Source organism: Lutra lutra, chromosome 11, assembly GCF_902655055.1.
Source record: "Lutra lutra chromosome 11, mLutLut1.2, whole genome shotgun sequence".
Taxonomy (NCBI): Eukaryota; Metazoa; Chordata; class Mammalia; order Carnivora; family Mustelidae; genus Lutra; species Lutra lutra.
This window is the reverse complement of record NC_062288.1, coordinates 91,141,872-91,285,276: the sequence shown is the minus strand read 5'-3', so window position 1 is coordinate 91,285,276 and position 143,405 is coordinate 91,141,872. Positions and strand designations below refer to the sequence as shown.

At 47.2% G+C, this 143,405-nt stretch overlaps 2 protein-coding genes and 2 long non-coding RNA genes across 4 annotated transcripts; 2 read left to right on the top strand and 2 right to left on the bottom strand.

Annotated features, from left to right (window-relative positions):
- The first annotated feature begins 60,460 nt into the window (after positions 1-60,460).
- On the top strand, positions 60,461-76,727 carry FAM180A (family with sequence similarity 180 member A). Its single transcript, XM_047695742.1, has 3 exons — positions 60,461-60,782; positions 72,707-72,807; positions 74,243-76,727. The coding sequence occupies exons 1-3, from the start codon at positions 60,707-60,709 to the stop codon at positions 74,585-74,587; spliced, it is 522 nt and encodes a 173-aa protein (XP_047551698.1). The 5' UTR covers positions 60,461-60,706; the 3' UTR covers positions 74,588-76,727.
- Positions 76,728-79,330: 2,603 nt separating this feature from the next.
- On the top strand, positions 79,331-119,552 carry SLC13A4 (solute carrier family 13 member 4). The gene is made up of 16 exons (XM_047694532.1): positions 79,331-80,187; positions 85,116-85,244; positions 95,277-95,413; positions 97,382-97,554; positions 97,982-98,036; positions 100,347-100,386; positions 101,375-101,452; positions 103,358-103,542; positions 107,271-107,390; positions 108,352-108,453; positions 109,767-109,868; positions 110,605-110,702; positions 110,895-111,019; positions 114,590-114,751; positions 115,966-116,103; positions 118,177-119,552. The coding sequence occupies exons 1-16, from the start codon at positions 80,089-80,091 to the stop codon at positions 118,312-118,314; spliced, it is 1,881 nt and encodes a 626-aa protein (XP_047550488.1). The 5' UTR covers positions 79,331-80,088; the 3' UTR covers positions 118,315-119,552.
- LOC125080619 (uncharacterized) lies at positions 113,777-114,708 on the bottom strand. The gene is made up of 2 exons (XR_007121431.1): positions 114,568-114,708; positions 113,777-114,448 (listed from the first exon to the last, which is right to left on the bottom strand). It is a non-coding gene; the product is annotated as an uncharacterized LOC125080619 (long non-coding RNA).
- Positions 119,553-124,822: 5,270 nt separating the features above from the next.
- LOC125080618 (uncharacterized) lies at positions 124,823-140,478 on the bottom strand. Its single transcript, XR_007121430.1, has 3 exons — positions 140,346-140,478; positions 126,696-126,749; positions 124,823-125,695 (listed from the first exon to the last, which is right to left on the bottom strand). It is a non-coding gene; the product is annotated as an uncharacterized LOC125080618 (long non-coding RNA).
- Between the last annotated feature and the right edge of the window lie 2,927 nt (positions 140,479-143,405).

Sequence of the window (143,405 nt, the reverse complement as noted above, 5' to 3'; positions counted from 1 at the left end):
CATAAGCTGCACCCTCAGTTCCTCACCCAGCCCCCAGACCTGAAATTCCCATATCTCTCCTCATAACATCTCCTTGTATCCCAAGTTAGAATCTCCATTTACTTCTGGGAAAACCAGATCTCGTAGCACCAGCAGCTATCACGATGCCTGCCACACCCCCTTTCTCCTTTTAAGGATGTTTTTCAAGTCTAAGTTACTTAGTCTGGAGGAGGGTCCTGAGAATTTTCTTAGGTTGCCACTGATGGCCACTAACATCCCAAAATCCTGAGAACAATCCAGTGGATTTGAAATTTCCCCTTTTCTAATGGGTCCAGAAGGATCTTCTAGGTCAGATTGCCTTTGTGATCTCTCAGTTATTTCCTGTTCCTTTAATTGTTGGACCTGTTGAAACAGGTCCATTTACACACATGCACACGCACACGCACAGGCACACACACACACACACACACACACACACAGAGGGAGAGAGCGAGAGAGAGAGAGAGAAAGAGAGCACAGCACAAACAATTCTCAAAGACTGTAGCTTCTCTTGGGAAGGAAATAATCTCCATCCATGAGGTTAGAAAATTCTATTACTATACAGAACAGTGTTTACTTCCTTCCTCTATTCCTCTTCAGCTTACAGAATGAGAAAAGAGATCACACGTTCCTTAGTAGCTGTTCCCTCAGTACAAGAAAAGCTGTGAGCTGACCCTTCTAGGGAGAACTCATCTAAAATCTTTGCCAATGGCTTGTGCCCTCTGGTGACTGGCCTTTGGGGAAAGGGAAGGCTGTGAGGCTGTCTTCCATTACAAGGATTATTGGTTCTCAAAATAGTGGGTAAATATCAACATTTCCTGGGTATCAAGGAGGCTTCATGCACAAGGGAAGAGCTGAGTCAGCCCTGAAGGACAGGGAGGCTCTGCATAGGTGGATGGAGGCATGGGCTGGGGCAGGTGGAGGGAGAAATAAGAGTGAGGAACAAGCATCAGGAAGGGTAAAGAGCCTGCTGTGGGCTGGAGAGTGTGAGGACACTGGGGCAGAAGGAAATAGTGGGATATGGGTGAGGCAGATTACTAGGTCACTAATCTAGCAGACTGAGTTCAGGCTTAATCCAAAAGACCATGGGGAACCATTCTATTTCTTTGAGTAGAGAAGAGAGAATTTAGAAGTAAAGTGACAGGTAAATCTGGCAGTAGTGGACAGGATGCATTGGTCCAGACACAAGTTAAGGAGTTCTTACAATCCAGGTAATGAAGCCCAGATTGTTTGACTCTAGTTCCAAATGGGCTAGTGCTGGGTCACACAGTGATAAACCCGAAGTCCACAAGCATGCTGCCCATCCAGGAGGAGAAGCTCATTTCTTCAACTCAAATAGGCTAAAATTTAGTGAGACAGCAGTAATGAAGCCCAGGTAAGAACTACCAAAGTCCCTCTCTGTGTTCCAATAGATACCATACCTACACACGTCCGGCTCAAAGACCCATGATCTCCTGTGTTCTTTTTTATTAAAATATGTCACCAGAATCTCCCAGCACTTTCCAGTTGACTCCCACTAGTCTAAAGCAATAGAGCAGTAAGAGGCAAGTCTAAACATTCCCAGAATCTTAGGGGTATGCATACCCTGATGGCACTCACATCCCATGCCAGTTATCAACTATCCATTGCCACAATGTTGTTGCATAACAAACAACCACAAAGCCCCAGTGGAGTACAGAAATAGATATTTCTGTTTGCTCTTGACTGGATGGATTGGCTGGACCATCCTGCTAATCTGAGCAGGCTCACTCATGTGTCTGGCAGGTCAGCTGGGGACCAGCTGGTTTAAGATGGCCTCAGATGGGATGACTCAGCTCCATGTGCCTCTCATCCTCCAGGAGCTAGCCCAGTTTTGCTCACATAAGGAAGCAGAAGTTGAAGACGAGGAAGAAAGCAAACGAATTTTCACAAGTCTGTATTTCAGTCCAGTTTGCTCCCCATCCATCAGCCACAACAAGTCACAAATTCCAGAATCAGAGTGCGTGGAGACACACAGCAAAGGGCAGATACAGAAGGGTCATTAATGGGGGCCATGGATGACACCAATCTTTCGCAGCCCTGGAAAGAAAAAAGACTGAAAGAGATTTGAATTCTAAAAGCAGATCAAGACCTGGATTGAGGAAGGAAATCTCCATGGTGACACTAGGAAGGAAATGGTAGAACAGGTCACCAGGAGAATTGAACCTTGAGTGTTAGAAAGACTGATGAGCCTTGAGGTGCCTGAGTGGTGCAGTTAGTCAAGCATCCAACTCTTGGTTTCAGCTCAGGTCATGATCTTAGGGTCCTGGGATTGAGCCCCACATCAGGCTTTACAGTCGGATAGGAAGTCTCTCTCTCTCTCCCTCTCCCCTTGCTTGTGCTCTCTTTCTCTTGCTCCCTCTCTCTAAAATGGATAAATAAATCTTTATTAAAAAGAAAGAAAGAAAGACTGATGAGCTTCAAACACACCCCATGGCACATTCTTGCCTCCCCACACCTGTGAGCAGTGCAAGCATGGGCAAAGACTGGCTCTTGTGGTCTTCACCACAGGTGATCACAAATACTTTTGCTTTCCCTACCAACTGGATTTTTCCCTTCTGCATTCACCTATGATCTGTCCACCTTAAATAAACTCTCACTTGACTCCATATGCCTCTCTAGCCAGCATTCTTGAAATATAAGGAAGAAAAAGAGTAGATGGGATGCAGAGAATACTGGTGACCTTCTATGTCTGTTCCCTTCAAATTAGCAGAGTAAGACCTAAGTTAGAAGCAGAAGGGCCTGGTCATGACCAGCCGGGGAAAGGAAGATGGGATCCTGACCTGCCTATGTCATTGAAAAGATTGCAAAGTTTAGAACATGAAGCCATTGTGTATCTTTTACTCTTGACTATGAGAGATGGGATAAACCAACTTGTGCAAGATGTGGGCAACCTCCTCAAACCTTAACAAAGAGATGAGACATTCATTTCACAAAATTCCCAAGACTCTACTTCCCAAGGAAGGGGGATCCCAAGAGCAGAGCTGTAAAGTTGAAGAAGGCTCCTGGCTTCCTGATGAGACAGAGGAACAACCTGAGGTGAGCAGATTCGAACCAAGGGCTTGGGGAACAGCCCATGAAATGCCAAGGAGCAGAGACAACTGGAAGATGAGGAAATTGGGAGGCAACAGCATGGGAATGGCCTCCAGAGAGGACTTCAAGAGCAGGGCTCAGCTCAGAGAAGCAGAAGAACAGACTGAGGGGCCATAATCAGCAGGAAGCTCTGCAGACAAGACTGAAGGGGACAGTTGGGGGAAACAAGAACCAGGCCAGTGGGGCATGTGGCCTGTGTCCAACCCGGGTCAGAAAGCAAGAGCTGGCATCTGGGACCAAAACGGACCAAAGCAAAAAGCATGGCCTCAGTCGGGGGTTCTCAGGGGCAGTGAACAGCCAAGAAAAATGGGAATTCCAGGGCTGGCCAGTTGGCCAAAGCAAGGACACGGCCAAGTATAGGAGAAGGTGAGGAGAGCACCTTAAGTAGATGGTCAGTGCCCACATGTCTGTGTGGGGCTGGGATGGTAACAGGGACAGTATGGGCCATCTCCCTCCCCTGAGCAGCATTTCTTCCCTCAGATCCCTGCAACCTGCAGTCAGATCTAAACGTAGATGTGAAATGCTGATGGGAGCAGACACGATGGGAACAGGAGGAACCATGCTTTCCGAAGCAGACGTACAGAGATCTCTTACACCTTCTCTGTCTTCTGTTTGGAGATGGACGCACCTATTGGTTACTTCTTAGAAGTGGGGGATCAATTATAATGCCCTCTCCTTCACCTGGGAACATCAAACTCTGCAATGAGGCTTGCGTAGGGTGGGTTTTTCCTACTCCTCTTCCCCCAGGAGTAAAAATAATTAATGCAGAGTCATATGATCACAGATAGCCGTTAGTGAGGCAACAGGCCAATGACCTTGCCCTTAATACTGCTCAGGTCAAACTAATTGCCCTCATGCAATAGATGACAGCATGCCGGGGAGCCCAGCTCTTGGGCTGCAGCTTCGACAGTTAGCAAGGGGCCCATGGCCTCCTTCTCCTAAGATCAGAGCGCCATCTTGTGGAGAAGCGCTGAAGTCCAGGCTATGCCAACCCATTCTTTTCTTTTCGGTTCACCAGGTTTCTACTGGGTCTGTGTCTTCCAAAGTGCCAGATGATACGGAGACATTGATTGCATTGTAAGAAAAGTAAGGTTTCTCTGAGTATGTGAAGCTATTACCAGGTACAGGAGTGACACTAAAGATGACCCAGTCCCTAGAAGGTACCCTTCAGCATAGTTTTTGAAGACCTGCTACTTGTCTTCTTCCATTTGGGGCGTAATAGAAGTAGCAGCCCTGCCTCCCAGAAATTCCCCATTTAAGGCATGTCTGTGGGGTACAGGCTTTCCACAGGCTCCTCCGTTCAAGTCTGAAACGCCCAGGTAGGCTTTCTGCACAAGCACGTGGTGCAGTGCAATGGTGGTGAGCCAGCTCTCAAGGAGGAAGGGTCCTGCTTCATAGCATTTGTTGGTTTCCTTGCTGCAAATACTTCTACCGGGGCTGATTTCAAAGACTAGCATGACATCACTGCTGCTGAACTGAGGGGAGATTCATACCATGTGCTCTCAGCAGTGGGGCAAGCTGGTTCCTGCACACCACCCAGCTCACAGCCCGTGTCTTGGGCTCACCTCAACAAGGCACATATCTTGACAAATTTGTCAATTTCTTCAATTAAGTTCCAAGAGGAATAACTGTATCTTTGTCAGCCCCCAGCAGATATACTCAGCATCTCTGAAAGGCCCTGAATATTTTCACTGGAAAAGGGCCAATAATGAGATTGGCAACCGCTCCATCACCCAGCACAACACGTCTGGGAAAATGGTATTTATTAAGCACCTAATACATAGCAGGCAACTAATAAAAGATCTCATTTCTTTCTTGAAGCAACTCTATAAATAAGATGCTATGACTTTCCTTTCATAAATAAAGAAACTGGAGTTCTGCCATGTTAAGAGATTAGTCCACAGCTGTTTGGTGAGATAGTGACTCAACTGAGTGGTTCAAATTGGGACCTTTTGGACTCAAAGTATATCACTCTCTCCATGCATCCACACCACCCTTGAATGAGGGAAGTCAGATCAAAGAAAGCATTTTCACTATTTTGCAAACCCCGTTCTACATATCACATCACCGTTCATGTGAAATGGAACCCTGCATTTGTGCAGTGCACAACTTGTGCACCCTCCTGTGGCCAAGCATGTATTTTCCTCCTTTCTTCTCTGTTACTTGTCCCTCGGGGCCATTTTCTCTTCCATAGCTTACACTAAAGCAGAAAAAAAAGTTTAAAAAACAAAAAAACACTCACTTCCACTTAAATGAAAGACAAAGATTTTCTTTTCAGAGGCCTGAGGGAAAGGAGAGAAGAGATGGTGGCCACTAAACACAGGAGTGGAGGATGGTCTGGACTCAGGAGGGCTGAGGAGTACTTTAAACAGAAGAAAGGAGACCCTTCAGTCAGAGAGGGCAGGAAGGAGAATGAACTGTCCCAAGTGGAAATTCCCTGCCAAGTTCTCCCATGAATAACATCCTAGACATATGTAAGTCCCCCTGACCTGCCGGTAGAGAACCTGGGATAAGGGACCCCTCTGTGGGACAGAGACAGGAACAACTGAGTTCCTGGCCAAGGGGTACCTGAACAGAAATCAGTGGGGGCACCTTCCTGTGTGCAGGGGCAGTATGAAACATCCAACCTCCTCATGGGGGTTCTGAGAACCCCACCACTGGGGGTATACACGCCATACCAACACTACAAGCAGGGGGCGCCTGAGTGGCTCTGGTCATGATCCCAGGGTCATGGGATCAAGTCCTGCGTCAGGGTCCCTGCTCAGTGGGGAGTCTGCTTCTCCCTCTTTCCCTGTTCCTTCTCTCTCTCTCATAAATAAAATCTTTTAAAAAGCAAACAAACAGTACAAGCGGCATTGGGGATAAAATTATCAACTTGAATAACTGCCACGAGAATTCCTCTTTGAGAGGACACTGTCGGGACGAGTAACTTGGAATACTAGGGTTTAGGGCTGACCCTTGAGGGGCATGGATGTCATGGGCACGAGGGCTGCACAAGACGGGGATCCAGGACCGCTCTGCTGGGAGGAGGTACCCTGGGAGGCAAGGAAGGAAGGGGGAGGAGGGAGGCAGGGGGAGCTCAACAGAAAGGCGAGGAAAGAAGTCAGCAGGGGGCTTGGAACAGTGTGAAGGGCTGGGACGCCGGCCCCCTCCCGCAAGCACCCCACTCCAGGAAACATATTCAACTGGTGTGAATGGGACTTTCTGGCCACTGAAGAAGCAGCTGTGGTCACATCTGGGCTGCTGAGGTGTGGGCCTGGGACACATACAAAGACTTGGGGACCAGCAGGGCTGCAGAGGCCTTGCCTCCAACAACCTCTCTGCACCCCAGAAATTTGAAGAAACTACAGGTTCAAGGTTAGCTATATGGTACGACGCTGGGAGGCCCCAGCTGATACCTGATTTATATAAATTCAGATGGTGGAGGGAGAAAACAAATTCCACCACGGGGGAGGGTTCAGAGACTGCCTCAGAGAGCAAGACTTGGGGCAGCAGCTTCCTTGGCCCAGAAGGCGCTGCACTGCGCATGCTCAAAGGCCCTCCCAGCATTCCGCCAATTATTTCGCCCTCTTTCCTGTTGCGGGGGGCGGTCTGGGGGGCTTCGGGGGCGTGGGGAGGGGCGGGGTAGAGGCAGGTTTCTCCCTGCTTCTGAAAGAGCTCCAGAAGCAATGTGGTGGGGGGGTGGGGAGAGGAAAAGCTTTTACGACCCCACCCCACCCCCGAAAACACCCGATGGATATGTTTGCCCTCAATCAAATAACGCCTACAAATTGCAGGAGACCAGAGGGTTATATATTTTGCCGCTTACAATTTGATGGGAGGGGACCCCTTATTTAAAGTTGGAAGACTCGGGGACCAAGAATTTATTCTTATGCTGTGGGAATACCTTGACTATTTTGCCAATGTCTAAACATAACTACTTTGAGATGTGCCTTCGCCTAAAACTAATAAATGCGTTTTGGTGTCACTAGCATTGGATCCATTGACCTGGAAGGGCAATTCCAACTAGCTGTCTGCTTGCAGGAGTCACAGATGGCTGCCACACCACATGTCTGCAGAAGAGAGGAGCCAGTCCCCACAGCTGAGAGAGGCGGCCATCAGAAGCTCTGGAATTGTGAATGGAAGGTAAAGGGCTTTGAAGGCAGAGGGCACTGTCCTGCCGGACACCAACCATGGACCTTGCCCCAATCTCCCCTAACTTGTGGAAACTGCAGCGAAGGGCTCAGGTCCAAGCATTCCAGGGGCAACCAGCATCTTCCCAGCCTGCCTGCGCGATGGGTTTCTTTGCTCTGCTTGTTTGCTTTCCTTTGATTCCTCTCTTCAAAGGAAATAGGGTGTGTTGATGTTTTCCATAAAGAATGTGCTTTCTGGATGATCTAAATCATCTTGCAATACAATGGAAAGGAAACAAAGAGGCAGAAGGAAGCAAGTCTCGTGGAATACCTCGATAGAATAAATATGTGAGTTTTTTATATGAAGTTATAGGAACATGGGTATGCCATTCTCCTGTGCTGTGGCCTCCATCCTTTATCCCCTAAATCGCAGACCAAAAAATAATAATAATAATAATTTAAAAAAATTAAGGATGTGGCAAATAAATCTTACCTGGGGTACAGATGAGGAGTGGGCACATGGGGAACTAATATGCATGGCAAAGAGAACTCACCACACATCACCTCATTCTGTCTTCACAACAGCACTAAGGATAGCTAGTGTATAAGCAAATTAAAACAAAACCAAATTCTTCCCGCTGCTTCCCACAGGCAGTGAGGACTCTGTAAATTACAAAGCAGCATAGCTGGTGTGAAAGTTCCTTGTCTGCCAAATGCACTTATTCCCGGAAATCATCAGCTTAATAGAGGTCTTGGTTTTTTTAGAATAGATGTGGTATAGATGAGATATTTTTAGCTAGCCTACTTATATCAACCTATCAGGCTATATACCCTTCCCAGTGTAGTAGTGGATAGGGTGAATAATGGGATTTTGCTCTTAAGAAGGTTAAATCACGTCTAGGCAGCTGTGGTATGTCGGGATAAGGGAGTTGTTTTGCCTTCTAAGACAGACTAGAGTGGAGAAAGCCGGTTACAAAAGCTATGCAAGTCCACACATGCCCTTGAGTCCGGAAGCTAGAAAAAGTGGACAGGGAGGTAAGTATTAAGCTCTGCCCCTCATTTTTATTTCATTTGACTTGGACTGGTCTTTAATCACAGTCTGTGTTGATGTAAGAAATGCCGGGGCTTTGTCTCCACCAGCCCGCAAACAACTTAAAGAATAGTCAGCTCTTGGACTTATCTTTACAAATTCCAATGTTCCCCATATTCACTTTTTCATTCTTCATCCAAATGTTTAGTCATTTGCATGCTTAATGCATACAGATGCCAGGGCTCCCTTAGACCCAAACATTTAGAAGGCAAAACCTTGAGAATACACACAGAGTTGGCTTTTCCTTCAGATAGATGGCATTGTGTAAAGACAGTTAAGTTTCAATAATAAAGTCTAAGAATGGAGAGTGCTGGCTAGTAGTAAGAGGGAATCCCACTTCATTGTAGGTCACTATGTATTTTAAAAGCCAGTAAACATTTTTTATAGTAGGCTCCACACCCAACATGGGGCTTAAACTCATGACCCTGAGATTAAGAGTCATGCGTTCCGCTGACTGAGTCAGCTGGGTGTCCCAGCTAGTGAACACTTCTTTTGAGCTAAAGTTCTACTTGGTCCGAGGCTCCCCTCATCACAAAGGGCTAAAGGGGGTCACCATGCAGCTAGGAAGAGATCACAGCTGCTGGGGCTGAGCTGAACTCAAATTTGACACAATGAAGCCAAGAACATGAAGAACAAATAACACTGTGATCTAAGTTTTTTGGGCCAGGTTAGAGAAGCCAAATTTCATCATCAGATACAAAACCAAAGGGGTCGGGAATCACGCAGCAATCATTGAAAGATCAGAAAAAAAAAGAGGAAGGAGGTCCAGGATCGTTTCCGTCAACAGGGCTGACATGTCTGAGCCTTGTCTTGATCAAATTCATGCTAAGTGCTGGTTTGAAGGTGCAGGTTTGGCAAAGACTGTCTTATAGGGCATAGATTTGGGGTGTCTGTTCAGGAACAGCTTTCTCAGGGGACTCTCCTGGTCACTGAGAGTGACAGTCCACAGCCGTTCCAGAACAACACCTCTATAGGCCATTCTCAGCCTGATAAGGACAGATGGTTTTCTTTGGGGTCATGCAGGCCAATACACCAAATCCCTGACCCGGTGGATGGAGAGGGTCTGAAAAACAGAAATTGGTGCCCAAGAACATAACCTTCATGAAATTTCAGGTCCTGTAGGAGGTAAGGAAGGAAATGTAGTCTAGACTGGAAATCCTATAGCTAACGGTTATAATCATGGACCTCGAATTCATACATATATACAAGCATCCAGATCCCAACTCTGCAAGTTAGGAGGTATTTGGGAACAGGGGACTAACTTCCCTAAAACCTCAGCTACCCCATCCATAAAGTAAGCATAATAATGGTTCCCACTCTACTGGAATTCTAAATGGCATGATGGACATGGCAGCAGCTGATGTGTCTTGAGTCCTTACAGGGTGCTGACCATCTTACTGTAATATCATGTTTGGCAAATGGTAAGAACACAAATGTTTGCTATAATAACCATCTATATTCTAAAATAGTCACAAAGGAAATACAGTATAAAGAGTTTTAACGAAGCAACACAAAAGGCAAGTTTTTATTGTTTTTTTTTTAAGTAGGCTCCACACCCAGTAAGGAGCCCAGTGCAGGGCTTGAACTCACAACCCTGAAATTAAGACCCTGAAATCAAGACCTGAACTGAGATTAAGAGTCAGCTATGGGGCGCTTGGGTGGCTCAGTGGGTTAAGCCTCTGCCTTTGGCTTAGGTCATGATCCCAGGGTCCTGAGATCGAGTCCCACATTGGGCTCATTGGGCTCTCCGCTCAGCGGGGAGCCTGCTTCCCCCTCTCTCTCTGCCTGCCTCTCTGCCTGCTTGTGATCTCTCTCTCTGTCAAATAAATAAATAAAGTCTTTAAAAAAAAAAAAAGAGCTGCGGGACGCCTGGATGGCTCAGTTGGTTAAGCAGCTGCCTTCGGCTCAGGTCCTGATCCCAGCGTCCTGGGATCGAGTCCCACATCGGGCTCCTTGCTCGTCAGGGAACCTGCTTCTCCCTCTGCCTCTGCCTGCCATTCTGTCTGCTTGTGCTTGCTCTCTCTCCCTCTCTCTCTCTGACAAATAAATAAATAAAATCTTTAAAAAAAAAAAAAAAAAAGAGCTGCTTAACCAACTGAGCCACCCACACGCCCCCCAAAAGGCAAGTTTTTAAATTCAAGTCACTACTTGAAATATTAAAACATTTGTATACAGGGTATGTTTGAGTCCTAGGTGCTACAAGGAATGCAAAGTGAACTAATAATGGTCTTTGCTCTTGAGGAGTTTCTAGTCTTAAAGGGAAGATCAGATAAACACAAAAATAACTGCTAACTACCATATAAGAGAGTAGATGTGTGCTGAAATCAAAATTCAAAAAGGATTAGGAACAAGAAGGGAGAAAGACTCCCTGTATTTGGGTGAGAGAAAGGAGCCTCGTGGAGAATGGAATGGTATAACAGACACTGATGCTGGGCTCACCCTATGGCCATTCCCACCTCCGTGCCCTCTTGCTCACTTACCAATTAAATATTCACTTTCCCAGCTTCCCTTGCAGCTAGAGTGGGGGTGGCCATGTGACACAAGGCTGGACATGAAACACTACAGGGGAATTATAGAAGCGTCTGGAAAAGAATGTACTGTTTGATAAAAGGGAAATCAATGGATAGTGACACCTTTTGGCTTCTTCTTACTCTGAACATGGACGTGATGTCTGGAGCTAGAACAGACCCTTTGCAACCAGATGGCAACACGCCGACGTGTGGAGATGACTGAAAAGAAGGATCCACAGATATGGAGTCTTTGATGACATGCTGAGCCCTAAAAAGCCCGCCTCTGGACTTCCTATTATGTGAAAGATTGGATGTTCTTGTTCTTGTCAGTGCTGCAGAGGTTCTATGACTTGCAGCTGAATGCCTTCCTGATGGGTACAGAGGAGGAGAGAGGGAAAACACAGAGCACTTGCAAGGAAAGGTGAGTAAACCCTGATTTGTTAGAAGCAGACAAGAACATAGAAAAACCAGGCTGGAAAGGCAAGCTGGAGAGCCTCGTGTCGGGTGAAAAGTTTACATTTGGTGGTGGGAAAGCTTGCCATGTTTTTGCATAGGGGAATGATATGAGAAGAACTGTACCTCTGGAAGATGAAACTGTGAGTGGCTTGGCTAGGAAGGCAGAGGTCTGGAAGCTGAGAGCGCGAGTGCTCATGGAAAAGGAGGGGAGCGCCTGGCTGGAGGGATAGTGCCAGTGGGAAAGGAGACGGTGAAGGCACAGACTGAATTCACTTTTAACTTCTCAAATATGGAGGAGTTCAGTGCTTAGAGCAGAACTTAAAAGGACCGTTTTTATGTACTACTGGTATTTCATACCAAAAAGTATATATAAGTATATATTTTTATATACTTTATATTTTACTATATATATATATATATGTATATATATATATATATCTTATATATATATTTATATTTTTTAATATATAAAAATGCTTTGGCTAGGGCTAGCAACTGAGAAACCCTACAGAGCCAGCCCCCTCAGGGTGCCCCATGAGAAGAATCCCTGTTTCAAATGAACTTGCTGGGGAAAATAAAACACAGAAAGCCCTAGAGATGGGAGGGAACGAAAGCCCAAGTTGTTATTTGTGCCCACTTTGTGCCAGACACAGTTCTAGAAACACATGCACACTTTACCTCACATCTACCGATTTTTAGGACTGGTATTATTCTCTTCCTTTAACGGCTAAGAGACCATGGGTTAGCAAGTTTGTCCCTGACCCACATTCTGCACCTGTTACCTGGCAGGGCTGAAACCAGGCATTGAAGTCAAAATCCTGTGACAAGCCTCAAAGCAGCTGTTACACACTGAATTGTGTCTCCCCAAAACTCCTATGTGGAAGCCTGGATCCCCAGAACCTCAGAATGTGACTATTTGGAAAAAGGGCCATTAAAGAGGGAAACGAGACAGAATGAGGTCATATGGGGAAGCACCAGTCCCATCTGACCTATGAGGGGAGAAGATCAGGACACAGACAAACGCAGAGGGAAGATGCAGGAAACGCAGGGAGAAGATGGCCGCCTGCAGATCAAGGAGAGAGACCTCGAAGAAAACAGCCCAGCTGACACCTTGATCTCAGACTTCCAGGCTTCAGGACTCTGAGAAAGTACATTTCTTTTGTGTAAGTCCCACAGTCTGTGTTACATGGTTCTGGCAGCTGGCAAACTCACACAGATTTCTCCCCCCTACCCCCATCACTGTTTCTGCCCCCCGCCCCAAGAAGACAGGGACACCAGGGCACTGGTTCCAGGTGAGAAAGGAGGCCTGCCTCAGCATTTTCTGGACCACCAGCATGTTTCAGTCTCAAAGGAAGGGGAGATTTATTCCACTTCAAAGCACTAGAACGTTCCTCAGAGCGCAAAACATATAATCACCATTTGACCCAGCTCTTCCACTCTCCGGTGTGTATACCCCAAAAGAAGGGAAAATGGGTCTTCGCGCACATACTTGCCCACCCGCAAATGCTCCCAGCGGCATTATTCATAATGGCCAAAAGGTGGAAAGGGCCCAAGTGCAGCCAACAGACAAACCGACAAATAAAGCGTGGACTATTCCACATGGTGGAATAGTATTCAGCCATAAAAAGAAACGAGCCAGTGACTCCTGCTACACCAGCTTTGACAAACCTCAAAAACATGCTACATGACAGAAGCCAGACACAAGAGGCCACACACCGCATGATTGTCCCTCTGTGAGATGTCCAAAACACAAATCCATAGAGACAGAAAACAGATTAGTGGTTGCCAGGGACTGGGAAGCAGAGGGAATGCAGAGTGGTTGCTTCATAGGTTCAATGTTTCCTTTAGGGGAAATAAGAATGTTCTGGAACAAGATAGAGGTGACGGTTGCACAACACTGTGACCACACCGGGTGTCCCTGAGCTATACCCATTAAAACAGTTAATTCTGTATTACATGAATTTTGCCTCAATTTTTTTTAAGGGCCAGGAGCAGGGGGTAGAGAATGCAGAATAAAGGGGACCTACAAAGACATCAGAGGAAGCAGCGTGGGGGTGAGAGGCAGAGACCAAAGTGGAGGAGACACCACCTCTGCTGAGGCCAGCCGTGTGACTGAGGGCGGGTCCCCCCATACTCTCAGGGACCCCGTTCTCTGCTCTGGGAGAACTGCCAGCTCCCAGCAAACACTAGCCAGATGTTAGTTACTGTTTGGGACTTTATTATTATTAATGTTATAGATGTCTACGGTCTTCTCTAATGACCTTCTCCTAGAGGCATCCTGGTTTTTGAATCAGTTCACAGGTTCAATTACAGCCAACTTCCAAGACAAGACTCCATGTCACAGAGACCAGAAGAGCCCACTGTTCTTAAAAAAAAAAAAAAAAAAAAATTCTGTGGTGCACAAGGGAAGGTGAGAGGCAAAGCAGAGCCAACAATTACCGAGTTGGGGGTACAGGCATGCTTCTGGCCAACGTTGTTAAGGAAAATCCATTTCTCTTGGCCATCTTGCCAAGTCCATAAATCACCCACCTGTAAGATTAAAGAAGACATTGTATGTACACGTGATTGGTAAATTCTAAGGCTGCCAAGTCCAGGGAAGAGCTGATTTGCCACCATGGGAACATCTAAGAGGCAAGAACGGGCTGAGCCCATCAGCAGTTACAAGCCAGTGCCTCGCCCCACCGGGCCAGGGAGCACTGGAAGTGAGGACCGTGCTGGCGAGGGGGCTCCAGGGCTGCTTTCTCCAGACCAGAAGGGCAGCAGGCTGGGCTGGCCCTGCAGGACACAACTGCCGACACATCCCAGAGGCTACAATCTGCAGGGCCTGGTAGAACCACCTTCCAGAGAACAAAGGCCACATTTTCCCTCCTGGTTGTCCAGGCCACGCTGCAGGGCAGGACTCCAGCTCCCCTGGGGCAGCACCGAGCAACGCTGGCTCCAGCAACCCTACGTGGCAAGTCAGGCCATGGCTGGATGGGAGGCTCCCCTGGGAGGATGGATTCTGCTCCAGGGTGCCACCCTGTCTCGCCTGCCAGCCGCCGGTTGGCCTGGAGAGCTCCTGCACACAAGGAGGAGAAATGTCCAAAGTCACCCAAACACCTTCCCCCAGGCCCTGTGCATTCTGATGCTGCCTACACAGGCTTTGCCTTAACCAGAAAACACTGGTACAAGGAAAAAACCCAAACACTGCCGCCTGGGGTCTCACTCAGCACTCAGCCTGCTGCAAGGGCCAACTTCGACACTAGCAGAAATGACATGTAGGTGTCTGTTGCACACTCAAACACTTGTTAGTATCGACTACATTACCAGCACCCTGCCTGGCACTGGGAGACATTCGTGATCAACAGAAGGTATTTTTGTGAATTCAGGCCCTTTTGAGCTAGAAGGGGCCCAAATGACCACTGGGGTCCTAGGCCCCCTGCCCAGGGACTAGCTCATCAGACTCTCCTAGAAAGCTGCTTACACACGCACGTTCCTCACAAGCACCAGGACAGGAGAGCACGTGGGGAAACTGGAACCCTTGCGCATTGCTGGTGGGAGGTAAAATGGCACAGGGCCTCTGGGACGCAGTATGGCCGCTCCTTAAAAATTTAAAAAAATAAAAGTTCCCTTGTGGCCCGGGGATTTCACTTCCGGCCATCCACCTAACTCCAAGACACGCTTGTACACTTCTGTTCGTGGCAGCATTACTAAATGGTGAAAGCAACCCAAGGGACCGTGGGCAGATCCGCAGGCAAGTAAATATGTAAAAACAATATAATTCAGCCTTAAAATAGGAAGAAGATGCTGTCATATAGTACAACACAAACGAACCTTGAGGACGTTATGCTAAGTGAAAGAAGCCAGTCCCAACGAAGACGAACACTTTACAGTCCCAGTTATTACGAAGCACAGAGAGTCGTCAGATTCACAGAGATGGAAAGTAAAATGGTGGTTGCCAGGGACAGGGTGGGGAGGGAGAGAATGGGGAGTTGTGTAATGGGTACAAAGTTTGAGTTTAGCAAGACGAAAAAGTTCTGGAGATCGTTTGCTCAACAGTGAGAATATATGTAACACAGCTGAAATGTACAGTTAAAAATAGTGAAACTGGTCCAATTTACATCATGGGTATTTTACCACAATTTTTTTAAATACAGGTTCCTAGGCTCTGGCCCCAAAGATTCAGACTCAGTAAGTCTGGAGTGGGATTCAGGAATCTATTTTTTTTTATGTTGACTAGTTGAATTTAAATAAAAATTAAAAAAAAAAAAAAAAGAAAAAAAGAGGGCACCTGGGTGGCTCAGTGGGTTAAAGCCTCTGCCTTCGGCTCAGGTCATGATCTCAGGGTCCTGGGATCGAGCCCCGCATCGGGCTCTCTGCTCAGCAGGGAGCCTGCTTCCTCCTCTCTCTCTGCCTGCCTCTCTGCCTACTTGTGATCTCTGTCAAATAAATAAATAAATAAAATCTTTTAAAAAAAAATTAGGGGAAAGTAATTTCTTTAAAAAAGTTAATTAGGGGCGCCTGGGTGGCTCAGTGGGTTAAGCCGCTGCCTTCGGCTCAGGTCATGATCCCAGGTCCTGGGTTCGAGCCCCGCATCGGGCTTTCTGCTCAGCAGGGAGCCCGCTTCCTCCTCTCTCTCTGCCTGCCTCTCTGCCTACTTGTGATTTCTCTCTGTCAAATAAATAAATAAAATCTTTTAAAAAAAAAGTTAATTAAAAAAAGAAAAGGAAAAGAAAAAAAGAATCTGTATTTCTAAAGCTCTCTGGGAGCTGCAGATTTGCAGGAGTTTGAGTACCTCCAATCTGCCAAGTTCTTATTTTAGAGATGAGAAACTGCAATTCAAGGAAGTAAAATGATTTGCCAAAGGTCACTCAGGTCCCTGGTGACAATGCTCAGACCAGCCTAGGTGGGTGGTTTCTAACCCTGACTGGACATCTGAGTCACTCCCTGGGCCCTAACCCAGACCCACTGACTCAGGATTTCTGAGGGGAGAGGCCTGAGCAATTGAGATTTATAAATGCTCCAGGAGCTCTTAGCAACCCGACCTAGGCCAGAATCAAAGCTCCTGACAAGGTCTTTTGGTTCTTTTCACACTCACACCCCAGATAGCAGATTCTGACTAAGAACTAGGGCCTGCAGGTCTACTGTTTGAGAGGACTGCTACCAGCACAGCTTCCAGCCAATTTTGGTGGTTGGGCAATCATAGTTGAGACATAAATTTTGGAAACAATCAGAAGACCTCTGCGTATTTTTAGGCTCTACTACTTGCCAAAAGGCTTTCCGCCTAGCCTCCCCCCGCACAGCAGCGAGGCACATAAGCTTTCCTGCTTAAAGCAGATCAGATTCCAAGGGGCTATCCATCTAAAGTTAACAGACCATTTCTAGATTCACTGCTACCAATAGGATTGTGATTCCACTGTGCAAAGCTTTAAAGCCACTTGTGGATGATACGTGTGTTTGGGGACACTCTCCTCTACACAAAGCCAGCGTGGCTGTCATCAAAAAGACAAGAGAGGGGGCGCCTGGGTGGCTCAGTGGGTTAAACGTCTGCCTTTGGCTCAGGTCATGATCTCAAGGTCCTGGGATCAAGCCCCGCATCAGGCTCTCTGCTCAGCAGGGAGCCTGCTTCCCCCCCCAATCTCTCTGCCTGCCTCTCTGCCTACTTGTGATCTCTCTCTCTCTCTCTGTCAAATAAATAAATAAAATCTTTAAAAAAAAAAAAAAAAGACAAGAGATAAGTGTTGGCAAAGGTGTAGAGGAAAGGCAGCCCTGTGCGCGTTGGTGGGAAAGTGAATTGGTGTAGCCACTATGAAAAACAGCATAGAAGTTCCTCAAAAAATTAAGAATAGAACAACCACGTGCTCCATCCCTCTGACTTCTGGGTATATATCCAAAGGAAATTAAAACAGGATCTTGAAGGGATAGTTGCGCCCCCTGTGTTCATTGCAACATTACTCACAACTGCCAAGAAATGACAACAACCTAAGGGTCCGTCCATGAAAGAATGATGGCTAAAGATGTAGTATATACATGAATGCAGTGAAATGCTGCCGTTTGCTACAACGTGAATGAATCTTGAGGACATTATGTTAAGTGAAATAAGTTGGACGGAGAAAGACAAATATTATACCACTTATTTGTGGAATCTAAAAAAGCCAAACTCAGAGAGAGAGAAGCATGATGGTTACCAAGGACTGGGGAGGGAAGCAGTTGACCAAAGGGTACAAATGTTCAATTATAAGATGAACAAGTTTAGGGATCTAACAACATGGGGATTATAGCTAATAATATATTTTTATATTTGAAATTATATATATATAGAAATTACATATTTGAAAGTTACAAGGAGAGCAAATCTTAAATGTAATTATGTGGCATAGAGATGTTACCTAACACTCCAGTGGTAATGATTTTGCAATAGAGAAATGTATCAAATCAACACCCCAAGCACCTTAAAATTACATAATATGTCAATTATATCTCAATAAACCTGGGAAAATAATAAATTAATTTGTAATGCTAGAACAGGTCACTATCACCTACCCTGATCACCTGTTGAGGCAGGGAACCCCCTTCCTGGATGATCTCTGCAAGTATTTTTAAGGAATTCTTTAGCAGCTTTGACCTCCAGGCCACTGTATCTACCGTCACCCCCTCAAACTCATTCTTTGATGCTGAGCAGATAATATATGAGAAAGAGCAGTTACATCCTGCCCTTTCTTCCACATTTCTAGTTGTATCCTCAGTTGCAACAAGGAAACAGAGGCGATGTGGTAGACCCCAAAATATATATTACTAAGGTCTTCTGTTTTTTTAAAAACTTTATTTCTCAAGCACAGGCTTTGAACTTCTGGGCTACATATGGCTCGTGATGGTTCAGCAGCCACATTTTTGCCATTTTTAGGCTTTAAAGTCCTGAACAAACTCCCACCCGTTTCCTGAAACAACAGTAAGCCAAGGCTTCCAACAATGGTGCTCATCCTCTCATCATAGCTGCAAATTTTGACTTCATCAGCCACTTCTCCTTGTCTTCTTATGACTTGACAAACATCTCCTGTGTTGCCTGATCTACTCTTTGTCCTTCTAACCTCCCTACTGTCTGGTAATAATTCACCACAGATACGCAAGCACGGAGCAGAGTAATGAACAATATGGCTGCCAGGAAAGGGCCCTGTGGGAGCTCTACTACCGCCACCTGCTGGGGGCGGGCAGAGTTGGTGCACTGGGGCACCAGAGCAGGGCTCTGTGGGTTGGAAGTTGGGAGATGGAAAGTTTTCTGGGCTCTGTTCAGTTGCCCGACAGCCCCTGTTCTCCATCCTGATTCCTTTGCTCGTAAGACATGTCGTCACTTCCATTACCAGGGGCCCAGCAGCCCAGGACATGCCCACTGATGCCAGGAGTGACTAGGGCAATGTAGTGGAGACTCCAATCCACAGAGAGGCCACAACAGGTGCAGTGCTCACTACAGTTGCAGGGCACGCGGGGCGCCTCATCTCTCAGCTCTGTCTCCAGCCATGTGTATCCCAGGAAAGAGAGTGGGAACTTGAAACTCAAATGGTATACGTCCAACAACTTACTCTCCCCATTCATGCATGCCGGGAGACACACACACACACAGAGCCATCTCCTCCCAAAGCTACATTCATGGCTCCAAGACAGATGGATCTAGAGTAGTTCCTGAATCAGCCAAACGCCATGGCCAAAATTAGCCTTCTCTGAGTCCTGGGCCCAACCCTCCTGCCCTGTGGCAAACTTACCCTTAGACCCTCCTCTTATCCTTTCCTGCCATCTGACCTCTGTTGGGCAACTCAGTGTACCACATACATTTTCCTGTTGTTATTGAGATAAAATGGACATACAACATTATAAAAGTTTAAGGGATACGACATACTGATGTGATAGATGTATATATTGCAGAATGATCACATGCCAAGCTTAGTTAACATCCAGCATTTCACAAAGGGACTATATTTATTACCTTACTTCTACTTTTTCTTTTTTCCTGGTGAAAACTTTTAAGATCTCCTATCTTAGCGACCTTCAAATATGCAACGCAATAATGTCAACCCCAGTCATGACGTTCCCCATTTCAGCCCCAGGACTGATCTATCTTATAAACAGAAATTTAAACCTTTTGACTACCATCACCCATTTCCCCATTCCTCACCCTCTGCCTCCGGCAACCACAAATCTTCTCTATGTTTCTATGAGTTTGTTTTTTTCAGATTCCACATATAAGTGAGATCATATAGTATTTGTCTTTCTCTGTCTGACTTCCAACCACGCTGTCACAAATGACAAGGTTTCCTTCATTTTTATGGCTGAATAACATTCCAGAGCCGGTGTGTATGTGTGTGTATCACATTTTCTTCATTCATCCATCATTAGACCCTGAGGTTGTTTCTATAGCGTGGTTATGGTGAATAATGCTGTAATGAAAAACCTTACAAAGTAACATGTAATGTAACTATGTTACAATCGGGGCACAGACATGTTTTCCAAAGTAGTAATTTCATCTCCTTAGGATAAATACCCAGAAATGGAATGACTGGGTCATGTGGTAGTTCTATTTTTAACTTTTTTAAGGAACCGCCATACTGTTTTCCACACTGGCTGCCCAAATTTACATTCCTACCTGAATTTTCTAGACAGGGGATTAAAGACTGCATCTCTTCCCTCCCTGGAGATTCCCGTGCTCCATCTGTCAATGTGCCCACACTCTCTCTGTTACACTGAACTTGCTTTGCATGTCAATTACTAAAAAGCCATTTCATCAATAATATTCCTAGAACAAAATAAAAGAAAGCAGTTAGAGACATGAAAATTAGAAAAGAAGAAGTGAAACATCATTATTTATGGATTCTATGATGACACACCAGACAACCCAAGAAAACAGACCAAAAAAATGCCTCAAACAATAAGAATATTTGGTAAAGTAGCAGGCTATAAAATTCACAAGGAAACAGTAACCAGCCAGAAGACAGAAGGGGAGGGGGGCGTTTTACAATAGGAACCAGGGAGACAAAAAGATAAACAACCAAAAAAAGTTTAAGGCCTGCAGAAAAAAAAATTCTGAAAGAAACAAAAGAAGATTTAAACAGACATGCCATGTTGTGATATGTCAACATTCTCTAAATGAGTTCATAATTTCACATTATATCAATAGTAAGTGCCCGCAGACTTTTTTTTCTGGAACTAGACAACAGGATTCTAAAGTTCTCATAGATGGGGTGCCTGGGTGGCTCAGTCTGTTTAGCATCTGCCTTCAACTCAGGTCATGATCTCAGGGTCCTGGAATTGAGTCCCATATTGGGTTCCTTGCTCAGTGGGGAGCTGGCTTCTCCCTCTGACTGCTGCTCCCCCTGCTTGAGCTGTCTCTCTCTGACAAATAAATAAAATTTTTAAATTAAAAAAAAAAGTTATCTTCTTTAAAAAAATAAAAATAAAATAAACTTCTCAGAGAAAAATAAGGGTGCTGGCAGGGCTCAGTCAGTTAAGCGTCCAGCTCTTGGTTTCACTCAGGTCATGATCTCAAGGTCATGAGATCAAGTCCCTTGTTGGCTCCGTGCTGGGCATGGTGCCTGCTTAAGATTCTCTCTCTCTCCCTCTCGCTCTCTCTGCCCCTCCCCATCCTGCTCTTGCTCTCTCTCTCTCTCTCTTAAAAAAAAAAATTAAAACTTCTGCATGAAGAAAAACAAACAGCCAAATGATTTATTATAAAGACAAATGACAAATAGAAAAATACTTGCAACTCACACCCCATACATACAAAAAGTTCTTACACATCAACAAGTAAAATGATCAATGGCCCAAGAGAAATGGGCAAAGGACAGCCCACTGAAAAGGACATAGCATTGCTCTCCCTCATTCACAATAAAGGATGCAAATTAAAGCCATCAAGATTTCATTTTCCTACTTAACAAATTGGCAAAAATCCAAATGTTTAATAAGGCAGAAGCCAGTAGAGGAAACAGGTCCTCTCCCTTATGGCTAGTAGGAGTGCAAAGTGATACAATCTGTTTGGAAGCAATTCAGCAATGTCTGCTAAATCATAAAGGCATGTTCTCTTTGGCCAAACAATTCCACTTCCAGGGATTTATCCCACAGTCATTTTTTTTTTTTTTTTTACACATGCCAAATGACCAACATACAGAATTCTTAGTGGAAATGTTGTATGCGGGAGCAAAAGATTGGAATCAAATTAGATGTACATCAGTAAGAAATGACAGACCAGCCCCACAGTGCAATAGCACACAGCCCTAAACGGGGATGAGAATGCTCAGAAAGAACAGATAGAGAAGATGTTAGGTGGTAAGAAGAAAAATATAAGTACAGAATACAAAGAACACTGTTAGGGTTTTTTTTTTTAAGATTTTATTTATTTATTTGACAGAGATCACAAGTAGGCAGAGAGGCAGCCAGAGAGGGGGCAGGGGAAGCAGGCTCCCCACTGAGCAGAGAGCCCGATGCGAGGCTCAATCCCAGGACCCTAAGATCATGACCTGAGCCAAAGGCAGAGGCTTAACCCACTGAGCCACCCAGGTGCCCCTGTTAGTTGTTTTTTAAAAGTGGGGAGAGGGGGTGCCTGAGTGGCTCAGTCGATTGAGCGTCTGCCTTCAGCTCAGGTCATGATCCCAGGGTCCTGGGAGGGAGCCCCATGCCGGGCTCCCTACTCACAGCAAACCTGCCTCTCCCTCCCCTCCCTGTTCGTGCTCTCTCTCTCTCCCTCCCTCTCAAATAAACAAATAAAATCTTTAAAAAAAAAAAAAAGCTGGAAGAGGAAAGACAACATTCATATCTGTTTACACCTTTCATAATACCTCTTAAAGAATACCCGAAGGAACTAAATCATCTTGGACACCAGCTGGAGGAATGGAAACTGGGAGGACTCGGGAGCACTCGGGACAGATTCGGGCAAAAGCCAATTTATTTAGTTTTCATTTTTAAACAATGAATATGTATGGGGGTAAATCACCTATGGGGGTGTATTACCTATTTTTAAAAGAAAATGGTAATTTTTTAGAAGACTACACCAATCCAGGGGCTTCAATGATACTTCCCTCGTTTAAGGCAGGTTGCTCACGGTGCCCAGACGAAACATCCCGTCATAAACAGAAGCGGGGTCACTGTCTGCTGACTGCAGAGGGGACACCGTGCTCACATTCCACTCCTCAACCCACGAGTCTCTGTCCCCAGGACAGGGGCCAGTGAACTGTGGGCTCCTAGTCCCTGGTCTGGAGTCCCACCCAGAGCATTCCTGAGTCAGTAAGAAGATACAAAACAGACAGCCTGACCCAAGACAGCCTTTCTTTGGAAAACTAAAGCTTATCTCCCAAACCACAGAGTAAAATTTTAATGAGTTTATGCAAATTCAATACTCATTATGAAAATGTGACTGAATAATCTGCGATTATATTGCAAGATAAACATTCCTTTTGGAGCAAGGATACAAAAGAACACAGAGGGAAGGCGGCTGACATCTCCCACTGGTTGTCCATAATGTGTACTTTTAAACATGGCGGCGGTTCACAGATCTCTCACAAGCAACACTTCATCCTCCTGAGCCGTCTGCCACTTGCTAGCTGACTATTGGATGTGTTATGCAAGCTTGTATGTCTTAGATAACACAGTCATAGGCAAATCTATCGATTCCTTTCGTTCCATGAGAATGGTTGAAGCCATTGGAGCATCTTGACATGGGCTGTCACTCTCTGAGTTAAAATGGGGACATGGAGGCCCTTCATGGTTCCCACTGTTGATCTCTCTCCTCCCTAGACCTGTGCGTGAAGCAAGAGCATGTTTGGAAAGCCCGGTTTCATTCTTCTTCTGAGTGGCTAAGCTCCTACTGCAATATTTGTTCTAGTCTTGGCCAGTTGTCCCAAGGTAGCAGGGACAAAGGAGAGAAGGGGGGAGGGCATGAGAAAAGCAGTGTTTCTGTGGGTGCCTGGTATCACTGTCCACCCCACTCCGGCGAACTCTTTGGCCTTCCTTGCCTGCTTCAGCCCTATTCATTCTTCAAGACACAGGTAAGGTATTACCTCCTCCAAGAAGCTCTCCCTGACTCTCCTGCTGCACTGAGTGCCCATCATTATTTCTTCCTTAATGTCCTGTGGGCATCTTTTATCAAAGCACCAGTCATATCACACTCTAACTGTCTTACCATATGTCTACTTTCTCCTAAACTATAAGCTCTCTGAAGCCAGGAGCTGTGCCTTATCTGTCTGAATCCTCAGACAAGAGTATCCCTGGGCACATCATAAGTGCTCACCAAAGATCTGATAAATGAAGAACAGTTCAGAGAGAGGAAGTATCACCTACCAATGGTTAGGAAAGAGCAGAGTTCAAGCTCTTCCCTTCTATTACAGTTAGCAAACACAGGAGGATTATTCAGGAAGCCTGGGGAATGCCCAGAGACCTAAGCTGTCCATGAAATTTCATCTCCGTTTGCAAATCTTCAAGTGGGTCATTTTAGCTTCTGTCAACAGCTGGGCCTGACCAGTAGGACAACACCTGCACCAGCATACTTCCCCATAAAGCCCCTGAGTCAAAGAAACTGAACCCACAGGGACTGAAGGAGCTCAGAAGGGCAGGGAGTAAGGTGTTCCTAATACGAAGACCCCAGGGGAAAGCTGGATCTCAAAGAAAGGATGAACAAAACCAAAAGATGACTGACAGAATGGGAGAAGATATTTGCAAACAACATATCAGATAAAGGTTTAGTATCCAAAATCTATAAAGAACTTATCAAACAACACCCAGAGAACACATAATCCAGTCAAGAAATGGGCAGAGACATGAACAGACATTTCTGCAAAGAAGACATCCACATGGCCAACAGACACATGAAAAAGTGCTCAACATCCCTCGGCATCAGGGAAATACAGATCAAAACCACAATGAGATATCACCTCACACCAGTCAGAATGGCTAAAATGAACAAGTCAGGAAACGACAGATGTTGGCGAGGATGCGGAGAAAGGGGAACCCTCCTACACTGTTGGTGGGAATGCAAGCTTGTGCAGCCACTCTGGAAAACAGCATGGAGGTTCCTCAAAAAGTTGAAAATAGAGCTACCCTAGGACCCAGCAGTCACACTGCTGGCTATTTACCCTAAAGTACAAATGTACGGATCCAAAGGGGCACGTGCACCTGAAAGTTTATGGCAGCAATGTCCACAATAGCCAAACTATGGAAAGAACCTCGATGTCCATCAACAGATGAATGGATAAAGAAGACGTGGTAGATACACACAATGGAATACTATGCACCATCCAAAAACCAAAATCTTGCCATTTGCAACGACATGGATGGAACTAGAGGGTATTATGCTGAGCAAAATAAGTCAATCAGAGAAAAACAATCATCATATGGTCTCTGTTATATGAAGAATTTGAGAGACAAGGCGGGGAGTTGTGGGGGCTAGAGAAGGGAAAAATGAAACAAGATGGGATCGGGAGGGAGACAAACCATAAGAGACTCAATCTCACAAAACAAACTGAGGGTTGCTGGGGGTGGGGGGGTAGGGATGGGGTGGCTGGGTGATGGACATTGGGGAGGGTATGTGCTATGGTGAGTGCTGTGAAATGTATAAGCCTAATGATTCACAGACCTGTACCCCTGGGGCAAATAATACATTATATGTTAATAAAAATGATTTTTAAAAAAGAAAGAAAAAGAAAGGATGTTCAAGACCTGGATGGCCGGAGAAGAGGACAGAGACAAATGGCAGGGTGGCTAGGACAAGCCAACCACAGAAGTGGAAATGAGCCCCTCTCTTTCCCTAACACCTTCCTTCCACCTGCCCCTCTCCGCGCCGCCCCCCCAACCACCAAGATTCAAGGTAGGCAGATGATTGACGAGGTTAACAGGAGATTGGTGAGGTTGTAGGAGGAGTAAGTCAAGGTAATGGCAGAATCATCTGGACTAGCCCCCCACCACCACCACCACGTGGTTCTGCCCTTGGAAGAAGAAACTCGGCCTGTCTTTATGGTCTCTGTGCTCTACACTCTGCAACTTTGGTACGTGTTATCATATTTTAACTCAAGGACAACTTTTATGCTGTGTGATATTTAAGTCCCCTGCCCGAAAACTCAAAAGAGATTTAATGATTTACTGTTCTTCGGGGGCCCCCCTTTTTGAACTCAAAGCGTCCCTGGGTGTGACGGGCTTTCAAGTGACAAGCTCTGATTGAGCCACACTCGGGCAGTTCTGCTTCCCTATCTGCTGGCCGGACGGTTTTACCTTCTGACTCTCGCCTTAATTATGTGTTTGTACATTTCACTTCACACCACTGATAGGAGCTGGGCCTCTCATTGAGTTCGGCTTTGACTTGAGTGTTCAAACTTCATAGGAACTGCGTCTTTTCTCACTGAATGTCTCATTGAAGGTAAATGACTTACTTGAAAGGAAAAAGCAGCTCTGGAGAAAAACATTAGTCTTCCAGATAAACCCGTCCTGTCCCAAACCCAGGCCACAGGGGGAGGGAGTCCCTGGAAAGCGCAGGGCCCCAGATGGGTGGGGGAGAGGCGGAGGCTTTTTTTAGTCCGTGATGTGACCTGCCAATGGCCATTAGCATCAGTGGGCAAAGGAGGGCTTCGCCCACTGGCCTGTGCTTCTCAGCCCACATTCCAGGAGCTGCCGGCTGATGAATGGTGCTTTTCTGCAAAGAAAAACGTGCTGTCCAGATGAATGGAGGGTCTGTCCGGGGACTTGCTGGAAAAGGTCTCCGTGTATTTCAAAAGGAATCCTGGCTCAGAGACAGCAGAGAGCTCCATTTCCAGGCCTGCCCGGATTGCCTTCCCTGTCCTCCCCCACTACCTGTCCTTCTTGGCCTTCCCTTGTCACCTGCCCTACTCCCCTTTAAGACTGCACCAGGCGGCTGCCTTGGCAAAGAGGGGAGGGAGGAGATAGGGACAGCTACAGCCCACCGGTCACAGGACTCTTTCCCAGATGAACACAACATCGCCAGAAACTGGGTCTTTCAGTGGCTACGCACAGGCAGGACCAAGTTTAATGACTTCTACTCTGGTTGTACCCAAATGTCACAGGGTATGCCTCCTAGATTATGTCCTATGAATAACTTTGGGATGAAAAATAATATCAGTTGGTAGGGTTGACATACAAGATAAAAGAACCAAGAACCCTAGAACCAGGGTGATTGGCTTGAATAAGACTAAATTCAAGTCAACACATCTTACTGGGGATTCAGGAGCCCATCTATCTCCTGGCTGAAAATCGGGCCTGGCTCTTCCCCGGAGCCCAGCAGCAAAGAGAGCATGAAGACAGAGACAGCTAAGTGGCCCCTTCTCTGGGGTGGGAGAGTCCAGACAGCCAGGCTGGTCTCCATGGGGTTACTGTGGAGAACTACTCAGGTAAGTAGAGCAAGGAACGTGGGCCAGCCTGAGGAGGGCTGCCTTCCCGACTCAGAGTCCCCTCCTCCCTCAGAGAAACAGGTAAGTGTTCTCCTGCCAGAAATAGGGGGCAGCTGGGAGCCTAGCCTATAAAAGGGGTCCATTATAAGGATCTCCTTAAAAACATCTCAGCATATCTATGTATCCCTGAATGAAACCTTGTTTGATTTTTCCATGTTTGTCAACTTGACGTAAATGGAGTCACTGGAGATGTGTTCATCTGTAAATGGCTCCTTTCACGCAACACGGCTGCTGAATGGTCTTCCTACCTTGGGTTAACATAGGAGGTGTCATTCATTTACTTTTCACTTATGTAGTACAACTTATATATTCATTTTCTCCTGGGTGGATATTTGGGTGATTTTCCGGTTTTTGTTATGAGCCACAGCTCTGCTATGAAAATTCCTGTACCTCTCTCTGGATCTCATTGTGACAGAATGTCTCCAAGGAGTACATAATGGAATTTCTGGGTCATTGAGGTATTATGCATCTTTAGCTTTTCTAAATAATGCCAGTGTTCTCCCAGAGTACTAATTTACACTCCCACCAGGGGTGATTTGCTCTATATCCATGTATTGTCTGAATTATTAATTTTTGCCAGTCTGATGGCATAAAATAGTATCTCCTCCTTGTTTTAATTTGCATTCCATGATTCATAATGGAGCCAAACCTTTTCTCATATGCTCTTATCTGTGTATCTTTTTCTATATTTTTACTGTTCTCACATCTTCCCTATTTGCATATTGCGATTTACTGGTTTCTTCATGATTTCTAGGAGTTTTTTTATACATTCTGGATAACAATCTTTTCTTGTTTCCATGTGTTAAAGATGTCTTCCCACTCAGAGCTTCTATTCTCCCTCTTTTTAGAGAGTCTTATAATCATTTTAAGTCAGGTAGTAGGGTCATCAGTCTTTTTCTTGATGCATTGTACTTTTGTGTAATGCTTAAGAAAGCCTTCCCCACCCTAGGTCTTAAAGATGTTCTGAAGTCTAAAAGACTTCAGTTTTACCTTTACCTTTGAGGTCTTTTTTTTTTTTTTTTTTTTAGATTTTTAATTTATTTGACAGAGCACGAGAGAGCACAAATAGGGGGAGGGGCAGAGGGAGAAGTAGAAGCAGACTCCATGCTGAGCAGGGAGCCCGATGTGGGACTTGATCCCAGGACCCTGAGATCATGACCCAAGCTGAAGGCAGACACTTAACCGATTGAGCCGCCCAGGCGCCCATACCTTTGAGGTCTTACTACAGAATTGGGTTTCGCACATGGAAAGATATAGGGCTGCAATTCCATTTATTTTCCATATGGATGATTATCGAATAGTCCAGCACTTCCCCACTTTTCTGCAATGTCACTTCTGTCATTTATCAAGTTTCCTAACATGCATAGGTCCACCTCTAGGCTCTCCATTTTGCTTGTCATCTTTTTGTCGTTAGCTGCATGAATATCTCACTGTCGTAGTTACTACTGCTTTATGATGAGGCTTGATAGCTAGTAGGACAAATTCCTCCATTCTGTCCTTTTTTCTTCTAGACTCTGTGGCTATTCTTGGACTTTCACTCTTCCATATAAATATTAGAATCAGCTTGCCGGGGCGCCTGGGTGGCTCAGTGGGTTAAAGCCTCTGCCTTCGGCTCAGGTCATGATCTCAGGGTCCTGGGATCGAGCCCCGCATCGGGCTCTCTGCTCGGCGGGGAGCCTGCTTCTTCCTCTCTCTCTGCCTGCCTCTCTGCCTGCTTGTGATCTCTCTCTGTCAAATAAATAAATAAAATTTAAAAAAAAAAAAAAAAAAAGAATCAGCTTGCCAACTTAAATGAAAACCAGGCTGGTATTTTTATGGGAAATGCTTTGAATCTCGAGCTCAAATTTGGAAAAACTGGACATAATTTCCTTATATTTTTATTGTTATTGTAAATGAAAGCTTTATCTAATTAAATTTCCCAAATGGTACTGGTATATAAAAATACAATTGACTTGTTTATATTGGGTTTATAATTGGCAACCTTGCTAAACTCTCTTATAAATTCTAACAAATTGCCTATGACTCTGCAAACAATTATATGATGTATGAATGACAAGATTTTTTCTTCCTTTCTAATCCTTAAACCTTATAAATCTTTTTTTTTTTTTTTTTGGCCTTATTATACTGGTTAAAAACTAGTGAAAGCAAGAATCCTTGTCTTGTTCCTAATGTCTAAAGGAACTGCATTTTTCTTCGTCATTTAGTATAGCCTTTGTGTAAGTTATTTTTTTAGAGGTAGTTGACCCTGATCAGGTTCGTAAAGTTCTCTTCTAGTCCCGGTTTGCTAAGACTCTACCCTAAGTTGATGTTGGATTTTATCAAACAATTTTTCTGCTTTTATTGGGAGAGAATTCCACATGAATTTTCTCATTTGGTCCATGAACGGGATAACTATATTAGTTGATTTCAAATGTGGAGCCAGTCTTACATTTCTGGGATACACTCCCGTTCCAATTTAACCATGATATGCTGTCTTTTTATATCTTGTTTCATTCGGTTTGCTAAAATTCTGTTTAGGCTATTTGTATCTGTGTTCATGAGTGCAATCAGTCTATAATCTTCCTTTCTCATATTGCCTTCATCTGCTTTTGGAAGGAAGATTTTTTTATGAGCTTCATAAACCGAGTTGGGGAGTGTTTCCTCTTTTTCTATTCTGTGTAAGAGTTTCCGTGATATTTTGATAATTTGTTTCTTGAAGTCTGTGAAACCTGCTTCTGACACTCTCTAGGTCTTCCACGTTCCCAATGGGAAGAGTCTTTAGTACTAATTCAGTTTATTTGATTCAACGATTATGGAAGTATTCCATTTTTCTTCTCCTTTTCAATCAGTGTTGATAAGTTGTATTTTCCCATTAATTTGCCCATTTCACCTAAGTTTCTATTTTATTAGCATATATTTGTTCTGAATAGTTTCTTACTGTATTTGTAAGCTCTGCTGTATCTGTTACGTAGTCCCCTTTTCATTTCCTAATATTGGCCATTTCTGTCTTCTCTCTTTTTCAATCTTGCTAGAAGTCTGTTAACTTTGTTCATAATATCGAAGAACGAACTTTTTATATTGATCATCATTTTTATTCTACATTTTATTCTCTATGTTTATCCTTTCATCAGTTTCTTCTCCAATCTCTATTGCTTTCTTTATTCTACTTTCTTTGGGCTATTTTAATGTTCTTCTTCTAACTTCCTAAATCTAATATTTAATTCCTAGATTTTTAGCCATTTTTATTTTATAATATAAGTGTTTAAGGCTATAAAATCCTTTACAACTACATCTCACAAATTTAGATATGTTACACTTCCATTATGTTCAAATCAGAGCATTTTATTTTTTCACCAAACAGCATAGAGCTCCATGATTTCTTACAAAATGAACATTCGATTAACCAACAATCAGGTTAAAAAATAGAATATTACTTGTATCCCCCTAACCCTGGAGTATTCATTCCTTCTTAGTCAGCATACTCGGCCACCCTCCCTGAAGCTAACCATTATCCTGACTTTTATGGCTATCCTATCCTTTTTTAATAGGTTTTTTTTTTAAGATTTTATTTATTTATTTATTTATTTGACAGAGAGAGAGAGAGATCACAAGTAGGCATAGAGGCAGGCCAAGGGGGCGGGAAGCAGGCTCCCTGCTGAGCAGAGAGCCCGATGCGGGGCTCGATCCCAGGACCCTGAGATCATGACCTGAGCCAAAGGCAGAGGCTTAACCCACTGATCCACCCAGGTGCCCCTTTTTTAATAGTTTTATGCTGTTAAGTGTTCACCCCTAAATACAACAGTTTTGTTTCACAATGTTTTGGTTTTTCTATTCCTTTATATAAATGGGCTCATCAGAATATATTCTTTCAAATCCAGTTTCTTTCACTCAACATGATGCTTATGTAATGTTTCCATATGGTTGTTTATAGGTAGAGTTTGTTCCTCTACATGGCTATAGTTCTCGTTGTATGAATAGATCACAAATTCGTTTTCATTCTACTCTTAATGGACACTTGAGCTATTATGAGTCACGTTGCTGTGAGCAAGCTTAGAAGTCTCTTAGCACATAGGTGCCCATATTTTATGTTAATTAAACACCTATCAGTAGAAGCACTAGCTCCACAGGTATGAGAATCTTCAACATTGGTAATATGACGATCGTTCTCTAAGAGAGCCGTACCAAGTTACACTCCCATCAACGGTGGGGGTACGGTCCCACAGTCTTATCAACACTTGAAATTGACTTTGGTTTCCATTTTTGTCATTCTGATGAGAGGCTAATCATTTCTACTTGCATTTTCGTGATTATAATGCTTCATAGGTTTATTTGGCAGAAGAGAATATTAGTCACTGCTAAAGAAGGAATTGTAAACTGGAAGATAGATTTAGAGGACTCGCCCAGAATACAGCATAGAGGGAAAGAAAGAGGATGAAATTGAGGTTATAGGAAATGGAAGACAGAGGAAGAATATTTAATGTATCATTTCTTAGAATTCTGGAATAAGATAATATAAATAATGGAAGAAAGTAATATTTGAGGGCGCCTGGATGGCTCAGTGGGTTAAGCTGCTGCCTTCGGCTCAGGTCATGATCTCAGAGTCCTGGGATCGAGTCCCGCATCGGGCTCTCTGCTCAGCAGGGAGCTGCTTCCCTCTCTCTCTCTCTCTCTCTGCCTGCCTCTCCATCTACTTGTGATCTCTCTGTCAAATAAATAAATTTTAAAAAAAATCTAAAAAAAAAAAAAAAAGAAAGTAATATTTGAGCAGATATTAACTGAATGTTTCCAAGAGTCATCAGAGTCAGGAATCCTAGTGAATTCCAAAAAGTACAAATAAGAAAAAAATCTGCTTTAAGATTCTGATAGTCAGGGCACCTGGGTGACTCAGTCGGTTATGCATCTGCCTTTGGCTCAGGTCCTGATCCCAGGGTCCTGGGATCGAGTCCCGAATTGTGGGCAGGGTAGGGGGGTGGTTCCTGCTCAGCAGGGAGATCGCTTCTCCCTCTGCTCCTCCCCCCTGCTTGTGATCTCTCTCTCTCTCTCTCTCTTTCACTCTCTTGCTCTCAAATAAATAAAATCTTTAAAAAGAGAGAGAGATTCTGGGGGCTCCTGGAAGGCTCAATCAGTTAAACATCTGCCTTCGGCTCAGGTCATGATCCCCAGGATCCTGGGATCAAGCCCTGCATCGTGCTCCCTGCTCTGCGGGAAGCCTGCTTCTCCCTCTCCCACTCCCCCTGCTTGTGTCCCTCTCTCTCTCTGTGTCTCTCTCTGTCAAATAAATAAAATCTTTTTTTAAAAATTTTTAAAATAAATTAAAAAAAAGATTCTGACAAACACAAAATACTAAAGAGAAAGAAAAGATCTTAAAACCAACTGGAGAGAACAGAAAAATTACCTACAACGGAGTAACGATTAGATTGACTTCTGACTTCTCAACAGCAATAAATGAAGCCAGAATACAGGGGCATCATATTTTCAAAGGCCTAACAGAGAGTCACCTCAGACTGTCACCTTAGAATGGATATCCAATGATAGTTTCTTTCAGGAGTAAGGATGAAATAAATATCTTTCAGACCAACAAAGACTGAAAAACGTTTACTGACACTAGACTCTCACTAAAGCAAAAGACCAGATCATTGGTAAAACACTATGGCAGTCATTAAGGAACAAGAGAATCACGGGAACCAGAAAAGAAACAATAATATTGAGGTGTCAATCCAATCCTCCCCTTTTTTCCAGGAACTACAGAAATACAATTTTCAAAAAAGTTAACGTGATTCTCATACAAATAAACATATATCAAGATCCACGCAACTCATGTATGGGGTAGTCAGCAGGATGGTGGGGGTTGGTTCAAAGGAGGAGCAGAGAGTGAAGGATTATATCATCCTTAAAGAAAGAAAATGTTGGAATAAGATTGATAGGTTAGATTTGCAACGAAGAAATAAAAAGATTTGCAACGAGGTGGATGGAACTAGAGGGTATTATGCTAAGTGAAATAAGTGAATCAGAGAAAGACAATTATCATATGATCTCTCTGATATGAGGAATTGGAGAGGCAGGGCGGGGGGTCATGGTGGGTAGGTAGGGGAAAAATGAAATAAGATGAGACTGGGGAGGGAGACAAACCATAAGAGATTCTTAATCTCAGGAAACAAACTAAGGGTTGCTGGGGCGTGGGGTGGGTGAGGGATGGGGTGACTGGGTGATGGACATTGGGGAAGGTATGTGCTATGGTGAGTGCTGTGAATGGTGTATGATTCACAGATCTGTACCCCTGAAGCACATAATACATTATATGTTAATTTAAAAATGCCTATGGCTCTTTATAGCAGAAATAACTATTTATAAATAGTAAAACTTAAATTCTCTACTACATTTGTGTATAGGGCAAGAGTAATTATAAATAATTATTTAAATTTTGTAAGTCAAAAAAAAAAAAGGTTAGGTTAGGTACAAAACTACTCCGTGTGCTTTGGGCAATAAAACCATAAGCTTCGGTTATATGTTCTACCAGACAGAAACAATTTGATATCCGCTGGACAAAGATCTATAAATTATCACATAAACTTCATAGAATCTGGGTCTTTTATCAGCAGCAGGAAGTGAAACAAATAAAGATATATCTCCTTAAAGGTTATATCCTAAAGATATAACCACGTAAAGAATCTTTACGTGGTTAAACAATGCTTCAACACAACATCAAAAGAACATGCTGTCCTTCTTTTGCCTTAATTCCAAAACTGAGATCACTTTTCTTAACAGAACAAATCTCCACCTATTGCAATGAACCACAGCAGTAATGCTGGTATCACACGACTCTGCCCCGGCCACAGACTAGGTCGCCACTGACCCAACCTGGGTTGCCCAGATTCTCTACCAGCTGTTGGGAATTGGGGCAACCTCAAGGCTCCTCCTTGAACTAGGGAGTGGTCTGCCAATTTTCGACAGCTGTTTATCCATGCTCATGCCAAAGAAGCAAAAGCTTGACCAGAGAAAAAGAACACGAAAAAGAGCACAGATCAAACATGGAGAAAGAGACAAAAGAGTCCAGGCGACCCCAAGTGAGAGAGAAGAGTCGAGATAAAAGAACCAATGAGGTTCTTAATGACTTCCCATCTCCTTCCTGATTCCAAGACTTCATGAAGCTTAGGCTGCAGCTCTCGGCCTTGGGTGCCGTGCGATACTCGAGTATTCCCCAGTAAATTCCCCTTTGTGCTTAAACAGTGCATTAAAAAAAAAAAAAAAAAAAAGAGTAACCCACAAGTTGAAAACCAGAGAATCAAGACAGACACATTGATTGGACGTAAGACTGTCCAATGGATGCTTCTCCACAGGTCCAGGTGCAAGACCCCCTCGCTGTGTCAGAAGACATCAGTTTTTGCGTGCTTCCTGTTAACCCAAGGTCAGAGGACTCCACTGGGCAGTTCAGTGGCACGTGGAAGACAGGCAGCTGGGACTTACCATGAGCCAAGAGTTGCACAGAGTTAAGCCTATGAGCTCATTCCCACAACAGATCCAGGAAGACAGTCACACCTCTCCCCTTTCCAGCTTCTCATCATTCATTCGGCAGGCTTGTGGCTGGTGTCTCTCAGCCCTGCAGTCTATCCTCTGTTGCCTATGGTGGTATAAAGAAAAACATAAGAAAATCTCCAGAGCTCTTTAGTAGGACTTCTCAGGTCGATTTGAGGGTGCATCAGGAAATTAAAATACCCACCTGTCAAGTGGGTCGTTTCGCTTATATTGAATATATTTTTTCAAATGTCCAAGACTCCAAGCCAATACCAGACCCTAGGACATCTCCAGGAAGACCAGGGGAGAAAGGAGAGAGCCCCACAGGGAGCTGGCGCAGGAAGGGCAGGGGTGCGTGGACAGGAAGGAGGCTGGGGAGGGACAGAAACACCCCATCCCCCCACCCACCGTGAGAGAGCGGAGCTGGGGCCCAGATGACATATAGTAAATCTGATCCTCTATGGCAAACAAGGGAAAACCAGATCCCACCAACCGTTTACCCTGTATAAGAAACCTTTTTAAAATGACCCCGGTACGTGTGACGCCAAGTAAGAACCCAGAAAGGGGCTTTTATGAGAAAGCTTCCCAGAATGTGTGAAATAACAAAAGGTCTGCTTTTCCATCTCAGCTCTTTTGGGCAATCACTTCAAATGGAAACTCAGCAGGCCCGCGGCCCCCGCTGCTTCTAATTAAGGCCCCAAGGTGAAGCAGCACTTCAGGGGGCATCATCGCAGCAAAACAGAAATTCCACGTCTGTCTCCAGCAGCAGAAGGCTGATCTGGGCTCAGTGTGCTGTGTTTGTTCTCAGCTTGCCCTAAAAATGGCAGGCTGCACCTGCCTTCCTGACACCCTCCAAGCAAGTTTATGCTAACGCTGATTCTCTTGTTCAAACAACTCGAGCGTGGATAACAGATGTTAAATAGAGGAGGAATGAGAAGCAAAGCTTTTCCCCCTCTAGTGTATTTTTGTGGGCTCGTGGGGTGGGGGCCATGGAAGAAAGTTATTGTACATATAAAATGACTATTGCCTCCTTTGCAAAAACGCCGTCGCATCCCATCACACCGGAGTCAACTCCAAAAATTTTGGATGTGCTGGTGAGGAGCCTTGTTCAGGCTCTTGTCTCAAGGAGAGGGGGGGGTTCTCAAACTTCAGGGATCATCAGAATCACCTGGAGGGCTTGTTAAATGGCCGATTACCAGCCTCGCCCCCACCACCCCCGGGGAGTGTCTGATTCTGATTCAGTAGGGCTGGGCTGGAGTCCAAGAATTAGCATTTCTAATAACTCACTCGGTAAGACAAGGCTGGCTGAGATGACGCTTTGAGGATCACTGTTCTAGGACAATAAAGAGAAAGAGAAAAGGTGAAGAATTATGGGCTCGGTGACCTCTGACCTAGCCTGTGGGTATTTTGAGATGCAGCCGGTAGACAAGGGAGAGAGAGCTGCAGAGATCAGAGCAGGTTTGTGCAAGGGCAAGCTGAGAGCAAGCAGAAGGGTTTTGTTTTTTTTTTTTAAAGGATTACCAAGTGAGAGATGGTCTGTTAGGAGGAGGGGTTACTTAACCAGAGAGGGGGCTTCACATCTGCCACAGGGGTGGGGATGGGCCTCCTTCACCCCCGCCCCAGCTTCCTGGGTCTCTACTGAAGCCCCAGGCAGGGTCTCGCTCTGCATGTCTTCCCTCTCTTAGAAGCTGTGGCTGCCCGGACCCCCAGGAGTTGCTCAACTCTTGCTCTCCATTGCCCCACATCTCCCCGGGCTGGAAAACCCAGCTGCTGGACCAAGGAGCTTCCTCAGCTTGGTTTCTAGTGAGAAGGGCTGAGAGTCAGCACATTCTGGGTGATACCGTTTCAGGCCTGAGCTGGAGGGCACTGTCTACCTCTCACTGCCTCCCTGGCCAAGCAGCCCTCCCAAACTGTCCATCCTGCCAGAGGTGGGTCATTCTATCCATCTTGGCGGGGAGGGGGGCGGCATCTGTCGTCTAGAGGGTGTTAGTCATGAAACAGAGACGGCCATCAGACTGGGGATGGTTCTACTGCCACAGCGGCTACCAAACCAAGATCTAAGCTTGTAATGGTACAAGACTACGAAATCAAAACACTCAAGCCAACCAACCACGAACAGCCAGTTAGGCTTTACGCTGCAGCTAATTCAATAATTTCCTTCTTTTCCTTCCTCACTGTCTCCATGTAAGTCTCTGTCCCGGCTCTCGGGGGCAGGGTACTCCTAACCCCTTCCAATTTGATGCTGCCTGATTCAGATCGATTTTTGTTCAAATAAACTCTTAAAGTTTTCAAGATGTCTCAATTTATCTCCTAACAAGGGAGACCAGATTACAGCGTTCCTGTTGCCGTGTGGTTTTCCCTTCCTCACTGACCCCACCTTCCCACTGGTTTTCAGTGAGAGGCTCCAAGCAAGACCAGTAAAACAGCCACAGGTCCAGGTCTTGGCCATGCGCAGCGTGAGTCATGGCAGGACTGAGCACGTAATTTCCAGGGCCCCATGTAAAATGAGAGCGCAGGGCCCCTCGTTCAAAATGTGTAAGGAATTTCAAGATGGCGACAGCAGAGCATCAAACCAAGCACGGAGCTCCTCTATGTATGCAGTTCTGGGCAGCCACACCAGTCACATGCCCATGGGGCCAGACCCAGCCCTGGGATCATCTATAGGAGCCTTGAGGTGGGAAGCTCCAAGCTCTCCCTAAACTGGGCTGCTGCTCCCCATTTCCTGTTAAACAAATAGGACCTGATCTCAGAGACTTTCTAGGGCCTGAGTGTCTCCCCTAAAACTTGGTGGCTTAAAACAACCATCATTGCAGGGCACCTAGGTGGCTCAGTTGGTTAAGCATCTGCCTTCAGCTCAAGTGATGATCCCAGGGTCCTGGGATCAAGTCCCACATCAGGCTCCCTGCCCAGCAGGGAGCCTGCTTCTCCCTCTGCCTGCTGCTCCCCCTGCTTATGTTCTCTCTCTCTTGCACTGTCAAATAAATAAATAAAATATTAGGAAAAAAAGAAACCACCATTTTATAATATCTCACCATTTTGTGGATTAGCAATTCAGACAGGGCTCAGATGTTCCATTTTTCGGCCCCCTGGGGATCAATGAGGAAGAGCCCAAGATGGCTTGCGCCCTCACAGAGATGGCTGGAAGGCTGAGCCCAGCTGGGAAGGTCCTCTGGAGCACGTGCCTGTGGCCTGTCACATCTGGACAGCTGAAGGTAGTAAATTCTTCCCTGGCAGCTCCCATAAGCCTCCTGGAACTTAGGGCTCCCAGAAGAATGTTCCAAGGAGCCCAGCAGGGAGTTCTGAGTCTAGCCATGGAAATCCCAGAGTGTCATTTCTGCTGCATTCTATCAGTCAAGAAAATCACTAAGACAAGCTCAGATTCAAGTAGAGGAAAAATGAACTCCACCTCTCAACGGAAGGAGTAGCAAAGCCATTACTGATCCTTACAAATGTGGCCCAAATAAGAAAGATAAGAGCAAGCTCCAATCAGCATACCCGTGGTCAGAGAGAAGGCCTAGCCTCAACATCAAACTATGAGGGAATTAATGTACATTTTACACTGCAAATTACAATAAAATGCTTAAGATACATAGGTCTTATTTTTATATTGATTCCACAACTTTTTTTTTCTTTATTTTGACCAATTGTATGAGATAAGAATCTAGTGTAAATTTTTTTTTTTTAAATTCAAGGAACTAGGTCCATGACAAGTCCTTATTTGTCCTTCAGGGCCAAAGCACCAAGCACGGAATATGTTTGCTAATTCGGGGGGTGGGAGGGGAGAGAAAGGGGGACCCACTTTTTTTTGCCCCAGAGCTTCCTGACACAGAAAGCTTTTATTCATAATGTGAAGTGTCAATTCCTACTACTCTATCACCTTTCTGGTAGGCCATTTTCACCTCTTGTCCCCACTGGCACCTTGGCCAAACCTGCCGCTTTCCAGGGGGCACCTCAACCCCACTTCTCTCAAACATGGAGACTCTCTCTTCCCCTGCCTGCTTCTAACTTAAGCTGAGGGATGCTTCTCACTCCAAAATTCCAAGGAAAGCCAATGTTTTCCTTATGCAGATTTTAAAATGCCCATCATCTACCCCCCTCTCTCCTGAAGCCATGACTGCTTGGGTCCCTGACAGCTTCACTAATGACCCAGCCCCAGGTGCCATCATGCCCTGGGCTCCTGTAGACCCTGCCTCTCAGAGTCCACGCATCCTTCATTGCCGTGGAAACCATCTCTGGGTTTCGGCCCCAATGCCTCATGCCCATGGTGCCTTCTCCAATAGTCTCTGGCCAAAGAACACCTCCACGTTCTGACAGTCCTTCCCCATTAAGCCTCTTCCAGTTGGCCTCACCCATGGCTGTTCTTGCTTCATTTTAAATCCTAGTGCTCCCCTGCCTATTGCCCATGCCATCTCTCTCTCTCTCCCTGTAGCCTGTCCATCACATAAAGACTGCTTCCAGACGGTCACGCATACATCTTATCATTCCCCATGAAACCACAAACCCTTTGAGAGCAGAGACCCTGATTTATATGTGTGGGTTTTTTTTTTCCCTCTTTGGATATAGAGAACAGGACTGGGCTTCCCAATACATGATCTAAAGACATAAGAAATTAAATTAAGAGGTATACATAAGGGGTGCCTGGGTGGCTCAGTGGGTTAAAGCCCCTGCCTTCGGCTCAGGTCATGATCCCAGGGTCCGGGATCGAGACCTTCATTGGGCTCTTTGCTCAGCAGGGAGCCTGCTTCCTCCTCTCTCTGCCTGCCTCTCTGCCTACTCGTGATCTCTGTCAAATAAATAAATAAAATCTTTAAAAAAAAAAAAAAAAGGTGTACATAAATTGTGCCAAGCACTAGGCTAGGCACTTTGTGTGATTTAATTTAATCCATATGTTTAATTCTTACCCCATACCACTATTACCTTCTTTCAGGTCTAATTTTAACAAAATTCCACCAAGAGGAAAGAATTTGGATATCCCACATAGTTCATTATAATGGGATTTGGAGTCTGGTACAAGCACAGCTCGGAATGCCAACTAGAGGCATGCGCGACATCAGCTGGGGTCCATGGCACAGATTTCCTGGCAGGTGAGCTCGAGCTGCTCTAGGAAGGACGTGGCTCAGACCCCAGGCAGCGAATGGAACAGACAAGAAGTAGAGGAAAGTAGTCATGCAGGAGTTGTGAGGAATGGAGTTGTGGAAGCGAAGGGTGGATCCCACTTCCTCAAAAAAGTCAGACTTTAATTGTCTTATTATATATTCTACAAAAAATGGGAACCAGGGAGAAAAAGAACAAGCCACAGAAATTCGTTCTTGGCTCCTATCAGACAATTGAGTACCAAACCACAGTCCCAAAGTCTGTTTACTATTGAAAAGGCGATTCGAAGACCAAAAGGCACCGGCACGTCTGGTGGACTCCCTGGCTCCGTTGCCAAGTCGCAGGGCTGGGAACATTTGCAGCCAGCTCCAGTACACTCTGTCCCTGCCCCAATCTACTTGCAGTAATTAGCTTTGCTCATTAGTTTCAAGTAAATAATCTCCTTGTCACAGCTGGGATCCTTTATCAGAACAGTGGACATTAGGGTTTGCAGAAGCAAATAATTTTTCTCCCTTGGAATTCCCTGGAACACTCAGTTATGACCTAGAGAGCTAAAGGAGGCAAGCAAACTTCCAAAGATATCTAAAAATTCTGGGGAGCTGTTCTGCCTAAGAGGTGGAAGAGGCGGGCATTGAAAGACAAACACACACAAAACAAACACACAGGAAACCTCGGGAATGGATATGGATCTTTCCTTCAGCTCAGTTTAATGGTTCAGATCAACAAACATACCTAAGCATCTGCTTTGAGCCCTGAAATGCAGTCCTTTCCTCAGGGAGTGCCCAGCCTAGGGGGAGACAGAGGCGGAAAGGGGTAGGAAAGCCACTGATAGCGCAGATGCACTAGGAACGCACTCTACAGCAGAATGCAGTGGGCGGGGGCGGGGGGGGGGGGGGTCCTAATCCAGTCTGGATCCTCAAGGAAGAGGTGGAGATGGAACTCCAACATCGATTTAAGAAAGATGAGAAGGAACAATCAGAAGCCCCTCTCCAAGGCTTGCGAAAGAGAAGGCATGGGGTTGATGCTAAGCATCTTTAAAAGAATGGGCAGAGGGGCACCTGGGTGGCTCCGTGGGTTAAAGCCTCTGCCTTGGGCTCAGGTCATGGTCCCAGGGTCCTGGGATGGAGCCCCGCATCGGGCTCTCTGCTCGGCGGGGAGCCTGCTTCCTCCTCTCTCTCCCCCTGCCTCTCTGCTTACTTGTGATCTCTGTGTGCCGAATAAATAAAATCTTTAAAAAAAAAAAAAAAGAATGGGCAGAGTCCATTTTCTCCTTCTTTCGTCCCTTGGCATCCCATCATTACGCCCATTTCAAAGAAGGAGAAAGTGAGAAGAGAGACTTCAGCTCTGCTCTGGGTGGCCTATGGGGTTGCAGCTGGGGTGGGGGGTAAAAGGGGCAGGGGCGGCACTGGCAAGGTGAGGCAGATTCCCTGCCAACTTCACGGAGTGCCTCATGGGGGCAGAACACCCTGTCCCTGACCCTTTCAGCTCAGCACCCCCGCCCCCCAAAAGGGCTGCCAGGGACACCGCAGCACCCTTAGTGCCAGGCGGGGTTGGGGGTGGTGGTCATCATTGCCAGAGAGGGAGTCAGCCAGCGTATGGCTTCAAAGCCTGCCTGGGCCAGAGCCCAACACCAAATCCCATTCTCCTTCAGTGGGGCAGAACTTTCCATGGAGTTTAACCCAGGGCTGCCCAACTGAAGAAAGGAGACATGGGTAGCTGGAGGGCAAAACGGATATCTTTTCACTTAGATCGATGGGAAGTTACAAACTGAAAAGAAAACTAAGGCAAACAGTTAAATCATCGCATGGCAATTAAGAACCTGAGCTTTGGAATCAAGCATGCTGGGTCTAAGTCCCAGCCCTGCTATGTCCCAGCTGGTTGGGCTCATTCCTTGATCTCCCTGAACCTGTTTCCCCATCTGTAAAGAGGGTGTAATAATACTACTCACCCCAGTGGGTCATTGTAAGGATTAAAGGCAGTAACATGTGTAAACGCTTCGTGCAGCCTCTAGCACATAGTAGCTACTCAATAAACATCCGCCATTGTTTTTTCTGTCCATTTGCATCCCCCATGTCCATGCACGGAATGCCTGAATCCACCAAGGTTTTACAAGGACAACTGACTTTTTTTTTCTTTTAAGATTTTATTTATCTATTCATGAGAGACAGAGAGAAAGAGAGGCAGAGGCAGAAGCAGGTTCCCCAAGGAGCAGGGAGCCCGATGTGGGACTCGATCCCAGGACCCTAGGATCATGACCTGAGCTGAAGACAGACACTCAACCAACTGAGCCACCCAGATGCCCAGGACAACTGCCTTTATGGGATCATTTTGGAGAGAGTTAACAATACTTTATACTAGTTTTTTCTTTTTAAACCAGAAAATGAAAAGATACTCTCTAGCAGCAAAGAAGAGTTCTCAGGGAAGACCAGAGCTAAGGCAAGGCTATCTGCCATGAAGTGGGTTCCCATGTCCTTTCGAGCAGAGGGCCTTATTTCATGGGACTTTGCCTTCTGGGCCCCTGACTCTGCTCATGGGCACATTGAGTAGTGTGTGACGTCTCACCGTGGGAAATCCCTTTGAACAGCCTTGGTGTACCAAGTCCCGGGATGAGCAGAAATAGAGATGGTAAAGGCCACTGCCTTATTTAGACTAATTCACATCACTTTGACTTTGAATAGCAGCTACTATGTTGAAGGCCCTGCTTTAGAAATCACTGTCAAAGCCTGGGAGGGTAAGGGCAGAGTTGCCAAACGGGTTGCGCCTTGATTATGAAATCCACGCTCTCCATCCACAGCTGTGATCATGATCTGTGAACAATGTTCGCCCACAGCTGTTTAACTGCTCAGCATTGGAAATACGCATGCGTATCTGTGTCCTCCCCATGACGGAGGCGATCGGGATTTGATGCTTATCTTCCAGAGGAGGAGACAGTCTCCAAGAGCTTATGCAATAAAGTCCAGCCCCATTCAACTATGGCCTCCTGATTCCAGAGCTCTGTCACTAAATCAGACGGGTTTTTTCACGTGGAGGGAGCACACTGAAAAGTCTTTAGGATATGTTCTAGAAAGCACATTTCTAGGAGAACTGGCTTGTGCCCAGGTATGGGTTATGGCTCTAGAAGCCCTAATCTTCATTTAGGTCATAATCTGTCTATCCAAGGAGGGAATTTTGCAACTGGCATTATCACGCTCCAAATTCTACCATTACCTGAATTAAAACTATTCCGTCCGCGGGACCAGCCTGAGTAGAGGGAAATCTCTGGGACTTTCTTTATAGGCCTGCTGGGGGGAGGAGGACAGCACAAGTCATTCTTGATGACAATTGCATCTAGTGTTCTAACTGATCCAAGCTTTCTGACCTTCAAGCCCACACTATGTCTCTTCTCAGGGTTTAGTCTTCAGGAAAGAAACGAAACCGCACTGACTGCAGGGTCAGCCTTCTCGGTGTAGGCTGAGTGAGGGTACTGACCACTGATTTCCTGTGAAGGTTTTGGGTGGAGGGCTTGGGCAAGATCATCCTGTGCCCAGAGAATCCACTGGAGACCCACGCACCGAGCTGGACCCCTCAGTACCCTCCCACATAGAGGGGAAACCACCTGGAGAACCTAGACATGGTCAAGTATTTGACAGGAAATAGAACATTCAACCACCCATCAAAGTCAATGGCACTGGAAACCCCAACATCAGAATGGTAGACTTTCCTTCAAATGGGCAAAAAGGCCCAGAAAGCCAGGGCGACACCAAATATGTCCTAGCAATTCTCTTCCGGGCACAGCAGCTTCCTTAACGACGATTCCCAGCCCTCACCCCTTGCCCTCTTCTGGGATAGGGTGGTTGGTAGAATCTGTATCCCAGGTGGCATGCTCAAGCACTAAGGGAGCCTGTCCTGACTGCCTTGTGCCTGCTGTCACATGAGACAAAAAGACCCCTTGAGGTTCAAGCAACTGGATGTGGGTTCTCTCCCTGCTGTGACCCAACAGAGTCTTCCTCTCCTGGCTCTCGTGTGTCCTCCTGGTGTCTGGGAGGAGGGGGTAAGAACTGAGCAGAACTGACTTGCTCTGAACGACACAGAAGAGCAGGACAGGAATTCAGGTGGCCCTGACCTTGGCAACGTCCAACCCCAATTTGTCTGAAAGCTGGGGACACTTCCGCTCATGGGAGCCCCAGCAGAGATGGCGGCAAAGCAGACAGCTTCACCCCACCCGCCCTCTTTCTCTCTCCCCCTCCCCCGCTCCCTTCCCCTGTTCTCCTGAACTGCCCAGACCCTTTAACTTCTGGGCTTTCTTCATATTCTGTCTCTGTGGGTCAACCCCTCTGCCACTCAGTCCCCACAAGAATTACCTATCCTAGGATCCAAGAACCAACCCCAAGACCCTGTTCTCAACCAAATGTGGGGTTAGAAAACTCTAAAGAATAAAATCATTCTAAAAGGATAATGGCTTAATAGGTTGTTTCTCGGGTGTATGTGGATTTTTAAAGGAGAAGGTCATTTATCTTAAGACTTAATGGTAGACCTTGGGGCATTATGACAGGCAGTGAGGAAATAATAGTAGCAAGGGGTTGTATCACCCACCGGATAGGGGGCTGTCTGGTGTGGTAAATTCTCACCCCCCACCCCCACCCCCACTCCATCCGCTGTGGTCAGTCCTCCGGCACTGCTTTTCCTCAGCAATCAGAATCTCCTCATCCAGCTGCTGAGAAGAGAGAACAAAGCTGCCAGCTGATTATTATTCAAGAACAAAGCAGACCATTTATTTTAGCAGGTTCAGAGCCATTATCTCCGCAGGACACATGCTACAGTGTATGCTAGCTTTATCTAGCCACGTTTCCTTCTGTCCTCAAATCCTTAAAGAGTGTGTTGTTCCTCTCTCTGGAACAAGGCAAAAGGGAACTGGAGAAAGAAATTTGTTGTAGCAATGACCTACGAAAGCTTCTCTCTCCTTCCTTTGCTGCCTCCATGTCTCCAAAGCCATAGGACTTCCTATCTTTTCCCAAAACCCAGGCGAATGAGAGAAGGTTTGAGAAAAGAGGCCGCAGGCGGCCATCTTCCCCCTGAAAGAGGGGCAGAACCACACCCTCAATCTCACCACCATCAGCAAGGATGTGGGCTCCTTGGCTGCCCCGAGAGGACTGCCAGATAAAACACGGGACGCCTAGTTCGATCTGAATTTCACATAAACAGTGAATAAGTGTTTAGTATTTAAGTATTATCTCATGCAACATTTGGGACATACCTAAACTAAAAAAGCATTCATTTTTCAGATATGCTGCTTAACATGGCAACCGAACCACATCATCTCGCCCTTCTCACCCCCATCCCCGGTACCCTCTGCCCCCACTGGCTCTGGTCTCTACATGGTCCAAGCCTGAAAACCAGAAGTGCAACGGAATGCCTTTCCTGCTGATGAGGGTTTCTGAGGGCCCACGCCAGAAGCATCTAGAATGATGTTGAGCTGTGCTGAGCATTGAACAGTGTCAGAGATAAATCCCACTGGGAGGGGCGCCTGGGGGGCTCAGTGGTGAAGCGTCTGCCTTCAGCTCAGGTCATGATCCTGGGGTCCTGGGATCGAGCCCCACCATCAGGCTCCCTGCTCTGCGGGAAGCCTGCTTCTCCCTCTCCCACTCCCCCTGCTTGTGTTCCTGCTCTTGCTGTGTCTTTCTGTAAAATAAATAAATAAAATCTTTTTTAAAAAATCCCACTGGGAGATGTTTCACCTCTGGCTGCTTCAGACTTACTTGCCTGAGGTCATGCTGAATACCTAAAAAAAAAAAAAAAAAAAAAAAAAAAACACTCAATAAATGTGTTCTATGGGGGCACCTGGGTGGCTCAGTGGGTTAAAGCCTCTGCCTTCAGCTCAGGTCATGATCCCAGGGTCCTGGGATCAAGCCCCACATCAGGCTCTCTGCTCCACAGGGAGCCTGCTTCCTCCTCTCTCTCTGCCTGCCTCTCCGCCTACTTGTAATCTCTGTCTGTCAAATAAATAAATAAAAATCTTAAGAAAAAAATGTGTTCTATGGTCTCATAAAACACAAGGATCACTTCTCTAGAGGAGACAGTTAAGTTTAGGAGGGAGGCCTGTGGCTTGACTATGTCAATCACCCTCCGCCCCATCTGAAAACTGAGAGATGCCAAAAATCCTTTCCTGCTTGAAATTCTGTGAGTTTGTCCACCCCTGGCTGGCTGCGAAGTCCAGTCTTCCTCCCTCCGGCGCTGCTCAGACTTGCTCCAGTCCCAGGCCATCTGGAGTCTGGCTTCTGCCCCAACGACTTCTCCCACCAGCACCCCCAGCGGCAGACTGTCTCCCAACCACTCCTGACACATCTGACGCTTCACCCTCCCATTCTGTATCGGGGTCCTGTTTGGAGGTCCTTATCTGATTAGCACCCCAAGCCGTCTGGCTCTCTCACTGGTCCTGGTGTACCTATCTCCCTCTCCCCTGAGAACAACCAGTCAATAATAAGCAACAGTCATCATCCCTGAGAGACAGACATCTACTCACGTGTAGGCAGAAGGCACTACACTTGGAAAAGCACTACACTGGGAAAAGTCACTTTTAAAGTGATATTAACCCAATACCACCCATCCATCCCTCTTGCTGCCCTGTCTTCATTCCCTTCTTGGTCCTTTTGTTCTATTTTAACTGTGTTCTCTTTCATCAATCACATTGAAATCAATGTGTCCATTTGCATTAATTGACCAGTAAAGTCCTTGGCAAGGTCAGTCCATCTTTTTAACTGAATTCCCCTGTAGGACCTACCCAGCCAACAACTGGTATTTTCTCTCAGCCTCTGCCGGGTTTCTTTCTGCCCAAAGCAAACCATAAAATAAAAAGTTCCAGAATTTCAAGATTCACTGGAACTTATATTTTATAACCTTTTTCAAAAAGGTCTTCCGAAAACACTTTTCCCCCCTACAAAACAAAATAAAAACAAAAACAGGAAAAAAAAAAAAAAACCTCTACCCTCTCAAGCATGCTATTGTTTGGAAAGCAGACACAGAAGAGTTTATCACTTGCCCAAAGCCAACACTGGTGAAAATTTCTAAGATTAAGAAAAAAACAAAAAGATGGGATTTTGTGGTACAGACTTTTTCCTTTCACATTTTCTTGTGATTTTCCCAATGCCAAAATTTATGACTCTACAACAAATATCCTCCTGAGGTTCTCATGGCTGCTAAGGGCAGTATTTTGGGGCTTTTTCCTTTTAACTTGAGAATCTCAAGGCTTCACATTCCAGAATGCTGGCTTTATCCCCAGTGAGAAAAACCTCTTTGGTATAGTATCTATTTCTACTGTTTTGTAAGAACGAAATGAACCCACATAATTAAGCCTGGAGCATGAGAAAAGGAGCTCCAGGAAAAGACACCTTGGTGGCGCCATGACAGTAGATGACAAAGCAGATGGAGAGGAGGTCCCCACTTCCCTCTGAAGGTCCTTCCTCTGCCTGTCCTCCAGGCTGGTGTTTCATATGATACTAGATACCCAGCAAATGAAAGCTGATGTTCAGTGAGCTGGTTCATTCATTCATTCATTCCAAACCATTTATGGCCTATCTCTCCCATGCCAAGTACTGTGCCACACACAGAAGACATCAAGGTGAATGGGACCCAGTCTGTGACCTCAGAGAACTTTTGGCCTAATGCATGAGACAGATCTACAAATAATAAACACATCACAATGCATCTCTATGTGCTGAACTGTAAGAACGGGCTCTCTGTTGCAGGGATTCTCAACCACGGATGAGTTTGTCCTCCCAGCGACATTGGGCAATGTCTGGGGGCATTCTGGGTTGTAACAACTGGGGTAAAGGGATACTGCTGGTGTCTAGAAGCCAGGGAAATTCCTAAACATCCTACAATGCACAGACCAGCCCCCCACAACAAGGAATTACCCAGCCCCAAACAGGGATCGTATGGAGGTTGAGGAGCCCAGTATAACTGAGCGAATATGATGGAGTCATTCCGGGCGCCTGGGTGGCTCAGTGGGTTAAAGCCTCTGCCTTCGGCTCAGGTCATGATCCCAGGGTCCTGGGATCGAGCCCCACATCGGGCTCTCTGCTCAGCAGGGAGCCCGCTTCCTCCTCTCTCTCTGCCTGCTTCTCTGCCTACTTGTGATTTCTGTCTGTCAAATAAATAGAAAAAAAAAAAAAAATGATGGAGTCATTCCTATCATGGCAGCCACTCGCGCTCTTTCCCTGGCTCTGTCATTGATGGGCTCCTGCCCCTAAGCAAGTTAGTCCCCATCTGGCTTCAGTTTTCTTGTCTATAAAATTGGGTTGGAGTCTCTAATCTCCAATCCTTTCCTGTCTAAGAATCTATGGTTTTATTGGGCCAATAGAGTGCTTGCTCTGAGCCCTGCTCCTGTTCGGAGATCCCCTCGCCAAGGACTGTTGACTCCACCCAGCTGGAGGAGATAAGCGTGTCTCCCGGGTTGATCCTGAGGCTAAATCCGGGACGGTGAGTGTGACCTCTGCCCAAGGACCTCCAGTTAGGAACCTCCATCTTCAGAGGCTGTTTCCCATCAGCAAAGAAGAACCACTTAATTCATCCACCTCCCTGTGTCAGGAGGAAAGGAATGAGTAAATGAAGCAGGATGGAAAATTACACGGATCTTGATCCAGGGATGAAGCCCAAACGCTACAGTTGGCGTCTTTCCCTCCTGGGGGCTCTGAGGCAATGGAAGGGTATGAGAGACTCCTCTCAGGACCAGCTCTCTGGCCTAGGGAGGTGGGCTGGGCTGGGGAGGGGTTAGTATCTCTTTATAGGTCTTTGGAAGTGCCTCAAGGAGGATCTCTGTCATTTGTCTCCCTGAGGGGAAGTTAGACTTGGATTCTTGGCCATATATTTGAGGCCCTGGGGCTGGGTGTGAGTCCAGGGCTCTCAGACTTTCATTCTCTCACTCTCTCTCATTCTTTCTGATTCTTCTCTCTCCCTCTCTCTGGCTTCCATCTCCTTCACGAAACAGAAAGGTCCTTTTAGTGCCAAGGGGCTGGAGGACAAGAGCAGCATTGGAGCACAGGGGACGCAGGCCCTAGAGGAGGGAGAGAAGCTCCCGTCTGGCCCAACCATAAGGCCTTTCTAGGGCTCCCGTGGTGCTGACTGTAGACAGAGAGGCAGCAGCAGGGAGACGGGCCAGAGCAGGCACTGGCCCCTACGGCTATTTCTGTGTGACTAGGCTCACGGTGCTGGCAGAACAGCACCGAGGTCTGTAACTGGAGTCTGTGTGTTCTTTCTCCTGCTAGACCATTCGACGTGGCAGATTCTGTGTGCAAGGAATGAATGAACCCCTTTTTTTCTTTTAGTAGGGAAAAAACTAAAATTCAGAGACATCAAGTAACATGCCCAAGTTACGTAAAATGCTAGGCAAGGGGACTTCTCTGAGTGTTGCTGACTGTTAGATTTGCTTCCTGAGCAGGTCAACCAGAAATGTACCTAAGTCCCCTCACCACATATTTCCCATTCTCTACGTGTCCGTTGTTTCGCTTTTGGTTTTGAGGGTTTGTTTGGTTTTTTTTTATGGTACAATTTACATTCAGGAAAATGTGCAAACCTTAAGAATACAGCTCAATCACACACACACTCTCACATACACACATCCACAAAGCATTCATGCGGATAAAAATATAAAACATGTCCATCATTCCAGAAAGTTCTCTCTAGCCTCCCTCACCCTCACAAAGTCACCTTTGTTTAATACTTCTATTGCCATAGTCTAGTTTTGCCTATTCTTCAGCATCCCATCCTCCTCATGGGCTTTTGCTCCACACAGTTCTCTTCCCTCCATGAGGTGTCAGAAATGTGCTCTTCGTCATCGCTGGATAACATCCCACCGTACAAACATACCACATCGCGTTACCCACTCTCTTACTGATGGATATTTGCACTGGTTTTAGTTTGGGGATATTATGTTCATTTGATTTTTTTTTTTTTGGTAATTAGTCTTATGTGCATATTTCAACTCTCTGTTCCAATGAACTGTAATGACAGTCACCCTCCACAGGTCACAGGACGAGGAGAAAGAAAGAGGTACTAGATGAGCTAAGGTCCTTTCAGCCATGAGACCCCCTCCCCCAACCTCATCTCTCAGAGTGGCTGCCAAGCACCTCCTTGCACAGGGTTGTGACAATGTCCTCTCGGAACAGCAGGAACCACTCTCGGGGCAGAGAGCGCTTGTTTCCTCACACACGGGGATATGACCCTGTACCTCTGGGTTCACCAACAGAGACTAGAGGAAGAACAAGAAACACACCTGTTTCTCTTCACCAGATGAGAGCTATCTCAAAGGAAAGATGCTCCCCTGTTCTCCCCCACTGGAAGCCACTTGTGGGAGGCCCGCAGACATGATGGACATAAACGAATGGATCTAGTTTAGCCAACGTCTCTGTCCTCCATGGGAAACAACCGTTCTCCCTTGAGATATGCGCGAAAGAGAAAAGCCAACATGGGACCATTAACCAGGTCTCCAAAGCATTTCCATCAGAGTTTACAGACGCTTGAATGAATTCCTACCACTCATTCTTATTCTTTCTGATTCTTATTTTGTCTAACAAATCCATATGGTACCTTGAGAGTCTAACTGCAGGGCACAAACTCTATCATAAAGTCAGGCCTCCATTTAATCATGGCGAGGGACTTTGATCTTCCTCCTGGACATGCAAACAAAAGACTGGGAATAATCACTGGGATGAGATACATAGAAAAACAAGACATCTTTTAGCCTTCAGATTCATTCAACAGATATTTATTGAACCACAAAGACCTGAAGCCCTTAATCGTCCAAATTATTACTGTTGTGCTCCCCGTGTGCATGGGTTTCAACCAACGATGGCCTCCCTGCTCACATATAACTTCCTCCTGGGGAATATACAATGGGCAGAGCAGTGGGGGGGTGTGGGGTATAACACAGATCACCCCATTTCCTCCCGGTCTCCTCTTATCCCTCCTAGCTCAGCCCTCGCTCTCACCTTTTCCAAACTTCTCTCCTCTCCCTTTTCCTACTAATTAGTTCCATCTCTCTACTGATCTCTACTCTATGGGGTCACAAGAAAAGGGAAAAGGATGGCACAACAGAATGGCCTCCTCTTAAGCAGGAGGAGGTCCCTGTGCTCACCTCTCTGATTCATCTGCCCAGCAAGCCGGGTGCTGCTTGTCTGTCCCTTGACTCCTTCTTGTTGCTTCCCCAAATCTGCTCTCACCCTTTTCTTAAAATGCCAACCCCATGTACAATCAGCTCCTGACAGCCCCAGCCCATCCCCTGGTGCACTCTAGCCCTGATGGGCCATCCAAAAATCAAGGTATTTTTCTCATCTCTCCCCTCCCCGCCCACCTCTTCTTTCCGGGGCAAATTCTTTCCCCCAGCATTTCTACATTAAGAGGAAAAGTGAGAGGAGGGTTTCTTCCATATCGATAGCTGATGAGAATAACCTAGTTGTCAGCTCTTTACCAAAATTTGATTCAGGATTGAACCAGCCCCAGACTGGATTTGGATTTTAAGGACAAACCTGAAAGAGCTTCTAAGGTCTCGTTTTTGAAAATTTACCAAAAGTGGCCTGGAGGTAAATTTGTTCAACTGTGGTTATTGGCATTCTGGGTTCAGAGGCAGGAAATTCCCTGCATAACTGGCTGCTCTTCCCGGAGCCTGCTGGGATCAGGAGCCTCCAACGCCTCCCTGGCCTGTTCTCCCCAGTCCCAGCCCAGCCACCCACTGGCTCTGAGAGGAGCCCACCCGCCATTTACTGTAAGTGACAGCTTTGTAGCGTATTTTCACATCCGCTCATCCAATCCCTGCTAGGCAAGAAGAATTCAGGGTAGAAGATGGGATTCAACTTGCAGAAATGGGGGCACCTGGGTGGCTCAGTGGGTTAAAGCCTCTGCCTTCAGCTCAGGTCATGATCCCAGAATCCTGGGATCAAGCCCCACATCGGGCTCTCTGCTCAGCGGGAGCCTGCTTCCCCCTCTCTCTCTGCCTGCCTCTCTGCCTATTTGTGATCTGTCTGTCAAATAAATAAATAAAATCTTTAAAAAAAAAAAAAAAACCAACTTGCAGAAACGCCAATATTTCCTTCTTTATGGAGTCTCGGCCATGTCTTGTTTGGAATCCTCACCAAAGAGCAGCCCCAATGCCCTCCCCAGAGAACTAGCCGTTCTGAGAAATTCCTTCTGGAATCACCCAGCCACCACCTCCACCTCTCTGACACTTACTCCCACCTCCCCCCAACACACACACACACACACACACACACACACACACACACACACACAGAGTTATTTTGGTCAGGATAGACCTCATCCCTGTAACACACACTCCCAGCATCCCAGTAGATTATCACACTGGAAGGGGTGCGTCTCTCATTTAATGCCTGTTGCTCTTACCAGACAGTGCCTTGATGGTAAAGTTTTTTTCTAATTAAATGTCTTGACTTCTAGGTCACAGTTCTTTGAGGGAGCATGACTTCTCTATTTGTATGTCACTGAAATGCCCCACTTTCTCGTTTGCAGCACAAATAGCAACCACCAACCTCGACCACATCCCATGGCTGGTAGCAGCTGGAAACCCAGTTTATGTTTTCCAAGGCCCTAGTGCCTTCGCCTTTGCATATCCCGAAATACCCAAGCTCTCATTAGTATGTAGGCAGGGTATTAGAAGAGAAAATGCAAAGGAAATGAGAAGTCTTGCAGAGGGATCAAGTGGTCTTTAGTCCTCCCTAGCTGTGCCGATGGCAGTGCCGGGCTCAGGGCCGGAGAAGACTTTCACTTCCCCAGTACGGAGTCATGACAAGCAGGGTGCCTTCTGGAAGCCACAGCGGTGATCTCCCTGGACCGTGCTCAGGCAAGAAAACTGTGCCAAGTGGGGAGGGGAATGGGAGGAAGGTGGTCCAGAGATACAAAATTCCAGTTATCAGATAAACAAGGACTAGGTAGGGACAGGACAAACGACGCGATGACTGCAGCTAACACGGCTGGGTGACGAATCCAGGAGGTCCTGAGCGTTCTCAGCATGAGGAGGATTTCGTTCCTTTTGTTATATCTACGTGAGGAGGTGGGTGTTAGCCGAAGCTCTCACAGTCATTACCTCACAACACACATAAATCAGACCATCATATTGTATATCTTAAATTATATGGCAACGTGTGTCGATTACTTATCCATAAAACAGAAAAAGAGAGAGAGAGAGAGATTCCTTCAGCTGCTGAGGCCACCCCAGGAGAACTGGATCAGAGCAGGTTCCAGCAAGCACCTCACAGACCCAGAACCCCTACCCTTCTCCCCCGCATCAGTCAGGTGGATCTATCAATCCGTCTGTCTGTCTGTCTCAGTCTCGCTGGTAACTTTGTTTGGGGGATCCCATTTGGCAGTTCCTTTTGCTAAAGAAGAAAAAAATCGTCCCCTCTCAAAGGACAACACCACCACTTACGTTTTCCCCCAGGGGTTTGTAGCGGTGGACGCCAGCTAATGTTCCCCATCTGAAGACAATTGGGACAATTCTAAGAGGGTCTAGTAGCATCATTGTTGTCATTCAAAAATCTAAAGGATGGATGGGAACCTCTAGAATTTGTTCCAGCTAAATCTGTACATATGCTATGTCCCTGTTTTAGCTACCCCCTCCCACCGCCCTCCCCCCTCCCCGCCTCTCTCACACACATACACACACCCTCGAAACAAGGAGTGTAACGGGGTAATCTGAGAAATGCAAAGATCCCAGACTGGACAAAGTCCAACAAAAATACAGTCTTCTCTCTCTGGTCTCCAGAGACAAGGCACCTGCACCTGCACAGAGGGGACATGGTCACGTAGTCTACACAGCAGCCAGGCGGCCCAGCAGATCGCACTGCAGACGTTGCAGGGCCGTGTACACCCAGCTCCAGAGGCTTTGCCCGGGCGGCCAAGCTTGACAGTATTTCCATCAGTGGAGAGATCTGGCCCATTCTGTTCAACTGGCCCATCGATTCACGGGCCTCAGCTTTGGTCCCTCAAATTACCGCTCTGGCTCGCAGAGCTGGCAACAACTAGAGGCGGAGGCGTTGCATGGATAGGAGAGCTGAATTACCCTCGTGTTCCTTTTACTCCGTGCACAGCAGACCTCTGCGTGGCAGGAGGGTGGCCGGGCCCGGGCTGGCTCGAGTGAGCACGTACCACTGAGTCACTGACACTGGCAACTCTTCCAGGCCGATGACTTCTCTGCTTGAGAGGCTGGCGTTCATAATTACAGCTGGGTTTCTGTTGTCGTACCAAATCACATCACTTCCAGCCTTAAAATAGCATCCAGCCTCAAGGTGCTAACTGCGCAAACACGGAGGGAGGCTTCACAAGACCCAGAACCCGGGTGCAGAGCCAGGGGGCAGGGCTCGAAGCCAGACGCAAAAGTCCTCACTGTTAAAACCTGTGTCTCCTCTCTTGTCTCCTCCTGGTGGGAACAGAGCGGTGCCATAAAATTGTCTGTTCCCAAAGAGAAGCGAGAATAGCCTTGGAGTTCTGTCCCTGCCATGCTCCCATTCATTTTACCTACTTACTGGAAAGGATCTGCTCCCCGAGCCTTCCACATCACTCTCCTCCTTGGCCACTCTGCTTTGCACCTCGGAGGCTTCCACAGACCCCACTCCCTTGCCCTCTGGCTGCCCGCTGGGTTAGGCTGATGGGAGCAGAAGATGGGAATTAGGAAGTGGGAGAGGAGAGAGAGAAAGGCATCCTCTCCCCTGTTCCCCGCTAGGCTAGAGTTTGCCGCGGATGCATCCTTCCACCCCGGGGCCACAGCTCCTGGCAGCGGGCCCCTCCGCTACAGGTCATTGCAAACAGTGGATTTCCTCCCCTTGTCCTGGAAGCCTAGGAGGGGCATATGAGTGTCTCGGGGCTGTTGTCACAAAGCGCCACTAAATCGGACGGTTGCAAACAACAGAAGGGTATTATCTCCAGGGTCTGGAGGCTAGGAGTGTGAAATCGAGGTGTTGGCCAGGCCATCCTCCCTCAGAAACATGTACAGGAGGATCATTCCTTGCCTCTTTGAGCTTCTGATCATTTCCAACAATTGTGCGCCTTCCTTGGCTTACACGGCCATGGTTCCCATCTCCACCTCCTTCCTCACGTGGCTATCTTCTCCTTACGTCTCCATCCGTGTCTCCTCTTCTGAGGATACCAGTCATATTGGCTGAAGGCCCATCCTAATGACCTCATCTTAACTTGATTACATCCGCAAAGACCCTATTTCAAACTAAGATTGCATTCCCAGAAACTCAGGGCTAGGCCTTCAGGGTATCTTCTGGAAGGACATATTTCAATCCATAACACGTGGTAACACCCTCCACTGGGATGAGTCCCCAGATCAGTCCCTTAACCCTTTCACTCCTTTAGAAAGAGTGCCTTCATTAGACTCTTCGATTCCTTTTTCAGAGGTGCCGCCAGTTTTTTGCCAGAACCTTGATGGAAACCCCTACTGCCTGACTGCCTGGCTGGTAGAGCACCTACAGAGTGCCAGAAGGTTCTAGGGATACAATGGTGAGCAGACACTACCTGAGTCCCTGCATTCATGGGGCTCACAGTCCACAGCTGAAGAGGCTTAATCAAAATATCACAAAGTAACACTGAAACCAGGCTGAGACACAGAGGTTAGGTTCATGGTGCTATGAACATGCTTGACTGGAGGAATCACTCTAGTCAGGGAGTCCAGGAAGGGCTTCCCAGGGAGAAGGACACCTGCGCCAGAAAGCAAAGGATGAGTGGAGTCAACCAGATAAAGAAGGGAGCTTTGGTCCCCCTCTTGGCTAAGGGAGAAGACCCCTGAAGAGTTACGTCATGCTCTCCTTATTTCCTTCCACTGGGGGATCTATTCTCATTCATATCCCAACCCACCCACTAGTGACCGTCCTCTCTGAGAAGACTTGACACTCTCTCCCATCCTCATGGCTGCAGAGCACAGCAGAGAATCTGTCTGTCAAGGGGATGCTCAGAGAGTGAGAAGCCATGCCCGGGGCTCAGCACAGTACAGAGGGCACGGCAGGGAGCGAGCACCTCAAAACCAAGTAACACGAGGCCCAGCACACGACCTCAACACTTCCACACTGGAATCAGAGCGTCCCTGAAACCAGCTCCTCCTCTTCTGTGCTCCCAGTCTCAGCTGGGGACACCCCAGAACTTCCTGTCTGCCCCTCTCTCCCTCTCTCAGCTCTTACTCTGAGGGATCACTGTGTGTTCCTGATTTGGCCATCTTTGATCATGCCCTCCTCTCCTTTGCCGCTAGCTCCTGCCCTGATTCAGGTCCTTATCATCTTTCCTTAGAACTTTGCCTCTGCTCCCTCCTTGACTGGCCTCTACCCTATCAAATCCAGCCTCTATAGCAAAGCCACTATAAACTCAGGGGCAGCCTCCAGGACTCTCTATTCCTGGCAGAGAACGGTCCAGGTGTGGCACAGAAGATTCTCCATGACAGGGCCCTGCCTCCTTACCAGCCTGCCTCCCACTGCTACCTGATTCACCCTTGACCTGCCAGCAAGGCCACCACTTTCGGTTCCAGTTACACATCAAGTTGTCTCTCTCCCCGCTGTGCCATTTTTCAGATTGTCCCACCCCCCACCATCCCTTCCCACACAACCTAATTAAATCCAACCCATCCCTAAAACCTTAATTCAGGAGTCAGCTCCTCCAAGAAGCCTTCCCAGATAACCCTTCCCTCTCGTTTTCTACCACAGGGTCCTCCATCCTTAAACATCGCGTATTCTAAATAGCTATCGGGGTGCCTGGGTGGCTCAGTGGGTTAAGCCGCTGCCTTCAGCTCAGGTCATGATCTCAGAGTCCTGGGATCGAGTCCCGCATCGGGCTCTCTGCTCAGCGGGGAGCCTGCTTCCTCCTCTCTCTCTGCCTGCCTCTCCGTCTACTTGTGATCTCTGTCTGTCAAATAAATAAATAAAATCTTTAAAAAAAAAATAGCTATCAAGGTGTCTATTTCCTCGATTAGAATAAAGATGCTTGACACCTGGGACCATGTGTCATTTGGTTTGACATGTCTACTGCCTGGCACGGAGCTGATGCTCAAAGACTAGACGAATGAAGGAGTGTATGACCAACAAATGGCTGTGGACCGTGTCACATCTATGCCAGAGCCATCAGAATGAACAGAATCCTCCCCACCCGACACTCCCTATCACCTGGGCCCAGCCCACCAGTCCCTTGGCCGCTAGATGCTTCCCACATGGAGAAGCTGCTTTCTGATGTCCTGTTTTCCTCTCCGCCCCTTCGAGGTAGGACATGGAAGCACTTGCCATTTGACAGTTGTGTGACCCCAGCCCTTGATCTTTTCTAAGCTTCGGTTTGCCCTGGGTAGAGCAGGCTCTATTACCGTATCCACTGAACAGAACCGCTATGAAAACGGAATGAAATAAAATAAGGTGTGTGGTCAGAACTCAGTAAGTCGTCAGGGTAACCAAGCTGTAAAGCGACCAGGGCTGACAAGAAGTATGCGGGAAAGTGCGGGGGCGGGGCGGGGGATGGAGTTGGAGGCAAAAATGTCCTTGAAAACTGTTGCCTTAAGGAGCCCCTCCCCCCACCCTCTAAGCGCTCTTTACAAAATCAGGGAAGTTCCACTGTTGTGGGCTTATTGGGTCATCATAAAAGGCTTCCATCTGCTTCCATCTGCTTGCCAGTCTTACCTGTGTGCGCAGAATTGCGCCTCGAACAAGAAAAACAAGAAGAGCGGGGGAAAGATCAGTGCAGTTAGGCCAGGGTTTTCCAAGACTTCAGCGAGGCTCCTGGAGGAGTGAGGCATTTCCCTCCTGCCGCCAGGTTGTAGTGGTGGGAGAGAAGGCCTAGTTCATCATCTTCCGAAATGAAATCAGTCACAAACACATTTGTTCCTAGCCCAAATCCAAAAGCCAATCCTCAATCCAGCTTAAGAATTAGGAGGTGACAGTTTGGGGATTTGAGCCTACCTATGAAAAAGTCCAGGACTAGAAGCCAAGAGTGTGATTTCTGGCCCTGATTTCCCTGTGGCCAGGCAGTCATTTCCATATTACCTCCCCAGCACTGCCTCACTCAGGGGAGTGTTGGTAAAAAAGCTCTAGGGGGCTTTCTCTGCTACCAATAAATATTCAATGGACAGCTAGAGTGTCTAGCCCTGTGCTAAGTCCTTTGAGCAATCTTCACAGATTGAAGAAGGAAGGACACTGGATAGCAAAAGAAACCATCAACAAAATGAAAACACAACCTACAGAACAAGAGAAAGTATTTGCCGATCATATATCTGCTAAGGGATTAATATCCAAGATATATAAAGAACTCAAACAAACAAAAAAAAGAACTCATACAACTGAATAGCAAAAAGACAATCTGATTAAAAAACAGAAGAGCTGAGCAATTTTCCAAAGATTACATACAAATGACCAACAGGTATATGAAAAGGCACTCAACGTCACTCATCACCAGAGAAATGTAAATCAAAACCACAATGGGATATCACCTCGTACCTGTTAGATTGTCTATCATTAAAAGACAAGCAATTCCAAGCGGTGATGAGAATGTGGAAAAAAAGGAACCCTTGGGCACTGTGAGTGAAAGTGTAAACTGGTGCGGCCACTGTGGAAAACAGTACAGAGGGTCCTCAAAAAATAATAATAGAACTATCATATGATCCAACGATGCCACTTCCAGGTATATATCCAAAAGGAAATGAAATCCCTATCTCAAACTGACATCTACACCCCCATGTTCACTGCAGCATTATTTACAATAGCCAAGACATGGAAACAAGCTAACATCCACTGACAGATGAATGGTTAAAGAAGACATCATACACACACACACACACACGCACACACACACACAGGGGAATATTTTCAGCCATAGGAAAAGGAGGAAATCACACCATTTGCTACAACATGGGCAGAACTTAAGGGCATTATACTAAGTGAAATAAGTCAAATAAAGACTAATCCTATATGATCTCACTTACATGTGGAATTTTTTTAAAAAACCAACCTTTAAGAAACAGAGAACAGATTAGTGGTTGCCAGAGATAGAAGAAATGGATGAAGATGGGTCAAAGGTACAAACTTCCAGTTATAAAAGAACTATGTCTGGGGTATATGATGCACATCACAGTTATTATATCTAATAGTAATTCACCGTACACGTGACAGTTGCTAACAAAGTAGATCTTATGGGAGGGGATAAATGTTAACCACTCTGTAGCTCTAGCTACAGAACCTACCCTCTTACCTTCTAGCCTTGCTCTGCCCACCACAGTAGTCGCTGGTCACATATGGCTGTGGAATACTGAGAGTGTGACTAGTCCGAACTGAGATGTGCTATGGGAAATACACACTGGATTTCAAAGACTTGGCCTGAAAAATAAATCGAAAATATCATGTTGATATTTATATTGATTGCCCATAGAAATTATATTTCAGATATACTTAGTTGAATAAAATGTCTTATTATGATCGCTGCAACACTGTTTCTCTTCACTTTTTTTAACAGGGTTCCTGGAAATTTTTAAATTACATTTGCCACTCACCTTGTACGTCTGGAGGACAGGAGGGCAGTCCTGTACTGACCTCATAGCTTGGGGCCAGCATTAAATCAACCAAGACAAGGAGAGGGCCTAGTGCAGTGCCTGAAACAAATTAAGCACAAGAACTATTGTTAAGGGCGCCTGGGTGGCTCAGTGGGTTAAGCCGCTGCCTTCGGCTCAGGTCATGGTCCCAGAGTCCTAGGATCGAGTCCGGCATCGGGCTCGCTGCTCAGCAGGAAGCCTGCTTCCCTTCCTCTCTCTCTGCCTGCCTCTCTGCCTACTTGTGATCTCTCTCTGTCAAATAAATAAATAAAATCTTAAAAAAAAAAAAGAACTATTGTTAATATTAGTAAGATTAGTGGTTTCAGATTTTATAGTCATTTGTTTTTCAAGCCATTTCTTATAACAGATTTAGGAAAGGAGTTCTGGGGGCACCTGGGTGGCTCTATCAGTTAAGCGTCTGCCTTCGGCTCAGGTCATGATCCCAGGGTCCTGGAATCAAGTCCTGTATTGGGCTCCTTGCCCAGCAGGGAGTCTGCTTGCCCCCCACCAACACACACACAGCTCATGTTCTTTTTCTCTCTCTCTCAAATAAATAAAATATGAAAGAAAAAAAATGGTGTTCTGATCAAAGCAGAGAGAACTTGAGTTCTCCCCAGGGACCAATTCACCCTGGGCACCACCTCCATAGATGGGAAACCCATATGGTCAAGTCATCCTAAAATGTCCTTGAAGCTCTAGAACCTTCAGAGAAGGTGAAGGAGTGATATGAGACAAAAACCATGATGTCGGCCTATCAATGGCAGTACTTAAAAAATGACCATGGACTTCAAATGTTCTCGCCAGAAAAAAGGAATGATAATCACGTAACATGATAGAGGTGTTAGCTAATGCTCCAGTGGTCACCATATTGCAATGTGGAAGTGTGCCAAATTGAATCAACCCATGTACACCTTAAACCTACGCAATGTCACATGTCAATTACATCTCGATAAAAGTTAATTAATCAATTACCCAAAACAAGATCATGGAAAAACACTACCGTTTTGCCTGGGAGAATCAAAGTGGTTTGGTCCCGGGTCTAGCTAGATACAGTCCAGAAATCGGGGTGTCATGAACGTGAATGGGAGGAGAGGGCCACAGCGGGCCCCAGATCATTAGTTGCATATACAATATCCATGGACCACAGCAGTGCTCTATCTCTGCTCCTCACAACCGCTGACTCCCCATCCATGTAAAGCCTAGGGAAGGCTCTCAGAGCTGACGCCAGGCACCAAGATGGCTAGGTCCAGCTCCAGGGAAGGGCGGCAAGTGACACTCAGCACAGACACCACAATGACTCCGCTGTCCTGAAGGCAACTCTGGACTGTCAGCCCCTGTGTCTGCCAGCCAAGCCACCCAGCTCTCCCTGCAGCCCTCGCCCCTGGCTCCCCTGCTGTGTGTGTGTGTGTGTGTGTGTGTGTGTGTGTGTGTGTGGACGGGGACAGCAGCCAGCTCTCTGCCGGGTTCTCTAACAAGTTCCACGAGTCTGTTTGTTAAAGAAAAATTCCAGTGGGTCCATCCAACACATGGAACTCAAGTACAGAAATTATATTTATCCGCCCTACTGCCAAGGAGATCACATGCCCCATGAGTCACTCCAGATGTGCTCAAAAACAGAGTCTCTCTGTGGAAGCCCAGTCCCCCAATCCCGGAGAGAGTCGAATTAGCAGAAGTCCCAATTCCTGCCCCCCTTCTCCCCCCCACAAGAGGCTGCCTCTGCCTCCACCCTTCTGGGGCAGGAGAGGGCATCTTTGCACTTCTGTAAAGGGAAGGGGGGTACGAACTATATCATCGTGCTGGGCGGACTAGTACGGGCATACCTGTAGCTCCTAAGGTCCCACTGGGTTTGAGGACAACTTTTCACCTTTCTGGAAGAGAAGATGTGCTGGAAAACGCTGCTGCTTCTGCTGTTGTGCTACAATACCCAGGCTACTGTGTCCCATAGGTGGAGCAGGGGTAAGTTGCTTTCTATTTTTCTGTTTGACGTGCATTACTCTTTTGTAAATACAATTAGGAACTGAGGGGAGAGAGAATAGGGTGGTAGAAGGAGATTAGAAGCCCTACGTCACCCCCCCCCCTTTTAACTCCTCTCTGCCAATGTCTTGATGCTTCTTGACATGTTAGAAGGTGCTAGAAGCTGATGAGGGATGGGACACTGAAAAATACCAAAGCCGCTGAGGGAACTCAGTTGAGGTGAAGAACGCAGAGGGCATGCCTTTCTGACATGCCAAAGCTAAGTCATCTTTGCTTCTAAGAATGTGAGCAGACTCTCTTGAGCAACTCCCCCCACCCCCAGCTGCCGCAGCCAGGCAGGGCATGTGAAGAGCGGGTACCAAAACTGATGCTAGTATTGTGGGACGGTGGGTGCTGGGGTGCAGAAGGCCTGCTAACTGGGGGACCCCAACAAGAGGCCCAGGGCATTGGCTGTCCACATGGAGGTCTCCATGCTGCTTCTGAGCAGGGGTGGACAATCTTTCCATCTGGGCAGAGCCGGCCCAGTGGCAGAAGAGTGACCCTTTAGTGTTCCCTCAGGTGTGAGTCAGCTCCCACCTGCCTAGTGGTCCACCTCGAAAAGGAGGGAGCCCGGCAAGGCTGTTCCCTCGTGGCCAACTTCCTTTCCCTCAGGACCCCATGGCATCTTTTCTGTATGCTCAGGACTGGCTCCAGGTGGTAGAGCCTGGCAGCATGACTGGCCAATTAGAGCTGATCACTGCTGGGGACCAAGGGAGCAGTAGTGTGGACCCCTCTGTGCAGAACTCAACCCTCTCCACTGCCTAAAGTCAGCTGAGGTCTCTCTCCCCAGAAGCACTGTAAAAAGAAGGCAGGCCCATAGGTGTTTCTAGAAATCCAAGAGAGGACGCCAGACTGACATGGCGGGAGGGGTGGGGGTGGGGCTGAGCCTCCAGGTTCTCAAGGAAAGTGCTGGGGAAGGAAGGAGCCGCCAGTGCGGACACCAGTGTGGACGGGAGATGCACAGAGCAAATGAACTGACACGGTTGGGGGCAGAGGCCATTCACTTATTTGGGTTTTATTCTCTCACTTTCAAGCTTGAGATCAGTGATTTGCCAATTCTCTGAGCTTTCTCTGAGCTAAGCTGTGAAATGATTGTTATACCCAGAGGCAAATAATTAATGGAGCATTTTCCTTTTTTTTCTGGAAACATCACACACACACCCTCCCTGTTCATGATGTGCACAAATTTTGGAGGCAACACTTAGGAGAGCAAAGAGACCGCAGCGTTACATTCGGCCACTTAACCTCTGTGTGCTACCGGGAGCCTTCCCCATTTGCCTATTAGAAAAAAGATGGTAATACCCACCCTCCCAATGCACGGGCTGTTAGAAAGCCAAATGAGTTAAGTGGATATCTAACAAGGCTGTAAACACCACAGCCACGTCATGGGCAATCCTGCAAGAAACTCAAGGATTTAAGCTCTGCCTCTCATTGGCTGTGTGATGTCTGGCAAGTCTCTTAACCTCTCTGAGCTTCGGTTCACTAACAAATCCCGTAACAGAGCTAATCTTCACCGTGTGTGGTGAGGGTCATATTCAAAATGTAAATAAAATGTTTTGTAAATGGTGAAGAAGCTTATCAATGTGAATTATTACCTATCACTTAAACCAACAAAAAAAATTCATTAAGGAAAATTTGAGGTTCTCACTTAACAGATGGTTCTATAGAAACATCCTGGGGAAGGTCGGTCCCTAAATAATAATAACAAATCTATCTAGAGACAGGAAGCCAGCACAGCTGGAACAGAGGCACTGATGAGGCAGCTTTGTTAAATCCTAGATTAGTGGTTCCCGGCAGAGTCAACAAGTGATAGCGTCCTTCCAACCAACATCAAAAGTCTTCCACATAGTTTTTTTTTTTCATTTTTAACATTTTTTCCTAATTATAAAAGGAATACCCAATTGCCATTTTTTCAAAATGGAATGGGAGTCTCACACCCAAATAAAAATAATTTTTCCTAATGTATTTAACTCTTCCTTTCGCCTTCATCCTTACCCCAAGCCCCACCCCAGCACCAGGCCTAATTTAGAAGAATTCCCAGTCAGGGCCCCTGGATGGCTCAGTTCTTAAGCGTCTGCCTTCAGCCCAGGGTGCTGGGATCAAGCACCCATCGGGCTCCCTGCTCGACCTGAAGCCTGCTTCTCCCTCTTCCACTCCCCCTGCTTGTGTTCCCTTTCTCACTGTGTCTGTGTCAAATAAATAAATAATCTTTAAAAAGAGAGAGAGAGAGAAGAATTCTGACACAGCCTGAGAGTCTTCCCACACATCTGCCTGCCCCTCTGCCCGAAAACCCTCCTCCATCCCACCTCTATCCCCACTCCCCCACCCCAGCATCAGCACCCAGGCCTCCACCCTCCCCCACTCCCTGCCCCTAAGTGGAAATGTAGAAATAAACCCAAAAGGAACACACCCTGCTGTCAGGACATTTTCCTACCATTCTAGGGGCCTCTCCCTAGAAGCGCTCTCTAGGATTCCGCCCTGCCAGCCAGCTGCTCCAGCCCCACCAACATCACCGAGACCTGATGACTCACCTGTGGTTATCGAGGCCCTTCTGGAAGCCAGACACACCTGGCCCAAGCCCCCAGGTCCTGCCAGAACCCCACTTGGGGGCCTGAGGGGAACTAACTGGTCTTTAAAAAAAAAAAGAAGAAGAAGAAAGGGGGAAAAAAAATGTATGTATTACATACTATAGCTGTTTTTATTAAATACATGCAAATTATTCTTTTTAAAAGTAGGTTAATAGGAAAGGCTGGTGGAATTTATGTCATTTTCAGGAGTCCCTTTTAGTGCTGGGTGTGTTTTCAGGCATGAAGGGAAGGGCCTGTGATGAGTGTACAGTAAGCACTGACTAACAGGACTCATGTAACTGAGCGCCCCCCACCCCGCAGCCCCAGTCACCCCCAGTGACCATCCGCACACAGGTAAGGAAACTGGAGGACCGGCCAGCAGTCAAGGAGCCCCGGATCACTCAGCTGGAAGGCTAGAGCTGGGTATTGTCGCCTACCCCACGTCCGTGGCATCACAGTCTCGGGTCCTCCCTGCAGCCCTAGGACCCCCCGCCCAGGGGGGCGGGGGGGCCAGGGGGGCAATCTGGCCCCTTCAGGACCACTCCTAGAAGACCCCAACACACCAGGCCAAGATCCTGGATCCCCCAGAATGTCACTGCATTTCTGAAGGGTTGGCCCAGGAGCAGAAAAGTAAATGACATCAGTAAGATCTCACAAAAGATCTTTCATAAATGAGATTTTTTCCTATCCACACCCGCCATTTCCATGGAGTTCTTCAACTGCTTCGTTAAAAGCATCGTATTTTGGCTTGATATCGCGTGCAGTCTGAATCCTTTCCAGCAAGCTCCTTGGTACAAATGGTGTGTACAGTTGTGTGGGAGCCGTGGTTAGCCTTAATACCGTTCTATTCTATTAAACATATTTGGAAGATTGTGGGAAGAAAGATTTTTATCCCAGATTACAAGAAGTCAACGAGAAGGTCAGGCTGCAGAGAAAAGACAGCCTCTTCCGTTTAAACAGACTTCTGTCTGTATGTCTGGGCAAGAAAGCTCGGAAGGCTAAGGTGTCAGCCTTGACTGAGATTATTAAAAGGAGATTCTCCCAGGCAGGAATGCAGGCTCCTCGGAGATAAAGGGAAGGGGTGGTAGAGATAGGAGACCACATCTACATTTTGATAATTAGTCGGCACTTGGAACTAAAAATAAATTCTAGAATTATCCTGTTAGAAAGAAAGAAAGAATTTAGGGGCACCTGGTGGTTAGTCGGTTAAGCATCTGACTCTTGATTTCGGCTTGGTCTTGATCTCAGGGTCTACAGTTCAAGCCCCGCCTTGGGCTCCACTTTGGTTGTGGAGCCTATTTTAAAAGTTGGGGGGGAGGGAGAAAAGGATTTAGTAAAGCACTCTGTTTGGAAAGAATGGGGTTTCGTGACAAGGGTAATTAATGTGTTTCTATGGGATCATGTACTCCTTCAATAACTGTGGGCAGATGCTATGCACTGGGAATACAGCACCAAACAAAACAGACAAGAACCCAGGTCCTCAAGAAGTGAGGGAAACAGATATAAACACGTGTATAAATAAGACATCTGGTTTTTTTGATGAGAATAAATTAGGGACAGACTATAAAGGATTACAATTTTAAATAGAGAAATCAGGGAGGGCGTCCCTGAGGAGGTGACTAAAGGCCTGAAGGAAACTGAGTAGTAAGCCATGCAATCCCTGGAAAAAGTATCCCAGGCAGAGGAAACAGAAGCGCAAAGGCCCTGTGGCAGAAGATGCCTGGTATGCTCACAGAGCAGTGAAGAAGCCTGTGGCTGTGGTGGCAGCAGCAGGAGTGGGGTACGGGGAAATAACAGGCTCAGAGAGGCAGGAAGAAGGCAAATCATGTAGCACCTCATAGCTACAAGATCATTTGATGGTCTTTGGCTTCTACTCTGAGTGAGATGAAAAGCCCTGACAGTTCTGGACAAAGGAGTGACAGCCTCTGACCTATGTTTTCACAGACTCACTTTAGATGTATTAAGAACAGAATGATGGGGCTCCTGGGTGACTCAGTCGGTTAAGCATCTGACTCTCAATTTCAGCTTGGGTCATAATCTCAGGGTTATGAGTTCAAGACACACATTGGGCTCCAGGCTCAGCAGGGAATCTGCTTGACATTCTCTCTCCCTCAGCCGCTCCCCCTGCTCACACATGCTCTCTCTCTCTCTCTCCCTCTCAAATAAATGAATAAATCTTTAAAAAAAAAAAAAAAGAATAGAATAGAACGAGGGTGGGAGCCAAGGATGGAAGCTAAGACAACTTTAGGAGAGGCACCCAAGCCTTGAACCAGAGTCTAGCCAAGATGTTGCAAGTAGTAGACGGATTCCGGATATATCCTGAAGTAGAGCTGGGAAGATTCACTGACTGGCGGCATGTGCGATGTGAAAGAGAAAAATGGAGGATGACACCCAAGGTTTTTGGCCTGAGCAACTGAGAAAGGTGGGGAAGACCACAGACAGCAGGATGGGCGTGCAGGGAGAGCAGTGTTCACACGTGTGTGGTGTGTATGTGTGTTTGTGTGGGGGGTGGGGGCGTATGGTGTACGTATGTGTGTGGTGTGTGTGCCTGCGTGTGTGGCATGTGTCTGGTATGTGTGGGGGTGTGGTACATTCGTATGTGGAGTGTGTGTGGTGTGTGGTGTGGTGTATGTGTGTGCAGTGTGGCATGGCATGCATCCGGTGTGTGGGTACGTGGTATGTGTGTGGCGTGGGGTGTGCGGGGGGTGTGTGTGTGTGGTGTGGTAAGGGTGTAGGGGTGGTGTATGTGTGTATGTGTATGATATGTGTCTAGTGTGTGCATACGTGGTATGTGTGGAATGCATGGTGTGTGGTATGTGGTGTGGTGTATGTGTGTGTGGTGTGGCATGCGTCTGGTGTGTGTGTACGTAGTACATGTGTGGCATGGGGGGTGTGGGTGGTGGTGTGTGTGTGTGATGTGTGTGGTGTGTGTGTACATGGTACATGTGTGGCATGGGGGGGTGTGGGGGAGTGATGTGGTAAGGGTGTGGGGGTGTGTGTGTGTGTGTGTGTGTGATGTGTGTGGTGTGTGTGTACATGGTACATGTGTGGCATGGGGGGGTGTGGGGGAGTGATGTGGTAAGGGTGTGGGGGGTGGTGTATGTGTGTGTGCGTGATGTGTGTGGTGTGTGCGTACGTGGTACGTGTGGTGTGCATGGTTGTGTGTGGTGTGGTGTGGTGTGGTGTGGTGTGGTGTGTGTGTGTGTGTTGGGGTTGGCCTGGGTCTGGGGTCAGGAGAGGAGCTGTTACAAAGGGGCAAGAACACGCCCGCCGGCAGCTCGGGGGACTGATGTCGGGCCGGGAGGGTGAGGCTGGAGGTCAGCCCGGCAGTGCGTGCGGCGGGAGGGCTGAGCGCGGGGATGAGGCAGGACTCGCACCGCGAAGAGGGAGGTGAGCAGGGAAGCCGGTACAGCGGGCTTTAATTTTCTAAGACCGAAGTGTTCGTGCTGATGCACAAGATCCAGCAGCGAGGGGAAAGGCCAGGCGCGGGAGAGGAGAGAGAACAGGTGCAAGGCTGAGAGCCGCCTTCATGGAGGTGTCGCTTGCACACAGGGAGACGCCTGCCCCAGGGGGCACACAGGCACAGGGGCTAAGGACAAGTCCAAGTGTGTGGACAAGACGCAGGCAGCCAAGTGAGGGGAACCAGGAGAGCCAGAGCATGGTCGGGTGGCACGAAGAGGCCCCCGCCAGCGGAACGGCGGTGAGCTCAGAACGAGAACATGTAACGCGGCTGTGGCTTCCCCTGGCCACGTTCGGGTGCACGGGCGCAGCAGGGGACAGGTGACGAGATGGGCTATGACTTCGCCAAGTGATTGCAGAAGCACAAAAGGGGGAGCAAAGGAGTTGGGGGATCTATGTAGGAGAGTGATCACAGGGCTGTAGTGATGGGACCTTGCGTATCACAGGATTACAAATCAAAGTTAAAGAATTTTTAAAATCATGTGTGGCAAGGGGTGCCTGGGTGGCTCAGTCGGTTAAGCAACCAATTCTTGATTTCGGCTCAGGTCATGATCCCAGAGTCGTGAGATCAAGCCCCCCACCGGGCTCTGTGCTGGGTGTGGAGCCTGCTTAAGATGCTCTCTCCCTCTGCCTTCCCCCATCAACCGCACTCTCTCTCTCTTAAAAAAAAAAAAAATTACGTATGGTTCATTTCAGAATCTGTATCATACCAACTGCATTCATTCATAATTAACTATGCTATCTTTCCCGAGCCCAGGCTGAGGCCCGATACACCTACAGAAAGATAGCATTGTTCTCCCTATCGTGAGACCGGGTCTGGGAGCCCGAGGTCTGGATTTAATCTCAGTCCTACGGCAAACAAATTGGGTGGCCTAGGGCAAGTTTCTTAACCTGCGCGTTTCTTCATCTATGCGATAGCATGTTAGTACTCACCTCCCAAAGTGCAGACGGAAAGCCCAGGGCACGCTGACTAGCACACCGTGGGCTCGTGTGCTGTTACGGTATCTGAGCTTCACGTTCTAACAACCTGGGTCTGCAGTCCCAACGCGTCTCTGAGCAGAAGATAGGGACAGAACATGCCCTAGCACAGGACTCTTCAATCTCTGGATCCAGATCCCGACTGGCTCAGTGCACCTGCATGACTTGTAGCGAGCAAATCCGTTGCTCTGTGCTGGTCTGTCCAATGTATCCTAGACCCTCAACGTCCCCCCGGGCAAAGGCTCCTTTGTCCAGGGAATCCGGGAGACGCACGCTCACGGTCCTCCTGCCCCGAGACCAGCCGTGTGCAGCAGACCTTCGTGCTAGGAGACGTGGAAGCTTCTGATGTCCCCTGGTCACCCTGAGTGGTCCTCGTGGGCACATTCACGTCCTCAAGAAACAGCTGGAGAGTGGGCGGGTTGCCGAGTGTTGAGTGGAGAAGAGGAAAATAAATTGGCCCAGTTTTACATTAAGCAAAAGGCACAAGAAGTCAGTGATTTCCACAAACCTATCCCAGTAGCCTGCTTGCCTGAGGCTCCGTGCTCAGATGGGGCCCTTCTGCCCGTCTGGGGCCTCCCACACGGCTCCCTGCTGTCCCCTCTCTCAGAGAAGGTGTTGTCGCTAATGGCCATCCTCAGGTCTCCCTCCCATCAGCAAGGTGAAGGCTGGGCTGCCCCAGGCAGTTTACTAATCACCCACAGCCAACTTAACAATGACTTCCAACAAGGTAGGCAAAGAACTAGCTGCTGGCAGGACAGGAAAACCCCAGCAGAGCCTAAAGAGTCCCTGTGGCTGTTTTGGTTTTGTGAGGCTTTTAAAAAATGCCTAGCTCGTCTTTATTTTTTTTTTTTTTAAAGGTTTTATTTATTTATCTGGCAGAGAGTACAAGCACGGGGAGCAGCAGGCAGAGGGAGAAGCAGGCTTCCCGCTGAGCAGAGAGCCCGATGCAGGACTCGATCCCAGGACCCTGAGATCATGACCTGAGCTAAAGGCAGAGGCTTAACCCACTGAGCCACCCAGGCGCCCCCCAAATCCCTGGCTCATCTTTAAAATCATCCCCACATATATACTGAGCCTTCCCTTGAAGCCCAGGGTTATGCAGACATCAAGGTCAAGGAAGGGGAGCATAAGCTTCCTCCCTCGCTTCCAGGAGCTGGCCGGCCACCCAGATGAACGCCTTCAGGATGACAAACAGCAAGATGTGAAATGTGGAGACAGGACGCAGAGGGCATACGGAGCTAGAGAAAGGACACGGGTGGGCAGCAGGGCTGCAGAGAAAGATTTCTGGGGGAGCAGGACTGTGTGTCTCACCACGCAGGAGCAAGTCTAGTTTAAAGCTTCGTACATCCATGCCTCTGGGAGCTGGTCAGCTCTTACGTGGGCCATTTGCATTTCTGGCAGAGTCCAGCCTTCCCCGTCGTAGACAAGAATATCGGGAGTGACTGTGTATTTAACCTTTTACCCACTGTTTTGCGGGGACCAGACATAGCTTATTTCTCGTCACCCCCCGCCCCACCACCAGCATCTCCATGGAGGCAAATCTATCCTCTCCAGGCCTTGCCTTGTTTCCAGAGAGCCAGACCCAGGGCCTCTCAGGTGTCTGGACCCGCGCTTCCACACCCAGGTCCGTAGAAAAGCACCTGCCGGACACACCGTCTATGCAGTCACAGCAATGGGCAGAGCTCCCGCAGAAGGTTCCCGCAGAAGGAACGATGTGGAGCAGGAGAACAAGGACGGAGGGGTCCATCTTTCAGATTTCTGTGCACCCCACACGCACACTTGCTGGGGCAATGATGAGTCTCCCAGTCTAGAAGCTGAAGCTATTTCTAACGGTCTTCCCCAAACTGTGTTATCATTTTTAAAAGAATCAGAATAAGGTCTCTTGGAAACAACAGTGTTTTCATTATTAAGTTGAGCTTTGAATCCGGAAGTATTTTCTTCCCCATTCTTTGAGAACTCAGGGTCCACTTGGGGTGTGTGGGTTAAAGGGGTCTTGGTGTTCACAGGGAGACAGTTCAGCTGTGAAGAACTTCCTGGAAGGCAGCCAACCCCAAGTCTGAGATGACGGGAAGCAGAAAGGGCTCCAAGCCCAAGACATTCATTCCCTCTTATCCTCTTCACCTGCTGGGGTATGAATTTTTTTTTCTAAGGGACCAATACCTGTAATTTCACAATAAGAATGGAATCTGGGGACAAGAATTAAAGAAATAAAATTGCTCTCGGATCCTATCCTGGGAAGGGAATTTCACCCACCCTTCCATGGTAAGAAGAAAAGAAGGGCGTGCAGAAAAAAAGCAGGTCACATTTCATTCTAGGACTGGATCTGATCCTAGTGTCATCTCCCACCGAGGAGAAAGTGAAGTCATAGTACGCACCCTCTTTGGGCCTCTACTCCTTTGTCTCCGAGAACAAGATGGCCTTGGTCTCTTCCGATGACCCCATCAGATGGGAGTGGGGTGTGCGTCGCAGCAGGCACCCTCTGCTTGGCTGTGGGGCTGGATAACCCAATGCCTGCCCACTGTGATGACCTAGGAGCTGGCCTTGGGCATTCGGGATTTCCCAAGCTCCCAGGTAATCCTGATATACCGTCAAGGGTGAGAACCACTGGGTTAACCCAAGAGTGGCCAAAGAGGTAGGGCAGCTCCTTCTCTACAACGTCAGGCCAACCACCCTCTGATTCTCAACTTCAGCTGCCATAAGGAGCTGCCATTAGAAGCCTAGGAAGCTTTGGAAAAAAATCTTCCTGTCCCATGTGCACCCTGTTCCATTACATCAGAGCCTCTGCAGCCAGGACCCACGCAACCGCCCCTCTGGTGATTCTAGTGTGCGGTCAAGGTTGCAAATCAGTGGAGCAGGAGATGCCTCCGTCCACCTGATACTGTAGGCAGAGGCAATGAGTGAACAGAGGCCAAGGTCTTCTCAAGCCCTAAAAACCATGATTCTGTGGGAAGTTGGCACTTTGCTGGCAAAGAAAACAAATTTTGCTAAACTGCCAGCATAGGATCTAATGTTTGGCAATTCATAGGCTCTGGGGAAATGCTCTGGAAAGCAGAGATGGTCACTCGGCCCGTCAAGGCCTCCTTCGATGTGGGGATTTTGTCAGCCTGCCAGGCTCTGCTGGGGGTGCTGAAACCATATTTATGCTAGCCCGGGAGGAACCTGTGCTAGAGATAATAAATGAGTTACAGGCAGCGCCTGGGGGGTTCAGCCGGTTAGGCATCTGACTTAGGCTCAGGTCATGATCCCAGGGTCCTGGGATGGAGCCCCGCATCAGACTTTCTGCTCAGTGGGGACCCTGCGTCTCCCTCTCCCACTGCCGTTCCCCTTGCCTCTGTGCTCTCTCTCTCAGTTAAATAAATAAATAAAATCTTAAAAATATATATTTAAAAATAATAATAAATGAGTTACAGAGTAAACAGTATTATAGCAATACGACACCCAAACCACCTTTTTCCAGGAAGTGAGCTTTTCAGGAAATGTCCTTTACACTGAAGATGTTTCATTTTTATCACTTCCAATAGAAAACCTTCTAAAATGCTTCGGCAGTGCTCTTCCTTCCTTAGCCAGAGTACACTGGACATCCCTAGACTCTTGGTGTTCCAAGGGCACCATGATCAAGAAAGAGAGCTGTGACATACAGTTGTGCAACTCGTGGTTCACACAACTTCAGGGGGCGCTACTTACCTCCAAATCTCTTGGGTTTTTACAGTTAGTTGCCCCAGCTTCCAGCAGAAAAGAACCAATGTCTTGAAGAAGGTGCACCTTTTTTTGTCAGCAGGCAGCAGGGTGACCAGTGCCCGGGTACAAGGTGGGGCTGCGGGGTGAACGGGGCTGTCTGCTCTTACCCAGCATGATCCTGGAGAACAGCAGTTTGTCCTGAGTATTCCCATACTCTGTAATAGCTGGTCTTCTTCATCTGTCCTCTGTCCATTCCCGATTCTGTTCCCTCCTCTACCTCTAGCAGCTTATCCATCTTCCTCCAACTTCTAATGCAACTTCTAAATGCAGGCACCAAGGAATAACACCGACAAGTCATTGACTCCACCAAACATATCTCTAAGTCAGCCAGCCCTTGGGGGAAGCACTGAGCTTGGCTCCTCACTCCTCTAAGACCAAGCGTGAGGGTCTTTCTTGTGGCAGCTCCCTTCCTGTACTTTGTCACCTGTATTCACATTCTTGGCAGCCATGTCTCAGATGGTCGGGGACCAGCCAGAAGTCTGCTCCTCTGATTAAAAGGGTTGTCAAGGGGCACCTCGGTGGCTCAGTGGGTTAAGCCTCTGCCTTCAGCTCAGGTCATGATCTCAGGGTCCTGGAATTGAGCCCCGCATCTGGGTTCCTGCTCAGCAGGGAGCCTGCTTCCCCCTCTCTCTCCCTGCCTGTCCCCTCTGCCTACTTGTGATCTCTCTCTCTGTCAAATAAATAAATAAATAAATAAATAAAATCTTTTTTAAAAATAAAATAAAATAAAAAGGTTGTCAATAAATATAAACCAGCCCCTCCTATTGATAAAGGGAACAGTATTATTAGAGAACTCATCTATTGAATTGGGGAGGGAGTGGCAGTTTGCTCATTTCTGTTTTATGTTTTTACATACATTCCCTAGGGGATACATACCCTTAGACATATGTATTTTTTCAAAACTTTCTGGGATGATTCTGGTGAGCAGCCAGGTTTGAAATCATTGGTCTGAAACAGTAACATCTGACATGCCTGGGAGCTCTTGGGGACACACCAGTGTCATCTGCCACCTCTCCCCGCTTCCGGTCCACCACCACCTGGCGTCGGTCACCCTCCAGACTAGCTGGCCGGCCTCCAGGACACATGCACACCGCAGCCCCTCGAGTTAACTCTCATTTCTTGCAGCCGTGCTCTTCCCTGCTGCCCATCGGCCAAAGAGATCCTCATCGATGCCCTTGAACCCCGTCCTGCAGAGCTCCCTGGAGGAGGTTGAACTGCTCTATGAGGTAGGCAGAAGGGAAAGTGGTCAACTCAAGTCACGCAAAAAGCGTGTATTTTGGAGAAGGGACCCGAGCGCCGGAGGGACTGGTCTAGACGACTTTGTGGATTCGTGGCCTCCCGCCCATCCCAGAGTCAGGTCTTCCTCCCCTCTCCCACACGTTGTGACAGGGAATGATGGCATCAGGGGTTCAGTCGAGGCAAAATAAGAGATTTCCGTCTGGTCCCCAGGCACCACCGCCAGCCACAGAGTCGGGCAACATTCCCAAGCAGAGGCTTTGAGGCAGGAGTGGTCTGGAGAGCTCGGGCAATGCCACGCCTGGTGTCTAAGCAGAGCCATGTCTCCGGTAACTTCACAGCTGGGATAGCTCCGTTTCTGACGGGCAAGGGCCGCCCCGAGACTCTCTTCCTCTGCCTCTCTCACCCGGGCCCCTGACACCCCACTCCTCCTCCAAGCCACAGGTGAACACCCCCAAGGCTGCTTGGATGGGTTCAGTGATCAAATTCCAGGTTCAAGATCTGAGCTGTTGTTCTGGTTCTGCCCCCATCAAATGGGTGACATCGCGTCGCCCACTCTGGGCCTGAATCCCCTCCACTGTTAAATGAGGAACTACAATGATCTCCAAAATTCCTCTCCTGCCTTGACATCCTCTCTTATCCTCCATGTCCCAGAATTGTCTGGCTAAGACACAGCCTATGGAGGCCAAGCAGCTGAGCTGGCAGAAGAGGAAGAGATTTCAAATCCTGCCCTGGGGGACAAACTCAGCCAAGTCTGGAACTTGGGAGCCACAGGAACATATCTGTTCTAGAAAGACAGCAGATAGTAGCATGGAGAATGGGTTAGAGCCAGGAGGCCTTGGAGACAGGGAGACAAGTTAGAATTCAGACAAGAGGTATTTATGAGGTTCCTGGAATGAGCCTGGCACGGAGCCGGGGAGGCACATAGCAAACTCCTTGCTACTCTTAAAGAACAGTTGAGAAATGAGGACAGATCTCTGTATCCTACCTAATTCCTAGCACAATTCTCTGCATCCTTCGAATTCAGCTTCGGATTTTAAATTACCCAAAATAGTCAGTTTGTGCTCCAGGAGATCTTTGGTGGGTGGGAGGAAGAAAGGAAGGCAAGGACTGGTGCTCTGGCCAGGGCACTAGGAATAATAAGCAGTCCTTGAAATAGTGGCTCTGTACCAGGCACCATATTAGACACCATCTGTATTAGTCTTACTTACTTACAATATCCCAGTGCAGTATTGTTGTCACTGATCATCTCGCAGAGGAGGAAAGTGAGGCTCAGAGAAGTTAAGTAACTCATCCAGGGTTACACAGCTAGTGGGAAAGTCGGAGCTGGAGGCACAGCTAGCTGCCTCCCCAAAAGAACATACGTGATAATGAATAAATAGAATGATGTCCTCAGTGATGCTTGCATGCTTCCTCTCTCTCCAGTTCCTGCTAGCTGAACTTGACATCAGCCCTGACCTGCAGATCTCCATCAAGGACGAGGAGCTCGCCTCCCTGAGGAAGGCCTCTGACTTCCGCACCATCTGCAACGACGTGATCCCCAAGCGCATCCCGGACATCCGCCGGCTGACTGCCAGCCTCTCCAGCCACCCCGGCATCCTCAAGAAAGAGGACTTTGAAAGGACAGCGCTGACCCTGGCCTACACGGCCTACCGCACAGCCCTATCCCAAGGGCATCAGAAGGACATCTGGGCCCAGTCCCTCCGTAGCCTCTTCCAGGCCCTGCGGCACGACCTGATGCGGTCCTCGGGCCCCAGAGTGTCTCCCTGAGAGACTGGCCTGCGCCAGGACCACGGAGCAGGGACCCATGCACACAGTAATCCAAATACTCTTCACTCTCTACTCCGTTTACAGAGCCCAGCAACAAAGCCCATGCCACCAACTCAGAGTAGCTGAGGTTAAAATAAACACCGCCATGTTCTTTGCCCCTTATAGATTCCTGACCAGCACGTCTGACTCGTGTCACAGTGCAACCTGTGCTGGAAGAAAGGGCTAGAGCGGGAATTTGAAATGCCTCCAAAGGCCCAGTGATTTGCCTGGTGACATGTAGAAGTCTCAGCCATGCTCCAACACTGAGTGACTGCCATGAACACCCAAGGCCAAGCACAGAGTTAGAGGAGACAGCACCGAGGTTTGGGCATGGCGGGAAGACCAGGGGCAGACATCAGGCTGCGAGGTTGATTGAACATCTTTCCAAAGGTTCTATAGTAAGAGATTAAAACAATAACAACAACAACAACAAAACTCAACCTAGAGCTATAGCCAAATAAATACATTGTCGGTCAAAGATATACTTCTCACCTTTTCCAAAAGTCACAAAGAAGAGTCAGTTGGAGAATCAGTAATTTTAGGACCTATAGGTCTTGATTCTTCTTCTCTGAAAGCTGACCTAATACAGAGGAGAAACATAAAGGGGCCCACAGAAAGGCTGCGAACAGTCATGCCTTGCCTTCTGAACAGAGGGAGCAGGCTAATGCAGAGAGGGTCACCCTCCTCACCCTAATGCAGTGGTGGCACCAAAGGCCATGTCTATCCAGATACTTAAAATCATTTAGCGTCATCAGAAAATGAGGTGCTCCCAGTAAAACGAATTTTTCGGATGACGGGATTTCCCCTTTCAAAGGCCAAAACTTTCCTTTGAGCAACATTAACTTGGTATATTTTTAAGCTCTACATATGAAACACCTTAGGCTTTTATTCAATATCTTTGAAACACTCTGATGAAGGAGTTGGATAAAATAAACTCTAAGATCGCTCTACATCTGAAAGGTCCATAATCACTGAGCTAAGTGAGCTATTACAGGGAGGACAGCAGGACCTAGGGGTCCACTGGACTGTTTGCCCCAATCCTGGAAGGCCCCAGGCTTTGCTAATTCTGCATGTGCTGTGAGCTCTTCTGCTACCTTCCTCACTGTGAGGCTGTAAGATGCACTTTTCTTTCTTGCCAACAGAACCCACCCTTCACAGCATGTTCTTTCTTAGCTGCTAGCACCTGCTATCCCACAAGATGGCTAGGCTTGTTATAATTCTACGTTAAATATGAGAAAGTAGATGAAGATCTCTGCTAGCAGGAAAGCACTGGGCTTAATGTAGACTCCCCACCAGCTCAGAGATCTTTCTGGCTCTCCTAGGTGGACACTGGGTTTTAGAGGCCAACATCGCAAGAGATCTAATCTTCAAAAGAGTGAGACCTCGTCAGGCTAAATTTGATTGTGAAGTGGGTATTTAAGAGTTGTCATCTGATGATGCCCAAAGCTGCTCTGGACTTCTTAAAAACTTTGAATAAGTGATTGCCGAGCAGCATGAGCTGCATAATCACTTTGGAGAAATAGTAGGAGGGAGGAAGAAGGTATTCATCGTCAGAGAAGAATACAGCTTGGCATCCTCATGTTCTTGGGTTCAGAAGATTAATAACTGTCAGTCTTTCTGGTTCTCATTCCCTGGTTGTACTTCTCTCTTACCTCCCTCAAGTGCAGTCTCTATGATACTTGCTTTTTGTTCAGTTTTTCTCTTTCTAAATTATGTGTTCTCTTTGACATGGTCACTAAGCTGGTCTCTTTATTTTAGTTGGTGTCTCTTCTGCTCTATCTTTGGGCCCAATTCTGATTATCTTTGTATCCACTTCTTAGAGGCATCTCCCAGTCTCTTTGGGCTGACTTTTGCTCACTTGAGCTCTGCCCACTTGCACTCTGACCCTCACTGTCTTTCTACCCCCTTTGGGTATCACTGTCTGACTCAAACAAAGGTCAAGGTATAGGGTTGGGATTTCCCAAGAGGAGGATTGGTCTCATGGTCTGCCTTCACTATGTGTCCTTTCCCTGGGTGTGGGGCAAGGAGGAGGTGAGCAGAGGCCTCAACCCTTCCACGTTGTGCAAAATCCCGACCTCAGAGTCTCGCATCCCATCCTGGGGTACCAGGTTGGACCTGGTACTTAGGTTGTACCCTTAGGTTGGACCTAAGTGCTTTCTTCCCGTCACTGGGTGGAAAGACCGCCTGTAAGGCCTGCCGTCCATGTGATGATATACATGGCTGCTCCGAGGGGTAGGAGATCCATGAATGGGAGGATGATTCCCAGGACCAGTGCTAAAATGGTGGTTCGTTCAACCTGCAGCAAAAAATTGAAGGCCTTATGTAGCTATAAATCGGGGCCCATATTTATGCAGCTGGCAGCCAATGACTGTAAAAGATATAGAAACAAGAAGGGCATGATCTTTTTAAAGACAAAAGAAAATTCCATTTTCATTACTACTAGATGACCCTATTAATGACTATTTTAGGCTGAATACAAATTGACTGCTTACCCACAGGAACAGTTTATAACAAGAACTTCATCTACATGCAAAATCAAATATAACACTCACCACCTCCACCCCAAGACGCCACCCTCTGCTCAATGAACAGTAAAGCAGTAGACTGGACAGAAACAGGACTGTCCCATTTGCCTCATTAATACCACACCGTAACACCACAATCACAACCGGGTCACATTTTGCCATATGTACACATAGACAGTGATCTAGAGCATGGTGGCTGCCATGGAAATTTGCCTGTAACTTATGGAACTTTTGGAAATTTTCCTGTAACTTATGCAATTTGCCTGTAACTAATTCTGCCATTTCTATACCGCTGGGGACTTTTAGGATCTAAAAATTCTGGAAGCATCTTCTAGAGTTGGCATCCTCCTGGCTACGTCTGGTGTCACTCAAGAGACAGTGAAAAACATCTGTGTGCTGAAACATCATCTTACCTTGAATCTAAAAGAGAATCAATTCAGTGATAAATTAGTCAAAAGAGATTTCCACAGGTGAACGCTTGTCAAAGATCTTTACATGGCGCCCCCTTGGTTTCCTAACCCATTTTAACATCTTACATTATTTTTTATTGTGGTAAAAAAATACATGAAATTTACTATGTGAATGTCTAACTGGGCAGTACAATAGTGTTAGCCAAATGGCAGAACAGATCTCTAGAACTTTTTATCTTACAAAAAAATGATACCTCTGGAACAACTCCCCTCCCCCCCTACCCCACAATGGCTGGCACTCCCACCCTCTACCCCACAATGGTTGGCAACTGCCTTTCTACTTGATGTTACTAAGAGTTTGACTACTTTAGATACCTTATCTGAGTGGAACCTGCCTTCTATCTCTCAAGCATAGTGTTCTGGAAAATGTTTTCTTCATCTGAAAAACAGTAGAGTCCCAAAGAAGAACTACTGGTCTTAACTGTGTCGCTCACCTTACCTAATTTTATTTAACAATTATTCACTTATGGTGAAATAAAAATGTCCTGATCAAGTTTACTAGGCTCAGTGGGATCTTTGTTATGTCAGATTATCTCACCAAGGAATTTGAAATGATCTAGGGGTTGAACGGTGGATGTTGAGTTCCGCAGCTGTTTATTATTTTCCAGCCTCTTTAGTATTTGCCACCCAGACATCACACCTGTGGTCTTGTTCGTTCTGAGTCTCAAAATCAGCCCAAGATGAGGCGTGAATGTAACAAATATGGTAGCCAGACTTTCACATGCATTTAAAGAGATGGGTCATCATAGCCCATCCTACAATGGCAAGAGAACCTCGAAGGGAACCTCGACTGTCCATAATTGCCCCTGCCTTGGAAGTCTAGAAGAACTGGTTTTCTGGAGTCACTTCTCCAGTCTCTCTGCGTTTAGCCTGGGGATCATTTCCAACTGTAGACCTTGGAATGCCATTCTTGCATTCTGTGAATTCAAGAAAAACATGGGTAACCTTATCCACATGCCCCTTCTGAGAAAAGAGGCTGACAGTTTCTCTCGATCTCCAACCAGCAGAAACTGCAGAGTGCGACAGCTGCCAAGGCCCTGACCCTGAACTTGTCAACTTCCTCCCTGCCCTCCCACCTCCTTCCTCCTTGCATCCCCGCCAAAGGGAGCTTTCTGCTTCTTTTTTGCTAAAGAGCCTCAGAGAGGAGCATTTGAGCACCGACTCCAGTCATGAAAGACCACTGACATCTGGGCTCCAAGAGCCTTTGAAATGAGACGGGCATCTAGACTTTTCCAGAGAGGTAGCTACTCTTCCCAACCTCCCTCAAAGTCTGTGGTCTTTCTTATAGGCTAACACCCTCTGCTGACCCAGATGCTTCCTATTCACTCAGACGCCGAAGTAAATGATCTTTGTCATTAGGGAAGTCCGAAGGGCTTAATATTGTACGCTCTGGGGACGAATTTCTCCAGAATTATTATTTCATTTTCTCCCTGCCCGCAAACGCATCTTCCTAAGGACTAGGCTCGTAAGTGCTCTCCCAGGGAAAGCTCTGCGTACGTGGGATTATGTTCACAATGACGATCATCACCGCAGCCCCTAGGATGTTTGAGAAACAAAAATAAGCTTTACAAGTTGCCTAGGTTCTGCCGACTCAGCAGGCCCCTGCTGGGACCAATCACCGACCGCCTCTGGAAGAGATACGGCCCGATCTTTCCGACGTACTGATTGGCTTTGAGGCCTGGGCGGGGCCACTGCCTGGGTCGGCTCCCGGTAGGTGAGGGAAAGTTAAGGTGGGCCTCCAGCAGGATTTTTGTCCGGTGACAGCAAGGAAAGTCTCGGCGATTTTTTTTCCCCCTGCTTTGGAGGCCCAGGTTCAAGGCAAATTATAAGTGGGGAACCAATTTGAAGGAGAGAAATTGGAACCGAGTTCAGGTGTCAGGTCCTAGGAGAGAAGACCAGCCCTGTCTGAAGTCTGCACCGGCCGCTGACCAACTTGGGGGCCTGGGTTAAGGGAAGAGGGGTACGGCCAGCACAGGTGGAAGAGAAACTGATACTGACCCCAAAGAGGCCATCCGAGAGAGCAAAACTGATGGAGGGCACCAGTCCATGCGCTCGGTATCTTTAATCGGTTAAAGCCTTTACATGATTTCTTCAAGGCTAACCGGCCACAGCAGAGCTGTGCCTTTGATTGGCTAGGGGGCTTTCTGCGAGCCCTAGAATGACGTTTCTCTACTACTGAGCAAGGGACGGGGGCCCCCACTATGCCTCGGTTCATCCTCCTGTCCCGGTCCCTTTCTGCTGGGCGCGAAACGATGCTCACCAATCCCACCTAAAGCAGGAGGCAAGGAGCCCAGCCTTTTTGTGCACACAGGAGCTGTCACTGGCCTCCTTTTCTGCCCCCAAGACAAGAGAGGACTCTTGGAAGCCAAGTAGGGTTTCAGAAGTCTTTCTGGACTGAGCCCAGCGTGGTGAGAGGCGAAGGCCCCCGGCGGCCGGCGGGAGGCGGGAGGGGGCGCCCAGGGCCACCATGGGCCTGCTCAAGGGCCTCCTCGGGGCGCGAAACCTGCTGCTCGTCATCTTCGTGCCGCTCCTGCTGCTGCCCCTGCCCATGCTCCACCCCAGCAGCGTGAGTACCGCGCGTCGCCTCCTGCCCCTGCGGGCCGGCCGTGGGGGGGCGAGGGCAGGGGGGCCGAGGGATGGGGTGCGAGGCTGCTCCTCTGCGAGATTTGCTCCCGGGATCCAGGCATGGACGGGTCTTTCTGGGGGAGGCTCGAACGCTCTCTTCCCCACGCTGCCACTTTTGTCCCTCCGCACCCTTCCCAGGGCCCCGACCACATGGCCCCCAGCCAGAGCTGAGGTTGGCGGGGGGGCGGCGGAACCGGCTGAGGGGTGCTACCGCGTCCTCGGGCCACCAGAGCGGGGGCCACACGCTGTGCCCTTGCGGAGAGGGACACGCTGCTGGGCCAGCATTTGTCCTGGGCTCAACAGGGTCACCATGTGACGGGCTCTCTGCGAGGGAGCTAGAGAGCAGGGAGGCCTCCCAGTAAGGACACAGTGGGGGTAGGGGAGTGATGCCGGAGGGAGGGGATTACCCTGCAGGACTGGGGGGTCGTGGGCGAAGCTGGGGGGTGGCATGGGGGAGGGGGGGCACTGGGACTCCTTTGCACCCACCAGGGGCTGTTGTTCTGCTAACCACCCTTTGAAATGCAGTCTCCGAAGTCCCTCTGAACTTTACATTGAAGCAGAGCTTGGCATCTTATCCCAGTCCCATGCCTACAGCCCTTTGATCATGTGTATCCTCTGTGTTTCCTTCTCTATGCCCTTGAAGGAGGTACATTCAACCACGCGATAAAAAAAGAAATAAGAGCCCCCAACTCTAGACCATGACCCAATTTTTGAGCAGTTTGCATGAGCAGTGGTGCCAAAGCTTTGGGTCTGCCTTCACCCGCCTTCCTTCCCTCCCTGTCTCCCTCCTCCTCCTCTGCTCCCTCTTCCTTCCCCTCCTCCTCTCCAGGGCTGTGCCCCTTGTCCTGCAGGCACTACCCTTAAGACTTCAGGAAAAATAAGCTAAGAGAGGTTAATCATGTTTGTGAGAGGGGAAGAGATTTTTCCAGGCAGCTCCCAGAGTAACTTGGTAACCAACATTGAGTTAGAAAGTTAAATAGAGGGGATTAGAATGTCTTAAAAACAAACGGGCCTAAATCTTTACTAGAATAAATACCCCAGAGTGCCAGGGAGCCTCGGAGTAACAGCCGCCCCCGGATTAGCAGAGACAGTGATTGCTGCTGACAGTTTTCCTGGGCTCCTGCTAGTCCATGCTCCGCTCTGTCCAAATGGGCTGATCGTTCTTTCTTTCTTTCTTTTTTCAAAGTTTGTTGTTGTTGTTTTTACTCAATATTTGATGCACTTAAGGGAATGTTCACCAGAGACACAGTGCCCTCCTCTCCGTGGTGGTATTAGGCACTCTGTGTCCCCCTAAGTCAGCCCCATTTGGGAGGACCATGACTCTAGGGTGTGGTGTTGCCTGGTTTTCATTCTGGGGACCTGGCTTTGAGCGCCTCAGTCACCAATGACTCGTAAGAAGAATCCACAAGAAGAAACAAAATAAAATACCAGTTATTGAAGTAGGCAAAATAATCTGTAATTCTGATGGAAGACAGGTGTTATTTTAAAAAGAAGGGAAAAAAATCTTGGGGTGGGGGAAGAGGAGAGCAAAGGAAAAGCAGGTGAACCTCTGGTCTGTTTGGATTTGTACATAATCTTTGAAGAGATTTTTACAGCTGGACTTACGGAGACCAAGGGACTCTGTCTCTTCCCCCCTCCCACTATGACAACATAAAATGCTTCCAGATATCGCCCAATATCCCCTGGACTGCAGGGGGGCCGGAGAGGTGCAAATTCGCCCCCTTTAAGAAGAAGTGCCTTTTAGGAAACTAAACCTAACACTACCTCAGGGCCTCCCGGTCGGTGCACGTGGACGGATACTGGGACTCCCATAATCCCGGGGACAGCTAGATGGAGTCCGGTATGGCCGGTGTCCTCAGAGCTGGATGCAGCTCACTTGCCACTTACCCAGAGTGCCCTCCAAAGGTGATTTCTGTTTGTGTCACTGTATCAGCGAGAGCTCTGCTCTTCTTCTACAAGGACATAAAATCACCTTGAGGTGACCAGTGCCCACAGTAAGCACAAACCAACACATAGAAGGTCTCTCACCCATTCTTACTCCCCACGTGTCAAACTTTTAGATTCTGATATTGAATCCTCAGGATTCTAAAGGGGACCTGGCTGCTCCAGGCTGGAGCTGAGGGAAGGGACCCGGCCGGAGTTCCCGGCCTGCCTTTCTAATGGTTCTTCAAAAGTTAAGCCACAGCTACATCCTAGGAAGCATTAGAAGGACCCTCCCCTTTTTCCTGCCCAGCTCTCTAACACCAGGGGCCCCGACTTGGTCTCCTATGTTCCAAAAGAGAAGGGCATAGGAGGGGCTTGTCCATAACCAAGACCTGCCTCAGTGTCCCTGGAGGGATAAAGGCTACACCCAAGTCCCAAACGAAATTTCAGAAAGGCCTCATGGTCATGTATGACAACAAATAAACAGACCTCAAGCCCATTCTGGTGAAGTTTGAGTGGAACATCACTGAGATGATCGGACAGCACAGGAAAGGACCAGATGGACACATCAGTTGGTAGCAGAGTCAGGAAACATCCCATATGGGAAATGCCGCTTTTGAGCTCCCTCTTTTATTTGTAAACAGAAGCCAAAAAGAACTGATAATACTATGCTTTAAAGGCACTGCCCGAATTCTCCTCAGCCCCTGCACACCAGCTAACTAGTGGCAGTGATAAGGGGCCAAGGGTTTCCAGAATATTCTCTCCAATAGATAGATAAGAGAAACCCGGTAGCCAGCAGAGGAACCCAGTTCAGTTCAACCAACTTTAATTGAGCCACCTGCCAGACACTGGATGGATGTGGGGCCCTGGGATTCCGTAATCAAACCTCACAAAGCTTTTGGGGAGGGTATCTAAATACAAGCTTACCCACTGAATTTTGAGAAGGTTCAGAAGGAGCAAAAGGAAGTTTATGTAAATTTCATGGGTGAACGGGGTGAGAAATATGGAAAAGGGCCTCTGGAGGTAGACTCTTGGCCATTCTCGTGCTGTAAGGAAAGTCCAGATAAAAATGATGATGGTGGTTTACCCTGTTCTTAAGGGGGCTTGCTGACTTCCTCCAAGCCAACCTATTCTAATTTGTAACAGTAATTACAGTCAACAAGTGTACCTTAGCTTACCCAAATCCTCCTAATTCAAACTAAGATGGTACCCAGGAGAAGGTTGGTTCTTTCTCTCCATCTGTCTTCCCTTCCCCTCTCCCTTAACCTTAATCTGGGGCCCTGTAAGGACAAGAAAGACTAAAGGTCCTTAGGAGGGAATAAGGGCTCTCAGGGAGGGACAGATAGCCTGTCCCTTTTATCTTCAGCTAGAGTTAAGACCTGCCATTCTGTGTCCCAGGGAAAAGATAGGAATAAGTAGGCTCAAGGGGGCTAAAGGCTTTGAAATTCTTTATGTAGTTTTATTTCTGCAACAAAAGGGAGTATTTCTCTAAATTGCATTATTTTCCAATGGAATCTCCCCCCCTTCCTGATTCTGTTTTCTTATCAGCAACTTCTAAAAGTTTTAACTTCTCTCTGATCTTTCCGCTGCAGAGGCTATCTCAGTGCGAGCTACACAGTCAACAATCATTGGGCCCTGTTCCCATTTCTCAAACCCCAAGGCGGTAATCCATGCATATCAGGAGGGAGCAAGGTCCCATCCAGCCAAGCTGGGTTAATCACTCCTGACGCCCCTCACGGATCCTGGCGACCTTTTGTAACTTTTGTGCAAGAGTTTGAGGACGCTCGTTCTGAATCCAAGGGAGAGATAAACAGAACAAGATTTGTCAGGCTCCTTGATTGCCAGCCAGCCTCAGGGCAGGTCAGATCTGAGCCCAGATGGTTTAGGACGATGTATAAATTGAGGAACCCAGAGCTTGCTTGGACCCTCTGTGCAATGGCCCTCCAAGACCACTGTTAAGGTCCTTGGAAAGTCACCCCCTCATCCCCGAGAGTAAGTCAGTGACCTTTCTCAGCTCCGTTAATCAGTGGGATTCCTAGCGGCCAGCACTACTAAAGGCTGAGGTTAAGGAGGGCTGGTTGTCGAGAACATTGTTGTGCTTTTTTATTCGATGCACCACAAGGCTGTATAGCCAGCCACGTGGCGGTGTTGGGGAAAACTGGTAAATTTCCAGGCCTTCCCTTGCAGGTAGATAGCACTTTTGATTCCCTTTATTGGAGGGATGTTTTCCATGTGTATCAGGCAGGGGGGGATGAAGTCCCAGAGCGGTGAGAATCAGACACTGGTAGGGACACGGGTTCTCAACCAGGCACAAATATTCCCCCCAGGGACATTTAGCAACTTCTGAAGGCATAGGTGGTTGTCACAATCGGGAGTTACTACTGACATCTAGTGGGTAGAGGCCAGGGATGCTCTTCACGCCCAGGACAGCCCCCCACGGCATAGACTTTTCCAGCCCTACAATGGGCCAATCTCAGAGCTCACACGTGAATCAGTTTCACAAATGGATCCCAACTTTCAGTCACCCCAAGAACACCAGTATCCAATCAACTCGATGCCAAAATATTCCGCCGCGTGCCCGAGCTGTGCGCTCCGTCTTTAGAGCCTGTGATCTTGGGTCTGGACACAGTTCATTTCAGTACCCATCCTGCACAGTTTCAGGCACCGGCAGAGCTGTGATACCCTAAGTCTGGTGGTGTCGCTGCCACAGACCACGTGCCAGGCACCGGTCCACCCAGGGAGCAGCCATTACAGCACACACCCAAGTGTGGGCCCCACCATGGATCCCCACATGGCCCTGCCAAGGCCAGCTCTAACCTCCCAGGGTTGTGTCCTGGGACCCGTGTTTGAGTCTGGATGCCTATTGCCTCCACCCCGGGTCTCATTTGGATTCTCCATGGCAGTGGTTCTCCCTGTGACTAACTGCCCACTTTCCTCCCCTTCCAGGAGGCTGCGTGTGCTTACGTGTTGATCGTGACTGCTGTGTATTGGGTGTCTGAGGCCGTGCCTCTCGGAGCTGCAGCACTGGTGCCTGCCTTCCTGTACCCGTTCTTCGGAGTCCTCCGGTCCAGCGAGGTTAGAACATTGGTGGCCCAGCTCCCTGCTCAGGGCCCTGCTGGGCCAGTGAAAGAGGGCTCAAGGTGAAGGGAGAGTCCCAAAGCACTTAAGGACAGGGCTTTCTTCACCCTCTGGAAAAACCTCTTAGCACTAAGCCTTTGCAGCTGCTATGCCAGGCCCTGAGTTCCTCTCCCATGACCCTCATCTCCCTCAAACTGCCTCTTTCAGGAAGCCTTACTCGACTGATCACATCCAATTGCTCCTTCAGTCTGAAACCCTCTAGGAACTGGGGGGTTAGCACCTATAAGCAACCTGCTGTTGACCTTTTTCAGTCTTTTGTATCCACTTAAACTATAAGGCAGGAATCAAAGGTCGGAATCGGGTTTCCCAGGTCTTTGGAATCTCATTATAAACCTCAGCCCCTATACAGTAAGTGCTCAATAAATGTGTGTTGACAGAGAGACTCATGATGTTTTCCTGAGTCCTGACAATGTTTTCATCCACTTCCCCTAAAAAAAGAAAAAAAATTTCTATTCCTTCTTCCCCAACTCAAGATTACTGCATATTCTTTCCTTGACCTCTGTCTACCTAGAAACTGCCCTCTCTGTCCACTCTCTTTCTCTCTCTCTCTCTAGGGCATCCTTAAAAACTCATCCAGAAATTGTCAATATCGAGCCCAGGTTGTGGTCAGATTTCAGGGCATACACTTAACACCCAGCACAAGTGGGAAAGAAGAAAAACACAACCAGAACCCAGAAGCAAGATGAAAGATGGTCCCCATCCATTACTACCTGGTTCTGTTTAGACTCTTGTCACAGCACCTGGTCTCTGCTTAGAGCTTCTGATAAAGATCGAATGGTAGCGACGAAGGACAGAGACAAAGAAGAAGGATGAAAGGGAACCAATGTTTGCAGGCCTACAAGCAATCAGGCACTAAGTGGAAGTACTATATTACTTAATGTAATACCCCTGAGATCTCTGCAAGGTGGGTGTTAGTATTTTCATTCTGCGGATGAGTGAAGAGACTCAGAGAGTTAAGAATCACACTCAAAATCCAAGGTAGGAGGTAGCAGAACTGGATTCAAACTCATACCCATTAGATTTCAAAGTATATTCTTGCTTGCTACTCTACCAGACAGACTCAACTGACCAATCTGATTGTTAGTTTGTGTTTGGGGTATTTGGGTTTTTGGTCTTCACTGAGTTTTTTGTTGCAATCTTTTTTTTCCTGTATTGTTCTTGTTTGGGGGTGGAAGAGTTGGTGGCAATGGGTAGCTGTAGTAGTCAAAAAGGATGGGAGCCCCCAAACCATCAGCAGTGCTTTTATTCCTGGAAATGGGTACAACACCAAGATCCTGGAGAGTCACAGAAAAGCTAGGCTGTGACCTGCATCACCCAGCAGTTGCTCCAAAGTGTCCCCTTCCTTTGTGGAAACAAGAATAGGTAGTTTGGTCTGAGGGCCTGCCTAAAAGAACCACCAACCTTAAACACGACTGTTCTTAAGAAAAGCATTTAAACTTATTCTACAGATTTCTCTTTAAAAGTCAGACACCAGAAGCCCATGAATCAGGGGGTGAAAACAGAGGGCAGAGGAAAAAAATGACATTATAGAAAGAATTGAATCTTAACTAACATTTAACGTGAGCTAACTACTAATTAAAAGATTTCTATCTTGTATTTCACAATGGGCAGCCCCAAAGCCAGCAGCATGACAGCCTTGAAGTAGATGATGTCCCTCTTTCTCCAAGGGCTGCCAGGAGTCGTCCAGAGGGGTGGCCCACTCAGCGCCTCCGCACGGTAGAGATGTTGCCAGCAATGGTTCATCCAAGGGCCCACCCCTCTGCACAGCCAGGAAGGCCAGACCTAGAAGGCCATCTATTGAGTCAGTGGTTTGTGGGCATAACATGACTTTGTGAGGAGAAAAGGAAGACTGTCCGGTGAAGGGCAAGTTCTGGAAAGTTCTGGAGGAGCTAGAGGGCAAATCTTGTCATTTGAGGTGAAAAGTCCTACCCCATCTGAAAAAGTAGTGGTGGCTGGCAATGATAATTAACAGTTGGTCTATAGGAAGCAGATTCAGCCAAAGCTAGTCTGTTTAGTTAGCTTTTTAAACTCAGAGTAGAGGAAAATGCCAGTTAAGTAGAGGACAGGGCTTATGACCCTTGGTGAGCCACTCAACTTTGAGATGGAGACCTTGTCCACCACCAGCAGCCACGCCCCCACGCCAGCATGTGCCAGGGCTCTCCGGGAAAAGGCAGTCAGATCATCTACTTGTCACTCCCCAAACCCACATTGTGCTTGCCTCGTCTTGCTTTGACTCAAAGTTCTTTTTTTTTTTTTAATTTATTTGACAGACAGATCACAAGTAGGCAGAGAGGCAGGCAGAGACAGGAGGAGGAGGCAGGCTCCCCGCTGAGCAGAAAGCCCGATGCAGGACTCGATCCCAGGACCCTGAGATCATGACCTGAGCCGAAGGCAGAGGCTTTAACCACTGAGCCACCCAGGCGCCCCTTGACTCAAAGTTCTTTCCACTTTCCTCCACTGTTAAAATCCTGCCCAGTTACCCTCTACAGTGAAGCCTTTCCAAAGACCTCAGCTAAAAGTGCTGCTCCCTTCCCTTGGAGCTGATCTGACGTCCTTAGCCTTGAAGGGGTACATCAGACACACCTGACAGCAACTTTCTGCGGACATGTCACCTCACCACAAAGATTTGCAGCCCCTGGGATTTATGGCATCTGTGGACTAGATCCTTGTGCTCAGTGAAGGGTTTTTGGTTGCAGGGTTTCCAGACTGTGTGCAATAGTGTGCTTTCCACCTGAAGGAAGGCCTGTGGGTAGGATCAGTGTGACTCTAGAACCGTGGCTTTTTTTTTAAGGTTTTTTTTTTTTTAATTTATTTGACAGACAGAGATCACGAGTAGGCAGAGAAGCAGGCAGAGAGAGAGGAGGAAGCAGACTCCCCCCTGAGCAGAGAGCCTGATCGGGGCTCAATCCCAGGACCCTGGGATCATGACCTGAGCCGAAGGGAGAGGCTTTAACCCACTGAGCCACCCAGGCGCCCCTAGAACCATGGCTTTTGTCCCTCATGTTATTCATTCAACATTCAGAAAAATATTTCCTGAGTTCTCTATCTAGCAGGCGCCATCTGGGACGTTACAGGACCCTGACTGTGACAAAAATGAAACACGGAATTTCTGCTCTCTCGAGTCTCACAGCTGATGTATGCATACAAATGGTTCATTTTTATGGTGATGACTTGAGAGTCAGCAGGGGTTAAGAGTTTGTTGTGTGCAAAGCTTAGACTTCCTTCTTTCTGCCTTGCCGAAAAGTGATACAAAATGATAGACTCCTGAACTTGAGAAGCTTCTACTCTAAAAAAGAGAAGGCACAAGCCAAATGGGAAAACACAGAAGACCCATACGGTAATGCCTCGTTTTCTGGCCCTGCAGAGGATTCACCCAATTCCCCAAGAGGGAATGTTCTAGATAAATGAAATACACCCCACCAGGTGCCCAAACTTTCTTTTGACCACTTTTTGATTGATGTCTTTCTAGGAGGCTTTATAATTTCCCCAGCCTTTTAAACAGAAGTTGTTGAAAACAAGTTAACTTTTTCTCTGGAAACTTCACAATTTCCAGGGGGAAAAAATTTCTCAATCTAAGGAGCCAGTGTGGGCTGGATGATAGCACAGTTGAGTGACTTGAGTGCTGGCTGAACAGCTGAACCTTAAGAATCTTGAGTAATGTACCGGCAATAGACTAGAGGGAGAGCCCAAGTGAAAATACGAGAGGTACGTTATCAGATCTGCAGATGACTCGAAGCTGGATGGGCCAACTAATTAATGATGACAGAAACAAGGCTGACAGGATGAGACAATGGCCTGGGACTGACAAAATGACGTTTCATAGGGATAAATGTTCACAGTGTGTGTGGAAAAGACCTTGGCTTTTAGTTGAGTACAGAGGCAGCATGAATCATCTATCAGCCCAGTGTAGCTGCCAAAATCTGGAGCACGTACCATATGCCAAGCACTCTGGGAGGTCCTTGATGTGCTCCGTGTCACTTAACCCTTTGTAAAGAGGTTCTCAGTTCTGTCTTTACGGAGGAGTTCAGAAATGGAAGTTCAGAGAGGTTAAGAAGTCAGGATTGGACCCAGGAGTGTTTGCCCCCAAAACGTGTGTTCTTAACCACTGGCCGATAGCTACTGAAGTCTGCTGAGTTAATAAACGTCTGTGCCCAGAGCATCAGATTCTAGATCAGGAGCTCGTGCGGTGGTGGGTAGCTAAGATGTCTCCAATCTAGAATGTGAGTCACACGAGGAAAGATGAGAAGACTCAAGAGGGACGTGATTTCTGGCTTCTGCAGCTCAACACACAAGGCTCAGAGGCTCAAACCAGAACCAGAGTCCACGCACGGTAAGAAAGACCCGCTCCATGTGTGGGAAGATGCCGGACTGGGCAGCCAGGTGGGGTCTGTGTATTCCTGGTCCTGGGAAGGCAAGCCGAGTGACCAAGTCAGGGACATTAGAGGTAGATTTCGTGCCTTGGGAGAGGGGATGGACTCAAAGGGCCCTTTGACTTTGGGATTCCATGATCTTCGTGTTGGCATCCTGCCGCTATTTCTGTCTGTGGGCGAACAGAGCTGAGGCCAGGAGTTTAGGTTTGTTCTTTATTTTACCTCCGTTGTGACTCTCACGACTATCATTGTATCTGCCTGGGGATCATCTATGCCTTTCTAAGGTGCTGCCACAGCCGGGGACAATCAAATTAGCTTAGATTTACTGTTTCCAGGAGGCTGGGAGCGAGAGCACTCTCTGGGGCAGGAAGAGGCATGGTTGGAATGCTGGGGCTTGGGAGGAGTCTCCAGGGTGTCCAGGGGCAGGAACGACTTCCAGTAGAGATGACATCTGCTTTCTATCTCTCCCCTGCCCAACATACACTCACACACGCGCACACACACAAACACACCCCCCCTCTGCTGTCTCCACGGCCCTGCACTGCCGGCCCCTGGCAAGTGTCCGTGGCATTCCAGCTCCAGCCAGGAGAGGACAGGGAGCAGGGCAGCTCCAGCTGCGATAACAGAACAGACTCAGCAGCCCCATGACACTGAAGTTCAATGTCACAAATCTGCTTCCCTGTTGGTTCCTGATCCCTCTGACCTGCCAGATTGCCGACCAGCCCCCAGACCCTGACTTTCTCTGTCTTTTTAGACCTGGGCACATTCTACGTGCCACTCTCTGCTCTGCCTTTCTGGCCTCTGCTCACCACAGGGGCTGACCCCCTCCATACAGGCCCACGGGGAGGGAGGCTGAGCCCCCTGCCTGAACCCCAGCCGTCCCTCACCCACAGCCAGCCAGATGCAGCCCAGAGCTGAGCTCCACACCCAGTCCGTGTGTGGGGCCTGGGACCGGGAATCTCCAGACACTGAAGCCTCCTGAGGCCAACTTAATGCTTCTGGGGGAAGAGCTACTCCCTACACAGGAGCCAGCCCCTTTGCCAATGGACTCTGTTGAGCCCAACCCCCTGCCTCAGTTTCCTCCAGTGGAGGCGGTCCATGAGGTCCCAGAGAAGAAACTGGGGGTGCTTTATGATTTAGCTAACCAGACTTCCGGGCCAGGTCAGCGCTCATCAGTCTCTCCCTGCTTTAGGCTTCTCTAGGGCAGGGTTTGCAAAGAATGTTTTTTTAGCAAAAAAACCTTCTCTTTATACCACATCTTGGGAGACTCAATACATAAAACAGATGGAAGAGGAACTCCTGCTCAAACTGGGCAAGGAGGCCCAGAGCCCCAGCTGCGGAGGCCCTTCCCTCGGGCTTCATGACATTTCAGACACAGTGAGTGTGGTTGGCAAACCTCTGGCCTTGGGGAGTGTAATTAGGTGCTCAGGAGCGTGTTGGAGCCCGCAGAGGCTTATCCAGCAGGGACAGCATTCCTTTCCCCAGGGAAAGTCCCGGAGTCAGGTGCGCTGGCTTTGGCTGCCTTGGCGCGGCACTGGCTGGAATGCTGTACCCTGGGCTCCAGCTCGGGCTGGGGGCTTAGCTCTGTGCTGAGGGGGAGCTACCCTCATCACCCACTCCTGGGGTCTAGAGGATTTTCCTATAAAATTGTTCGGATGTCCAGAAGAGCCTCAAAGTAAGTCCGTTGCCAGAGGCCACCCCTGGTCTCCTGAGGGCTTGCCATATTCCCACCATTCCTAGAGGTGCCCACAGCTGACCTGCAGAGCGTCTGCATTTCTGGGGTACCCCCCCGCCAAAGCTGCCAGATGGCCACGTCAGGGCACGGTGAGATCCACCCCACCTCCTGCGGTCTCTGGCTGCTGCCACCAGGAGCGAGTGGCAATGTGGAAAGGGTTGGGGGTCCAAGCTGGGAATAGGGTAAACCTGAGTTTGAATTCAGTTTTGTCACTAACCAGTCTTGAGCAAGTTGTAATCTGTACAAACTGCCCTTTACTCTTCACTCGCCTGAAAAGGGAGGATCTAGAAAACAGCGACCTTCCAGGGAGCTAAGGGTTCTCCCCGTGCGCAAGCGCCTTCCCCAGCAGGATGGATGGGCTGGACCTCAGGCCTCCTCCACCGGGGTGGCCCCAGGGAGGCCAACTCACATTCCTCCTGAGCTGAGCCTGCTGTCCGGAGTGCCCTTCTCCAAAGTCTAGGAACAGAGCCACAACCTTTACAAAAATTGTTCTAAACATTTAAAACCTAACCTATCTAGAGATCAATCAATAATTCCGCCTTCAAAGAAAATAATGTTTTAAAAGCTCATCACTAATGGATGTCGCCTGTGATTCACTCACTTTGAGCTAGTTAGTGAAGGACCCCATGCGCCGGCCCTTCTGTCCTTGGGCCTCTGCCTCCAGCCCGGCTCCCACTTCACTGAGAAAACTTGGGGGAATCTTTGGTTTTCAAGCCCCACCTTGCTCCTTCTTATTTCATTTCTTTCTCTTCTTCCCTCCTTCGGTTGTACTGATCTCCCTGGCATTGCCCTCAGTCTCATCTTGAAGCTTTTTATCCTTTTTCCACTTCTTTAATAATATGGACATTTATTGAGCACTTCCTGTATGCCAGGCACCATTCTAAGACCCTGCCTGCATTATCTGACTCGAGGCCATGCCGTGACGGATTAAATGAATTGTGTATCGTGACTCTCGCCACTGAAGACATTGGAATGACGGGGCCACGGGGTTCCATGGGTTGCCCAAAAGCCTTCAGCTCATCTGCGGGGAAGCCACCCTTCAAACCCAGCTCATCGGAACTCCAGAGCCCATGGTGTTGCTCCTCTCTGCCCCGCCTTTCCAGGCAGCCTCCCTGAGCACATCTCTTCTAAAACACTGTCCAGGAACACCTCTACTCTCCAAGCTCAGGGCTCTGGCAAACAGAAAAACCGCAGAGCAGAAAAGCAGAAAAGGCAAGAATAAAATCACCACTGCAAACATCACAGACTCCGCGGACTCTGCTTCCAAGAGGAGCGTGCGTTTGGAGATCCTGTTCCTCTTGGCACATAATTCTAACGAGCTTTGTTATCTAGTTCCCCAACTCAGAGAATATCAGTTTCAGAAATTAGGTAGTGGGGAAAGGAATGCCCACAGCAAGCAGGAGTAAGCAACGCAGGTTGGAAAACGATGAAAATAACCCTCAAGAATCCTGGAACCCACGTGTTCCCTGAGGGGTTCTGAATAACCAAGGTTTTATTGTAAAACCAACCAAACAAAAAAACCTACTGGGCTGGACAACTAACAAACACCACTATCAGATAGAATTTTGATTTATGAAAGTGGAAAGGCAGCTTCGTGGCTGGGTCCACTCTGTGTGCTAATGGCCACAGAGCAGGTCAGCCTTTGCGTGGAACACCAAGGGACGGAAAGACCTGCCAAAAATCCTGGTGGCCCGCCCCACAGGCTAGCTGATTTGCATCTGTCATTTACTCTTGACAACAGCTTTACAAAAGGTAGAGACGCACATGATCTTAGATGGCTGAATGAAGCCCAGAGAGGTTGGCTAACTTGCTCACTCTAGAGCCCTCATTCTTGCCCACTTGGCTGTGCTGCTTCTTAAGCACAAACTACAGCCAGGCTGCACGTCCCAAGCACATGACACCCATCACAAGGCGGCAGGAGGGCACGCGAATAGACCTAAGCCCACCAAACACCAAGTATGAAAACAGCCCAGAGCCCGTCTCCCAGCTATTTAGGGCCAGAGTCAGGACTGTGATCATGAATGAAGACAGGAATGTGTGCCTACGCTCTCACGGAGACCAAGAAGACTCCCCTAGAGTTGAATTAGACGCACGGCTTCCGGATGGCCCACCCTGACATGTTGTGTAGTAGCTTTGGATTCAGACACACCTGGATTGATATCCCACCCCTGCCCTGCCCCTTGCACTCTGATCTTTAAGATTTCCTTAACCCCTCTGAGCCCGCTTCGTCCGTCACCTGCCAAGTGAGGTACTAACCGCGCCTGTCTCCTAGACTGTTGATGAGAAAGTGAATGTGAAATGGAAATGTCCTGGCAAGGAGAGGGCCCTCTCAGCAGGGCGGTTCCTTTCTCCTTCCCCTTGAAAGGAATCCTGAGAAAGTGGCCTCGCCTGTCCTGTAGGCTCTGGGCTCCTAAAAGGCCATCACAAACTGGTATTCTACTATGATATGTGCCAAAGAGGCAGAAAAGGAAAATGTTGCCAGCCAGTCCCCTGGGAAAGTAACAACAATAGCACTGACCTTTTGGAAGGCCTTGCAGGGGCCTCAAGTCACACGGCCAGGGGAGGAACAGTACTGAGTCTTGTGTCTTCTGTGGGTTTCCTCCTGGGGAGACAGAGGAAAAGCGAACACCAATTCTGCCCCCAGAGCTGCCTCCTAGACCTCTAGGAAAGTTAGGGTGCAGTGAGAAAGGTCCTAGATACCACCCCTTCCCCACCCCCTCCCCTGCACCCTCCCCAGCCCCAGCCTAAGCCTCAGGCATCCCGCGGTGCCTCCACGTCCCACTAGGGGGCAGCATCTTCACCCATGCCCACGCAGCCCAAAGGCCTATCCGCCCCTCCCAGAGGGGACTCTGCCCTAGAGACACCAGCCCAGCAGGACATCTCTCCCCTCGGGAAACATTAGCGACAGTGCCAACTGACGCCTGGGTTTGGGGACAAGAACTAGATTAAGCAAAAGCAGGGGGCTGCCTTCCCCCTCTGTGACCCCAGCAAGTCCCCCACCTCTGCCCAACCCCCATCCAGGGTCAATAACTTCTATCTTTGTTAACAGATTCTTCTGGAATTAAGCACCATACAGTATTCTTATTTGATATTCTATTTTTTAAGAGTTTATTTTTAATCTTTATACCCAACGTGGGGCCGGAACTCACAACCCCAAGATCAAGAGTCGCATGCTATCCCTAGTGAGCCAGACAGGCACCCCTCTTATTTTATATTCTTTTTTTAAATTAATTAATTTATTTATTTGAGAGAGATGAAAGAGAGCATGAAAGGGGAGAAGCAGACTCCTTTCAGAGCTGGGAGCCTGATGAGGGTCTCGATCCCAGGACTCCAGAATCATGACCTGAGCCAAAGGCAGTGGCTTAACCAACTGAGCCACCCAGGAGCCCCTCTTATTTGATATTCTTATGTTAATTCTCGAATTATCACTTGTAGACATTATCAGTTGATTTCCAACGACAGCAGATGAGGATTTTATCCTCTTAGCACCCTCTCCTTCTGCCTCCCGCTTCCCAGTATAGGTACCCCACGGTTTTGGTTAATTCAGTAATCAAAGTTTAGCAGTATGATTATATAGATTGTGTTTATTTCCAACACCACATATTTTACTATATTTACATTTCCTGCCTTTTTCATTTCTCCTGCAATGAGAAATGTCCTTGTTTTCCCCCTTTAAAGAGGGTTTATATTATATACGTCAAACAGACAAAATGTCAAGCAGTCGGCTGCGCCAACAGCCCTCACCTCCGTGCCTCCTGCTTGCGGGTCTCTAGGGGAGCATCCTGAGTTGGGCTGGGCGCATGCGCCGCACTGGGCGCATGCGCTGGGCAGGGCTGGAGGGGCTGACGCGCTGCCTTCCCGCAGGTGGCCGCGGAGTACTTCAAGAACACCACGCTGCTGCTGGTGGGCGTCATCTGCGTGGCGGCTGCCGTGGAGAAGTGGAACCTGCACAAGCGCATTGCTCTGCGCATGGTCATGATGGCCGGAGCCAAGCCGGGCATGTAAGTAGCCCTTGGGGTGCCCAGCCACTCTGCGGCCCCCAGCTCTCAGGGGGCCACCTGGACAGGGCTCCTGGGCCCCCGGGTGACTCCGGGTCCGGGTGTTTTACTACTAATGGGGATGGAATGACGTCAGGGCTGCTGGGCTGTCGATCATGGAAGAGAGATGTGTGTGTGACGTTGGTGTCATTTATTACCACAGTCTCAATAATTTATCCAGGCCACGTAGACTTCACGGGCAGCAGGTTACAAAATCCAAGGGGCCCATTGGGTAAAAGGAGATGGACCAATGTAAGTTGTTTCTCAACTTTTTTTCCGGCGTTAACAGGGAAAGGGCTGGACAGGAAAATGGGTGTCTTCTCCTCTGTCATTTAAGGAGAGGTGGAGGTTTCCTCCCATCCCATCCTGAGTTTTTGTTGTCACTGGTTCAGACCACAGCTCAGACATGTTGGCTCTGACCAGGCATCTGAGATGCCCTCCAGGCCCCCAGCCCTGTCCTCTTCTCTGTCTGCTGTCGGCAACGCCAAGGGGAAACATTCCCAACCTTGGGGAATGTGCGGCCAAGTCGGGATTGACAGTTCTGTGTTGCCTTCTGCTGCATGGAACAACCCTACCCTTCTCTTTCCTTCGGCATATGGGTCCCACCTCCTTCTATTTACAGCTTTCTTAGGACATTTTCTGTAAGCGGCCTGACTCCTTTGGGAGTCCGATGGGGTATAAATGAACAACATGGTGCCAGTTTCCAACATGAGTCCTCTGGATGAATACAGGTTAAGCCTCAAAGGAGGTTCCTGTCTCCCACTTAACCACAGCTTAATTTGGCGTCATTTGCCCCGTCACTCAGTAATCACCTTGGACCCCACACTCAACCTCCCAGACACACAACGGCATCTGCAATTGTGCTGGGGACTCCGCAGCTCTTTGAAACTACTGTGTACTCACACTCAAACTCAAGAAAGCTGATCCCACTGATTTCCATGCTTCTTCACTAAACTCCTCCCCATGCGTGTTTCCACACCCTGCCCCCACCATGGTGCTCTCTGTCTGCTGGTGGGGTTCCCCAGGGCAAGCAAACTCCTGTTGCTGTCACCCTAAACAGAAACAGCACCATTTGGCCTGCCTGACGTAATCCACACAAAAGGTGTTCCCACATTGCACCACGTCAGGGATCCCACCTCGAGTAAGAAACATGGGGAGTCTCTATGCAGGCTGGTCTCATGGAAGTCAGAACCACGTCTGTACCGGTACACACTGTGTGTTTCCAAAGCCGTGGTGAAATAACTTGACGGTTCTTTTTTGTTAGTGTTTTCCAAGGGTTGACTCTTCAAGATACCGGCTGAAGAGGTTCACGCAGTGACAGGGGACCCTTGTGTGGCTTGGGGTGGGGCAGGGGTGGAGGGGGGCGCTAGCCTTTCAGCAAGTGGGCAGCGGGCAAGTGATAGGCAGAACTGTGACCTCCATATGTTAGTCTCTGTTTGGTCACTAGTAACTAGAGTGATGAGGCTGCAGAGAAGGGACTGTCATGTGCCCTGAAGAACTGTTGGCTGCAGGGCAAAAAAAAGAATTCCTTTATGCACCCAAAGCACACCACATTACCAAGCCAGCATCTGCAGAGTCGAGCCTTCAGTAAGTCCCAGCTTGGGCGACCCTACAACCAAAGCTAGTCTTTGCTTAAGGAAGGGCTTCCTGCTGGGTGAGGCCATTAGCCCAGGAGGTGTGATTTATTCATTCAACAAACACGAAGGTAATGTTTACTCTGTGCCAAGCCCTGGGAGTACAAAGCTGAAATCTTGACATAAAACCCTGACCTTCTGGATCCACGCCAGCACCTCCTGACCCCGCCGCCCCTTCTCGAGGCCAGCTCCATCGGGTTTGTAGGAGGCCCCAGCGGAACCCCGTGAGAGGAGCGGGGGGCCACACTGGGTCGGCAGCCCCTCTGTGACCCGGTGCCCTGACCACCCCACCTTGCAGGCTGCTGCTCTGCTTCATGTGCTGCACCACACTGCTGTCCATGTGGCTCTCCAACACGTCCACCACTGCCATGGTGATGCCCATCGTGGAGGCCGTGCTGCAGGAGCTGGTCAGTGCCGAGGAGGAGCAGCTCGTGGCTGGCAGCTCCAGCACCGAAGAGGCCGAGCCCATCAGTACAGTTTGCTGGAGTTCACCTCCCCTTCGCCCCTGGGCCCCCCCTACCCGGGACACCGCCCAGCTCAGTGCTGCCCCCAGGACCCTCACCCGTGCCCTGCCCCTCCCCTCCATCCCAGGCCAGCCCTTGGAACCTGAAGCTCCCTCATGACCCTGCGTTCCTGGCTCTTCCTTCTTCCCCTGCTCACAGCAGCCACCGCTGCTCCTTCGGGGGAAAGAAGCACCCAAGGGTTCTGACAACACCCCAGGCCTGTCCGTGTCCTCAAGCCCTGCCATGCTTTCAGAGCGGAGGGAAGGGTGGTGGTCATGCCTGCCTCCAGCAGGATATGCCCTCGTTTCCCCCGTTCGGCCCCAGCCCTGAGCCCCTGCCCAGTATGGTCAGCTCCCGCCTCCACATCTCACGTCTGCTTTCCTTTTCTCCTGTAGGTCTTGATGCAAACAACAGCCAGCCCTCTCTGGAACTCATCTTTGTCAATGAAGAGTGAGTATGACTGCCCTCCTCCCACACAGAGCCTGGCCAGGTCTATTCCAGAGGTCAGGAAAGCCAGTACTTGAGCTCCTAAACAGCTCTTCTAGAAGTATGGGCCAGGCTCGTGTCATGCCACACCACCCTCCCTTCTGCCCTGATTTCCTCTCTGTACCTGGGCACCACCTGCCAAGAGCCTGAGGACAACTCCCTCGACCACAGGGCGTTGCAGCCATGAGGGAAGAGACAGGAAGACAATCTGATTGCCCACGCGTCTACCAAGTAGAACTGAAGTAGAATAGTACATTTAACTAATTAATAGAGAAACATTCACAGAATAAATGTCGCGGGAGATTCTCAGAGAATCACGAAGTATCTTCTAGATACTACATGTGGTCTCACTAGATTTGGCCTTGTCAGATATGACAAATAAGGGTGAAGTGACAGGTGGCGGATGTGAGGACAGTTGATGAGAGAGCTGTGTGAGGGTGGAGAGAAGCTAAAAAAGGAGAAATACACCCCCCCAAACATTCATGTGAGACAGATCCATTAATAGCTCATTTCTTCCAGAAATTCTATGTCAAAATGTGGTCTTCAAGGGTTACTGTGATGAATATTGCCTTTAAAGGCTGGGTGTGCAGCAGAGCTGAGTTTTGCAGTTCTGTGTCTTCTTGGGCAATGAGAGCTGCCTTGAGCACAACCAGCGTGTGTGAGGGGAGAACGCGGAAGGGTGGGGGACAGCTCTGCTCTCCCCGGCGCTGCGGCCTCCAGTCACAGCTGCCCAGTTCCCCTCCACGGCCCTGGACGAGATCTCAGGCAAACTTCACTGCTCTCTGGTTCTTTAAGGTGTTAGAGCAGAATGACCTCCTTTGCAGAGAGTCAGCATTCTGGTCCAGACTCCCCAAAACTTCCGTCTCTCAGCCACAGCACGTCCTACCGGCTGTCACCTAGGTGGTCAGAGGTCAGAGTGCGTGGGGACAGACTTTCACCTTTCCTCCCCCCATCCTCTGGGCCCCTGCCGCTCCCTCTGTTGCTTCCGACCCCTCCCGGTGCCCTCCCCTCTCTGAGACTCCCTGGCTCTCTCCCTTGCCAAGTGCCCACATTCAGCGCCTCTGAAGTGTCCCCTTGGGGCGCCCTCTGCAGAGCGCCAGGCCTGATGGCAGCGGAGGCACTCCTGGATGACCACGCACCCCCAGCCCTCGGTTCTGTGCTCTGCTGCCTCAGTCCCCCACAGCCTCTTTGTTTTGAGGTGGCCTCAGCCTCTTGGGTAGGGCCTCTTCAAGACAGCTCTGGCCCTGCCACCTTCTGTGTGCACCACCCACTATGAGACTCAGAATCATGACCTGCTTTTGTTCTTCTCTAGACCTAAACCTATGTCCCCAAACTCCGAAGCAAAAGCTCAAGTTGGCCCTAGAACTCCCTCAGCAGAGTGCTGGCAGGAGCCGGGCCATTCGCCGGGTGAGAATGGCCATCTTCCAGGGTGGCCGGCACCTCCCATGCTGTCTGAGGGGCTCCGGGCCCGCCCTCCTCACCCAACCTGGGAAGGAATGGGGGAAACATCGTACCGCTCCACTCCTTCCACACTAGCAACCCTCTCCAAAGAATGCTTCCCTCTGAGCCCCATCAACTCCTTACCCTCCCCTTGGGTAGTCTGGACACGGTTGTCTGCCACGGGACTCCAGTCCTGCACATGTGTCCAACAGCTGTCTTCACACTGACCTCATGGCACCCACTGTCCTCAGAACTACAACAAACCAAAGCACACGTTTAGCACTGAGCACAGCCAGTAATGCTGTGGTCCAGTTCCCACCTTCCTCTCACCCCCATCCTCTTGCTCTCATCTGCCTTTCTCCATGTGCAGCCCAGGCCCCCCTTGCTCCTGCAACCTCAGATGAGCATTTCACAAGTTTCTCCTTCTAGACAGTAACCTTCACCGAGTCAGCTGGTGAGAATGTGGTCAGAGGCCCAGGGGCTCCTCTCTGGGCCCCACTGCCTACTGTGTACGTGCAGGTAGTAATACGTGCCATCCATCTGTTATGATGATAACGGTGTCATGAGGACTAAGGTCCATATTTAAGTGCTTGGCTCCTAGAAAGCCCTCCCTGTTACTTGCTAGGAGGGTCAGCACTGCTTCTAAGGAAATGCTGTGTCTCCACAAATCCTGACAGCATCTCTGGAGGGCCAGGAAGACTCGGGTGAGATTAGTCTTCTAATGTTACCCAACTCCAGAGTGGTCACTTACACCAAACACCAGTGGGAGTGGGGGCATTCCCATCTCACGAAGTCTTCCACTAGTATTTTCCCATTTCCTTTGCTTTGTTCCAGCACATCGACTGTAGACTTCACCTCGCTGATGCATAGCAAGGTAAGGCTTTGGGGTATTTCTCTGCTTTAAGATCACTCGGAAGTCCCTCAAGATACCTCAGGGACAGAGATGCCAGGCAGCTTATCCTAGAGCCCAGCGGCAGCCACTGATGTAAGGACACAGAGATGCTCACACGAGCCCAAACATGAGAAGGGCTGGACCGGCTCTGGGCGAGGGCTTGCAGACCTCTGAACCTTGGCCCTGAGACGGCTTAGCCTCATAAAGGGCAGGTTAGCCCTTCCCGTGGAAACCCAGTACTCAGCCAGCCAGATTTCCAAGAGTCACAGATCCACCCTCAAGATTCCCCGCAGTGGGGATTCCATATAAAAAGGGTCACATTTAAAGATTTACTTATTTATTTTAGAGAAAGAGAGCATGCATGTGTGTGAGTGGTGGGAGGAGCAGAGGGAGGGAATCTTCAGGCAGACTCCCTGCTGAGTGCAGAGCCCACCACAGGGATCTATCCCACTAGCCAGGAGATCATGACCTGAGCTGAAACCAAGAGTCAGACATTTAACCGATTTTGCCATCCAGGCGCCCCAAAAGGGCCACATTTATAGAGGAAAGCAGAGTTTATGGCCTCACCTCTTCCCCCAGAACTGGTTTCACATTTTCTTACATCAGCCCAAATTTTGATCACCCAACTGTAGACTCTGTTGTGGTGAGATTGTTTTGTTTTGTTTTGTTTTGTTTGTCTTAAAGAAAAATGAAGGATTCTTCATTAGCTAATGAAGTGCCACAAAGTGAAGCTGTCTGACAAGGACAGAGCTCTGCCCTGCCAGATTTCAAAAGTCTCTGCAAATGGGCTGCTTCATACCCGCTATGTCTTAGAGGCATAGTGGACTGGCTCCCCATGGCACACTCTCCCTGGCTTCTGGTCTCCGATGGCCACAGTGCTGAGGCGTGGGATGCTGTGGGGCGGTGATGCGCCCCTCTTGATGCCCACCATGTCCTCTTCCTGACGATGGGTTGGTCTTTGTCCCCACAGAACGTGAATGGTGTGCCCACGATCACCAGCCCGGGCAAAACAGCAAATCCCCAGGGCAAGAAGCAGCACCGGTCCCAGGTAATGGAACTCAGCCCCAGGTAATGGAACTTGGAGCTTCCCAAGGGGCTCTGGTCTTGAGGTAATGAGGACATCGGTCTGGTGCTATCACCAGGCCCTCCAACCACAAAGTCTGGCCTGCGGGTTCCATGGAGTTAAAAGGTCTAACTCACTGTGGATTTTAGCAAGTCATGCCACCATCTGAGCCCATTTGTTTCTTCAACTCTAAAAGCTGGGGGTTGGACTAGATCAGAGGTGTTCAGATATTTTCTCGAAGGTGCTTTGGGGACAATGCAAATACTCAAATATTTGAGTGTCCTGAGATTGTAAGGAAACTGCTTTTTTGTGTGAATGAGTATCTTCCTGCTACTTGCTCTACCACGGAAACAAAATAGATCTTGAAGCTGGCCTAAAATTGTGGCTATCACTTATAATCCTTGATTTCACGTTTTTGTGTCCATCCAAATAATCTCAAATACTTCATTCACATCCATCGTCAGTATAAATAACCGACATCATTTCTGAAACTCTGATTGTGTACCAAGCACAGTGTGCTGAACATTTTGTCCCTGTCTTGGCTGAGGGAGGTGGCAGTCTTGAATTCCATTTCTGCAAATGAGGAAAAGAGATGATGTCACGTGCCCAAGGCCTCCAAGCCAGTAGTGAGAGGAGCATCTCCATTCAAATCCAAGTCTCCCTGACCACATGTGTCTGCTTTCAGTTATAAAACAGATGGAAGCTGATTAAATGCTACATTATGTTTTATATATCAGAGGTCCATAAATATTTTCATTAGAAGAAAGGATCATAGAAAACCACTGGCCCAGAGAATCTATGAGGTCTCTTAACAGCGCTGATAATGAATGTCTCAGGAAGGCTTCAAGGGTCCAGACTGACTTGGGCCCTCCTATGAGGTGGGGCACTGGTTAAGGGCTTTGAGAAGGGAGGTTTTTCCAGGTTTTCCCAGGATCTCTCCTGCTGACGTTTGCCGCAGGCGGCTCCTGGTCTCATAAAGACTCAGTGGGGGGAGCCCAGGCCTGGGGCAGGGGGCAGAGGGTTCTTGCTTCTTCTTTTCTTTTCTCTTCTTCTCTTTTCTTCTTTAAAGATTTATTTATTTATTTGAGAGAGAGAGCGGGCTGTGCAGTGGGGAGGGGCAGAGGGAGGAGAGTCTTAAGCAGGCTCCATGCTGAGCTGGGAGCCTGACATGGGATTTGATCCACGACAAGAGTCAGACACTTCACTGACTGAGCCACCCAGGTGCCCACTTGCTCCTTTATCTACACTAGAGGCCAGAGGTCAGCAACCTCGCACCCTGAAAGGCCGCCATCTGGGCCAAGCAGGGCCGGAGAGGAGCACAGAAGGCTAGCCTTATATGCAAGGGGACGGGGAAAGCAGGGAGGAAAACCAAGAGGCAAGAAGCAGAAAAGAGTGAGGAGAGAATCACACACTGGATTCCCTCTGCCACCCAAGGCTTCTTTCTCAGTCACCTCCCAGTCAGGACCCTCCCCCCAGCTCCAGAAAGAACCACCATCTTCCATGAGTCATTCACACCCAAAGCGGAGAGCAACCACTTTTCCTGGAGTTCAAGGGAAAACAGCATGCCGAGACTAAGAACTAAAGTAGTAATAGCTTACCATGCGTTAAATGCCAGGACGTGTTCTAAGCGCTTTACATATATTACTTCGGTGACTCTTCCCAATGATCTGGTGGAGAAAAGAGAATTTTCTTCTTTTTGCAGAAGCATCTGCCACTCCGAGGGGCCGCCCAATTTGGTGCACAGTAGAACTAGGGTTGGGATTTGTCTTTCGGACACCCAAACATCAAACCTTTCCACAGCACTCTGGTGCCCCTGCCTTCATGCTTCATGTGCTGGACAGCCCACGCAGGGTTAGAAAGATTCACTGGTTTTTGGTTTTTTTTTTATAGGAAAAGCCACTCGTCCTGCTCCCCAGCCCCAGGAACCAGGAGCTCAACAGGAGGTACAAGTCCCAGCATGACCAGATGATCTGCAAGTGCCTCTCACTGAGCATATCTTACGCTGCTACCATTGGGGGCCTGACCACCATCATCGGCACGTCCACCAGCCTGATTTTCTTGGAACACTTCAACAAGTAGGTAGCTCGCCTGGCCGACCAAAGATGTACTAACCGCCCACTATGTGTCAGGAGCAGCACCAGGGGCTGAGGATAGGGCAGGAAAGTTTCCATACCAAGAGGGAAAAGAGACGATGGAGCATGACAGTTCAGGATGACTGGAGACGAGTGGGGTTCTGCTGGGAGAGACCACAGGGGCCACCCAGTCCACGGAGAGGACACGCCTCCCCAAGGATGCAGCCAGGGAAGCAAGACTGGAAGCACCGTGGGCCACACTGGGTGAAGGGAGGTGTTCCAGACCAAGACAGCAGTGAGTGGGAGGACTCAGAGGCAAGAGAACAGAACACGTACGAGAGAATGGGAGAGGGCAAAGGGAGGCCAGGGAGGTGGACATGCAGATCACAAAGGACTTCTTTTTTTTTTTTTTTAAGATTTTATTTATTTATTTATTTGACAGACAGAGATCACAAGCAGGCAGAGAGGCAGGCAGAGAGAGAGGAGGAAGCAGGCTCCCTGCCGAGCAGAGAGCCCGATGTGGGGCTCGATCCCAGGACCCTGAGATCATGACCTGAGCCGAAGGCAGCGGCTTAACCCACTGAGCCACCCAGGCGCCCCCACAAAGGACTTCTTGAGGCCCACGAAGGACCTTAGATTTCATCTGAAAGGCCATGGGAAGCTTTTGAAGAATTTTAGGCAGGGAGTGAGGTGATAAGATTTATAGTTTTGAAAGCAGGCTCTGGACTAAAAAAATGAAGACAAAGCATGCCTCCTTTCAGCAGAAAGACAACTCGGACACCACTGCAGACGCCCCGGAGTGAGCTGGCGGTGGCCTGCTGACCGAAGCAGTGATGAGGAGAGACGGTCAGATTTGAGAGATAGGCAGAGGTAGGCTTGACCAGAAAGAACCAGAGAGAGGGAGAGGCCAAGTCTGATTGTCAGACTCAGGGCCTCCACAGCTGGGGGAACAGAGTTGCCCTTGATCTAAATGAGCAAAAAAAGTAAAGAAACATTGACAGAGAGGTTGAGATGGCCAGATGGATACACAGCACTGAATCTCAAGAGAGGTTTCTAGGCTAAAGTCATAGATTTGGAGTCAGTGGTCTTCAGAGCTGTCTTCATGAGCACCCAACCTGTGTAGTCACACCGGACCACCGTGCTTAGAAGGGCCCCATGCTTAACTTCATGCCCTGCTTTCGTCATCTGGAAATTCTTTTTTTTTTTTTTTAAGATTTTATTTATTTATTTGACAGACAGAGATCACAAGTAGGCAGAGAGGCAGGCAGAGAGAGAGGAAGCATGCTCCCTGCTGAGCAGAGAGCCCAATGCAGGGCTCGATCCCAGGACCCCGGGATCATGACCTGAGCTGAAGGCAGAGGCTTTAACCCACTGAGCCACCCAGGCTCCTCTCCTCTGGAAATTCTTAATCATTTTTGAGCAAGCGGCCCCATATTTGCATTTTGCACGGGGCCAACATTTGTTGATGGTAGTGGGTCCTGGTGGGATGCATATGGAAACTGAATCCGGGGAGGGAAGGAGATCGGTCACTCAGGGAGACTATATAAAGTAAGAAGAGCAGAGGCCATAAATATGAAGCTGAAATATTTAAAGTAGACTATAAATGAGAGAACAATAGGTATCACACGGGGAAGAGGAAAATCCGGTGTCATTCTGTCCAAGGGAAGAAAGTGTTCATGGAGGAAGGAGTGGACCACAGTGTTTACAGTGGCTGAATGACTAAGCAAAAGAAAGACCAAAATGTGTCGATTCGAGTTGGTGATGTGGAGGTTACTGGGACCTAGGCAAGAGCAATTGGTCAAGTGATTGGAAAGTGAAGCCAGACCTCAGGGAGTTGAGGAGTGAGCCGGAGGTGGGTAGACAGAGTGGTCTGCGACAAGAAGGAGAGGTATGGGATGATGATACAGGGACAGTCGAGTGGGGCCAAGGAGGGTTTTAAGATGGGACATATTGGAATGTTGATAGGGGTGTCCAAGTGAGAGGAAAATTAAAGATTGAGAGAGGGGATGATTGATAGAGTGATGTCACTGAGAACACAGGAAGGCCTCTAGAGCAGAGAGTAGGGAAACGGATTACAGACAAGAGGAGAAACACACCTTTCATTTTAGTAGGAAAAGGAAGGAAGGAAAGAAGGAAGGAAGGAAGGGAGGGAGGATGGGGGGGGGGGGAGGAGAGGGGAGGAGAAAGGACCAATGAAAGGTTAAGACCCAAATCTCCAAGATCTGAGTTTCAGAGTTCCTCACACCTCATCACTCTGTCCAGACTGAGTTTCTGCTCTTTAGTTTCTGATTCACTCTGTGGTTGGGCAAATTCATATTCTCTTAGTCTCCTTCCTGGGTTTTGTCGTGGTACATAACTGTGGCTTATGTGGACAACAGGGATCCTGTGAAAGGATGCTGGGCTCCCTGGATCTCCACTGGTCTGAACAGCCACCAGACTGGTTTTCTTGGCATTGGTGAACAGACCGCCCCCACAGTTCGTTCTGGCTGTGTTTCAAAAAGTTAGAAATTAGTTGTTACTCTTTCTAAAGTGCTATAAATGGGAATAGGCTCGCACATGTATCCACAAAAGTCTACTTAATCTATTCTAAAACTTATTCCCTTTCCTGGGTCCAGGAATAGGGCATAGATTTCTGTGTATGGAGAAGAGATGATGCAGCAGACTTGATGCCTGTTAGCCCAGTACAGGCCAGAGTGAGTCACTCAATGACTTCTACCCTCTGGTATCCTTCTAGCTCCAAAAGCCTTTCTTTCCACCCCCACCCCCCCAACCAGTGACCCACTGGCCCTTAGGGTAGGCTCAAGCTGTTACAATTTCCCAAGAAGCGTGTGGATGGTAAAGGTAAGTCCCTGATCAGGCCACAGGGCAAAAAAGCAGACGTCCCTACAAGGACAGATGATGAAACCCTCTTTACCTCCTGTGCTTCCAGTGCATTCTCTGGGGGGGGGGGGGCGGTCTGCTTTTGGTCTTTCTCTTTTTCCACGCAGCGCCTAGTGTGAAAGGAGGAGCAGTTTCCTTCCACCTTAGAGGTGGGAGAAGAGCCCAAGAGGAAAGGACACAGGTGTTGTCTAGGCTGAAGTCATGGCTCACATATAGCCCATCCAGGCTCCCCAGGAAACACCACCTGGGCTGGGGGCCACAGCTCTTCCTGATAAATGATGAGTCGTCCAGGTCACCTCCCTGAGACCCTAGGACAGCAGTGGATGTTAATGAACAATTTGGAGATTATAAGTCACGGTTCTCCTAGGGGCGCCGTTCATACCTGGAACTTTCATGATGCTCTAGAGTCCAGACTTGTCCCGAGTCAGCGCCATGCATCCCCCCAACCGCAGCTCACGGCAGCTCATGTTCCTTCAGGGACTTTATAAACCAAGTATACCAGACGCCCCTTTGCATTCTCTGTTGTCCTGAACACCAGATGAGTAAACTTGTAAGAATCTTTACATAAGTTAAGAGCAAAGCAGCTCCCGCACGGTTCTCCTGAGTGCAACGCACGCGGATGTCAGTGGTGTCAAGTCTCGTTGCTTAGGTGCCGTTTCTAGCTTACTTCGTAATGCTCGGCTGGGCCCTGCACAGTTCCCAGCTGTCACGTACGTGAGTTCTAATGTGTCACCACGTCCTTACCATGAGCTCTGATGTGTGTCTTCTTAGGGAGCCGTGAGCTTATTGCCCCCAGAAACCACATGGGAATCCAGCCTTTTCTCATCACTGACCTGGTTCTTTCCCTCTAGCCAGTACCCAGGTGCGGAGGTGGTCAACTTCGGCACCTGGTTCCTCTTCAGCTTCCCCATCTCCCTCATCATGCTGGTGGTCAGCTGGTTCTGGATGCACTGGCTGTTCCTCGGCTGCAAGTGAGTCCCAGGGCCCTGCCAGCGAGGCCCCGAGGCTCTGTTCTCCATCCACAGTCATGGCAGGAGCCCTGGGGAGCACCACCCAAGGGGGAGCTGCCGAGTGACGACACAGGATGCGTGAGGAGAAGACGCCGGACTAGACGGGGGGGGGGGTCAGCGACACCCCCTTCTAGACACTCTAAACATACATGGCCTCGGCACCTCACTATGAGCTCTGCCATGGAATGTTCTTAATTCCAACTCACTGGTTAAAGGAACCATCAGACTTATAAAAAGTCTGGATGGGAGGGTGATTAATGTAGTTTCATTTCCCTCAAAACATACAGAGTAATTTGAACTAACTTCAAAAGAAGCGTGACTCCAAGTAGAAGTTTCCCGAGGCTTAGTTTTATAGACCTGAGTGATTCACACATAGTAGTTGCATGAAATATTCACGTTCCTCTCAAAATCGTAAGTTAGATATTCCCCTTGCAATGTTACTTCTGATATTAATCTGCCTAGCAAGCTTTCTTCATAACCGTATTTCGATCAGCCTCAAACACATAAAGGGAAGATATATATGACTCCCATTGTTCAGGGAATGTTCTCTGAGCTGCCTTTTTATTTTTTTTTTTTTAATAACTCAAAGGCTACTGTCAAACCAGTGATAGCTGTATATTCTGTATCTCCGGTATATAGAAACTACTGCACATAAATACACTCACCCAAGTCTGTGTGACATGATACTTCACGTCAATACACCAAAGATGTACCCGAATGGATATACCTGGAAGCCTAGGGGAGGGCTGGTGGGAGGCCATGTAACCTGGAGATGAAAGTCACAGGAGAGCGGGGGGTGGAGGGAAGAGGGGACAAGTGACCACAGCAAGCCAGGAGTTTAGCATTTGCTTAATCCTTTATTTCTCCCAGCCTCAGAAACACGTTTCCTTTATTCTTCTGTTCTTTCTTTCTTCCTTCTCAGTTTTAGAGAGACCTGCTCTCTGAGCAAGAAGAAGAAGACCAAAAGGGAAGAGGTGTCAGAGAAAAGAATCCAAGAGGAATATGAAAAGCTGGGAGCCATTAGGTAAAAATCAGCCATTCACCCTCTCTCCTACTCCAGGAGAGAAAACATAGCAGGTATAGTGAGCACACGAGCAGCCTTGTCCTCCGCGGCCCCAGGAACTGGGGAATTTTCCACAACTATGAATCCAGGCATTTAGAGATGCTATTGAACGCCCAAGTCCAATGGGCCAGATTCCAGGTGGCCGCCCTTCCCCTTTGCCATTTCCCAAGTTCAAGGTATAGCCGCAGTGTGGGGGTGGGATGGCGCACACGGGGTAGCTAGGGAAAGAAGTGTGAGACAGCACAGCCACCCTCTTGGGACAGGTCTGATTCCCCATACAGCCAGCACCCCACACTGCTCTGCATGGGCCACGACCAGGCCTGTGGCCATTCCAAATACTCCTGCATTTGACGCCATCAAATACAGGCCTGAAGACAGAGGGCCCGAGGATTCACCACCCCGTCAGCCATTATCAGCTTCCCCCAGTGACCCCCACAGCCTATTTGGTGCCATATTTCTCCTTTTGGGGCAATAGGCAGCTACAGCTTTGGGCAAAAGGATCCCAGTATAAGCAGTATTTTTAAATGTTTTAATTTATAAAAGGAATACCCATTCATTGTAGAGCATTTAGAAAATACAGGAAAATATAAAAACTAAAAATGACTTCTCTTTATTCAGTGTTAACTGTTAGCAACTGTTACCATAATGTACTCTTCCTTCCATGCTTTTTTTGTACAAAATTATATGTATTTTTGCTAAACTGCAGTCCAAACTGAGCACGGTTTTATGGCTTGTCTTTTTTCACTTAGCATTAGTCTGTCCTTATATTCCCAGGCTGTGAGCTCTGCAGTGCGGGCCTGATTGCTGGGCGCATCTCACCCGAACCCACAGTTACACCAAAAAGTATCTGACGCCACGGGATACCACTGAATGCGTAGATTGCTTCCACTTTCAGTGTTTAATTTTAAAATAGATAATATACCATCAAATTCCCTCTGAAAGGTGGCAGCTGCTCCAGTCCCACCCGCCAAGCGCTGCGGGCCTTTTCCAGGGCTTTCTCCCGGAGGCCACACTCTGTGTGTAGAAATGTGTGCTGCCAGGCCACCTCCTCCCTTCCCGCCTCTGCTGCTCTAGGAGACGTGGGTGACATGGGTGACGTCACGTTTTCTGGCATCTTCTCAGCCTTCTTCCGCTTCAGTCACTTGGAGCAGCGGGGCAGCCACTGTTCTGTCTCCAGGACGCGGGCTCTGAACACAGGCGCGCCCCACGCAAAGTGAAAGAGCGAACAGAAACCTCCCCGGTCCTGGAGCGGCTTTCGCTGTTGTATCTTACAGCTACCCTGAAATGGTAACTGGATTTTTCTTCATCCTGATGACGGTGCTGTGGTTTACCCGGGAGCCTGGCTTTGTTCCTGGCTGGGATTCTTTCTTTGAAAAGTAAGTGCTACTGTCGCCTCCTTAAGAATCACCCCCTGACTGGACCCTTCAGGCTGCTCCCACCAGCGTCCCTCCTGCACTCGCAGGGGCAGCAGTTAGCCCAGGAAGCACCCCGTCTCCCTGAAAGCGCCCCCTTCTCAGGGAAGCCAGCGTGGAGTCAGGAAGAAAACACAGTGTGCGGCGTCTGAGGCCGGGGTTGGCATCTGGTGCTGCCCGGACCAGCCATGTGACCTTGTCTTGTTACTTAAGCTCTGGAAACCTCAGTCGTCTCGAAGGTGGCTCTGAGGCTTAAAGACCAAATGCCCCTGGGAGAGACAGAGGATGCGGCCAAGGCCTTGGCCCCCGGGCCACCCCTGCAGGACCCCGGAAGGCTGGCCCACAGCTCTCTCCGCTCGGCTTCTCAATCGAGCAAAGACACACACGGAGATGCAACCCTTGCAGGAAAGAGGACTCATCCTTTTCGAGTCTCCTTGACCAAAATAACTCCCGCTGTCTCCTTCGAACAGGCGCATACAGCCACACCAAGACGTCTACCCTAGCCAGGCCCAGCCTCCAGACTCCAAGCCTTGTCCCCTAAATCCACCGCTGGCTAGCAGGGCAGCAGCTACTGCAAGGCAGGCTGACCAGCCCCTAGACTGGGTTCTAAAAAGAAGCACTGTGTTCAGACAGTCCTGAGACACCGTGCTCCCCTCCCCCTCCTGACCCTCCACCTCCGCCATGCTCGTCTCTTTGCTAGGAAGGGCTACCGCACCGACGCCACGGTCTCTGTTTTCCTCGGCTTCCTGCTCTTCCTGATCCCAGCAAAGAAGCCCTGCTTTGGAAAGAAGAGTGACGGTGAGAGAAGTTCGAGGGAAGAGGTCGGGGCTGGCTCTGGTCAATCATACCCAAGTCTGAATTCTCAGAAGAGCCTTACCAAGGCCATTCTGAGTCCCCCCGCGAGTCATTGGTTCATCAGTTAGGCTCTGTCTCCACAAAGCCCACCCACAAGGATTCATCGGGCTCTTCCCCTGTCTACCTGTGGTCCAGGACAGAACGAAGAGCCCTCACTGGTGACAGAGCCCATCATCACCTGGAAGGACTTCCAGAAGACCATGCCCTGGGAGATCGTCATTCTGGTGGGAGGAGGCTACGCTCTGGCTTCTGGCAGCAAGGTAACTCTTGAATTCTGTTCTTGGACCAAAGATTTTTTAAGCCACTTTACCTAATGAGTCATTTTGATTCCGGGAGGAAGATTCAGAGGCTCTGAGGGAGAGGTGAAGGTTCACCCCAGGGAACAGTAGAGCCAGATGTGGATCCCCCGTCCTGCCCTGAGCTTCTAAGCTCGTGCTGAGAACAGACGTACAGATCAGCTGTGCTAGGGAGTCCCTCCCGCCTCACTCACAGGCCCACAGGGCCACAGGCAAAAGATTTATCGGCTTGTGTAGTCGTCTCCTGGGCATTTGACAGTGGTGGTTAAGATATGTGTCTCTAAGCGTTCAGGACACCCCACATGGACACACAACAAACTGCCCCTCAGTCAGTCCATCTGCTTACATTCAGCCCCGTTGGAGAATGTGCTAAAGCTAATGTACCTGCTGTGCACGTGCCTTGATTCCCTGATTGGGAGGGGCTGGGATGCGATCTTATAAAGGGGGCCGGTGGGAAATAGTTGGGTTTCCTCAAGTGTTAGCCCTTCCTGAAATAGGAAACGATTCTCCAAATCAATCAGGTTCACAGTTTCTCCCTCAGCTTTCGCTCTGTTCATTAATGTGGCTCACTCTTTGCCCACTCGTTGAGGGCCACGCCTATCTGCATCACTAATAGTAAGATCACACCTTCCACTAGGAAGGAACCTTGGACACTGAGTCCGGTCTCCTACCCGGTGAAAGAGTTCCCTGCGTGACACCCCTGGGCTTGGACAGCACCAGTGACAGGGCACTCCCTGGGCAGGGAATGAAGAACTGTTCTTTTCTTTTAGCTCAGATCTGTGTGCCTTCCACTGTTGGCTCTGGCTCTGTCCTCTGAAACCCCAGCCTAGGTAATAATTATCAAAGTCATAAAAAGTTACTAGATCCCCTTAGATCATCTTTTTTCCCCCCAAGAAACTAAAACTCCCTAGTTCCTTCAACCATTCTTCAAGAAGTAGTGACCATTTACCATGCTGGTCTCTCCTCATGACTCACTACACTTTGCCCTTGGCCTTATTTAAACGTGGTCCAGTCTACTGCAGAGTAAAGGAGTCATATTACCCAAGCGCCATCTCTCACCTCTGATGCAAGCACCAATCTGTATTTTTATGGAAGCTTTTATAAGGCATCACTGGCACTCAGATCAACATTTATATTGAACTTGCAGCCAACTAAAACTCTCATTCTTTTAATTGTTAGCCACTATTTTTTTTTAAAGATTTTATTTATTTGACAGAGAGAGATCACAAGTAGGCAGAGAGGCAGGCAGAGAGAGAGAGAGGGCGAAGCAGGCTCCCTGCTGAGCAGAGAGCCCGATGCGGGGCTTGATCCCAGGACCCTGAGATCATGACCTGAGCCCAAGGCAGAGGCTTTAACCCACTGAGCCACCCAGGCACCCCAATTGTTAGCCACTATTAAACATCCCATCTTACAGCCAATCCTGTATATGTGCTGCTGTTACTTCTAATTCCAAGTTCAAAATATCATACTTATCTTTACTTAATTTCAGTTGTTAGTTTTGGCCCGAGTCCAGCCTGGGAAAAAATTTTTTAACCAAAATTTTGTATGTATTACAGATAGCATACTTGGTATTTCTGTAAAATCTGACTCTACTCATTTTAGTAATATAATTCAAGTATGCTATAGGTGATTCCTACCAAGTTTGAAATAATTTCAGTCTTGATATGAGGAAAATCCCATGTAAAATGTTTTTGTATCAAGGTTTAAAAAAAATAAACTTCCTTTGTTGTGTTTTCTAACTTGGCAATCTAATTTATCAATTTATTTCAAATTACAGTATAAAATAGCTTCTGGAAAAAATTGCTATTAAATTTTTTCCACTTTACTTCTGAATACTATCTGGATAATGTGCTCAGTGGAACTCCATTTCTTTATAAGTGCTGTTTCCACTCAGCTAACTGCTCTTCCTCCCGCTTTGTCCCCTGGGTAAGGTTTAATGTGCTCTAAGAGGTAACAGTCACAGAGTTCCTGTTGGCCTCAAGGCTCTGTACCAACCATGAATTGCTGTAGTCCTCACATGTTGGATTTGCAGCTCACGGGCAACAGAACAAAAAGAGAAAAGTGCTCTAAGGGGGTGCCTGGGTGGCTCAGTCAGTTGGGCGTCTGCCCTTAGCTCAGGTCATGATCCCAGGGTCCTGGGAATGAGTCCCACATCATCAGGCTCTCTGCTCAGTGGGGAGTCAGCTTCTCCCTCTCCCTCCTGCTCCCCCTGTTTGTGCTCTAACAAATAAATGCAATCTTTAAAAAAAAACAAAAGAAGAAGAAGAGTGCTCCCAGGTAAAATGGCCACAGCAGAGAGAATTCTGAAGGCTTCTGGTCACCAGCTGTCTACGGGCTTGCCTTATGGTGGCCAGGGTGCTGTCAACATCAAATAGTCTTTGGTGAATTCGGAAAAGGGGAGCAAAAGCAGTCTGCCGGCAATGTGGTGAGGCTGTCCTTAACAGTAAAATATGAGTAGGACTTATGGCTTGAGGAAACATAAAATGTCTCACCTTGCTTTGGGCCCTACTCTCCATGTCTTTAGTGGATTTGCAGTCTCTAGGGTAAGCAGAAACAGAGCACATCACCCACAGAAGGGAGAGAAGGCAGGGAGGGCAGGAGAGTGCACATGTTAACCTGTTTTTAGCGCAAAAATCAGTGGTGTCCTTTATTTTCTAAGGGAGGGAAGGAATCTTCACCATTGGCAAAGGAACAGCCTCCAACCAAAGGAGTTAGTCCAAGTGGGAAATAACTCATTTATTGGAGTAGATCTGTATAAATTTTGCTAATGGAAAAGGTTCAAGAGCGGCAACATGCCTTCTTATGTTGTGTTGTGAAAAAGCACTGGTGGGCGGCAGATCCCGACGTCAGCCGTGAGGACACTGAACCTGACACAGAACCGACCACCACGACTAGCTTTGTAGGCCGGCCAGGTGGCACCTTCCCACTGAGAGCGGACAGACTGGGAACCCCTCTATGCAAAGCTTCTGGTGTTCAGCCCTGCCCACGGACTCCCCACAAACCACAGGAAAGGTTACTGTCCAAGGACGTTGATAATTCCCCCCCTTTTACCGGTGATAAGAGAGCTAGATTTCAAAAGCAGGTTAAGGATTATACTGGGGAGTCTGTGTCAGGATCACCGTTGACTGATGCACAGAGTGAGAATGGCAGAGGCTGGAGAGAGTAAGGAGAGTGAAGCTGAGAGGGCTGTGGCCCCAAAGATCTCCAGCCCCTGCCAAGCCATCGTGGCATAATCCTGACAAGAGTCATAGTCATTAGGATGGGCAGCTCTCCATGCGCTGTGATGATTGTCCAGGAAACCCTTAGACTGAATGTTACACAATCATAAGGAATTTTCTAGGCTGTAAAAACCACCTCATCATCAAATCAGGAATGCCTCTGGATCCAGTCTGCCTGAAAGTAGGAAGACAAATTAGATGACTCCTAGTGTTTCCTTCCAGTCCCCCAACATCCCTGACTTTCTGGAGTCTAAGAATTCCAGGGGGAATGTGCTCTTCCTCCTCTCTTCTTACTGTATCACCCATCTCCCTGCAGAGCTCTGGCCTCTCCACGTGGATTGGGCACCAGATGTTGTCTCTGAGTGGCCTCCCACCGTGGGCTGTCACCCTGTTGGCATGCATCCTTGTGTCCATTGTCACAGAGTTCGTGAGCAACCCAGCCACCATCACCATCTTCCTGCCCATCCTGTGCAGCCTGGTGAGTAGGGCAGGGCTCCCAGATGTCAGGACGGGCTTCCTCGGGCCCAGGGAACAGCTTCCCAGCTCTACTCTCTCCTCCGGTCATTGCCACAGACTTCACTGATGGGTGCTCCAGCCACAATTTGGAAATGAAGCATTTCAAATTAGATAGACAGACAGACAGATAGACAGAAATTGTAGCAAGTGTCTAGAAACCCTTTTCTGAAAGACTAGGATTAGTTTAGAGACAGTCTTGAATGGAAACAAGAATGCACAGAATACCCGTAAAACCCTAGGATTCCAGTTCCTCACAGTCATCATTTCTTTCTCTCCTAAGACCTAAGAGTAGGGCCAGAGGGAGAAGTAACTACAGAAAATGGGGGCAAAATGCTCCCAGAAGTACACTCAGCTGTAAAGACCAAAACCACAGCTTCATCACCGCCTTCCCCATTTCTCTGTCCGGGAGGGTCTGAGAATTGAGGCAATGCCAGCCTTATCCCATGGTCTCAGAACAATTTGTTATTCATGAGTGAGGGGAGGGGCGCATCTCCCAGATCTCAGCCTGGCTAAGCAGACCCCAGAGTAATGCACCAGACACAGTGCTGCCTCTGTCCCACTAGTGAGGTGGACCCAGCAAATGAAGGCTCCTCCCCACCCCCAACAAAATGAAACCCTTCCGCTCTCTTTAACCCCAAACTACCCCAGCCCCTGTCTTTGCTGTCTGCTCGGATGTCTCCTTCCAACTGTGCCATCCTCTCATCTGTGTGAGCACGGGAGTACACTCAGTGAAAACTCAGCAACATGGAGGGCGAGACCACGGGTTTCAAATCCCATCCAAAGCAAGCATCACCTAGAAAACACCTTAGTTCTACACTCCAAGGATGAGAGACCCCCACCTCAACCAAAGCAGCTTATTCATGGGATTTGAGTTTGAAGAATGACTCTCTTGGCTAAAGGATAAAATCAGTCCAGCACCAAGAAGTGAAACATCCCTTCTAGGAAGGAACTCAGAGCCCATGTTTCCACGGGAAGTGACTGAGCAGCATAAGCCCACTTGGGTTGCCGAGCACTGTATGCCCTTGATGGTAGAGATTTCACAGCCCCCAACACACGGTATCCAGCCAAGGTTAGCCAACACCAAGCCAGCATTTAAAGCATGTTTGTGATGTTAAGCTCAAGAAATGCAAGCTGCATCTCAACGTTGATGTTTCTGTGAATTCTCTCTTCTCCTAGTCTGAAACGCTGCACATTAATCCACTCTACACTCTGATCCCAGTCACCATGTGCATCTCCTTTGCAGTGATGCTGCCTGTGGGCAATCCCCCCAATGCCATCGTCTTCAGCTATGGGCACTGCCAGATCAAAGATATGGTAAGTCGTGGGTACCCTCTTGCTGCAGCGAGGACAGGGACAAGCGAGTGGCTCCACAGCCTCCTGAAGCTTATCATTTTGGAGCAGTGTCTGTGGTCTGTCAACACTCAGTCTAGTGTGGTCAGAAGAATAGTGCTGGCAAAAAGGCCTTCCGCCGGTCCACAAGCACCAAGGATAGCAGGAATGTGCTCTCCCACCCTTACCCGGGATGTACAGAGACAGCTGGAACAGACACGAGATGCAGCCCGGGGGAGGCACAAGGCTCTGCCTCGGTTTCTTCACTGGGCCAGTGGGGACATTCATTGCAAAAGCTGCTGGTTTACTCACAGAAGCGAAGTAGGAGAAACCATAGGAACCTAAGGTGAAAGGTCTGAGGGGACAGGGCGCTCCCACTGAACTCTCCCCAACGCCAGCCCCTGAAGCAACAATGGCAAAATGGGGTGCCCACACTTCATTTCCTAGTTCTCAGCTGGCCCCCCACAAGATAGCTCTGAGGAAACATCTGGTCAGTGTTGGGCCTGTTTACCCTCCGCCCCTCAACCTATACTCACTGCTGTGCTCCTGGATATCCAGGCCACTGGGGGATGGAGGAAAGGGGAAAACAACTCCTAGTTACTGGGGCTGGGCTGTCTGAAATAGGGCTCAGTCTGCCTTGCTGAGGGTCTCACACATTCTTGTTCACTAAAGTCCAAACTCGTTCCCAGCAGCCCTGTAAAAAGCAAACGGAGGAAAGGGAGAGCTTCAGGCTAGTGGCAGATATTCAGATCTTTCTACTCATCAAACCGCTCATGGAAGTCATCTGTGACACTTCAGGGAAGGGAGGTCACAGCCACACCCCTCCCCTCCCCCCATCTCTTAGTGCACAACAGTGTCTGCTCAGGAGAGTTGGGACCAAGCTCAGTCCCAACTCTCCCGTTCAGCCACTTCCTCTCCTGGGTACCCCACCGTTCACTGCTGCCCCCCACCACCCCCCGCCATCTTTTCTGGAATCAAGCGATCAGAGACAGCGCCTTTCAAAGGCACCAGATGACAAGAAGTAGGCCAGTCGCCGGTTCTATTTCCAGCCCGGGCACTGACCTGAGGCCTCCATTTCCTCATATGCGAAAGATGGCAGTTATATGCTCTGCGGGGTTCCTTTCAGCTCTGAAGGACTTCAATTGAGCCCCTTTAGAACCTGCCTCCTCTGGCTACAGACCTGGGCAGTTGTCCACACCCAAAACACAGGGGAAAAATGATTTATAAGTCTGGGGCTCTGGCCAGAAAGTGGAGAAGCAATACATCTAGTCACCTGCTTGGAACAATTTCCTAGCATTCATTTTCCCTCACAGCTTTCCCAAATCTGTGCCAGCCAGCAGACCCGTGGTGGCTACAGCAGTGTGCTTGGGTCCTCCCTGACAGGCTGCCAACTATGCCTACTGTCCATTATTCCATCTGGCCCTGGCTCTGCCATCCATCATCCCTCACACCCCCCTCAGCCTGTGTCAGTTCCATGGCAGAAATGGGAGGGTTCAGGGTCATGGAGGTGACATTCCCTCAGTAGAAAGCAGCAAAGCTAACATGTCTTTGTCACCCTCCCATGGAGGGCTGAGCACAGGCAGCTGGCCTGGTTCTCCAGGTGAAACCAAGATACACCACCTTCCATAAGCTGTTCCTTTGGTAAGGGAAAACAGTTAACAGTAGCAGAGGCTTTGGAGAATCAGGCCTCTCCTACAGGTCCCCGTATGTGTCAGCACATTAAAGGCTCTAAGAAGTTCCTGCCTTAAAGCAGTTCCCGATCATGTAGCTACAGGATCCTTGTGTAGTGTAACTCGTAACATTCTAAGACCTGGTGTTCCCAGTACGTGCCTTCCAGACTTCCACTTGGGAGTGAGAACCCAAGTGGAGATGGTCCTGAGGGCCTCTCCCACCCTTCCACAGTCCCGAGCCACTCTTGGAGGCAGCACTACAGATCCCTGGCAGTGATTGGGCACAGATCAAGGCCAAGGCTTGGGTGGGGGGCACTGCTATGTAGCACTGGGGGATCTGGGCTACTGCCTGCTCAGTGACTAGGGTGGGCTGGTTTGTGTCCTACAGGTGAAAGCTGGCCTGGGGGTCAATGTCATTGGCCTGGTGATCGTCATGGTGGCCATCAACACATGGGGTGTTAGCCTCTTCCACTTGGACACTTTTCCTGCCTGGGCGAAGGTCAGTAACATCACTGATCAGGCCTAACACAGGTGGGTAAACGGTCCAACTGAAGGAGCTGCCAGCACCTACCAGAATCTGACCAAGAGGCCAAGAAAGCCACCAGGAGCACACAACCGACACCAGAAGATTCTGCTGTCTGCCACCTCAAGTGAAGTGCAGCAAGCCTCCGACAACCAAAACACATGCCTGCATGTTAGTGCCTTCTGCTCTGCACTCCTTCCTTAGCACCCTAGTTCAGGGAAACCTGTGGTCTTTCTCACTTCCTTTATCTTGAGCTCTCCAATTCTTTCTGAAGACCGGAAGAGAAGAAAACCTTAGTTACCCCTCAGAGGCTAAGCCTCACAAACTAGCCTCACTAGGTTTATTCTTAGTATCTTAACCACTTTTTAGGAACTGAGGGGAAATCCAAATCATCCTCCCTACGCACAAATAATGAAACCAGTTACATTTCCTCTTTTGGAGGAAAATCTCCCCCCAGAATTTTCCCTTCAGTGTTTCCATCCTAAGCTCTCACCACAAAAAGGCAATCTTGATTAAGTCCTCTTTGTGGCAATCAGTACTCTTTTATCATTACTTAAGCATCTCCCTTCGGTGGCTTCTCTCTACCTTTGGCACCAAATTCCCATAAAGAAATAGTATCCTCCTTTAGAATGGGGTGAGTAGGGTTCTCTTGGTCAAAGGGGAAGAAGGCACATTGAAATTAGTACAGGTATCCCCACTTTTCAAAAGTTCCAGTTGTACCACTTCACTTTCACAAAAGACCTACATTAGTACCTGTTTTCGCTAACTGGAAGAAATCTGAAGAGGATTTTTAGGTTTATGAGAAAAGTCCAAGTAGCGTTCAGCACTGGTTTTGCAGCGAGCCCTCAGAGGAGCAGTGCACAACCTGAGCAGCTGGAGTGGGGCCACCGTATTCCCTCCTGGGAACCTACACCCAGCATCTCAGCATTCAGCTGCCAAAGCTGTGAATATCTGTGCTTTATTTTGTGCACCCGTTAGAAAGTGTCCAAAGGTATTAGAGGAGTCTAAGAGAGGTTCTTTTTTGGGTCTGTGAATGCTCAAATATTTTTCTACATAAATGAATGGTAACTGCATCTTTGATCAATGCCATTTCAGCTTACAAAAGGTTTCATAGGAATGCTCTACTTTTGGATAGCGGGGGATACTTGTCTCTCTCATCACTTACCACTCTCTCATCCTCAATACCACTGCATTGGGTCAGTTGAGAGGGAGAAAAAACTCATAGCTGTCTTACTAATGAGGCCAAAACTATCACTAAGACCACTGTATTATTAATGACTGACTAGCTTTCTTCTGGATATAAGGAGTTTGTTCCTGAGAAGACAAGTACAGAAAGTTCCAAATCCATCTGTCACTTTCTGCAAGTCAATGAGCCCCTTGAGGAGAGAGAAGATGTCTTATGTTCCTTAAAGTCTCCAGCAACTTATACAATTTAGTGAACTAACTACTCAATAAATGTTGCCCATGAGAAAAATCACTCTGGAAATCAAGGCCTCCTGCTTCCTCCTAAAAACCATGCCATTTTCTCCATGACAGATGTCCTTGGATACAGCTCCCAATACTCCCTGGCTTGTAGGCAATACATATTTCCGATTTCTACCACCAGTTCCTTGCTAAATCAGTCTTTTTGGAAAAAAAGGAATAATCCCACCGTTACTCCATTCTTTTAACTGATTTTAAGTTACTATTGATAGCAGTTTTCCCACACAGTAACTTATCAATAAAGTCACCTCCTTAGTTTATCAAGTTATCTGTGAATTCTAAAATTTTTGTGCCAGCAAACACTCACGTGCTCTCACCACAGCACAACTGGCCAGATGTAACCACGAATATTACTGCTTCTGCCCTATCCATTGGATGAAGCCACATTATCTGACTCCTTAAAAAGACCTACTGAACCCAAATAAAATACTGGTGTTATGTACACTATAGCTGCTTTGATCAAGTCAGCATCTCTACAACAGGCATTTTGCTATAAAATGTTCAGAGAGTTAGGGTGTTCTCATATTGTTACAGCTGCCAAATTTTCAACTGTCTGACCCACTGCCGAACTTAGACACCAAGCCTCTAGGGACATCAAGACAAACGTACAAATAATAAGATTCTGGGAGAATAAATTTAAAAAAAGAGAAAGAAGAGGTGACTTAGAACTCCTGGCCACTGTTCGGCATTTGAGAACCTCACTCAGTCCTAGAGTGAAAGGAGCATGACTCCCCTGGGCGGCTGTGGCCACATTCTCCAAGGAGCTAGTACCCTTGGTTTAGAAATGGCATTTATTTCAGTCGGCTCTACTGACTGTTCTCAAGAGCAACATTCGTTCTGCCCAAAGCCAGAGTGCAGGGTAGCCAAGCCTGCTCATTCCCGTGACAGGAAATGTCAGAGATGACTAACAACTCCTTGTCATCTAAAACCACTCCACTGGTGGACAAAAGCTAAGCCTTCTCTTTAGTATTAGTAGACTTATGTCTCTTGCACATATATTCTAATTTGATTTTTATCTTCTAATATCACAACACTATGAGTGGAAAGCAGTAATGATCATCTTATACCAGCTCAATTTTATAGATGACTGAGAAACAAAGACATTAAGTATAGTTGCACCTTATTGTCAAGTCAATTATATATCACACTTGCTTAATTGCCTTTGAAAATTGCCTTCGAAATTCCTGTAAAGTCACCCATGAAGTACACGGTACAATCTTTTATATTGGGATTTACATGGCAAAGACTCATGAACCATTTTTTAGTAAATAAAAGCTAGCTAGTTTTCCCTCAGAAATGTCAGAATCAATCTGTTTTTTGTTTTTTTTTGTTTTTTTTCAGTTGCATACCAAATAACATCACTGGCCTCACACTAAGGGACCATGTTTGAAAAAGTACATCTAGAGGTCTTGGGTGGCTCAATCAGTTAAGCATCTACCTTTGGCTCACGTCATGATCCCAAGATCCTGGGATGGAGCCCCAGGTCAGACTCCCTGCAGCAAGGAGTCTGCCTCTTCCCTTTCCCTCTGCCCCAATCTCCTGCTCATGCTTACTCTGTCACGTTCTCTAAAAATCTTAAAAAAAAAAAAAAAAAAAAGTACATTTAAACAGAGTAACTCTCTGTATAGCAAAATGTTCAAACCATTGGCACACAAAGGCCTGAGACGGCCCAAGTACACAGATTACCCATCCTGCGGCTGCCATCACTAAATGAATTCAAAGCACAACTGCCCAGCTATTTCCATGGTGACTCTTTCTTGTCCCAATGCTGGTACAACCATACATGCAGGAATGACACCACCACACTGCCCCTTTCATAAGGCCTTGCCACACGGGCAGTGATCCAAGCAGACACACGACTGAGGTTTTGCAATGCCCCACCCTGTTCAATTTCCATGAAGCCCTACTGTTGTGCCATTGCCCAGTGCCTTGCAAAAAAAATGGACTTGACTAAATTATGATGCATGGAGATTTAGAAAAGGTATAGGGTAAACATGAAAATCTTAAGTGTCACAAACTCCCCTATTAAGACTGTGACACTTATGTTCCCTTCACCACCCTGTTGCTGTCCACAAGGCCCTAACAGTCACTAGGGAAAAAAGGACTCATTCATGACTAAGGAATGGAAATGCTGTGTGCAAAGTCCAAGATGGGAAGTTAAGAAAAGCCTCATTTGCTCCAGTAAGGTCTGTGGTGTTCCTTCCGGGGGAGTAACAGCATAAGTACTAAAAAGGCAAGAGACCTCAGTGGAGAAACAAATACCAGCAGAGCATCTAGGGAGTGAACTGCTTAGTGGAAATGAAAACATTATACACGTGTACATATGCTCTACGAACCTGTATGCAAGACAACTAGAAAAAATACACATCATAACTTTTACAGTCCTGCAAATGAAAATTGAGTAAATGGGTTAGAAAAAAAGGAATTGTTCCTCTAAATCAGGTCACTGCTTAATTGCATAAAACACCAAATCAAAAGAATTGTCTAAAGGCATCAACTGGTAAGTCCTAAAATATAGCACCTTTTGATGATTTTAAATACAGTTGTTTGGGTTTTTCTCTCCCTTTCCTTGGGAGGATGGTGGTTTAAGGATAAACTTTTCAAGTTCACTGTGTTTATTAAGTTCCCAACATCAATCCTAAAGTCTTATTTTGTACATGTTGGCAACCTTCCTTTTATGATCAGGCATGGTCTAAAGTTTTCTTAAATCACATCAGCAGGAGTTTTCAAATAATTTTAAAAGAAGAAGAGTATATCTTGAGGTGATTCTTCCCATCCCTCTGATGATTTGTGACCCAAAAGTCCCAACAAAACCCCCAGGGAACACAACTCTTAGTTACACAGTCAAAATCACTGCAACCCCCACCCATGTTACAGAGTTTCAACTACACCCTACAATGCGTGATGGCTCTGAGCTCCTCCTCTATCTCAGTGAGGATAATCTCGCCTGAGAACTCTGAGCCCCTTTTTGCTGCTGCAACCTGAAACCAGAATTTTCCTGAAGAGCAACCACTAAGGCAGCCTGTATTCACTGTGTCACAGTTCACATGAAGGCGAGAGCAAGAACAAAGCTACTGGATGGCTCCACTGGTGGAAATGAGCCTAGTAGCCAGGGAAAGAGACCATCACTCTTGAGGAAGCCTTACATCCAAATGAGATTAGGTATAATATAGAGACACCTCATTTCCTAGTACCTAAGTTACCTTCATCCCTAAAAAAGCCACTCTGGAGACACACAAGAGCAATCATGCTACTGTAACTGTGACAAGGAATCCATTTGGAAGCACCTTTTCTAAAACTTGCAGCATTTTCAATACACTCAAAGGTGGTAAAACTTTATCCTTCAAGGCTGTCGTTCATTCTACTGAACTTCCTCATCCAAGATCAAATCTTGTGAGCCAGGAGGTATGACCAAGGTAGACACTAGAGATTTTCATCAGCAACCAAGAGAGTGACCACAGGATGACAAATTTTGCATGGTTCATAAACTGGTTCCAAAAGTGACTGCAGAAAAATAAAGTATTCTGACCAAAAGCAGCATGTTTGAACCAATATCTATTATTTATTGGGTAATTTGCAGAGCACTGTGCAACACATCACATACATTATCTCAACTGTTTCTGGTGTGAGCCATAGGAGGTAGATATTGTGTCCACATCTTAGAGAATACAACAGTATCAGAAAAACAAGTGCCTTGCCCATGCTCTCACTTCTAGGGTGAAGCCAAACCATAACATGCTGCTAATCGGTATCACACACCAGGACAAGCTGCCAGAGATAAAACCTACACCCATGTACGAGAACCCTGTTTCCAAAGAGCAGCAAAACCCCTCTGTTTTAGAATCACACAGTACTAATGTCATCACTGTCTGAAATAAGGTGTCTCTAAATTACTCTTCTAGTTTACTGATATCTGCTAAAATGTCTTCAGAAATGGCATTATCAGTGAGCTGCCTGACAAGTCCCTAAAACAAAACACACAATCAAATGGGACTTTATCTACAGTTTGTGCAGATTACACTTTTAGGGTTTAGCTTACAGCTATACCCTGCACAGATATGTATAACTTTAGGTTCAAGGTTATCACTGTAACAGCAGAAGACAGGAAATCTAACATTCATCAGTAACAGATTAAATAAGTTATGGTATATCCATTCAATAGAATCTCATGTAGCCAAAAAAGGGAAAGAGGTTTCTTGGCCCTTACATACTGATATGGAATGATCTCCATTAAGGAGGAGGGAAAAAAGGGCAAGGGGTGAACTCAGTGCAATTTCTGATTTGTGTAAAAACCCCCTTACACACATGTATTTGTTTAGGCAAATAATCCTTCTCAAAGTATACAGGAAACTACTGACAGTGCTTGCCTCCAGGAAGAACTGAAGGTCAGGAGTATGACAGGCCCTTTGTTCTGAATCACTTTTGTATCCTGACCCATGGGAAAAGTGATGTATACAAACATTTAATTTTTAAAAATGGACTAATTATATATTTGACAGATTATAACGGTGATTTTCTTTCTTTCTTTCTTTCGTCCTTTTTAAAGCAATAGAAGTTTACTGATTACACTGCAAGGGAGCAACGGGCAGGACAGCAAAGGAGACACTATCTACCAAGAGGTGGTGGTGAGGGGCTAGTCATAGGGCAAAGTAAGGGACTATGGAATTCTCCCTTTATGGCAATCTTAGGGACCATGACTGGTTTTAAGTAGCCCATTGGTCAGTTAGGGCCTATGGCTTAATGAGCCTGTTTGCATCAGCTCAGTGGTCACTGTGGGCCCTTTTGCCTTGCTCAGGTTTCTATTGCTCAAGCCCGTGGCCTAAAAGTGGCCTCTGTGTTCCACCCTGACAGACTGACAATAACAAATCTTTGGCAATTGGGTGAAGGTCTCATTTTCAGTAGTTTCTTCCTGCTGAATGAGGGACTTAAGAGATGTCCCTACCTATGGGTCAACATACAATAGTGATTTCTGATCGCAGGAAACAAACAAAAAAACTCTCAAAGTTTCTTACGAGAATCGCTATAAAGATATACTGTAAATACATTTTTAATGTGAAGAGGCATAAAACTTCCTTTACAACTTGTCATTTATCTGTCATGTAACGTCAAATGCACCTGTAAACCCCTAAGATAAGTAGGATTCTTTTGAGGGAAAAGAGCCAAATCAAAGACACAATTAAGGAAAACATGCATACTAGACTGTGAAGTCTACTGAGGATAAAGGCCATTATTTTACATATTTTTAAACTCCCTAGTTCCTGACAGAGTTCCCAGAGTATAGTTTCTTAGTTAATGAGTAATAAATTGATTTACTGATTAAATTAGCAATTATGGAACTGCCTGACAACAGCACAAAATAAGTGGAAAATTCAGGAGTGACTGGCTTCTGGGCTTTAATTTTAATGACTTTAAAACAACATAATTTAGTACCAAATGTTTAAACACCCATTATAATTGCTAAACTGTGAAATCAGCATTATTTATGTCTGGACAGCTATACAAAACTCATCAATTTTTCTTTAGAAAAGAGTAGAAATTCCAAAGAATAAAGGAGAGACTAGTAATTAAAGGTCACATTTACTAATCTAGCACCATAATTCCAGTCTTATGCCGTCTCAAGTGGCTGGAAGGAGGAAGGGACGAGGTGAGGAAGCTGGAAAAGGGTGGTTCTTAACTTGTGGCCCCATCTGTGCTCTCAGGCAATGCAGGATCTAACAGGAAAATTGTTGAGGCTGTAATTTAAAACAAAAACTTTTGGTTCAGATGGTAAGGAGGCCCTCAAGAACAGCAGAATCGGTATATCCAGAAGGCAGTGCTGGAGTCCGCCTCATGAGCTAGGGGGTTTCTTCTTGGCATCCAAGTCCTTTTTTATTTCTTCTAGTTTTTTAGCCAGGTTTGGTATCTTTAAAAAGAGAAAAGGTTATTGTAATTTTGCATCTACCTAATCAATAGTCTTTTACTTTTCTTCGTTCAACAAGAAAGGGTTGTTGTACAAGTGTTTACTTTTCTCTGAAAGTGACCGGCTAAATAGAATTTCTTGGCCTCCTAACTGCATAAGGAGGATCTCAGGAGTTGTCAAGTAATGTATGCTCCCTCCCTGGAAGCTATATTCTGACTTCTACTTTTCTACTTCTACTTTATAAACTCACTTAGCACCTCAATCCAGTGCCAAGTAGAAGCTGTACATATAAATAAAGATGATATAAATTAATAAAGCTCCTTCCTAGAAAACCATATAACTCAAGTGAAGGTTGATAAGGAATTTCTTTTGTCACATGAAAAGCTTCACAACAAAAAAATCTAAAGTTACTATCATGTTTCCCTTCCTTCCTCTTCCCGCCTTTTCCTTCCTTTCCCTCTCTTTACAACAACCCTTCCAGAGTCCCCATTCATGGGCAGTTTTGTCAGCTGGTTTTCAACTTCTTGTCTATAAAATGAAGCTAATATAACTTCCCACTTCACAAAACTCTGACCTCCTTAACTGAGCTGCATTATAAAGATCTGCCACTAAAGTTCTCAGTCATTATTACCATTATTACCATGTAGAAGGAGCTAAAAAGATTATCCAATTAGTCTTTAAATTCCCATTTATCACAGAATTCTCCATAGAATTGTAAGAAGACTCTAACTTAGTAATTAATTGCTCTGGGCTAACAAACACAGCTCAGGATCACAAGAACATCTTAAACTGATGGAATTTTGCCCTCTTGTGGTGATATGGAAGACAGATGCTTCTGTGAGATGTATTTTTCTAACAACGGAAAATCTTTCTACAAAGTTCAGGACATTTTCCTCAGATCTATGGACTTCATTTACCATGGAGGGCATATCTGACTCTACAAAGACAAGTGAATACGAATTTGTGACATGGAATCGGGGAGGACATGGATACGGTCACTTACGTCATAGTTCTGAGCCAGATACATTCCAACCACGTTGCCAAGAGTAAATCCAAGCTGAAAGAATAGAACAGGAAGAGTTATACTGGATCCCGAGTTCTGTGCCATCTGATACCAAACCAAACTATACAGACAGTAGTCTTGAAGTAGCTCAAGACAGTTCAAGATCCCAGTTTCCAGGGGCACCTAATGGTTTAGCATCTGCCTTCAGCTCAACTCATGCTCGCAGGGTCCGAGGATCAAGCTCCGCATCCCTGCTCAGCAGGAAGCCTGCTTCTCCCTCTCCCACTGCCCCTTGCTTGTGTTCCCTCTCTCACTGCATCTCTCTGCCAATAAATGGATAAAAATCTTTAAAAAAAAAAAAAAAAAGACCCCAGTTTCCAGTCTAGGGCTAGACAGTATGAGATTCAGTTTTTTGTAAAATAAATATAGGAATACTCTCCCTAAAGGTTAAAGAGCATACAAAAGTGAGAATAAATGGCAGCACCAAACAAATCTACCATAGATTCTCCCTGTCCCCTCACAACCTCTATAAATACTTAACTGTCAGCTCCAGAAACTCAAGCCACATTGATGATTTTGTTGTTAAAAGTAATTTGTTTTCTCTTTCTTTTTTGGTTATAAGTATTGTTACTACATCAAATAAAAAATATCCGATTAAAAAAAAAATACTCAGCTAAGCTCTATTATCTTGGACAATGGAGACATTTTCACAGTTACTATCTTCATACCTGAGGGCCAGGGTAATGAAGTGACTTTTTCAGGGTCATTCATAACAAAGGAACACAGACCTAAATTAGATTCTCACTCAAAAATGAAAATGTATCATGACAGAAAAGCATGGGAAACTCTGACATACAACTGAGACAGCATATGGCTTAGCACTCTGCCGTGGATGTAACCTGATGGGCAGAAAGCTTAAGACGTGTGGGGGACAAAGATTCCCTAACCAGCTCTTACTCAGTGAGGAGAGAAAGGCATGATTTTTAGAGAACTATAAATGCTTATGCCATTGGGCAACTATTTTCCTGAACTTTTAAAAACTGTTCCATGAAAATTTAAAACACTCAATTTACCACAAACAAACCAAAGCTCATTAAACTTCGAGTTCTAATGATCCATAACTCCCTGGGGTCTTTTCCTCCAATAATTAAGAATCTCCAACAGGACACCTAATTTCTAATTTCATAAATTCAAACTGGCATCTTTTTTTTTTAATCATTTTCTCTAATCAGCATTTCTCCTATTCAATAAATAGCAGAGCTTAACAGAAAAACGTGGCACTTAACACTGTCAGTTCTACCTAATGTGGTCGAACCTTCTCTTCAAGTCAGAGATACATATAGGGAAACATATAGGGAAAGCCTTCCTGAGCTTTAAATACCAAAAGCACAATTTAAATTGGTTGTTAGTTGATGTTAAGAACATAAAAGCAGCTATCCATTCTCTAATCAGAGTCCATTTTCTAATAATTTGATTAATTAGACACATTCTCTCAAATAATAGTTTTACCAAGGTGGCACCAAGAAGCAAAATGATTTTTTTTACTCCTGTGGGTTGAAACCAGGTAGACCGTTTTCCAAATCCGAAAGAGTATTAAATTTACTTGTAAGAACTGTGGGGAGTGGGGGGGAGTGGGGGTAGATGATCAACTGAGAATTTTAGCTCTAACACCAAGCAGAAAAAACAGAAAGGTATAAATTCTCAAGAAAAACAGAGTTCTGGTTCTACTACTCACTATCTAGCTGGGTAGCTGTAGCTGATTTGAGTTTCCTGTTCTATAAAACATTATACTAACAGTGTTCTTGGGGCGCCTGGGTGGCTCAGTGGGTTAAGCCTCTGCCTTCAGCTCAGGTCATGATCTCAGGGTCCTGGGATCAGGCCCCACACTGGGCTCTCTGCTAGGCAGGGAGCCGGCACCCCACCCCCGCCCCGCCACCGCCTGCCTCTCTGCCTACTTGTGATCTCTTTGTCATAAATAAGTAAAATCTTTAAAAACAAACAAACAACAACAATAACAAAAACAATGTTCCTTCCAGCTCCAACATTCTAGGATTCCTGGTTCTTAACCACGTGTGTCTCAACATAAAAATATGGCTTCACTTTGGCAATTTCACCAGCACATGAAAAAATAGAAGTTATTTTAAAACACAAACAAAACAAAAACTACGGGACTCTAGACAAGTGGTATCCAATTCCAGTTTCAGAACACTGCCAGATCTACCACTGGGATATTGTAAAATTAAATACACAACATAAGAGAAATGTCACATATTAAGTGAATGTTGAGGAAAATGCAGGAAGCCAGAAAACCATTTATATGTTATCCATGGGATGCTCACTAGGCAAGTTTACACAGAGAAAACATCTTAATCTAATAAAAAACATAAAACATAAATCTGAGGAATGGTGACTCATTAGTCTAACGAGTTAGACTGAAGCCAGATTATAGAAGGCCTTGAATGAGTCTGCAACCTCCCTGCAGGCCCAGATTGCTTAACTTCTTCCAGGCCAAGACCTGGACGCCTCATCAGGCGTCCATCCAGACAGCTGTAAGCCTCCATGGTGCCCCCTCCAACTCACTGACCCCCTGCCCCCAGTAGGCCCTGCAGAGAAGGCAGTGTAGAGAAAAGGGAATGACTTCCCCAGCAGTCACTGACTAAACAAATGACTATCGCATTCCTTCTACAATCATTTTGAGACTTTAGCAATATGTGGCTACTTCTCACACGCACACTGCAGACAATAAATGGTAAGACATCACAAATGTGGGGACACAGGAGTGACCTGAGCAAAGTGGTTGAGAACAAATGGGTGGGGGGAAGAGGCTGCAGCTAAGAGACACAGGAGGCAAGTCTAGACTGGGTCAGGGCAGCGCACGTAAGAGACAGAATTTTCCATCTCTACATTTACACCATACAGGTACCGTACAGGTAAAATCGGTGAGGCTCTTCAATCCATTATCCACACTTCTGAAAGGCAAAACTCTATTCAAACTGTTTCACTGTAATTCAACTGGCAGCAAAATCACACCTGACCAGAACTGATATGATACTATTTATAGTCTATCACATTTCAGTGTGAATATTCACTTTTTGCTACAGAAAAAGCAATCTTTAAACAAAGGATTCTGCCCTACATCCCACTGGAGAATATGTGTAACAGTAAATATTTTAATGTATGTCATTAAAGAGTGCTATCCCAGAGTGCTATTGGTTAAATAATAAGTATATGCAGCTTAAACCTTTATAAAATCTTTTTAAAAAAATCTCTCAAATACATCTGGCCCCCAAAGGTTTTGATTAGAAGATTGAAGACCCTTATATACTAAAAATAAATTCATATTCAGCCCTTTGAAAGGATTTTAAAACAGTCCCTACATATTTCAGTGTACAGGAATGTGTAGGAAAAAAGCTATAGATACATAAAATAGTTATATGAGGCAGCAGCCAGTATAGGACCCTGAATGTAACAGATGCAGGAAGAACTAGAAATGGATCATGCATTAAGTGGTCACATGAATGAAATAGAAGTGATTCTTCTAAGAAACCATATCTGAAAGAGATCAATGTACCTAAATTTATTAAAGCCTCTAATTATGCTGAGTAAGTATAAAAATTTAAACTGAGAAGGGAACTGAACGTGGAGAATCAAGGCATAAGGTATGAATGAGGAGGTGATGACTAAAAGAAATAGGACTGATTAGGAGAGGACTTGAATTTAGAAATGGAGAGAAACAAGTATCGAGCCCTGGGTAGGGCTGGCTCAGGGACCTCAAAACAGGCAAAGTAGTTTAGTTCCAACGTAACCTTGATATCAAGCCAACGGCTACTCCTTACCATCAACAACACGATGAAAGCACTGCTTTGGAAGTATTCACCTACCAACTGTACTCAAAAAAGGCTGAACAGTTACTAAGTACAGATTGGGAAGGCCCAGATTAGTGTGGTAGCATAGGGGACAGTGAGCAAACATCGCTAAATTGCTTTTCTTCTTAAGTCAATGATGATCCCCAAAACAGGCTCGTAACTATAGAGAACTGATGGTTACCAGAAAGCAGATGGGTGGGGAAATGGGTGAAATAGATGAGCACTGAGTAATATACAGAATTGCTGAATCACTATATTGTACACCTGAAGCTAATATAACACTGTGTGTTAACTATACTGGAATAAAAATAAAAATAAATTTAAAAAATAAAATAACAATTAAAATAAAAATCAATGATGACCAATGATATAGAATGGAGAGTCCAGGAACCAACCTTTACATTTATGGTCAAAGGACTTTTTTTTTTTTTTAAAGACTTATTTATTTGAGAGAGAGAGTGTAAGGGAAGAAAAGGGAAGGGCAAAGGGAGAGAGGATCCCAAGCAGACTCCCCACCGAGCTCAGAGGACACGGGGCTCGATCTCATTACCTGGAGATCATGACCTGGGTGGGTCAACAGGCCAACTGAGCCACCCAGGTGCCCCTGGTCAAGTGATTTTTAACAAAGGTGCTGATACATTCAATGGAAAAAGAATAGTCTTTTCAAGAAATGATGCTAGGACAACTGGATATCCACAAGCCAAAGAGTGAATATGGACCCCTATCTCACATCATAAACAAAAACTAACTCAAAATGGATCAAGACCTAAATGTAGAGGTGCCTGGGTGGCTCAGTGGGTTAAAGCCTCTGCCTTTGGCTCAGGTCATGATCCCAGGGTCTGGGATCAAGCCCCGCATTGGGCTCTCCGCTCAGCAGGGAGCCTGCTTCTTCCTCGCTCTCTGCCTGCCTCTCTGCATACTTGTGATCTCTGTCAAATAAATAAATAAAATCTTGAAAAAAAAAAAAAAAAAAAAGACCTAAATGTAAAAGCTAGAACTATAAATCTCTTGTAAGAGCAAAGTAGTAAATCTCATGACTTTGCATTAGGCAACAGTTTCTTAAATATGGCATCAAAAGCACAAGTGACCAAAAAAAAGAGACACATTGGACTTCATCAAAATTAAAAATATTTATGTTTCAAAGAATACCATCCAGAAAATGAAAAAACCCAATGGAATAGAATAAAATATTTGCAAATCATGTATTGATAAAGGACTTGGATCCAGAATATAAGAATCCTTATGACCTAACAATAAAAAGACAACCCAATTTAAAACTGAGCAAAGGATTTTTTTTTTTTAAGATTTTATTTATTTATCTGAGAGAGCCAGAGAGATCACAGAGTGGGAGGAAGATGGGGAAGCAGATTCACCACTGAGCAGAGAGCTGGATGCAGGGCTTGATCCCAGGACCCTGAGATCATGACCCAAGCCAAAGGCAGACACTCAACTGACTAAACCACCCAGGCACCCCTGACCAAAGGATTTGATAGACATTTCTTTTTTTTTTTTTTTTAAGATTTTATTTTTATTTATTTGATAGAGAGCACAAACAAGGGAACCAGAGAGGGAGAAGCAGGCTCCCTGCTGATTAGGGAGCCCGAAGTGGGACTCAATCCTAGGACCCCAAGATCATGACCTCAGCTGAAGGCAGGTGCCCAACCAACTGAGCAACCCAGGCGCCCCAGACAGTTCTCCAAATAAGATATACATGGCCCATGAGCACATGAAAAGATGCTCAATATCACTAGTTATTAAGGAAATGCAAATCAAAACCACAATGAGGTGCCATATTACACCCACTAGGGATGACTTTAGTTAAAAAGTGTTGAAAAGGAAGTGAAGAAAATGGAACCTTCTCCACTGCTGATGGGAATATAAAATCGTAGAGACACTGGAAAATGGTCTGGCAATCTCTCAAAGTTAAGCGTACAGTTACCATATGATGCAGCAATCTTACTGTAGGGTGTATACTCAAGAGAACCAAAACATACATCCACGCAAAAACTTGTACACAAATGTTCACAAGATTAGCCATAAGCCAAAAGGTGCAAACAACCCAAATGCCTATATGCTGGTGAATGGATTAATAAAATGTGGTATATCCATACAATTTAATATTATTCAGCCATGAAAGTACTAATTCGTGCTATAAAATGGATGAACCTTGGTAACACTGTTCTAAGTGAAAAGCAGTCAGAAGAGACCACGTTATATGACTCCACTTAAAGGAAATGTCCAGAATAGGTAAATCCATAAAGACACACAATAAATTAGTGGTTGTCCAAAACTGGGGAAGAGGAGAATGAAAAACGAATGCTAATGGATATGGGGTTTCTTTGGGGGACAATGAAATATTGGATATAAAATTATAGTGGTGATGGTTGCTCAACTCTGTGAATATGTAAGAAACCAGGGAATTCTACACTACAAATGGGTGAGTTGTATGACGAATATTTTATCTTAAAAATATTCTGGGGCGCCTGTTTGGCTCAGTCAGTTAAGCGTCTGCCTTCAGCTTGGGTCCTGATTGCAGAGTCCTGGCATCAAGTCCCGCATCGGGCTCCCTGCTCCTCGAGGAGCCTGCTTCTCCCTCTGCCTCTCTCCAGGTCTCCCGTGAATAAATGAATAAAATCTTTAAAAAATATTTTTTAAAAAACCATTAATATTTGGTAAAATATCAGCTATATGGGATAAAACTGGAAATCACAGACAACTTCAAGGTTTCCAGATTGGACAAATGTTTAAAAAGAATGGAAATGTTAGACTGAAAAAAAAAAAAAAAATGAGGACCACTGAGGTAAACAGTTGGCTTTGTGTATGAAAACCACAAAAAATCAACTCTTTTTTATGTAAGGACACATGAGCAAGTTAATCTCAACACTGTATCAACATAAAGAAGCACCAAGTCTTAAAAATAAGAAAGCTAACTCCAGAGCAATCTGACTCTTATCATTTGTTGTTCAATCTCTTCCCCAATCAAAAAGTTACATCTGTCATTTAGTAAATAAAGCTACAATTTTTACCCAGGGATGGATCCTGGCAATAACCCCAACTGAATACTACCTAACAATTCTGAAAGACTCATCAAATTACATTTTCAATGAGTACACACCCAAACCCAAGTTATGACACAGAATCTGAACCATCTCATATTTATTGAGAAGGGCTTAAGAAATCTAAAAATAATCTCATTAAAAATAAAAAATAAAAGTAATCTCATTTTATTTAGCAAATATAGCTACAACTAGCATTCAAAAGGATACCTAAAAATGTTGTATCGTCTCAGGTGAGAAAAGCTACACACTGACAAGAAAACCAGAAGTATACATTATCTAACATTAATAAAAAAATAAATTGATAATTTTATTTCTCCATTTAAATCGAGAGACCTACAGAAACTATCTGAAGACTGCTCATTCCAAGGAGGCAAGAAAAAAATTCGTCTTTAGTCTTTAAACGTTTCAGACTTGTTGCAAAGAAATTGTGTTTAACATCTGCTTCAAGTAATAATAAAACCCATATTCTATACATTAAAACAAAAACCTGCTGAGGATATAACCTGTATCTCTTCTACTACCACCACAGAGATGTGCATTTTTAAAATGTAAGGCTGGTTTTATATTCAATAATTTTCCTTAGATAGTGAAAGGAGGAGGCTGTTAATTCTTCTTTGGAGCCAGTAAATTAAATAGGGACATTCATGAAAAAGATAGCTCTAACACTTTGGAAAGAGGTCAATCAGGTAGAACCGGTCTGCCTGTTCTCAAAGAAGCTGATTCAAATATTCAGGTATCTTATGAATACCTAAGAGTAGTAATCAAGTAAAGAAGGAATATCTAATTAAATCAACACACAGTATTAGCTAAGTGCCATGTGCTTGGGAAATCTAAGCATAAGCCATGTTGCTTCTTCCCCTGGAATTTATGATCTATTTTAGGAAGATAAGACTAAAACAAGTGGAGGTGCAGGGAACAAAACACAGCACCACATCTCCAAATGATGGTCTGAATGGGCCGCATAGTTCAAGGGCATCATGTTAGAAATTGAACATAATCTGTATGAACATATTAAAGGAGAAAAATCATTTATCATCAGAGGGGGAAATAGCATGATAAAATTCAATAGTCAATCACAACAAAAACTCTTATACTAGAAACAGAAGAGAGGGGACGCCTGGGTAGTTCAGTATGTTAAGCGATTGCCTTTGGCTCAGGTCATAATCCCAGGGTCCTAGGATCTAGTCCTACATTGATCGGGCTCCTTGCTTAGCAGAAGCCTGCCACTCCCCCTGCTTGTGTGCTTGATTTCTCTCTGTGAGACCAATAAATAAATAAAATCTTAAAAAAAAAAAAAAAAAAGAAATAGAAGAGAATTCCCTTAATGTTAGGAAATACCAGAAACACAAACATCATACAAAAACCTGAGAAGCATTTCCACTAAAAGCAGAAAAAACTAGGATATCCACTCTCCTATTGGAAGTCCTAACTCGAGAAAGACAAGAATTGGAAAAGAACACAAAACTGTCATTTTTGCCTTCACCAGAGATATGACTGCCTTCACAGTATTGCATTCATTGATTTACTTCCTTTTTTAAAATTTTTTTAAAAAGTCTTATTTAATCTAGGGGCGCCTGGGTGGCTCAATCGTTAAGCAACTGCCTTCAGCGACTGCCTTTGGCTCATGATCTCTGGTCCTGGGATCGAGCCCTGCATAGGGCTCGCTGCTCAGCAGGGAGCCTGCATCCCCCCCCCCACCCCCTGCCTGCTGCTCTGCCTACTTGTGATCTCTCTCTGTGTGTCAAATAAATAAATAAAATCTTTTTAAAAAAATAAAATAAAAGTCTTACTTATTTAATCTCTATACTCCATGTGGAACTCAAACTCATGACCCCCAAAATCAAGAGCCACACACTCCTCTAACTGAGCCAGCCAGGTGCCCAACTTTTTTTTTTAATTAAAAAACTATTTTAACTAAGCTCTATGCCCAATGTAAGGCTCAAATTCACAACCCAGAGATCAAGAGTTGCATGTTCTACCCACTGAGCTAGCCAGGCACCCTGTCAGTCATTCACTTCCAAGTCAATCTACAAACTATGAGAGCTAAAAGATAGGTAAGACTGCTAGATACAAAAATCAGTACACCAAACTTAGCATTTCTATACATCAGCAACAAATTTGAAAATGTAATTTTAAAAAGGATGCCACTCACGGGGCACCTGGGTGGCTCAGTGAGTTAAAGCCTCTGCCTTCAGCTCAGGTCATGATCCCAGGGTCCTGGGATAGAGCCCCACATCGGGCTCTCTGCTCAGCAGGGAGCCTGCTTCCTCCTTTCTCTCTGCCTGCCTCTCTGCCTACTTTCGATCTCTATCTGCCAAATAAATAAATAAAATCTTTAAAAAAAAAAAAAAGGATGCCACTCACAACAACTAAAAAGTACCTGGAAATACTAAAAAAAAAAAAAAAAAAAAAAAAGACTATTACTGAGAAGACAATAAAACACTGATGAAAGACATTTAAGATGTAAATTAACAGGTAGGTGGATCATAAGTGATCCATGAGCTTTCTTTATGAAAAGAAAAGCTCCTGAGAAAACACGGGAGTTGAGAGTAGTTGGGGAGGCAAAAAAACAGAGGACAAAGGGAAAACCAGATGGGAAGGTCTGAAGGCAGGAAGGTCCATCGGTGGTCCAGGCTGGTAAGATAGCCTGCCTAGTCAGTCTAAAATAGAGGAGATGTGTTAAAGGGCAGTAGTAAGGGAAAATGGAGTCAGATGAGCAAATCTTTAAAATCAAGTGCAAGTGGTTACTATCTGATGTGCAGGGACATAAAGACCACTGACAGTTTCTGAGCATGTGAATTAGACAATTACTACTAGATGATTACTCTGGCAGCTGCAAGACTGAACAGAACACCAAAGGCATCAAGGGAAACAGAGAACTAGAGAAGACAGCCTTACTTTTCTATGGCTGATCAGACTGGAGCGGGAGTGCCATGTTTCAAAAAGAAAAGTGGGGGAGAACTGAAAAACTATAATATGTGGGGGAAAGAAGGCTAACCGGAATAAACCTGAAACCATAAAGAATGGATGGAAGAATCAGAGATGTATCGTCTAAAGAACAGACTAATGGGGGTCAGGGGGGCTGAGAGAGGTACCAAGATGCTCTTCAAATATGTACAGGGTTGTTATGTGGATTAGAACTGCTCTTTAATACCAAGAACTAGTTAGGGAGATACTGACCAAAAATGATATAGATCATCTGAGGAACTAGAGCACCTATTTCAATGGGAGGTGATGAAACATAAACCGGATGCCCCCTTAGTAGTGGAAACTGACATGTCAGCATCTTAGCAGAACTACAGAACCTAAAACAACTCTTCCAACTCAAAACCCGCATTCCTACCCCAGCAAGGCTGGTGTAGTTAGTGCAACAGTGGAGTAAAAGACACCTACTCTACAAACCTGGCAGCAGGAACATAAAGATGTAACTCTCATAAGGTGAGTACAGAAGACCCAATGGCTTAAAACAATAGCTAACATTTACTGAGAGCTGTGTGCAAGGTAGTATTCTCTTTTTCATGAATGAATTTCATAGCCTTATAAGCAGCATTATAAGCAGGTACTATTATTGCCCAGTTTATGTTGGGGAAACTGAGGCAGAGAGCAGATAAGTAACTTGCTCAAGAATACACAGGGAAATATATGTGCTAGGCATAGCAGCTAAATGATATGGAGAATGAAGGAGAGAAATAAATCGAGGATTATGTCAGTATTTCAAATTTGAGAAAGCCAGGACTGCAGAACAGAGAAGTTAGGTGTGAGGCATGCATTGCAGCGTGGGGAACAGAGGAGGTAATGGGTCCAGAGGTGCTGGATCTGAGATAAAGGGGATGACGAGAGATGTTCAGCAGACAGTTAATGACAGCCAACTGGAACTCAGAGAAACGGGACACAAGGTAGTTTTGGAAGCAGCAAAGAGGAGAAGGTGGCAGCATGACAAGAAACACACTCCCTGAGGGTGGGTTTGAAGAAAAGAGTGAAGAGTCAAGGACTGAGCCCTGAGGAACACCTAGTAACTCAAAGAAGGGAAAAGCAGCCAGCACAAACGGGCGAGATTAGATAGGGCCCCTTCCCAGCTGCTGCACCAAGATACTGATCCCCTCAGCCCTTGGAGGGGCCAGCACCCGAGCCAGTCACCTTCACGGGTTCTTCTGTGAAGGTAAATCCATATGTGTTGTAATGTTAAAGAATGTCAGAAAATATGGAGATGGAGGATCCAAAAGCCAAGGGAGGAGGGATTAAGGAGGTCGTGATAAAGGGCACCAAGAGCTGCCACCTCAGAAGGTGACCAGCAACAGCCAGTGACAGTCCGACAGGCAGCAGACACCGAGCTCCCAGCGGTGCCTGTCCTGTCAGGCTGCCCTCAAAAGCGTCCGAAGTTTCCTTACAAAACCTGTAGCGAAACCTTAAAGAAGCCACTGTAGTAAAAGCGAAGAGCAGCAGGACCACAGGAACAGGTTTCTGGGACAGGGATGATGGGCGAATATTTTAATCCACGGAGGAATGGACAAGGAAGGAGAAGATAAGCAGCCCATTCGGCTGCGGTAGTTTGGAATAGAGCTCCAGGAAGCGACAAATACAGGAAGCAACCTGGACAGTTCCAAAACACGGGATGACTGTGGCTTAAGTTGTAATAATTTCAACCTTTCAAAACTTGTCCCGTCGCCATCGCCTACTTTCCTGAGGGCAAAGGAACCCCCATTTTGAGAAGAAACCGTATCAGAGTTTAGCTGGTATCTTGTAAAAGAGAAACTGAATTTTACCTGACTCCTTACTAAATTCTCTAAAGCACCTTCATGTAGTAACTCATTTTTACTCCTCACAACAAAACCATGAGGTAGGTTCCCATTTTCATTTGCGGAAACTGAAGCACAGTGAATTCAAGGGACCTCCCCGAGTTCCCACAGCTTGCCAACGATGGAGCTGGGCTTGGAACCCAGACGTCTGACCTCGTAAGTACTAGGACAAGACAGCTGGCCACAGGCTGAAAGCTCGAGGACAACTCAGGAATCACCTGCTTCAACTCGTTTTATAAATCAAATGGCTACAAGCAAGAGAATGACTTGCCCAAGTTCACAGAATTAGTGAATCATTCGACAGAGGTGGAACCAAGGTGAGAAGGTCATACTATCCTGCTTCTTCCAACAGATGCGGTGAGGAGATGGGGGAACAAGAGGACGCGAGAACATCCCTGTTCCAGCGACTCCTGAGCTAGGAATTTAATGAATGGCTGCAGCCTTTCGCCTTCAATGCTGAGGACTCTAATTCTCAAATCAGGTCACGCATATTTACACACAGCAAAAGCTTATTCCAAAACCAAGTAAATTCACTCCGCAAAAGCACTTACAAAGTAATTATCAGGGGCGCCTGGGTGGCCCAGACGGCTGTGTCAGCCTTTGGCTCAGGTCATGATCAGAGGGTCCTGGGAACCAGGCCCTCAAAGGGCTTCCTGCTCACGGAGGAGTCTGCTTCTCCCTCTCCCCCTGCTTATGCTCTGTCCCTCTGCCACTCTATCGAATAAATAAAATCTTAAAAAAAGATTTACAAAACAAATAATAATAATCAATGCCCTCCCAGTCTGTCAACGCGCTACAGCTATACTAGGCTCAACGCTATCATCTCACTCTCTGAGACTGACACTGTCTTTAACCTGTTTCCTCCAACTAAAAGACAGTAATTATTTCTACTGACTCCTAAGCTAACACCTAGTTAGGGCACTGGAAAAACTTCCAGAGGCAAAGTAACAGCCCCGTCTTACTTGGGCGATGTAAGTCAAGGTTACCTCTTTCCCTCTGAGGATTTTAAAAAGTCAACTACCACCTCAAAAAAGACAAGGGGGGGGACACTTTAAAAAATTCTCTTCGATAAAGAACGTTAACACTCGGGAAAGCGTCTCCTCCCCAGAGCACTCAATGTGGAAGATAACCTGGAAGGTAACTTGGAACGTTCGCGCGCCTCCTAATCGAACGAGAGGGAGGAAGCATCGAGTTCGGAAGCCTCAAACGCTGGCAAGGCAGACTCTGGCCTGGCAATGCTCGGCCCGCCCTCCGGAAACCCGCTGTGCCAGAAAGCCAGCTTTTAACCGAAATAAACAGCCATGCGATAGAGTTTATTTACTCACAGTAACACTCCCCCCACCCCTGCCAAAATGAGCCCCCTGCAGGCGTTCCGTGCACACCAGGGTCTGACTCACGCCAGCCGCCAGCCACCCTCAAAGTCTGGAAGCTAGAAAAGGCCCGACGAGGGCTCCCCGAGCCTCCAGCTCTGACCTTGTGCTTCCGCCTCGCGAGGCGGCTTACTAACTTCGAGTTCGCGGCCGGCCCTCCCACGTTCCCAGAAAACCTTCCCGCGGGGCTCCAAGGCCGGGATGGGGTGTGCGGGCGGGAGGGCATGGGAGGGGCGCCTCCAAGTCATCTGCGTCCCTCACAGCTTTCACTCGGGCGTCCCACAGTGCCCGCCGGGACGGCACAGCAGTGGCTGCGAAAATGCCCGCCCGACACCTCCACGCCTGAGGGACTCGGACGACTCCACAAGGACTGGCAAAGGGGCTTGGGCCTCGCACACACAAAACCCCGCGCCCCCCCCCCCGACAGGCGACGAGCAGGCACCGCGCGGACCGGGACGCACGCCCAGACCCCCCCGAAACCCGGACCCAGGCCGGCCGGGCCCCGAACCAACCCCCACCACTACCCCCGACCCCGCCACTCCAGGGCAGCTGCACTGACCAGGAACTGCAGCATGGCGTCGGCGAGGAGAGGCACGAAGGGCGGCGGCAGCTCGGTGGGCCGGTCCGAGCCTGCCTCTCCCCGAGCGAGGGGGCGGAACCCACCGTGGGCTTCCGGGTCACGCCCGACCCCGCCTGCCCCTCCCGCCTCGCCTCGCCTCGCCTCGCCTCGCCTCACCGAAAGCCGCTCGCGGCGCCCGGGCGCCCCCTGGCGGAGAGCCCCGGAATTACCTCCTGGGCTGGCCGACTAGGAGAGAAGGCCCGCGGGGCGGGGAGAAACCTCAAGTCCCAGGCAGGCCTGGACGGACAGGTTTGATGGTTCAGATTCCAGGACGTGCCAGTCCCCAAGTCCCGCTACTGTAAACCTGGGTCGGTCCCGGGATCTAGATTACTCCCAGCACCTCAACGATTCTGATGCATAGCCAGGCTTAGGATTCGCTCACCTAGAAGGACTGCAGAGGTGGTGGATCCCATTCCCACGCAAAGCGGAATCCTCCGTGGCGCTTTTGCAACATAATCTACCCAGACCCCACGCAGAATCTGTGGGAGGGGAGAGCTGTGGGTTTCAAAAGTGCCACGGGTGTGTCATGTAACCTGCAGGGAGCACTTTCAATAGAGGTTAGGGGCTTAAGTGATTAAGCTAGACAGCTTTGGAAACTGGCACAGCCGTGTCCAATTCATTCCTGGCTGCTTAACCTCTCTCAGGCTCTCTTTCCTTCTCTGCAAATGGGGCTGATTCCAGCTCCCCGATGACCTGCTGGATGAATCAAATGAGACAACGTGAGGAATCAAAAAATGCTCGTCACATGTCTGGGGTGGACAGTGAGCTCTAGAAGACCTTTTCTCATCCTGTCTCCACACAGAGCTACCCTCTCATACTATGGGCCACCTCCTGCTCCTGGTCTTCAAATCATTCAACGACCTCCGTTAACACACACATTTCCAAAGCAAGACCTCATTTTCTTTCTTCTCAGCCTTCTGAGTTCACCCTTATCTGTTATATTAAGTGGAAATCTGGTCCCAACCTGTAACAACCAAATCATATAGGTGTAAACTATATGGGAGTATGTTATGGAGATACAGAGGACAACGATGGGGAATGGGAAAGGTATCCAGAACTAAGCAGCATTTTCTCTCCATCTCTGCTTTTCTCTGTATATCTGCTTCATTGTTCTCTCATTTTGCCTTTTGTTTTTTCTGCCTTCCAGAATATGACCATTGTTACTCACTAGAGTTTACTCATTAAATGATCCAATGATAGAAAAACTGGATCACCTTCCCTACCATGTTCAATACCTGGGAAAGGAATGCTGATTGAGCAAGTTAGTGTCAAGTGCTCTCTCTTCAATTATAACCAGAGAAGAGGGCTCTCTTGGAACTAAAGTGACTGGCAAGGAGGTGGAGATGCTGGTAAATGGCTGTAACACACTTCACTTTCTGACATTCCTAGATTAAAATGAGACTCAGTCAAATCTTGACCAGTGCTTCTCAAACTTTAATGTGCATTCAAATCACCTGGGAATCTTGAGTGGGGACCTGACATCACGCATTGCTACCTAGCTCCCAAGTGATGCTACTACTGGTGGCCTCTGAAACATTTTGAGTTGCAAGACACCGTACTGCGAGCTACACGAAGATGAGAATTTCATTCCATTCATGACTCTATCCTCAGTGCCAGCAAGTGCTTGGCGCAGCCTCTGAACACAGGATTTATTGAGGTTCCTTGCATAAAACCTTAATGAATCCTGAAAGGGAAGACATTTCCTCTAAGGTCTTTTCAAAGGTTCTTTCTCTTATACCCCCAAATATTACCACAAGGAGGGGGGGGGGAAGGGAATTCTTTTTGCTACTTTGAGATTATTACTTAAATGTCCTCTGATGAAAACACTTCCAAAATAATGCCTTCCCTTTATCCCTTCACGATGCCTTCATCTACTGACTTCCCAGGTGGTCCCCTCATTCACCAAAGGCTTTGGCATCTAACAGCCTTCTTTTCAGGCTTGCCAAGCTGAATCACGGGTGACTTCCAAGGCCACATACACTTGTATTCTCCAGAATCCTTACCTCCAGGGACCTTCAACCTCACACCTCACCTTCAACCTCACACCACTTCAGAAATCCCACCGCCATGTTCATAACCCACACTTGGTCATCTACTCGACCTGCTCCACATTTGAAGTATTATATTCTCAAATCTTATTTCCTATTTTATCATTTTTTTTAAAGATTTTATTTATTTATTTGACAGAGATCACAAGTAGGCAGAAGCAGGCAGAGAGAAAGTGGGAGAAGCAGGCTCCCCGCTGAGCAGAGAGCCCGACCCTGAGATCATGACCTGAGCTGAAGGCAGAGGCTTAACCCACTGAGCCACCCAGGCACCCCACCAATTTTTTGACCTTAGCCAAATCTCCAGTCTCCCAGCTGTTCCATATTCTTATAAGCTGTGAGCTCCCCTCTGGCTCCATTCCCTTTCTAGCTGATCTAAATCCCAAGAGATCTGAACTTCAATCAATACAAACAACCAAGATGCCCTCCAGTAGGTAAGCGGATTAAAAAACTGTGGTACAGGGGTGCCTAGGTGGCTCAGTTGGTTGAGCAACTGCCTTTGGCTCAGGTCAAGATTCCAGAGTCCTGGAATGGAGTCCTACATCAGGGCCCCAGCTCCATGGGGAGTCTGCTTCTCCCTCTGAACTTCTCTCCTCTCGTGCTCTCAGTCTCTCAAAAAAATAAATAAAATCTTAAAAAAACAAAACAAAACAAAACAAAAAACTGTGGTACATCCAGACAACAGACTACAAGTCAGTGCTTAATAAAAAAAAAAAAAAAAAAGAAAGAAAGAAAAAGAAAATGCTATCAAGCCATGAAAAGATGGGAGGAAGCTTAAATGCCTATTACTGAGTGAAAGATGTTAATCTGAAAAGCCCATGTATGATTCCAAGTCCATGAAGTTCTGGAAAAGGCAACTCTATGGACACAATAAAAAGATAATTGGTTACAAGGGTAGTGGGTGAGCAGGAATGGAGAAATGAACAGGCAGAGTGCAAAAGGTAAGATTTTTAGG

Bases quoted from the DNA above. Each gene is read 5' to 3' on its own strand.
- FAM180A (XM_047695742.1), top strand. From the start codon at position 60,707: ATGTGCTGGAAAACGCTGCTGCTTCTGCTGTTGTGCTACAATACCCAG. The intron at 60,783-72,706 runs GTAAGTTGCTTT...CATTTCTTGCAG, and splicing joins GTCCCATAGGTGGAGCAGGG to CCGTGCTCTTCCCTGCTGCC. The intron at 72,808-74,242 runs GTAGGCAGAAGG...CTCTCTCTCCAG, and splicing joins AGGTTGAACTGCTCTATGAG to TTCCTGCTAGCTGAACTTGA.
- SLC13A4 (XM_047694532.1), top strand. From the start codon at position 80,089: ATGGGCCTGCTCAAGGGCCTCCTCGGGGCGCGAAACCTGCTGCTCGTC. The intron at 97,555-97,981 runs GTACAGTTTGCT...TTTCTCCTGTAG, and splicing joins CGAAGAGGCCGAGCCCATCA to GTCTTGATGCAAACAACAGC. The intron at 103,543-107,270 runs GTAGGTAGCTCG...CTTTCCCTCTAG, and splicing joins TTCTTGGAACACTTCAACAA to CCAGTACCCAGGTGCGGAGG.